General features: G+C 40.9%; 1 protein-coding gene across 1 annotated transcript; it reads left to right on the top strand.

Annotated features, from left to right (window-relative positions):
- Positions 1 to 39987: 39987 nt before the first annotated feature.
- LOC125448174 (receptor activity-modifying protein 3-like) lies at positions 39988 to 97479 on the top strand. The gene is made up of 4 exons (XM_048523267.2): positions 39988 to 41050; positions 41668 to 41697; positions 42669 to 42846; positions 92732 to 97479. Exons 1-4 carry the CDS (start codon positions 40999 to 41001, stop codon positions 92985 to 92987), a joined length of 516 nt encoding a protein of 171 aa, XP_048379224.1. The 5' UTR covers positions 39988 to 40998; the 3' UTR covers positions 92988 to 97479.
- Positions 97480 to 120574: the final 23095 nt, after the last annotated feature.

Genomic DNA, 120574 nt, shown 5'->3' with positions numbered 1-120574 from the left:
CATCTAAAATATAGTCCACGTTATTACAACTGATTCACTGTGTTTGCTTTAATTTAATCTTCTGCTTTTCCGTATTTACTGGGCAGTTCAGTCCATTACTGTTGTTATAAGACGTTGTAAATAAATACAGCCAACATAAAAACTATAAAAATCAATAATCTTTCTAAACCTTAAGTCATCACCAAGTTTCATATGTTTTTATTTTCTTATTTCATTCATTTAATTTCATTTTAGCTAACTCAACAAATTTAAGGTGAATAGAAACAGAAATTTCTGGAAAAGCTCAGCAGGTCTGGCAGCATCAGAGGAGAGAAAGCAGAATCAATGTTTCGGGTCCAGTGACCCTCCTTCAGAACTTCAAAAATTTTAGTTTAATATCTACAGTAACTCACAGTAGTATTTGTGGGTAGAGAGATGCTGCCACCTTTCCACTTTCCTTGACTGGGTGCAAGGACCTATTTGGTTTAAAATGGTAGGAACAACTGTTCGTCGGTTTTAACAAGGAAAGGTAACAGCAAAAGAATTAAAAAGCATTATGTTTACTTCTCCAAGTTTTATCTTAACTATTATTAATTTACCTTGGGATTACAGAATTTTGATTTCTTAGATTTTGAAATAAAAATATAACATCAGCCATATCATGCTATTTCAAAACTCCCTTTCTTTAAATTAAAATATATTTTTAACTCTTTAAAATGCATTTTATTGCTTGATTGCCATTGGATGTAAGTTTGGCAAACTAGTTGGACATTCTTAGTAAGACTTTTGGGAGACAGAGAATGACACTTCTGTCCCTTCAAGTTCTAGAACTGTTCTCCTATTTTCCCCATGCACAATGTATATCAGCAAATTGTGTAGAGCTTAATGCAGTTTCTAACATTAACACTTTCAGAACCAGTACTTTATGTAACACACTCTTGTCCCCACATCCTGACCGTTATTTATAAAGAAAAGGTCAAGAATGGCATTTAACTGACATCAAGGAGAGGGATGAGCGAGTCATCAGTTCAACAGTTATCTGCACTGGTCATTGCTTTGATAATGAGGACATCTTTTTGGTCTCGGGAGCGAATGTTATTGACCATGTGCCAGTGCTTTGATCATTGATACCTCTAAATAATCTTGAATTGAAGTACTCCAGTTGCCATCTGTACCACTTGGTGCATTGCTGCATGAGTGATATTGTAGAGTTCCTGCACCTCAGTGGAGGCCCTCTGAAATGGTGCCATAAGCCATATTTTCAATGGGTATGCCTTATCATCCAGAAGTCACCCTGTGTATAGTCATGGCATGTTAGACCTTCCTTTGGCGATCTCTAAGGCTGCATCACGTTCTGAAGAAAAACAACATCATGATGATCATTGGAGCTTCAGTGGTGTGGAAGACATCACCCATGCCTACAGATGACAGAATCCATAGAACATAGAATGGTACAGCACAGAAACAGGCCCTCTGGCCCACTATGTCTCCATGACCATTATGTCATTCTAAATTAATCCCATCTGCCTGCACATAGTCCATATCCCTCTATTCCGCACCTGTTCACGTCGTTATCATATCTGCTTCCACCACCTTCCCTGGCAGTGGGTATCAGGTACCCATCATCTTCTGTGTAAAAAAACTTGTCATGCACATCCCTTTTAAACTTACCTCTTCTCACATTCAACCTATATCTCCTAGCACGTGATAATTACATCCTTGGAAAAAGACTGACTATCAGGTCGCTTCTCAGCCTCTGACACCCTTGCAAAATGTCAAAGTTTGTCCAATCACCATAAATAAGAGACCTCAATAATAACTTGTTCAAAGTGAGATATAATGTTACATTCAAGGTCAATCTTAGTAATTCACTGGAACTTTTACTGCAGACATCAAACCTTTTTTAACTTCTCCAAAACTTTCACTTCAAACTTTTTTGACAAGATGTATTTGGAACAGACTATTAAAAATAATATCTCAGATTCTCTAGCATCGGCAGTTCCTAGTATCTCTACTCAAATTCATATCTTTGTTGGAATGAACTGAAATGTACAGTTTAAATCTCTGCAATCAGTCTGAAATCATAAATCACTGATGCAGACACTTCAAAATACCACCAATGCAGGAAATGACATCACCAACCCAAGGAAATCTAAACAGATAAATAGAAAGTGGGACATAACACCAGCGCTTCACCGGAGGCTCACTGATGTTACCTAGAATGGTGACGAAACGTCTGAAAACTAACTTTCCAGCTCAACGAGCAAACTCACATCCAGAAACTCAACCTGAGCTACAAATCTTCTCAAAACTCGCTACTTCAAAATATTGCTTTGGGTCTTTAAATGCACTTGCTTGGGCACTTCTTCTAAAATTCTACATGCATTTCCAGACATACTCTCACAACCTGATGCTGAATGTAGAGGACAAACCCCAAACTTGCAGAAAATGTCTCTTAAAAAATAAAAGCAAATGATAAGTCAGTGTCTGATTAATGGGACCTTCACCAATTCTTAAATGAGGATTGAAACATGAGCGCAAGGATATCTATCTTTGGGTCCTGACTGCAAATGCCTCCATCTTTCATTAATGAAGAGCAAAAAATAATGTTAAGCCATCCTCTTAACTTAGTAAAGTGACAATAACAAATTTAGCAAAGATGATGGACTTATAGATAATTGACAAGTTGACAAGTTAAGGAACCAGTCAGGAGATAATGGAAGCTGACATCACCCAATGCTTATTAAGAACCAATGATGTGGAGATGCCGGTGGTGGACAAGGTCAAAAGTCACATGACACCAGGTTACAGTCCGACACCTTATTTGAAATCACAAGCTTTCAGACCGCTGTCCCTTCATCACTAATTTAAATGAGAATTGAAACATGAGCTCAACGATATCAGTCTTTGGATCCTGATTGCAAATGCCTCCTTCTTTCATTAAAAAGTGCTAAAACTTCACCTGATGATGGGGCTGCATTCCAAAAACTTGTGACTTCAAATAAACCCATTTGACTACAACCTGGTGGTGTGTGACTTTTGATCCTATTAAAAACTAATTATAGATGAACTGTGTCATTTAAACCAACTGGTAATAAGCATTGCTCAGCCTCAACCAATCAAAATTTAATCATTTAATTGATCATGATATGGGTTGTAGCTTGGAAAGAAATAATAAACAATAGAGTTTGGTCACCAAAGCGCATGTGAAAGTTTGAAGTTATTGTGCATTCAACTGGTGGTGGAAGGCCCTTAAGCAATTGGATAGACACAAAATTTGTACAATCACAAACAAGAAATATTCAATGAACTAGTGTGATTGGGTAGGAATTAGAATTTAATTGTTTCCTTTTTAAAAATCCTGGGCTTCCTGCCTTAATTGCCTGCATTGTGGTTCTACATACTGCACATGAACTACAGTGATTCAAGAAGACAACTCGCCGTCACCACCTTTTCAAGGACAACAGGAATGGGGAATAAATACTATCCCAGACAGCAATGTTCAAATCTTATGAGTGAATTAAAATAAAATCAGGAATTCTGCAGACACTAACTCACTTTGTGACAATACCTGTCCATGACCTATGAGGTGCAAATTAAGAGTGTGATAGATGTAACAACACTCAAGAAGCTGGACCAGTATTTAGGACCACGCAGCCTGTTTGATTGACACTCTTATCCATCACCATCAACATTCACTCCCTCCAACACCAATACACAGTGGCAGCAGTTTGTATCATCTATAAGGTGCACTTCAGCAATTAACTAAGACATTTCTGACAACACCTGCCAGACCCAGAACCTTTTCTACCTTGACTGCAAGCGCAGCATATACATATATGAACGCTGTCACCTGCGTTTTTTTCTATGCCATATACTATCCTGAATTGGATCTAGATTGCTATTCCTTCTCAGTTGCGCAGTCAAAATCTTAGAACTCTTCTTGACAGCAGGTAGGGGTGTCCCTACACTCCAAGTACTGAAGCAGTTGGAGATGGCTGCACACCACCACCTATTCCAGTGCATTTACTGGCAGGTTGTAATTGCTGGCCAAACCTCTAGTCATCCATGAATGATAAAACCATATTAGAATTTCATGCACTTTTAATTTCCAGTGCTTTAGAACTCCAAGCATGGATTTGCCCTGTTACAATTTATTTGCTATTGCTAAGTGTCGTGTATAGGCATTCGTTGCGACATGGAATTTCAGGATTTGCGATGGATTGTGAGCTCTTGTCTGGAGTGAGCCCTCTGCTGGAAGAAAATAGAAATGTCAGATACGCTTAAAATTTTTTTCTTGCCAAGTGTCTATGCCCGAAATGCCAGCTTTCCTGCTCCTCTGATGCTGCTTGGCCTGCTGTGTTCATCCAGCTCTGCACCTTGTTATCTCAGATTCTCCAGCATCTGCAGTTCCTACTGTCTCTGTCAAATATGTCTTCCAATCAGGGCTAATAATATGGACTGAACTTTCCTGGGCCTATGGGCATATGATTGGAGGTGGAGGAGCTTAGAACAAAGAACAATACAGCACAGGAAAAGCCCTTCAGCCCTCCAAGCCTGCACTGCCATATTTTGCTGTTCCATATTCAAACAGTCTTCACTTACAGGATCCGTATCCCTCTATTCACGTCCTATTCATATATTCGTCCAGGTGTTTCTAGAATGCTGCTAATGTGTCTGCTTCCACCACCTCTGCTGGCAGCACATTTCAGGCACTCACCACCCTTTGTGTGAAAAATGTGCCTTGCACATCTAATTTAAACTTCCCCCCTTGCACATTGAAAATGTGTTCCCTAGTAATTCACCCATCCAGCCTCGGAAAAATAGCCTCATACTTTCCGCTCTCTCCATGCCATACACAATCTTATAAACTTCTATTAGGTCACCACTTAATCTCCTACATTCCAGTGAAGAGAAGCCCAGTCTATCCAACCTTTCTTCATTGCTAAAATCCCTCATACCAGGCAACATCCTGGTAAACCTTTTCTGTACCTTCTCCAAGGTGTCCCTATGCTTCTGGCTGTGTGGTGACCACAACTGTATGCAATATTCCAACTGTAGCTTGAATAAAATTCTATAAAACTACAGCAAAACTTGTTTCAGAGATAGTAGGAACTGCAGATGCTGGAGAATCTGAGATAACAAGGTGTAGAGCTGGATGAACACAGCAGGCCAAGTAGCATCAGAGGAGCAGGAAAGCTGATGTTTCAGGTTTAGACCCTACTTCAGAAAAGGGGGAGGGGAGGCGGATTCTGAGATAAATAGGGAGAGATGGGGAGGTGGATAGATGATGGATAAAGGAGAAGGTAGGTGGAGAGGAGACAGACAGATCAAAGAGACGGGGATGGAGCCAGTGTATGTGTGGAGTTAGGGAGGGATAGGTCAGTTCAGGGAGGACAGACAGGTCAAGGGGGCAGGATGAGGTTAGTGGGTAGGAGGTGGGGGTGGGGCTTGAGGTGGGAGGAAGGACAGGTTAGGGAGGTGGGGACGAGCTGGGCTGGTTTTGGGATGCGTTGGGGGGGAGGGGATATTTTGAAGCTTGTGAATTCCACATTGATACCATTGGGCTGCAGGGCTCCCAAGCAACATATGAGCTGCTGTTCTTGCAATATTCAGGTGGCATCATTGTGGCACTGCAGGAGGCCCAGGATGGACATGTCATCTAAAGAATGGGAGGGGGAGTTGAAATGGTTCGCAACTGGGAGGTGCAGTTGTTTGTTGTGAACTGAGCGTAGGTGCTCCACAAAGTGGTCCCCAAGCCTCCGCTTGGTTTCCCCGATGTACAGGGGGCCTCATTAGTAACAGTGGATGCAGTATGCCACATTGACAGATGTGCAGGTGAACATCTGTTTGATGTGGAAAGTCTTCTTGGGGCCTGGGATGGGGGTGAGGGGTGAGGTGTAGGGGCAGGTGTAGCACTTCCTGCGGTTGCAGGGAAAAGTGCTGGGTGCGGTGGGGCTGGTGGGGAGTGTGGAGTGGACAAGGGAGTCACAGAGAGAGTGGTCCCTCTGGAAAGCAGATAAGGGTGGGGAGGGAAAAATGTCTTTGGTAGTGGGGTCAGATTGCGGATGGTGGAAGTGCTGGAGGATGATGTGTTGGATTCAGAGGTTGGTGGGGTAGTACGTGAGGATGGGGGGGAATCCTGTTTTGGTTGTTATTGCGGGGAGGACGTGTGAGGGATTAGTTGTGGGAAATGCGGGAGACGTGGTAGAGGGCGTTTTCGACCACTACGGGGGGATGTTGCAGTCCTTGAGAAATGCAGACATCTGGGATGTCCGGGAGTGGAATGCCTCATACTGGGAACTGACGTGGCAGAGGCGAGGGAATTGGGAATAGGGGATGCCATTTTTTCAGGAAGGTGGGTGGGATGAGGTGTATTCTAGGTAGCTGTGGGAGTTGGTGGACTTGAAATGGATATTGGTTTCCAGGTCATTGCCAGAGATGGAAACAGGGAGGTTCAGGAAGGAGAGAAAGGTATCAGAGATGGTCCAGGTGAATTTAAGGTTGGGGTGGAAGTTGTTGGTGAAGTGGATGAACTGTTCGAACTCCTTGTGGGAGTACAAGGCTCGATGTAACAGAGGAAGAGGTGGCGGATATGGCCAGTGTAGCTTCGGAAGAGGGATTGTACCACATATTCTACAAAGAGGCAGGCATTGCTTGGGCCCATGCAGGTAACCATGGCTACCCCTTTCATTTGTAGGAAGTGGGAGGAATTGAAGGAGAAGTTGTCAAGGGTGAGGAATAGTTTAGCTAAGTGGATGAGGGTGTCAGTGGAGGGGGACTGGTCGGGCCTGTGGGACAGGAAGAAGTGGCGGGCCTTTAGGCCATCTGCACAGGGAGTGCATGTGTATAACTACTGGATGTCCACAGTAAAGATGAGGTGTTGGGGACCAGGGAATTGGAAATTTTGGAGGAGGTAGTCACGGACGTAAGTGGGGCGTTTCTGCTCCAAGGGGGAGAAAATGGAGTCAAGAGAGGTAGAGATAAGTTTGGTGGGGCAGGAGCAGGCGGAGACAATGGGTTTACCAGGGCAGTCGGTTTGTCCATTTTGGGAAGGAGATAGAAATGGACGGTGCGGGGTTGGGGAACGATGAGGTTGGAGGCTGTGGGTGGGAGATCACCTGAAGTGATGAGGTTGTGGATGGTTTGGGAGATAATGTTTTGGTGGTCGGGGGTGAGATCATGATCAAGGGGGCAGTAGGAGGAGGCGTCAGAGAGCTGCAAAACTTGTTACAGCAAAACTTGCCGATCTTTATATTCAATGCTCCTTCCAATGAAGGCAGGCATGCCATTGGCCTATTTTTTTATTAGCGTGTCTACCTACACGGCATCCTTCAGTGATCTGTGGACCTGCACACCCAGATCTGTCTGCATGTCAATACTTCTAGGGGTTCTGCTGTTCTCTGTATAATTTGCACCTGTACTTGACTTTGCAAAATGCAATACCTCACATTTGTCCAGAAAAAATTCCATCTGCCATTTTCCTGTCCATGCCACCAACTGATTTATATCCTGCTGTACCCTCTTACCAACCTCCTCTGTATTTGCAATTCCACCAATCTTTGTACCATCTGCAAACTTTCTAATTATATCAGCTAAGTTTTACTCCAAGTTATTTATGTAGATCATGAACAGCAGAGATCCCAGCATTGATCCCAGAGGGATGCCTCCTTGATGTTTCCTTCCTTTGGGCTAATTTGTCTGGGAGAACAATGAACCAGGAGCCGTAGTCTGCTGGCTAGCATTCAATGGATGTATTCAGGCTCGGTTTATACAGCAATTTGAATTTTACAAAAAGCACACTGATTTCACAAAGTTTAATTGGCTCAACACTCCGGCAAAATGGAGCACAGAGGGAGGAAATCATTGCCTGAAATTGGTTTGCCTTCAGTTGTGCAGAGTTTCCAAACAGAAAAAACTCAGGAGGTAGTTTTCAGAAGAATTGTAGTTTTGAAGGATTCCTACAGAAACTAATAACTGGAAATGTTTCTCCCCTAACTTAAACAGCCACATGGGAAAAGGCAGCAGTGGTTAGAAGAGCCCTGTCATAAATGCTTGGTTGATGCACATAAAGGACACGAATGAGTCCACAGTATTTACACACAGCAGCTCAGCTCCCATGGCCTATTGCAGTACCAGTGTCTTTGAAGACTACGCTTAAAAACAGAAGTGGTGACAGACCTAGGCAGAATGCTGGATGAGGATTTGAGGTCACTGGGATGTGGTGATGTGAGTGACCTTGGCACCTAATGTTTTTGCTCCTGTGTTAATCCCAGGATCGGCTGGGAATATTTGTGGTATCTAGCAATCAATGGTCCATCACTGCATCAAGCTCATAATGGATACTTTATTTGCAGGCAGGGAAGTACGTAATGTTTGGACAAATATTACAAGTTGGGTGAAGACGTAACTTGGCTTTAACACTCCTGTGTCTTGGTTCCCTCATATCTATGCATGCATGTGGCATTAAGCCTCCCTCAAAGCTACTGGTTCTTTTATCAACAGGCAAGTTCTACTCCTTTGGCATGCTAATCACATGTGGAGATATTGCTTCAGCTGCATTTTGAGGAAGTAAGTCCCAAAGACTCATGACTCTATGAAAAAGGAAATTAGGTCACAATTCAACTGGCCTTTAATAAAATGGTCACCATCTCTGACATATATGGGTGACTATTTATTTTTGTAGTGATGTCAGTTCTACATTCTTACACAGGAGGAAACATTCTTTGCACTCTGGCATGGTTCCTCAGGACCTTATATGTTTCAATCAAGTTGCCTTTCAGCCTTCTGAACTTGAGCAGATGCAAGCGTAACATGTTCAACATTTCCTCATAGACAACCTACTTACATAATGATGTGGAAGTGGGATTACACGTCGGCCATTCAGCCTTTTGAGCCTGTTCTCCAATTCAATAAGATCATGGCTGATCTGTTTGTTTTTAGAATTCCAGTTTCCCCTCATCTCTGATAGCTTTTCATTCCCTCATCTGACAAGAATCTATCAACCTCTACCTTAAAAACATTCAGTGACCCTGGCTGCGCCGTCATTTGATGTAGGGAGTTTTGGTGTGAGCAAACACGTTGATCTAAGTGAGTATCTTTTCCTCATGCCTATGGAAGGTAGTAAGAGTGGGAGACAATCTGGGAGAGCCATACTTGATGCTGAGAAGAGGCCCTTGAGCTATAGTCTTTGACTTCAGGCCAGTAACTTGCTCCAGGGGGAAAATAAATGCTTTAGATAACATATGCAAGTTTGTCTGCCTCAATGTACAGATATATGTAGTAGGAGCAGAAGTAGGTCATTTAGCCCCCTGAATCTGCCCCTTTATACTATTAGATCAAGACTGACACATTTGTGTTTTGAATTCCACATTTCCATCCATGTCTGATAACTTTTCATTCCATCATCTGACAAAAATCTATCAAGCTCTACTTAAAAGTATTCAGTGATCCCTCACCTTTCCCTTTCTGAAGCAAAGTTCCGAAGTTGCAACCCTCAGAGAGGAAAAAGTTCTTCTCATCTCTGTTATATAAGGGTAACCCCTAATATTTAAATTGTGCCCACTACTTCTCAGCTCAGGCACATGAAGAAACATTATTTCTAAGTCTTTCTTGCTGAGATGGTTCAGGATGTTTTATATTCAATCAAGTCATTTCTCACTTTTCTGAACTTCAGTTAAACCATGTCAGCCTGCTCAACCTTTCATCAAAAGATAACCCTTTCATTTCAGGTGTCAATTCAGTTAACCTCCGATGAACAGCCTCCGATGCATGCACACCTGTCCTTAACTGAGGAGACCAACATTATACACAGAACTCAAGATTCTAGACAATTGAGGCATAATATCCTGACCTTTATGTTCAATTTCTCTTGTAACAAAATATAGTATTCCATTGGAGTTCTGCATTACCGGCATACTAACATTTTGTGATTCATGCACTAGAACACCAACCTATCTACACCTCAGAATTTTGCAACTGTTCTCCATTGAAGTAGTACTGTTTTATTTTTGCAGCTTCATATTTTCCCACATGGTACTTCATTTGCCAGATTTTTGCCCTCTCGCTTAACCTATCTATATTTGTCTGCAACCCCTTTATTTCCTTTTCACAAATACTTTCCTTCTTATCTTTGTGTCTTCTGCAAATTTAGCTATAGTGCCCTTGATCCCCTCATCTAAATAATTGATATAATTGCAAAAAGTTCAGGCCCAAAACAGACCCCTGCGGAACACCACTTGGCACATCCTACAAATCAGACATTAGTCTAGTAAACCGTCTATGAACTGCTGTTCATTGATTTACAGACTTGCTTAATTAAGGAGACCAATGCTGTACACAGTACTGTGTCAGCAGTATGTGTGTCACCAATGACCTGAATAGCTGGAACGTATTTTCCCCTCTTTTGTATTAAATTCACCTTACAGTAAAGAATAAGATTTCTATGAGCCTTCCTAATTATTTGCTGTACTTACATACTAACCATACAAGATTCATGCAATAGGGCTCCCAAGTTCCTTTGTTTTACAGTCTCTCACTATTTGCATGGTATGCTTCATTTTTATTCTTTCTGCCAGAATTAACAATTTCATATATTCCCATATCATATTCCACTTGCCAGATCTTTACCCACTCACTTACCTATCTATTTCTCTTATCTATTTCTTTTTGCAGACTTCTTGCATCCTCTTCATAACTTACTTTCCTACTTATGTTTGGGTCATCAACAAACTTAGCCACCATACTTTCCATCTTGTCATTCGAGTTACTTATAGAAATTGTTACAAGCTGTGACCCCAGTCGTGTGCTCTGCAAAACACCATTCATTATATGATGCCAAGTAGAAAATGTCGTAAGTCATTTCCAATTTTTATAGAGAAGACCAATTCAAGATATCTGTTCAATTCATCTGCCAGTTCCTTATTTTGCATTAATAATTCTCCAGACTAAATTTCAAAGGCATAACATTCACTTTGTTTTTCAATTTTGTTTAAAATATCTCTAGAAATTCATTTTTAAAAATATTTCTATCCTGTTTTCTCTTGTGCTCTATTTTTCAAAATCTATTAGATTTCCTCATTCTTTTTTTTATTGTTTTCTATCCAACTTTTCTGCCATCTGACGCCTACCTTTGTTTAATAGATTTCTTATAGAATCCCTACAGTATGGAAACAGGCCATTCAGCCTAGGCCCATTGAGTCCTCACCGACCCTCTGGACAGAGTGCCAACAGACCTATCCTGTAACCCTGCATTTCCCATGGCTACCCAACCTACAAGGAAATTTAGCATAGCTGATCCACCTAACCTACACATCTTTGGACTGTAGGAGGAAAGTGGATCACCCAGAGGAAGCCCACACAGACACGGGGAGAATGTGCAAACTACACAGAGACAGGCACTTTTGGGTGGACTTGAACCTGGGTCCCTGGTGCTGTGAGGCAGCACCACAAATCACTGAGCCACCATGTCACCCTGATTTAATGGTATGGTTTTCCTTTACATTTGGTCCTATCTATAACTTTTTCAGTTTACCACAGGCTGAAGCGATAGCTGGAACAGACTTCAGTGTAGCAAGCACACATCCAGTCCTGGCAGCGATATCTCCACAGTAGTCCATGCAGCTGAACCTTGTCAAGGGATGCTACAAAGAGGTGGTGGAATTATGACAGAGCTGGGCACTTCAAATGAGACTGCCCACAACAACCAAAACCACCATTGCCATTCGATACAGAGAACCTATCCAAAGCAATGGCCTTCCCTTCTCACTAAGCCAGTTAGGTCTCCCAAGGAGACTAGGTAAGGATGAAGTTCCTGCAGGAACAGGCTCAATCTAATGTAAAGCATTATGGTAAGTGTGAAATTTGACAAGGTAGTAGATTCATCTTAATTGACAGAGAAACAAATGTATTAACTCTGATCAGTTTTTCCATGAGCATCTTGCTGAGGAATGTGAGCTTATTGATGTTTCATTTTTTATTGGTGTGAAGTTGGGTAGAGTACCGGTGGATTGGGAGGCAGGATGTTAGAATTTGGTGTTAGAAGAGGCAAGAAAGTGGACATGAGAAATGCTGGATCAGCCATGATCCTATTGAATGGTGAAGAAGTCTTGAGAGGCCTAATAGCCTACTCCTGCTCCTTTTCCTATAGTCTTATGAACATCAAAAGACGAGACTCTGCCTTACCCTGCATGTCAAGTTTTTAACTTGGAAGTCAAACCAGAGAATTGTCATCTTTCCTAGACAAAAGTATGGTATCATGGGCACTTGGTTATTGAACGAAGGCATTACTGCTTTTCACATGAAAGTTCACCTAATGCAGAGTGGCCCTGGCTAAGACAGCGAAGGAACTATGTAGATCCTTGGGCGAGCTGATTGCTATAGGAAGAAGTTGGCTTTCCCACGCCACGAATTGTTGAGTAAATCAGAGAATGCTGAAGGAGTGGTTGGTAAAGGATGTATGAAGAGTCATACTTGCACTCTCTCAAAAGAAACTTATCTCATCTCCTGTTGTTTGCTACCCAGATTTCCAACTCCCATTCATACTGGAAACCAATGCCAGTTTCCTTGGCATAGGAATGGTGCAGTCACTGGTTGATGCTTAGAAAATAATAGTGATCACTTTCCCCAATTAAAGTCTCAAGTGAAATGAGAGGAATTGCTGAGAAATACTCCTGTGCAACACTAAAACTGTTAGCTTTGAGGTGAGCTATTCCCCAGAAGGTCAGAGACATACTGTATGGTGCAGAGCTTGAAGTGTTTACTGACAACAACCCATTCAGCTATTTTCAAATTTAAGAAAAGCACATCAGAAAAAAGCAATACTAATGCTGTTATCCTTAGTTGTATGACTAACCACAGTAGGGATTATACCCCTACCTTGTTGAACAGGTCTGTGACTGATACCAAGCCATTCTAATGCTCTTGGTCTAAGGCAGCAGTCTGACTCTGATTCTCAATTACATTTAGACTGAGCTTCAGTGGAGTCTTACTGATGCAGTGCGAGTGAGACATGTGGATCAGGTTTGATTTCACCTTCACAATCTATCTTGGAAGAGGATCTCAAACAGCTTGAGCTGGATTAACATGGTCATTAGTAGTCTGCAACATTATCAGAAGGCCAAACATCCGCCATCCAGTGCCAGTTGGTGAGGGATTTCAAACCAGCACTATTACCATTGAAGTGCTCGAAGAGGACCAGGAAGATGCATGGAGTTGTCTATTGGCTGGTTCATGACAGGGTTAGCGATGCAAAGCAAGTCATCCATCAAGACAGTTGTGAGTGCCAAGTGCTGTTAGCAGTTCATGATCAAGTAGCACTCCAAGCGATGGAAAAGATGACTGCCCTGATCAGACAGTGGTGTTACTAATCCTGGATGCCTGCTGATATTGATGACTACTGTTGAAATTGTGAGAGATATACTTTGGCCAAAACAGGGAAGCAACTTCACCTAATCATGGGACCCAGAGGTCCTTTTGGGACAAAATGGGACTGAACATATTCTAGTACTCAAAGATGTCTTTGCCAAGTTCAGACAGGTCATTTCCACTAATGACCAAAACGCCTTAGTTATAGGCACACTGTTAGTACATGGTTGGTTTTTCATTTCCATGTTCCGCGTCAGATTCATAGTAATCAGTGACACAATTTTGAGTGTAAGATCCTGGAGTAACTTTGCGAGGCATGGTTTGCCCAGAGTCAACCACTCCCATTATCAAGAGGATAGTGGACAATGCAAATGAGATAAGCATAATCTTCACGATCACCTGTAAATCAGTGATCTGAGTACCGTTGGGAGTGATAATGGGAACTGCAGATGCTGGAGAATCCAAGATAACAAAGTGTGAAGCTGGATGAACACAGCAGGCCAAGCAGCATCTCAGGAGCACAAAAGCTGACGTTTCGGGCCTAGGCCCTTCATCAGAGGAGTTAGCTTATGCTTAAAATTGCATCCTACTTTGCACTGTCACTTATGGGCATTTCTCCTCAATTGTCCTTGATTTGGATGAAAACCAGTCCTTCCTGTGGACCATCTCCTTGTTCTCACTATATCTTCTGATGAAGATAGCCAGGTCATTGAATGGTTAGCGAAGCACCACGCTTAACTGAGGTTCATGATGGTATCTGAGAGGACTGAGAGTGAGAGCTGAGAAGAGAAAACCATTGAAGAAAGAGAAGTAGAAAAGCAATTGCAAAATGACAAGTCTGGCCTTCCAACTTTGAATGTATTCCTCTGAAACTGGAATATCATGGGTTGGAATAAAACACCATATAGTCATCATTTGGCTCATCACACAGAGCCACACTGTACTGTTGGACATAACAGCGGAAAGGAAGCCACAAAAAATAGCTTACAGAGGAGTTACTTGAGGCCACAAGTCTGGTGGATGACATGGAGACAAATAGCTCACTCAGTGGTATAGCAGAGCCTGAAATGTTGGTGCAAGATGGCTTGAATGAAGTGAAGTCAGAAAGTGATTAGAAATCTTGGACTGACTTTGTATTGTGAATTCACAAAGTTTATCCAATATAGGAGCTCTACTCCCACCCTTGACCTCAGCTTTATGCGTCCCCATGGCAAAACATCCCATCTTATCAGAATTTTATAAGTTTTCAGAGATCCCGTGTCGCTCTTCTAAACTCAGTGGATACAGGCCCAGTCAACCCAATCTTTCCTCATATGACAAGCCGGCTTTCCCAGAAATTAGACTGGTGAACCTTTACTGAATTCCCTCTGTGGTAAATGCATCTTTTCTTAGGTAAAGAGACCAAAACTGCACACAGTACTCTGAGTGTGGTCTCAACCAAGGCCCTGTACAGCGGCACCAAGAATTCATTGCTCCTGTGCTTCAATCCTCGTCCAATGAAGGCCAGCATATTATTTGCCTTTCTAACTGCTGTCTGCATTTGTATGCTTGCTTTCAGTGTCTGATGTACAAGGACTTTCAAGATCCCTTTGTATATCAACATCTCCGAATCTATCACCATTTAAGTAATACTCGGCTACTCTTTTCTCTCCACTAAGGTGGACTATCTCAGACTAAGCCATGTTATACTGCATCTTCCATGCTTTCGCCCACTTATACAACTTGTCCAAATCACCTTGAATTTTCCTCACTGCTCATGATCCCATCTAATTTTGTGTCATCAGCAAACTTGGAAATATTGCATTTGATACCCTCATCGAAATTGTTAATATATACTATGAACAGTTGGAATCTGAGCTCTGATCCCATGGTCACTCACTTATCATTCACTTACCTTTAATTCTACAAAAGACACATTTATTTCTACTCTCTGTTTCCTTGGCGTACTACTTATCAATCCATGCCAGTGTATTACCACCAATCCAATGTGTTTTGATTTTTCAAACTAACCTCTTATCAAAAGTTTTCTGAAAATTCAAATGCTACTGTGTATATGTTCCTTACAAATTTATTTTCATTCTCTGTTTTACCTCTCAATCAATCTCTTGGTCCCTTTTGCAGATTTCTAAACTGCTCCTAACCCTCAGGCTTGCTACATTTCTGAGCAGCTGTTTATGATTCATCTTTGGATCTACTACTCCCCTTAATTTATTTATTGGCCATGACTGGGCTGCTTTTTCTGTTGTAAGATAATAAAGTGTGAAGCTGGATGAACACAGCAGGCCAATCAGCATCTCAGGAGCACAAAAGCTGACGTTTCGGGCCTAGAACAAGCTCTGATGAAGGGTCTAGGCCTAAAACGTCAGCTTTTGTGCTCCTGAGATGAAGCTTGGCCTGCTGTGTTCATCCAGCCTCACACTTTATTATCTTGGATTCTACAGCATCTGCAGTTCCCATTATCTCTGCTTTTTCTGTTGTGTTCTTTTACCTGAAAGGAATGTATATTTGTTACAATGCTTGTATTAGCTCCTTAAATATTAGACATGACTCCTCTATTCTCATGCTCTTTAATGAAGTTTACAGAATCACAGAGATGTTACAGTGTAGAAGGAGGCAACTTGGCTCATTGTGCCTGCACATCTAATTGAATGAACCTATCACAGCTGGCCTACTCTTTACAACTTTGCAGCTTCCTTTGTTTAAATTTAAGACATTATTTCTGGATTGAACTACTTCAATTTCTATCAAAATGAAGAATTCTATCATGTTGTGGTCACTGACTTCTTACAGATCTGTCATAGCAGGTTATTAATAACTTGTTCTCATTGCACAAACTTAAGTCTCGGTAGCCTGTTCTCTAGTCTTCAACATAATATCTCATGCATGCTTTAGGAATTCACTCTTCACAGTATTATTAGTAACCTGGTTTGCCCGGTCTATATGTAAAGTCACCCATGATTACTGAGGCACCCTTGTTGCATGCATCTCTAATTTTCTGTGCCAATATCCTTTCTAACTATTATATGGATTTTATCTTTCATTAACAACTCCACCCCAGCTCCTTTTTACCCATCCTTCCTAACGATTGAATACTCTTGGATGTTTAGTTTGCAGCCTTGGTTAACCTGCAGCCATGTCTCTGTAATTACAATCATACCTGTTTAGAACTATTTGTGCTGTTAGTGCATCAGTCTTATTGTGCATTTACATATAGTACCATTAGGAGGTGATACAATATGAAAGTGAGAAACAGTGAACAAATGCTTCATCACAAAGTGTTAACTTATCATCATGTTATTATTATCCCCTCTTTCTATCTTTTCGGTAATGCTTACTGTATATATATGTTTTGTAAAACTTTAACTGAAACTCATTAACTAACTTTGAAGACAGTTGTCCTAAACTTGTAGCTCATATTTTCAAAGACCCTTGCTGAAACCATACTAATTTTCTTAAATTACGTCTGAATGAATGTGGTTTATTGTTAGCTACAATTAGAAGAATTGTCAAACATTGAAAAATATTATCTCCATAATTTCTTCCAAACTACCATTATACTACGATAATAAAATGTGAGGCTGGATGAACACAGCAGGCCAAGCAGCATCTCAGGAGCACACTGAGATGCTGCTTGGCCTGCTGTGTTCATCCAGCCTCACATTTTATTATCTTGGAATCTCCAGCATCTGCAGTTCCCATTATCTCTGATACCATTATACTACTGCTGTTTTAAAGTTTTAAAATTTCACTGCCTTTCTAACGAATAATAGAGTATATTTTAGTGCAATAGGATAATGATGTGCAGATTCTCTTCCATTCTTTCCAGTTTTAACAATAAAAGACCAACCCTAAGATAATGAGGAGTTCACAGCCAAATACCATAGACTGATTACTGTTCTTGCCATTGATTCTAGCGGTGTATAACCTTGAGCTGCATTATGGGTTCAGGACTAATCTAAATTGAGGTTATTTATTTTAGATTGTGCTATTCTATATCTTTAAAGGCAAACGGAAAATCAGATAAGAGCTTTTTATTTTGAAGTGATTTAATTGTAATTCTTTTCTTCCTAATTAATATTTAATTATTTTTCTTACATGATAGCTGCATGTTTTATGTGTATGACACAGTGCATAAGAGAGAAAAGGAATTTAAGTAATAACAAAATGTAATCGATCTGGTAGTACAAAGGAAATTATTCATGATGTTCAAAATTGTTATTTTGGCACATATGATAAATAACATGATGACATTCACAATTATTTGTACTTAGAGAGATATTTTAGAAAATTAGAAGCAAAAATAGTTAGGTCGCATTTTTTTACCTTAAAAAACACAATTATCACAAATTTCTTGAGGCCCAAAAATAGTTACAGCAGACTGTGATGTGAAATTTATTGTGTTCAGTTCTGCAGCTGTAGGCATAATTTACCACTCTGGGGTCATCTCTTGGGTGCTGGCTCAAGGAGGTCACAGAATGGCTGCAGGGCATTCTGAAGGGAGAGATGAAGAGCCAGAGGTCATGATCCATGTTGAAACCAAATACAATAAGTCCTACAAGCAGACTTTAGGGAGTTAAGTAGGAAATTGAAAAACAAAACTTAATAGGTAGTAATCTCCATATTATTCCTCATGCCATGCAGTAGTGAGTGTAGGAATAGAAGGATGTCTTGATGAATGGAAAGCTGGAGAGATGGATTCTTAAACCATTGGGAACATTTCTGAGGGAGTGGGACTTGTAAAGATTGGACAGTTTACACTTGAACAGGAACAGAATGAACAATTCTCATGGAAAACTTACTAATATTGTTAGTGTGGATTTAAATTAAATTGGCAAGGGATGGAATCCTGACAAGTAGATCAGAAAGGAGGGAAGAGAGATGGAACAAGAAATTAAAACACGAGTGAGTCTAGAATATAGAGGAAACATAGGTTAGATAAGAAAGTGAGTGAGATTAGCAAGGCTAAATGGAACATGTTTTAATGCAAAGATTCTGAGGAATAAGCCAGATGAGCCAAAGGCACAGATAGGTATGTGGGGGTACGATATCACAGTTATGACTGAGACTTGGCTGAAAGATGCACAGGATTAGCAGTTCAACATTCTTGGTTATAAGTTACTCGGAAAAGATTGAGAAGGGGATGGGAAAGGAGGGGCTGTTGCAATATTCATTAAGGATTTATAGCAGCAAGGGGGGATGATATCTTGGAAAGGTAATCAAATGAGTCTGTACAAACGGAAGTAAATATAATATTAATGTATAAATTGGCATTAATGGTAGATGTGCATAGTAGAAAATAGGTCAACTTTGCTGAGGGCAAACCCATGCAATCAAGACACTGGAAGTGCAGGAGAAGGGATGTAATATGTTTCTTTCCTCTACCACCATTATTGCCCTCATCCTGTTTTGCTCTGAGCACCATTTATTCCATCCACTCTCCTCTCACTTTGTGAACGACATCAAAACCATTATTTTCCAGTCCCCTTACTTTCTGAAGAAGAGCCATATTGGATTCAAAATGTTAATTCTGTTTCTGTTTCCACAGATGCTGCCAAACCTGCTATGTTTCTCCAGCACTATCTGTTTTTCTTATCAAATCTAATATCGTGTGTGAGACTTCTCTAATCATATGCTCATTCTAGACCAAACTTTTCTCTCTCACTGATGTCAGAGACATATATCCAATTAAATCATCATGATTTACATGAATCTTATTTTGTCACATCACTGCTGACACACTTCTCCTTGATTTCTCCCTGTTTCTATATCTATTTCAATGTTAAATGTTACTTGGATTCAAGGAAATCTGATAACTTACCATCCCTCGTACAAATCTGTCTTGCCTCAACTTGCTGCAGGGCAGCTGCTTCTGTTGAGGTGGGGCTCATAATAGAGAAGGCAGTCCCAAGTGGCCTTGTCATCCTTCCAAAGAACTACCAAAATGCCAAAAGAGCAGGAGTCAACATCATTGATTAAGTTAATATGGTGAAGAGTGTGATTAGTATCACCCACAGTCATAATGTCGCATGGAGTCAGTTTGAGACAGTTCTTAGAAAGACATAGAAGGCTCCTGATATAATTAGCAGCACCGATAGAAGTACTTACCTAACCTTCACAATGTTTGCAGCAATGCAATAAACATCTTATTGTTAATGTTACGCAACTCTTGTGATCTCACTAGTCAGATCAAGCAGGTGGATTGCTCTCATATACAACAAACCACAACATGGTGTAAGTGATGGGATACTGGCAGTGATGATAGCAATGGGTCTTCATGTAAACCCAATTTGCTGAGGATGTGGTGAATGTCAAACTCAAAAAGAAAGAAAATAAAATGCAACAGAATGAAATGAAACACAAGCTTGATCCGAAGAAGAGGTGAAGAAGAGCTTAACGGTCTCCAAGGCACAGGTACAGCATTGTGTAAAGTGCTGGTCTGTAAATAGGCCCTGAGTCCAGTTTTGAACTAGTGAGTCAAATGGCAATCAAGAATTGGTGAGAAAAATCCTAGAGTAAACAAAAACTCAAATAAGAGCAAAGTAAAATCAGGCTGTGAATGAAGTAGTCTTAAAAGATTGTAGCTTCAATTGGGTATCATTGCCATTATGAGCTGGAACCAGAAGCAGGAAGTTGAGATATAGACAAAAAATCCAAAAAGGTTGGAAAGCTGATTTAAGCATTTTTGAGATTCCAGAAAGTAAATTCAGGCCTAGCAGAATTATCTTTTTTTGCTGGAGTAAAGAGACTACAGTGGGAGTCATAGTGAGGCTGAGAAATGTGGGAAAACCAGCATACTGCAAAAGAGAGAAAAATGCCACCACCGCAAGTTAAGTTTAAAGAAAATAGAAAAATTCAAAGTAGAAGACCTAGTAACTATAGCAAGATATGGCATCCCAATTCTTATTGTCAGGAAGATTTAACCAGAGATATGGACGAAATAAGGCACTGAATATGAGGACGTATAATTATATTAAGAGTAAGAGAATTACCAGTGAAAGAATGGGGCCTAGGAGAGACTGAAGGGACGATCTGTGTGTGGAGCCAGAGGACATGAGTATGATTTTAAATGGACATTTCTCATCTGTATTCACAAAAGAAAAGGACATTGTAGCTGGAGATTTCAGTTAGACTGGCAAAGTCCTGGAGTGGGTTAAGATTCTTAAGAAGGAAGTATCTGATGTTTTATTGTGCTTAAAGGTGCATAAATCCCCAGGGCATGATGAGATGTATCCAAGGCTGCTGTGGGAAGGAGAGGAGGAGATTGCTTGGACTCTGGAGGAGATATTTAATACTTTGCTGGCCACTGGTGAAGTGCCAGATGACTGGAGGATAGCTAATGTAGTTCCTTTGTTCAAGAAGGGCAGCAGGGATAGGCCATGCAATTACAGACCACTTAGTCTGATGTCAATTCTAGGGAATTAATTATAAAAAATTCTGAAGGACAGCATTAATCAACACTCGCAAAGGTGGGTTTTGATCAGTATAGTTAGCATGAATGTGCTAGAGGGAGATCTTGTCTGTCTAATTGAGTTTTTTGCAAAGATGACTAAATATATTGATGAGGGTAGCACACTTGATGTGGTTTACATGGACTTCAGTAAAGTCCTTGACAATGTCCCACATGGAAGGCTGGTCCGAAAGGTAACAGCTCATGGGATCCAAGCCAAGTAGGCAAACTGGATCCAAAATTGGCTTGTAAGTAGAAGGCAGAGTAATGGCGAAGTTTGTTTTTGTGATTGGAAGCCTGCGAACCAGAAGTATACCACAGGACTCGGTGCTGGGATCTTTGCTGTGTTTTATGTACATTAATGACTTGTATGTGAATATGGATGTATAGTTAGTAGCTTTGCAGATGACACAAATATTGGTGGCATTGTTGATAGTGAGGAGGATGGTTTCAGGCTGCATAGCAATGTTGTTCAGCTGGTAATTTGAGCAGAGCAATGGTAGGTTGAATTTAATCTTGATAAGCTTGAAGTGATGCATCTTGGAGGTCTAAGAAGGCAAGGATTTGCACAGTAAATCGTAAGTCCCTAGCGAGTATGGAGGAACAAGTCCGTGGATCTCTGCAAGTTTTAGTATAGTTAGATAGGGTGGTGAAGAAGGCATATGGGATGCTTGCCTTCAGAAGATGGGCCACAGAGCACAGGAGCAGGGAAATCTTTTTGTAATTTTACAGAGCATTGGTTAGGTCACAGATGGAATACTGTGTGCAGATCTGGTCACCACACTACTGGAAGGATGTGGTTGCACTGGAGATGGTACAGAGGAGATACCCAAGATGTTCCCTGGCATGGAAAGTCTCAGTTATTGAAGTGTACAAAATTATGACAGGTATAGATAGAGTATGTGAGAATGTTTTCCCTATGGCAGATGTGTCTAAGACCAGTGGGCATAGGTTTAAGGTGAGGAGTAAGTAGTTTAGAGGGAATCTGAAGCAAATTCCAGACGGTGATAAACTATGGAACGTGCTGCCTGAAATGGTGCTGTAGATAGGTACTCTTGCAACATTTAAGAAACATTTGGGCAAGCACTGAAAATCCCAGGGCATAATACGCTATAGACAAAGTGCAGTACATGGGATTAGTATAGTTTGATGTGTGTTGATCAGCATTGACATGGTGGGCCATAGAGCCTGTTTCTATGCTGTATGACACTATGACAGGCATGAGACAATTTTTAAGATACAGAATTGTTTTAAAATTAGATAGCAATACTGAAGTAGAACTCTTCTTTAAGCAATTAATGGACAGAAAATAGGAAGTATTAGATCATAATTGTAGGAGATATGATCAGTAAGTTCATAGATGAAATGAAAATTGATGGTTGGTATGTAACGAGGAGGAAAACCTTAGACTTGTCTAAGAACAGTGGCAAATGGAACTTAATCCTGAACAGTGTGATGTGATGCATTTTGGAAGGACAACAAGGCAAGGGAATACATATTGAACAGTAGGATCGAGCAAATATAGAGGATCAGAGAAACCTTGCATGTTCATAGATCCTTGAAGGCAGCAAAACTGGTGTTTAGGATGGCATATGGGATATTTGCCTTCATTAGTCAAGGCACTGAATACAAGATCAAGGAGTTTATGGTGGAGCTGCATATTATAGTAGTTGGTCCTTAGCAGGAATACTATATGCAATTCTGGTCACCAGAAATTTGGAAGGAAGTGTTTGCATGACGGAATGTACAAAATGGGGAGGTGGTAGCAGAGTGGACTAGTAATTCAGAACCCCAGGTTATTTATTCTGGAGACATGGGTTCAAATGTCTTAGTATATTATAATTCTTCATTACTGGCTTTCAGAGCAGTGGGAGCTCCTGCTACAGGCTTATGAGCAGCATATTTTCAAGAACAGCCACGTGGTTACTGAAGATCAAGGTATTATGCATGCATTGTTAACACTGTCAGGTAAAAAGATAAGATTACTAACATTGTCAATGAAACTCTCTTAATTTCATTTGTGTATAATAAATTCACATAATTAGTCTGAAAGTGGTTATTGAGACAAACCTCAGATCCTTAGTTTCATTACTTGATGAGAAGGAATTTGTAAGAATCCTTCCAAAAACACCAAGGTTTCAATGGATATTGATGAGATTTGCTTATGAACTGTATGAGTTAAAGTGCAAACAACATCAGATGCATCCTGTAGAGCAACTATTTATAGTCTTACATGGTGAGATGTTAATTTTATCAAACAAAAAGCTTATTATGGCACAAGGCCCATCATGTCAGAATAGATTCAAACAAATTTGTCAGATGCAGGATTAGGAATGCATCAAAATCCACCAATATTGTATAGAAAGTTAGCACATCAGTGGTCTCTTTGTATGGTTATAAGAGGGTACTATGAACATAGAATGCATTTTATTGTTGTTGGTAAGATATTACTCCATGATTATTTATTCCAGATTCGCTCAGAGAAGATGTTTAAGAGTAGCTTCATCAAGGTAACTTGGGCATCACAGATCCAGAAGAAGCGTTCAACCATCGATGTGGTGAAGTTCAAAGAGATGGAAGATATGATTTCAAATTGCCAAATATGTGAAAATAAACCAACAATAACTGAGTGAGCCATTCATATCTACTGAATGTAGCCATCTAAGCCATGAGAAAGATTAGGAATTAATCTACTTGTCTTCGATGATCAGTGTCATCAACTACTTATCAAAGTTAACAAAAGTTGTTATATGACTACAGAAACAGTCTTTAGAGTATTGAAAGAGATTTTTGCAATTCATGGAATTTTATATAAAGTTATTTCTGACAGTAGACAACAATTTGCAAAAGAATACTTCAAGCACTTTGCAAAAAGTAACGGATCTGAGTAGAAGTTCACCAAAATAACAACAATCCAATGGTGAAGCTGAATGAGGAATCAGAATTATTGAAAAAGATTTCCAAACAGCACTATTGAATTACCAATCCATCATAATATAAATGAGGATTTTCTGAATTATCAATGAGAATAAAACTAAAAATTCAACTTCCTATAATACCAAAGCAATTATTTTCAAGATCACAACTCAAGTTGTATCAGGAAATCCAAGTCAAAGAATCCAGAAAGCAACAAGCTAAGAATTACAACCAAAGATATCATACTGAAAATTTGCCAAAGTTATGGGAGGATCAAAAGATATGGATACACAATCAAAGCAGAGAAGCATTTGTTATTCAGAATGATAGAAATTAGTAAAGATCTATGTAATTCGTACAGCAGAAGATACAATGAGATGAAACAGCTTGAATGTTATTCCAGTACATCAGAGACATTCATCTGTTACAAATTGGGATGGACCAGAGGTTGAACTTGAAGTTTGATAGGGACAAGAAACCCCCAACCTTCAGGAAGACTGCCCAAGTGAAGAACCAAGCAGTATAAGACAGTACAAGGCAGTCTATAAGTCAGGAGAAAATATGTTGTTGGGAAGGTTACGAAGCCTCCAAGCCAACTAAATTTGTGAAGTCAGAGACATTGAAGGGGAAATGGAATAATATGTAGATGTAAATATAAAAAGATCAATGTGTAAAGGAGAGTATGAATTATAATCACTGACACCGTTAGTGTAGAGACATGGGAGGCTTCTCTCATGACCATCATCATCCTTGTAACCTGTACACAGTTGGCATAAATGCAATAAACATATTATTGTTTATTCATCTCTTGAAAACTCTACCAGTTAGACCAAGAGATAATTTGATCCCATTCATAGCAACACTGCTCACCTAACATTTGTTAATTGTTTCTTAGGATAATTGAAGATTTTTTGGAAAAAATGTCCAAGGTGACACAAATCTCAACTTTAGAATAAATCAACCTTTTGATGAACCTTCAAAAATTCAATATATCACCAGCCATATTAGCCTGCCATATTCCAGCAGTCTACTGGTAATAAGCCAGCCAATTTGATTCAGCCATGAATCAGATGTGTCATTTCTGTTGAAGGTCACTATTTAGATATTTTTAATCTATCTGTTCAGATGTGTTGTGATGTACTTCTGGAGCAAGTGGTACATGAAACCAGGGCTCCTGGCTCAGAGGTAGGAACACTACCACAAGAGTCCGAATGGTAACAATAGATCTTTAGTTAATTTACAAGCCAATGTGGTAATGAATATGGTTGTGACTCAGCACCTTCAATACTTCTGTTCACAACAGGAGTTCCCAAAGCCTTGAGTCTGCCATCTTGGGCTCTTTTTGAATGTGGGTAGATGGGATATACCTCAAAGGGTGTAAGTGTGTATTTCATGTTGATCAAACAAACTTTACCTGCATACATTTTTCATGAGCTCAGATTACGGGCTTTAAAGTATGGGGATGGAATTCTGTGTGAGCAAATTATTTGTCTGCCTACAAATAATGTGGGATATAAGTGTTACATTTCAAATTCATCTTTTGTCAAAAATAAAGTAGATATAAGTCCTATCTGTTGTCTTTGAACTTTTTAAAAAGATATTACCCACTAAACTAAACTGGCAATGATTTGTGACCTTCTGCATAAGTATCTAAAGAACAAGTTATTGCTTTGAATCCTTGGCCAGCAGAACATGGGAATATTTCCATTATTGAGTCATATTCACTGTAAATCTATTTTACGACACTATGAAATAGTTGCATTTGTTTACAGACAGCATAAATTGAATTCAGCCATTAGCCTATAGACGTTCAATATCTTCAGTATCAAACCTAGCTGTGGCTACTATTGTAGCTTTTATTGTATAATTGGAAATAATGAATTATCTGCTTTTACCATAACTTCCTCTTGGCTGGTGAACTCCAGATACGTCCTTGCCAGATTTTGTTTCCCTAAACACTTGAACATGAGACAATCTCTCTGGACAAGTTTTTCACATTGCTGGTTAGTAAGGAGGTGGGGATATTGTCAGATGATTCAGCATAGCCTTGAACTGCAGACATTGGTAAATTTAAAAATTGGGTGAATTCAACTTGTTTTCTTTTGGAGTTCGGAAAATTAGGTTTAAATGGTTATTTACAACATTGCACTAAATCATCACAAGATGGCACTCTAACATTGAGAAACATTTTCCGGCAGGTCGACAAACTTTGGAACTATTTGAGTATACACTAAAAAAAATCAGGAATATTGATTGTTACCAGCTATATGTTGCACTTGGGTGCCTTTTTGTTTGAGCAGTAGGAATATGTGGAAGTGGGATCCCCTGTGGTGCTTTGGTCACAGTCACAACACTGCTTGGGACTCTAAACAACCTGTTTCCTATTGATTGCTTATTTTTTCATTACAACGATTGGGTGTATCAGTTCCCTTTACCGGGTTGTTTCTGTTTATGTAATTGGTTGTGACTCTGAAGCCTACCTAATTCTCAGAAATGATATTGCTGCAAGTTATATGGAACATTTTAGATTCTGGATAATGCTCCTGTATCTGAAACAGATCGTAAGCCTCTTACAATACTTCCCTTTAATTCATTATCCTTTGTTTAGTCAGAAAACTTTAGGATAATGCTAAACAGAGACAAAGTGGAATGTTTAGGAATTAAATTATTTTTGACAGAGTTCAAATATTATGTGCTTGGTCACCAATCAATTCAAGAACTGGTGCCTGGTCAATGCTGGATTGCTAGCAACGATGTGAACAAACTAAAGGGCAAGCAACATACTTCACTCTTTAATTTTTGTGGCCAGATTTGAATTGTAGTCTGGCGTTTTTGCTCATGGGATCAATCTTTTCCCGGTAGTAAATAGAACTCAGGCCTAATAACTACTAGTGCCACAACTCAGACGTAGCTATTTTGCTTTGGTTTTTACAGCAAATTCAGTCTTTCCAGCTGAAATAAAGAACTAAAGCCACAAAGAATGTACATTTAATGAGAAAATTGCCACTTGTTTCTGATTATTGAGAAACAGCATTACTTAGAAAAAAAAAGAGAATCTCTCATTATGTGGTTTGTAAACATAAGGGAATATTTCCAACTGTATTCAATTTTTAGTCCTGTGTGCTAAAGTGTATTCACATAAATTCCTGTCTGCGCTATTTTAGTTACATTGTTTAAAATAAGTGGTTTAATTACTATATTAAAATAGCCATCAGCTCTTATCATATACATGAAACAGTACACGGAAAAGAGCAGAACTGAAAATAGACCCACTCATCCTCTGGATGAACTATCTGATCAAACTCACTACTCTGTGCTTACTACTTAATATAAATACACTTCATTTTATTTGTATTGAATAACTTGCAAATACAACCTTAAAAATAAATGAGAGCACACCAACAACATGCGTTATATTTTAATGCAGCACAAATGGCCCAGATCTTCAGGTCAGCATCAATGCTGTTTGTGACAATAGTAACAACCCTTTTCTGTACTTGCAGCTTGGTCTTCAAGTTCCAACTACATCAACAGTGCTTTTCCTGTAGGGGTGTGATCAAGAAGTTTGTAGGTGATGCAAAAATTGGTACAAAAGGTAAGTAGTGTGGAAAATAGCCAAAAACTGCAGGTTGATAATTCATGGACAGGTCAGGTGCACAGAACAGTGGTAAGTGGAATTCAACACAGAAAGATGTAAGTTCATTTGAAGTAGTTTAACAAGACCAGGGATTTCATTATAAATGGTGAGATTCTGGAGAGTACTGAAGATCAGAGGGACCTTGGTGCACCTATCCACAAATTCTTGAGGTCACAATGCAGATAGGTATGCTGGTTAAGATGGCAAGTAGAAGACTTGCCTTCAGTAGCCAAGGCATGGAATACAAGATCAGGGGCATTATACTGAAACTGTATAAAACACTGGCGAGGCAACAACTGGAATACAACAGCATACAGTTCTGGTTACATGATTGGAAGGATATGCTTGCACTGGTGAGGATGCAGAGAAGATTCACCAGGATGTTGCTGAGCTATGCTCTAAATTCTGAGCTATGATGAATGATTGGACAGTTTAGGATTATATTCCATGGAGCAGGAAAGGTTTAGAAGGCCCCAATAGAGGTTTATAAGATTATCACGGTCAGAGATAAGATGGTTAGAGAGATACTTTCTCTATTAGTGTGTGGGGGGGGGTGGTCAGTAAGCAGGGGACATATGTTAATGTAAGGGGGAGAAGACTAATAGAGGAGTTGAGGAAGAACTCTTTTTAACTTAGAGGCTGCTGGGAGTTTGGAATGCACTCATCTGAAAGATGGTGATTCAAAATGCTTGAAACATTTAAGCAGTAGTTCGATATTCACTTAGATGAGTCCAATGCCTTCCTTCTCTGTTGCAAAGATTATGAATCTATGACTTACAGTGAAGCCAAGGGGAATAGTGGGAAAGGTATTCCCCCTTTTTAATAATCAGCTGTCGTGCTTATGTAAGATTTTAAAAGTTTTAAGTGTTTTCATCGAATGAGTGAGAGAATGAATGGATGTGTTGGCAGTTGGCTTGGATATGTATGGGGATTCTCAGGTAGGGTTACAATGGTGTGTGTCCGGTTAGTATCATGTGATAGGCTCAAGAGTTTGAGGCATTTTCATAACATCCTTGAGATTGCAAATCTGCCCATCAGAAGTTTATACTTCCTTGACAATTGTTGTACCGAGAGGATGATTTTAGACCTTCCAATGGGTCCCTATGTGCCACAACAGTGGACATCTCAACATAAACTGCTATTGGTATCACATGATCTGGTGTCTTAAAAATCTTCCAAATAATTCAGATCACGTGTATTACGAAAGCTACAGAAAAATTGACTCAATTTACCATTTTTAAGTTATAACAAGCACTAATTCTCTGGGATCAATCAGCTGAGCATTAGAACTAAATTATAGTGCTACTTCTTCACTCAATGTGTAATATGTATGGTCAAAATACCACGTGATAAATGGTTATACCATGTTTATGAAGTCAGAATGAAAATGAAACTACAAGCCAGAAGCAAAGGATAAAGGTCAGATGTATGTGGCATGGTGCTGTTAATAGTTACTCTCAACAGCTGCATACATAAAGAGCAAAATGCAAACATCTCATCTACATATCTACAAGAATTTACATACAAGAATGTAAGTAGCATCCTCACATTTCCCCTATGTATCTGACGACTCTTGATCGGACACTAAAATTCTGGCATTCTTCAAAGTATTCTAAATAAAAACCGAAAAAATGGTAGATGTTGGAAATCAGAAACAAAAACAGAAATTGTTGGAAAAGCTCAGCAGATCTGGAGGCATCTCTGGAAAGAAATCAGAATTAATGTTTCTGATCTAGTGACTCTTTTTCAGTTCTTCAGGCATTCTTCAGAGCTGAAGAATCGTCACTGGATCTGAAACATTACTTCTGATATTTCTCCAAAGATGCTGACAGATCTACTGAGCTTTTCCAGCAATTTCTGTTTTTGTTTCAAAGTATTCTAATCCTAGACCAAAACCTACCCTATTCAATGAAAATTTAATTACTAAAAGTAACAAAAATAGGAAACAGATAGAAAGACTGGCAGTATCTGGAGAGAAAAGTCAACTTTCATCAGAATCACCTTTATTCATCAAAGTCACTCATATCTGGCTCCTTTCTCTATATTTACTGCCAAGTTGGCTGATTTTCTTTCCCACAAGTTTCTGTTTTTGTTTAAAACTTCCAACAGTTTTTACTGCAGTTCAAAATAAAGTTGAAATTTTAAAGAAAATATATTTTAAATTAAAAATAAAACATAAAGTGAATCTACACTACAGTATTATGTGCAGAAAATCCTTCACGTTCTTCCGTAATATAATCTGCGATGGAAGTCCGCCTTTATACAATTTCCTTCCCTCGGTGTAAAACATTATGCACAATAATTTCTTATACAGACCCATTTAGAAATAAAAAAAACACACAAATGATGGAAATACTCAGCAACTCTAGCAGCATCTCTGGACGTAGAAGCCGAGTTAACGTTTTGAGTCCAATATGACTATGCTTCGGAATTGAAAGAAAATAGAAAACATTTTCAGCACACTTTGATTCCTTCGGGAGTAAAGGTTAATGGCAGAGCTTCAGGCCATTTTAAACCAGTTTCCCAACAGACTTTTTCAAGGTTTTTTTTAGGGTCTACTGTAGTACTATCAGGGAGAAGGGTGTTGGCGTGTAGTGAGGGAGCTCAGCGGAAGAAGATATTTGGCTTAGATAGTAACATGACCTCGTACCCAGTGCAGCAAGTGGCAGTAAAATGTTGAGTCGTCGCCGAATTTAGTAGCAGTAAAACTGCATGGTGGGGGGGGGGGGGGGGTGCAAAATGATAAATTTGTGGTCTAAAACAACATGGTTGGGTTTTTCTAAGATGACAGCAGTGACAACAGTAGCATGCAGACAACCGGGCATTCCTGTAACAATGGGAGGCAGCTGAACCGAATAATATACTACCAGCCGCTTGAGTTCACCATGCTCCTGAGTCAGTATGCCGCTTGCAAACCCTTCCTTTTCACGAACATAGAGTGCAAAAAGCTTGTTATAATCTGGAATACCCAAGGAAGGGCTTGAGTCAGCACAGTCTTAACCACGGACAAGGCTCTGTGACGTTCTTCAGTCCATTCAATTTCAGTGGGATGTGCCCGCAACGTAGTCTGCTGAAGAATGGCATCCATACATCAGTACTCAGGTATCCATTGCCTGCAATAATTAACCATACCATTAAAGGATAACATCTCTTTCTACGTATTGGGCAAGGGGGCTTTCAGCACCGCTGTGACCCATTCGGGACCCAACTGACGTGCCGTTCTCCAAAATAAAGCCTAAGTACCGTACAGAAGGCTTACAGAGCTGCAGTTTAGAGGCGAAGACACGGTGTCCTTTAATCGCCAAGTGAGTAAAGTAACTGAGCTTTTTTTTTCTCAGCTGACATGGTCAATAGAGGCAATTAACAAATCGTCAGCATATTGTAGTACCAATATGCTGGTACTACAATACCAGCAGAGCAGAGAGAGCTCGAGAAGGTCTGCATTGACAGCGGTGGTGTAAACAGCCAGGTTCTCAGCATAAGTGATAATTGGAACTGCAGATGCTGGAGAATCCAAGATAATAAAATGTGAGGCTGGATGAACACAGCAGGCCCAGCAGCATCTCACGAGCACAAAAGCTGACGTTTCGGGCCTAGACCCTTCATCAGAGAGGGGGATGGGGAGAGGGAACTGGAATAAATAGGGAGAGAGGGGGAGGCAGACCGAAGATGGAGAGTAAAGAAGATAGGTGGAGAGAGTATAGGTGGGGAGGTAGGGAGGGGATAGGTCAGTCCAGGGAAGATGGACAGGTCAAGGAGGCGGGATGAGGCGGTAGGTAGGAAATGGAGGTGCGGCTTGAGTGGGAGGAAGGGATGGGTGAGAGGAAGAACAGGTTAGAGAAGCGGAGAAAGGCTGGGCTGGTTTTGGGATGCAGTGGGGGGTGGGGAAGAACTGGGCTGGTTTTGGGATGCAGTAGGGGAAGGGGAGATTTTGAAGCTTGTGAAGTCCACATTGATAGAATTGGGCTGCAGGGTTCCCAAGCGGAATATAAGTTGCTGTTCCTGCAACCTTCGGGTGGCAACATTGTGGCACTGCAGGAGGCCCATGATGGACATGTCGTCTGAGGAATGGGAGGGGGAGTTAAAATGGTTCGCGACTGGGAGGTGCAGTTGTTTATTGCGAACGGAGCGGAGGTGTTCCTCAAAGCGGTTCCCAAGTCTCCGCTTGGTTTCCCCAATGTAGAGGAAGCCACACCGGGTGCAATGGATACAATATACCACATTGGCAGATGTGCAGGTGAACATCTGTTTGATATGGAAGGTCATCCTGGGGCCCGGGATGGGGGTGAGGGAGGAGGTGTGGGGGCAAGTGTAGCACTTCCTGCGGTTGCAGGGGAAGGTGCCGGGTGTGGTGGGGTTGGAGGGGAGTGTGGAGCGAACAAGGGAGTCACGGAGAGAGTGGTCTCTCCGGAAGGCAGACAGGCGGGGTTGGAAAAATGGCTTGGGTGGTGGGGTCGGATTGTAGATTAGATTAGATTCCCTACATTGTGGAAACAGGCCCTTTGGCCCAACAAGTCCACACCGCCCCTTACAGCATCCCACCCAGACCCATCCCCCTATAACCTGAACACTATGGGCAATTTAGCATGGCCAATCCACCTAGCCTGCACATCTTTAGACTGTGGGAGGAACCGGTGCACCCGGAGGAAACCCATGCAGACACTGGGAGAATGTGCAAACTCTGCACAGACAGTTACCTGAGGCTGGAATCGAACCCGGGTCCCTGGCGCTGTGAGGCTGCAGTGCTAACCACTGAGTCACCGTGCGGAAGTGTCAGAGGATGATACGTTGTATCCGGAGGTTGGTGGGGTGGTATGTGAGGACAAGGGAGACCCTCTGGGGGCGGTTGTGGCGGGGGCGGGGTGTGAAGGATGTGTTGCGGGAAATGTGGGAGACGTGGTCAAGGGCGTTCTCGACCACTGCGGGGGGAAAGTTGTGGTCCTGGAAGAACATGGACATCTGGACACTCCCGCACATCCCAGATGTCCACGTTTTTGATAAGGTTCCCCATGGTAGGCTCATGCAGAATGTAAGGAGGCATGGGATAGGGGGAAATGTGGCAGTTTGGATTCAGAATTGGCTGACTCTTAGAAGACAAAGGGTGGTAGTGGACGGAAAATATTCAACATGGTGCTCAGTTACGAGTGGTGTATCACAAGGATCTGTTCTGGGTCATTTTCTATTTGTGATTTTTGTAAATGATTTGGATGAAGGAGTGGAAGGGTGGATCAGTAAGTTTGCAGCTGATGGTGGATCATGTTGTGGACAGCACAGAGGGCTATTCTCGGTTACAAAAGAACATTGATAGAATGCAGAGCTGGGCTGAGAAGTGGCAGATGGATTTTAACCCTAAAAAGTGTGAGGTGACTCATTTTGGAAGGACAAATTTAAAAGCAAATTTGAAAGCAGAGTACAGGGCTACAGAAAGATTCTTGGCAGCATGGAGGAGCAGAGGGATCTTGAGGTTCATGTTCAAAGTTCCCTGAGAACTGCCACCCAGGTAGATAGAGTTGTTAAGAAGGTGTATGGTGTGTTAGCTTTCATCAATAGAGGGATTGAGTTCAAGAGCCATGAAGTTATATTCCAGCTATACTAAAGCCTGGTTTGGCCACATCTGGAGTATTGTGTCCAGATCTGGTCAGCTCATTACAGGAAAGATATGGAAGTGTTGGTAAAGGTGCAGAGGAGATTTACCAGGATGTTGCCTGGAATGGAGGGAACGTCTTATGAGGAAAGGCTGAGAGAGCTGGAGCTTTTCTCTTTAGAACGACAAAGGATGAGAGGTGACTTGATAGAGGTGTACAAAATGATCAGAGATATAGATAGAGTAGACAGCCAGAGATGTTTTCCTATGGTGGTGATAACTTTTAAGAGGGGACATATTTTAAAGTGAAAGGAGGTAGATATAGGGGAGACGTCAGAGGTAGGTTCTTACTCAGAGAGTGGTCGGGGCGTGGAAAGCATTGCCAGACAGGGTAGTGGAGTCAGCCTCATTAGGGGCATTTAAGCAACTATTAGATAGGCATACGGAGGATCGTATAATGTAGTGGTGGAAGTTAGATAGACCTTAGGTTTTGGGTAAAAGTTCGGCACAAAATCATGGGCCGAAGGGCCTGTACTGTGCTGTACTGTTCTATGTTCCATGTTGGTAAGGCTGAGCAGAGGTCAATTACTGTGTAGCAAGTTGAATCGGGGGTAAGGAGGACAAAATAACATTGGTGTCAGAGACCACGGGGGTGACAGGCACCACAATCTGATTGATGGCGCATAGGTATTGTATTAAATGCCACTCGCCCTTCCTACCAGGTTACGAATAGGCAAAACGGAGGTGTTACAGGAACTTTGGCCCGGGATCAAAACACCTCAGGACTGGATTCCCAAGTATCTTTAAACCTAGCAATGAAGTCTGTCAGCTGCTCCCCCGGTTTCTGAATACAATGGGTCATCTCACTAAAATCACGGTACAGCCTAGCTCCATTAGGGATGGCGTCTTTAACGAGAGTCCGGAGCCCCTAATGAGGCCGAAAACACTACTCTCATTCCATGCCCCGACCACTCTCGTTTCCCTGATACTGAAGGTCATCATTCGGGGCCCAGTCACCCTCGAGCCCCGGTGGGACGGCAAACGAATCTTTAACAACTGGCCAGAAAGTGCCGTACTCAACCTTCAACAGTAAAAGCACATCACCAGGTAAGGGTAATCAATCTGTACTAACCAATTATGAAATGGGATGGGTTTTTTTTCGGAGGTTCGGGGCTTCATTTATCATACTTTAGATCTCCGCTGGGGTCCGGGGCGTAATACAGGAATCTAAACTAGGATACCCCCTAGTATCAATGCGGGGGTTAGTTCAATCTTAGGAACACTTTTGGGGGTACCCTCCCGTTCGGCTGCCCGACGCCTTCTGGTCTGGACCCCGACTGTGTTCGAAGGAGTGACCTGAGGTGGGCTTGACAGCGGGTCCTTCTTATAGTGGAGAGGACGGTCCTTAAGGGCAGCTGCCTAGAGAATATCATCCATAACCTGATCCTTGTTTTCTTTAAACTGTTCTAATTTTGGATACATTCCCGCGGCAGGAGCACTAGCTTAATATTCTTTGTATCACCAGTAACCTTATCTTTTTTAGGCTTTGGGGGTTGATGGCACCTGGCCACTTCCAACCATTTATCAAAACAAGTCATCACATAGTTTTAATCCCAGTTTGGGTCTCCGTTCGCAGCCTCTGTCTCACTTTTCCAAAACTGTATCTTTTTCAAATCAGCCACCGGTACAAATCACGAGAGAACGTAACAGAGTACCTGCTGTCTCCTGTTTCCAGTCAAACCTTATGGGCAGGTGATCCGGAAGGAACAAGCGGGTCCCCAAGCAGCTTGCTGTTTCTGGATTTCCTGAATCTTCCTTGATGTTGCCTTTTTCCGTTTCACAGGAAACTCTTTTGCCTCGGGTCTCTTGGCTTTCTTGCTTGTTTGGCTACCCATTATTTAACAAGTCACACTTACCAAGCGATCAAATTCTAAATTTAAATTAGTGTTAACAATTTATAATTATGTATCTTAATGCGATAGTTTCTTATACATTAATCTTACAAACTGATTTATCCTTCCCCAGCCCAGAGATCTCGTTAACCTTCAGTCCCTGAAGCCTCCCAGAGTGTTTTATTCTTTTGTTCTAATTGTCCTAATTGTTCATTTATTTCTCAACGAATTTCAGTCTTCCACACGTGGTCTTGCATGTCCTGTCTTTCCAATTTCAGTTCAGGGTGGCTCAACGTGGGTCACCGTCCAGGGAAACTCGAATTCTTCGCAAACTCCTTTCTCTTACACCTATCAATTTTTCCGGATCCCATAAAGATAGGGATCCTGCCGACTACGCCAGATTGTTGAAGATATTAATTTACTCACACACTGGAGCTTTAGACTTCGAGGTAAAGAGGCTTTATTCGTGATATCACGGGGAGCCAAGGCCCGAAACGTCAGCTTTTCTGCTCCTAAGATGCTGCTTGGCCTGCTGTGTTCATCCAGCCCCACACTTTGTTATTGCTGATAAAAGGTCAGTTCCGTAGTCTCTGATGAGTACAAAAACAAGGCAATACTTTTTCGCACCGTTATAGATTGACACAGTTGTTGCAAGCAAATTAGCATGTACACAATTTATCACATCCCCTTAAGGCAGGCCAAATGTCATGTCATGCATCATGGTTCCACAACTTGTGGTTGCTGATAACGTGTCTTAAGCTTTGGGTCAACATTGAACAACAAGTTCTAAGCTTTCTACAGATATGCAACAATCTGTCGCATATCTCTTACTTACATATTTACTCATCATTCCAACCTCTAATTCTAAGCTTTAGAATTCTAATTGCTCTTGGCACTTTAATTATTCTTCCACAGTTGATTTAAAAATTGAATTCTTCAAAGCAATAAAACTTAGGAGAATTTTTAATTTCATGGGACCTAGTACTGCTTCATGGCCTTCCAGGCCTGTGAAACGTCAGTGGTATGTAGTAAGAAATAATGGGAACTGCAGATGTTGGAGAATCCAAGACAATAAAGTGTGGAGCTGGATGAACACAGCAGGCCAAGCAGCATCTTAGGAGCATAAAAGCTGATGTTTCGGGCCTAGACCCTTCATCAGAATGTAGTAAAGCTTCTTGCACTTTACCTAAACAAAGTGACTCAGGTGCAAAGTTTGCAAGAACTCTCTTACTGTGGCAATGTTGTATCCTTCTAACTCCCATGTTAGGGCATACAGGAATGGTAGCATAATGGTAATTATACTGAGCTAGCAATTCAAAGACCTGGGCTAATGCTCCAGAATGAGCTCAAATCCTATTGTTGTGATTGTGAGATATAAATTTAACTAATTGATTTGGATTTAAATGTGTGGTTTGGAGACGTGCTGTAAACTTGATGGGCCAAATGGCCTGCTTCCACATTGTAGGGATTCTATGATTCTACAAATTAAGAAAGGCAATAAATACAAGCTATATACATGTGCCCGGAACAAATAAAAATACCCAGTGAATTTGCTGTCAGAGTGGTGGAATATTGTGCCATGGTCCTTTCTGGTACTGAATTCTGACTTGTACCCATCGGAAAGATGTCTAAATCAGAATTCCTCTGTCTAAATCAATGGAATGGGTTTCAAATTATCTCCATATTTCAAAACGGTGAGCAGTTTTAAATTGAAACAACTTGTTCCATTTATGAATACAGAACATTAGTTAATCCTAGTAAATGAAACTGATTTAAAACAGATGATTGGACTATTGGTAATTCAATTAAACAGCTTTACACAAGGTACATGATGCTAATGGCCTTGTTATCTGACATTATTATTAGTTTACATTTATATCATGATCACTTTTTTAACGCATTACATATATTTGTAATAATCTGGTGATGAGACAGAAATCTACACAGTTGTCTCAGAAAGTGAACAGTTTTCTCTATCAAATCTTTCTAAGGTGGCTGTTGTATTAAAAGAATATAAGGAATTGGAGCAAGAGTACACCATTCAGCCCCTCAGACTGGACTTGACATTCTATAAGATCATGGTTAGAAGCACTCAAATTAATTTCCACTCCAGGACTTATTGCCATGGAATGTGTGTTTATAATGTGACTATTATCATCTATCAGAAAATTACTATCTCTTTCCTCCATGTCTATGGAAGGTGGAAGAGTGGAAAACACTTCCAGTCAGCCATATTTGATGCAGAGGATGTCCCACAAGCTATAGGCAGGCCAGTGACTTGTTCCAGGGGAAACAAAATCTACAGAAAACACATGAAAGCTTGTTGCCTCAGGATACAAACATATGAAATAGGAGCAGACATAAATAGGACAGCACAGTGGCTCAGTGGTTAGCACTGCAACCTCACAGCACCAGGGATTCAATTCCAGTCTCAGGCAACTGTCCGTGCAGAGTTTGCACATTCTCCCCATGTCTGCGTGGGTTTCCTCTGGGTGCTCCGGTTTCCTCCCACATTCCAAAGATGTGCAGGCTAGGTGGATTGGCCATGCTAAATTGCCCATAGGGTTCAGGGGTTGTGTGGGTTGTAGGGGGATGGGTCTGGGTGGGAAGCTCCAAAGGGCAGTGTGGACGTGTTGGGCTGAAGGGCCTGTTTCTGCACTGTAGGGAATCTAATCTAAATCATGTAGTGAGGTAATGTTTGTCTGCTTATATTTCAAATTCCACATTCCCATCTGCTCCTGATAGGCTTTCATTCTATTGCCTACAAGATTGTATCTACTTCTCCCTTCTAAATATTCAGTGATCTCTCTGCCACTGCCTTCTGAGGCAGAGTTCCAAAGTCACATAACCGTCTGAGAAAAAAAGAGTTCCCTCAACTTCGTACTAAAAGATTTATGACAAATTTCAAAACAGTGACCTCTAGTTTTGAACTAAGCCACAAGAGAGCTCAACTCCTTTGTAGATTTTATACATTTCATTCAGGTCACATTTCATTTTCTAAACTCCAGTGGTAACAACGCCAACCTGTCCAAAAAATCTTCATATGGCAACCCACTCATTCCTGGTATCAATCAAGCAAACCTCCTCTGAACTGACTTCAATGCTTTTGCTTCCTTCCTTAAATAACAGACCGAAACTGCACGTAATATTTTATTTGATTTAATTTATTTTTGTCACAAATACCTAGTTACAGTGAAAAGTTTTGTTTTGCATGCAGTACAGGCAGATCATAACCTACAAACATTGTATGGTGTCTGAACACAGTGAGAAATACAAAGTTATGGCTGCAAAGAAGGTGCACAAAAAGCAAGATCAACATTATGTCTGAAATTTGAAAGATCCATTCAGAAGTCTAATAACAGCTGTGAAGAAACTGTTCTTGAACCTGTTAGTATGTAAGTTTAATCTTTTGTGTCTTCTGTCTGATGAAAGTGGTTGGAAGAGATTATAACCAGGGTGGGAGGGGTCTTTGATGATGTTAGCTGCCTTTCCAAGACATTGAGAAGTGTAGATGGAGTCAATGGATGGAAGGTTGGCTTGTTCATAACTCCCCATAGATTCTTACAGTCCTGGGCAGAGCAGTTGCCATGCCAAGCCATGATGCATCCAGATAGAATGCTTTCTATGGTGTATCTATAAAAGTTGGCGAGTGCCCTTCTATACATGCCAAATTTCCTTAGCTTCCTGAGGAAGAAGAGGCATTGTTGTGCCTTCTTGATTGTCACATACAACGTGGATATTCCAGGACAGGTTGTCGGTGATTGTCACCCCTAGGAACTTGACAGTCTGGACCATCTCCACCTCAGCTCTATTGATCCAAGATGGCAGCAGAGTAGGACAGTCCAGGCAGAGCTCTTCTGCTCACAAGATAATAAAATGTGAGGCTGGATGAACACAGCAGGCCCAGCAGCATCTCAGGAGCACAAAAGCTGACGTTTCGGGCCTGGACCTTTCATCAGAGCTGACAAGTTCCTTTTCCTTTTCTTTCCTTTTTCTCTTCTTTGTAGCTTTTTCTGTTGCCTCTCCGTTTGGCTGCCCTGCCCTACCTGGAGAGTGGGGTTGAGGGAGACGGATCATGGCCGGAGCCCCAGCAGGAGCTAAGCTCGTGGGCTGAGTCCCATGGCAGAGCGATCAGGCCAATTCGCAGGCCAAGTCCTGCAGCTGTCACAGGGTGAGCACAGGCCGAGTCCCGTGGCTGCAGTGGGGCAAGCACGGGCCGAGTTCAGCAGCAGCAGCGGAGTGGGCGGGCCTATTTTGCAGGCCGAGCCCCACAGCAGTGACGGAGTGAATGGGCCATGTCCTGGAGTAGCGGCTGAGTGAGTCCTGGACAGATGTTGGCATGTGGAGGCAGTGGGCACGCACTCATGTTGGAGAGGGACTGGAATTTAAGTACTTATGCTCACTGTTATTATCATTCGGGACTTTTTAAACTCTGTTTCCATGCTTTTTTAAAAAAACTTATCTGTAACTAGGTACTTTGTACCTAAAATGACGCTGAGAGGCAACAATATAAACTTATCACGGCTCATTTGAGTGCAGTGACAGTAAAAGCTATTCTCATTCTGATGTTGCCCCTTGCCTCCTGAAGTTTATGATGACCTCTTTCACTTTGCTGGCATTGAGGGAGGGATTATCTTTACACTAAGTCACCGAACACTTTATCTCTTTTCAATATTCAGTCTCATTGTTTGATATCCAGCCTACAATGGTGCTGTCGTCAGATGGTGTTCAGGCAAAATTTGGAGTATTGGAGATGACCGGTTTTTCTAATATTCTTTGGAAAGCAGTTTTAAAAGTCCTAAGACGTAAATTGACCCTAGAACAAGACTCAGGAATAGTTCGATAAAGTACGTTTTAGTTATGGGTACTCAAAGATGGAATTCTTCTTCAGATTTCTGCTGAAAAGCAAATTCTTGGTGATTCTTGGCAAACTATAGAAAAATACCACTGCAGGGGAAAGGCCAAGAGCCCTTCCTTGATATTGTTGTCAATCTGATCGCCATGCCAACCATGTAACGGCCTGAACTCAATTAACCAGGACCTCGTTATACATATTATACCAAAACTACCAACAATAAGGAAAACGATTTTTATTTAAAACGAATGGCTGCCAACCGTGAAATTACTGCCGTATGTGAAATGGATTGAAATCACACCCCTTGCTTCCAAGTTGCCTCTTGCGGCACAGTAGTAGATTTCCTACCTAATTTCACGCGGTGCTGGAATGGTTTATCTCACTATAACAACTGCCAAACCCTAACCCTATCAACAACATTGCTTTCAAGTTGGTGCCGGGAAAGAAAGGGGTTTTCTTTAACAGCGCTGAGACATTTGTTCGGGCTTGCCACGAAATTCTCCCCAGAACGTGGACAGCGAATTGCGTTTGCTGTGGAAATCTTTCTCAACTTTGATCCAGTTTGGAACGATGCGGACCGGATATTAACTGATTCATTTGGCCAAAACCTCAAAGCAATCATTGCTGCTGTGTTTTCAGTGCGGGCATCCCAGCCAACAAACACCGGTTTGAATTGAAAACAACCGGGGAGCTTCAGCCTGAACGAAATAGGAGCAAGAGATAACAAGGCGTGGAGCTGGATGAACACAAGAGGCCAAGCAGCATCTTAGGAGCGGGAACTTTTTTGCCATTCGCTATCCCGTTCGCGGTTGCTTCCTGATGTAGGAATGATTTTTTTTGTTGGTAAATGTATTGTAGCTTCCAGTGTTGGTGGGAACACTTCATTGTGGTCTTTAAGTCTCATGTCAGAACAGGACACGGTGCTGAGGGGGTAATAGGGTGATGATTGGGTGTGTGTGTGTGTGTGTCTGAGAGAGAGAGAGGGAAGGGGCCGCACCGCTGCTTATTTTGACGCCCATGTGATCCCGAGGCAGTCCGATCGATTGGAGAAGAGAGAAAGCGCGGAGGGGAAGGAAGCTCAGACACCGCGGGGGTCGGAGTCCACTCCTTTCCTCCGGACGCCTGTCAGAGCGGGGACGGCAGCGCAACCTCCCTCCCTGCAGGGAAACTGGAAACCAGACTTAGGCCGGCGAACGGTGAAGCGATAACTCGGCCGGAGGTGCCCGCAGCGAGCGGCGGGGACCGGTGACCGCTGTTCCCAAGCCCCAGAGAAGCCCGGCTGCAGCTTTCAATGCAGCGCTCTGTTGGAGCCGAGGCATCGTGATGGAGAGAGATGCCTTCCTTCTTGTTCAGCTCCTGACCCTCGCTGTTTGGGGTAAGTGGCGGATTGACATAGTGACCTGACATTTCCAGCCTCTCGGCAGCGCACTCCCGCAGATCACAAGCGCGGCAGAAATCGCTGAGTTTTTTTGGGGTATCCCGTGGTAAACTGTCGCCAACTCTAGAACCTCACTCCGATCACAGCATGGAGCACACACTAACATTTTGTGTAGCGGTCTCGATAACCGTGCGTAATCCCTTGTGTAATTTCTCACTTCAACTAAATTTAACCTGTTTATTCATGTCCCCAACATTTTTAAATGGGCTGGACAGACTTTGTTTTTGCAAGACATACTTTCCATTATCTTCGCTCATCAGTTTTATTTTGTCAGCCCGCCCTTGTTCAATTTCATTTGCAACTTTACCAGCTTCGTTTTGCTGCGCGTTTCCACTAAATTTAAAACAAAACATTTTCTCCTTGCCCCGGGATCGTGGCGATGAACGCAGTCACTGCTTGCATGGGAAGAAAGGATCACCTGCCTTTCTACAACAACGTCTTCTTCATTACTCATATTTCATTTGGGATCGTACGCTGTAGTCTACTCTTTATACAAATCGAAATGGGTGATATTTTATGACATCTGATCTTTTCAAATTTTCTGTATTTTGTAGGGAATAGTTTGCTGACATCTAGTCTGTCAGGTAAGAGAAACTTCAGGTGGACAGTGCCTTTTCTTTAAAAAAAATCATCGTACTTTGCTCATCTTGTTTGATTTAATGCTAGTATCTGGTTATTGAGTATACCTTAATACTAAACAGCACACTTTTTTAGCGTGTGCATTTCTAATGTAAAATCTTGGTATGACACTGCAACAGTCCAGTCCAAGCCTATTAACAAAAGTCATCTGAGCAGTTTGAGAACAAGGACTATGAGTGAGAACGTTATAAATTAACACCTCGACAAAAAGATTCCACCACCTACATCGTGGATGAAAACTTTTGTCCAGGGATACCTGTTCCCCTATTTGTAAAGTTAATGAAACAGCACAAGGTTTAAGGTGATGTTGCAGTAAAATAATTGTAATGACTTTAGACACAGAGCAAAATATAGCCTTTCTTCAGATACTCAGCTGGTGCAGAACTGAGGTGACTATCGTGATGCAAACAATGTTAAAAAATGACTGTTTGAAAACCATTACAACATGGCTAATGGTTTCCTTTGAAATCGTTGTACCATCAATCAGATACTTGCATTATTTGAATTATTCATTTTTTCTTATTTGTTCATGGAATGTGAGTGGCATTGCTTAAGCTAATGTTTATTGTTCATCCCTAAATGCGATAGAGAACAAAGTAGTATTAATAGTGCCCATGTTTCAAAATGGAAAGCAAAGTTTTTTTTAAACCTAATTTTACTTGTTAAACATCATAACAATATCCATGGTGCATCTAACTGGAATTTAAAAGAAAGTAACCTTGAAATGTTTGAATTATGTGGTAGCATTTATATTGTCAGGAAGGTAATTTGTTGTAATTATACATTTGAAAACTGTAAAGTAGGATGTCAATGTCAAGGAATAGAGCAAAAGAAAATAAATTTCCTTATTTGAAAAGAAGTCCGGTTAAAAAAGTATATATATGTACTCAATTAATGTTCTTGTTCACAATTCCAGCAAACAACAATACAAATCTACACAATCAGTCAGAACCAAACCAGACAGAGTGGGAACCAAATCAAACCTGTAACGAGACTCTTATGCTGGAAATAGTGCACTTGTGTGGGTACCATTTTGCAAACCAACTAAATACAATGAATTCCAGTGACTGGTGCAACTTCACACTCATTGCTGGGTAGGATATTTTTATGCATGTCTGATTTGCTATTGTCAAGTTCATAAGAACAGATGCAAAAGTAAACACTTAACAAAAATTGTTGCGAACTGTGTTTGTATTCTCTACTTTAAAATTTGTAGTTACCTAAAGCTTCCTAATTAATCAACAATTTTCAGTATCTGACTGTGTTCCATCACTATTCTGGATGAATCAAGCTCAAGCAAAGATGTTAACATATAAGAGGTTTGCCTGCATTGTGTGAATAGACTTCAAAACCATAGATTGTAACCATAGAAGAGACAGTTCTCTCATTTCCAATGTGGGAAATTATCCATTGACTTTTTTCCTGCTTGTCACAAATTAACCACAAATCTGAATGCATTGTTTGATTTTGGTATAGCATAGAATTCAGCAATAATTAGTGGAATAAGATGTCAATGGAGGATGCAACCGTATGCTTATTTGGTTATGGTTACCACTTCTAAATAGGTATAAACTTCAATAGCAGCAGAAATGTCATGCTCTGATTGCTGATTGTCACCACATATTATGTTGTAGTTTGCTGTCAAAGTTATGTATGCCAGCTTCAGTCTTCACAGCTTGTATCTACTATGTGCACCAATAGTCTTTATTCTCTCCATTTTTCCTCTTCATTGAGATAATTTCTTCTATCTCCTCTTCACATTACTCTGATTATTTGATGACGTACTGAGGAGCAAACTTAGACCTCCACATAACGTACATTGCATGTACAAGTACAAGATACAGTGACCTGCTTTTATTGTGCTATTCGAGATAATTAACTTGTATGTCTGTGAAAACATCAGATATTTTGGGAAACTGTCAATGTGTAAGCGCAGCTTTATAGAATGGAAGTGTCCCTCATACAGGATGTTGGCAACAAGTAGTTTTTATATGAAAGTTTGTTTGTAGCTGTTCATATGAACAGCAAATTAAAAGATTAACTAGGGCTGTTGCAGTGTAGTGGTAGTGTATTTACTTCTGAACCAGGAGGTCCAATTTTAAGTTCCACCTGCTGTAATTGTACATAGCATATCTGAATAAGTTGGTTAAAAATATCCATAAGGATTCACCCGGTCAGGTGGGGAGTCATGAAACATGAGGGAGAATGCATCGGGAATCAAGAATGTTAGACGACTCTGTGGAATGCAAGCTGAATTTTTGTGATTTTGTTCTGATATCCTGAACATTTTATTAATATGTTAGTTTGACAGTACGTTGCATAGGTGAGGAGCTGTCTTAGCAATTGTAGATACAGAAATGACCTAGATATAATTTAAGTATAATTTTGGTCAGCGATGTAACCAAATATAAATTGTACAACAGGGATGGTTCTGCAGTCTGATATTTTGTCTTATAAAGAGAACTTATTGGCTTTTGCATTTATTAAATGGAATGGTTCCACGCAGAATATTTATTGAGTTGTAATGCTGAGAACAGACTAATGAATCCTATTGCTCTATGCTGTGTTTATGTTTTGTTTTAGTGTGCTCCTATGAAGCAACCTGAAGCATCATTATATTAGAAGTGCTATGAAGAATGCAAATAAATATAACAGGGTAGCACTGTCATTATTTTTATCAGCAAGTGTTCTTCCTACCCCTCTGTTGATATGTTTATAGTTGATCACGCCATTTAGGTATTTTTGCTGATTTATTTCTCTCTTCACAAATTCTTGAGTGGTTCTGCCTGTGGTGTGATCCACTGCTCTTATTCCTACAAAATAATCTAAACTAAGTACAGCTACTGAAATAAGAGTAACCAATCATTACGGCATCAGAAGTTGTTACACTGTGTTCTACTTGTGGAGTAGATATATGTGCAAGCCAAGGCAGTATTTCAACTTTTTTAGGATTGTTGAAAAGCTCCATGCTTATTCAGATCCTAGTCTATTTCAGAATTCATGTTATGTATTGTAGGCTGCTGTCAGATTCAAAAGCCTTATATGATCCAAAACACTTATGTAGCTTGGTGGGTGGCATTCCTTATTTATAGGATTCTGGCTCATCTTCAGTAGCTCTAGAGGTCAGTTTTCTAGGTAACCCTCAAATTTCATATTTATTGAATGCAATTTTTGCAATGTATCATACTGAGACTAAGAATGACTAATCTCTGGGTTCCGAATCTTGTACAATAACTAGATGTTATAAATTCAGGTGAATGTGACTGTCCTTTACATTAGGGAACAATTTTGCATTTTTTAAAATTGCTTGCCACTGACTAGGCAAGAATTTGTTGCCCATCGCTCATTGTCCAGAGGGCAGTTAAAGAGTAATCCTATTGGCCTGGAATCACATATAGGCCAAACCAGGTAAAAATGGCAGATTTCCTTTCCTAAAGGGCATTTATGTCATATTTAATAACTTTAATAGTAAAAGAACAGTAAAACCAGATCTTTTATGACGGTAAATCATGAATATATGGTTATCAATAGGCTATTTTCTTTTTATTTCCAATTTAATACTGTACCCAAATGTCATTATCATGGTGAAATTTCAACTCAAGTCCCCAGATTGTTAGCCTGGACCTTTGGATTACTAATCCAATGACATTACCATTATGCCACTACACCTGCTTAGTTTAGCATGAAAACACAATAGTGAGAAGTTGTAATAATCGGGGACAGAACTCTCCACCGGTTGTAGTTATACAGCACAAAGGAAGATAGCTATGGTTTCTGGAGGACAATCATCGCAGTTCCAGGACATCACTGCAGGAGTTCCTCAGGGGAATGTCCTGTGTCCAACAATCCCCAACTGCTTTACTAATGACTTTCTCTGCAACATAAGATCAGAAGTGGAAGACTAATCAAAAAAGAAGAAAGAACTGTGGATGCTAGAAATCAGAAATCAAAATAGAAATTTCTGGAGAAACTCAGCAGATATGGCAGCGTTTGTGGAAAGAAAGATGAGTTGTTTTGGGTCCAGTGACACTTCTTCAAATCTGTTCTGAAGAAACGTCGCTGGACCTGAAAAGTTAACTCTACTTTCTCTCCACAGATGCTGCCAGACCTGTTGAGTTTTTCCAGTACTTTCTGTTTTTGTGCCAAGAGTGGAAAGTTCATTGATGATTGTGTGGTGTTTCACTACCATCCTCAACTTCTCACTTACCAAAGTGATTTGTGCCCACATGCTGCCCGACCTGGAGAGCTGAGAGGATTGAAACAGGAAAATTCAATCATTGAATGTGTTGCTAAATAAACTGACTTAGCAGGGAAGGCAGCAGATTCCTGAGGTATTTGATTTGATTCTGGGGCCAGTAACGTTTATAAAAGTCAGGCTGCATCGAAGAAATTTGGTAGTGCTGTTGGAGAGGGTTTAAACTAGATTGGCAGGGGAACGAGAACTAAAGAGGGTGCTTGGCTTCAAAGGAAGTAAAACTAGCAAAAGGAAGTGGAAGGGTAGTAAGCAAAAACAGAAGTTCAACAAATCATTAGGAAACATCAGATAAGATTAGAATGGAGAAAAATATTAAATTACTGAATTAAAGGCCCTGTATCTGAATGTATATGGCATTTACAAAAAGGCTGATGACTTGAATGCACAAATTGAACTAAACAAATTTAATTTGATTTAATTACCATTCCTGAAATGTGGCTACAGGGTAACTGAGACTGAGAACTCTATATCCAAGCATATTCTACAATTAGGAGTGATGGGCTAAAAGATACAAGAGTTTGGGTAATATTCCCAATAAGAGATGAGATCAGAGCAAATTTAGGCTGACAGATCAAGATGTAGAAACAGTTGCAAATAAGTCATATTGGATGCAAAACTTTAAATTTGTTTCTTTACAGAATTTCATTCAAGCATAGAATTAATGTATAGGAGCTAAGAAACAGAAAAGTGCAGCAAACATTGATGGGAGTTGTTTATACACCACCAAATTGTCATGCTAATTTTGGCATGCGACAAATCAAGAAATTAAATGTTGTTGTCATGTGGGTAATACAGTAATAATGGACAATTTGAATTCGTGTGTGGATTTAGTTAACTAAGTCAGCACTAAGGTTCTAGAGGATACGTTCCTAGAGCATGTATGAGGTGAATTTTTGGAACAGTATGTTGAGAAACAATGGAGATCAGTCTGTTTTGGATTTGTGCTGTGTATTAATTTACTAATGAATAACCTTGATGTAAAGGAACCTCTGGAAAATAGTACAGTGATTTTATAAACAGCCATTTGGTAGTCCATAATTTGAAGGTCGATGTAAAATGTGCATTTTGTTGAAGCTGTTTGTTTTGCAGCTATCAGGACAATTCCCAAGAATACTACTAAAGGGAATACCAACATTTATACTATATGGGAGGATAGCACCAATTTGTTAACAAGTGAATGCTAATCGTAGAAGTATTGTAAAGGAGAATTCAACAGTTAATGAAGATTAATTGTTAACTGCCAGGTTTTGTTCTGAGAAATTAAAATGCCATCTTTTTGTTGAGATGAAGCTGGCAATGTATGTGCATATCTTTTTTCTTTCATCATACTGTGAGCCTGACTGACAATCCTAAATTGTTTGTCAGTGTACGAAGAGTGAAACATTTGGATTTTATTGAGACTTTTAATGAGGCTAACAAAGGTGGTTAGTAAATAAAAACAGAAGGGGTTGGGAGGTCTAGGGTGGCGGGAATATGCTAATATAAATAAAGCATTGGTTAATAGACAAGAAGGAGCGAGTGGAAATAAAAAAGAAAATTGTCAGGATGGCAAGCTATTACTAATGGACGCTGCCTGAGTCAGTGCTAGGTCAATACTGTTCACAAGTGATACAGTAATTTTGATGTACGGGATGGTAAAACTCACAAATATGCTGATGACACCAAACTGGTTGGGAACATATGTTGTGAGGAGAGTGTAACGTGGCTTCGAGAGGATTTAGCCAGATTAAGTGAATGGGTCAGAACATATCCCAGATGGACTATAATATAAATAAATATGAAGTTATTTGCTTTGATAGAAAGAATGGGAAGGCAGAATATTTCTTAAAATGGTGAGAGGTTGGTCAGAGGTCTAAAGGGAACTGCTTGCCTTTATTATGAGGCACTCCAAGCTAGCATGTAGGTGCAGCAAGCAATTAGGGTGGCAAATGTAATGTTAACATTTGCTTTAAGAGGATTTACGTCCAAAAGTAAAGATCTCTTGCTACAGTTGTGTAGAGCCTTAGTGAGATTTCACTGTGTGTATTGTGTACAATTTTGGTTTCCTTATATAAGGAAGGATATACTTGTCATAGAGAGGATTCAATGGACATTCACCAGACTAATTTCTGGGATGGTGGGGGAGTCTTGATCTGTATTCCTTAGAATTTTGAAGAATGAGAGGCAACTTCATTGAAGCTTTATAATTCTTACAGACCATGACAGGACAGGTGTAGGTTAGATGATTGTGTTGGCTGTTGACTCTAAATGTACAGCACAGAATCTTAGGAGAAGGTGAGGCCACTTAAGATTGAGATTAAGGAGAATTTTCTTCACTGAGACAGTAGTGAATCTTTGGAATTCTTTTCCCCAGAGAGCTATGAAAGATCAGTTATAGAACATTTTAGGACAGAAATTGATAGGTTTCTGGTTATTAATGATAGTTAAGGATATGGAGATAATGTGGGAAAGTGGCATTGAGGTTGAGCATCTACAATGATTGATTTAATTAGTGGGGCGGGTTCAATGGACCGAATGGTCAACCCTTCTGCTTATGATATTGTTCCAGCTTCCATTGATAAGTAGCAAATAACATTTGCAACACGCAAGTGTCAGGTTAAGATCGTCTCCAAATAAAAAAAATTCATTGGTGTTACCATTGCTGAATCCCCAACCATCTTACCCCTTGGGAGGTTCACAATTAAGTAGGCATATAATTATTTTAATCCTTTCTTTTTAGTTAGTCATGGGATGTGGGTATCATTGGAAATGCCATCACTTTCTCCAAATCCCCTGAAATCTCAAGCTTGCCTGTGAGAAAGCTGCAGTAATCCATGTGATGTAAGTACACTCACAGTGCTATAGGAAGAGATTTCAGGATTTTAACCCAGTGACAGTGATAGAATGGTAATATGTTTTCCAGCTGGGAGGGTGTATTCTTGGAGAGCAATATGCTGTGTTGGTGTCCCAATGAATCTACTGCACTTGGCCTTCTAGGTGGTGGACATCCTGGATTCAGAAGTTGCTGCTAGAGGAACTTTAGGGAGTTATTACTGTGCAGGTTGTAGATGGTACACACTGATGTTACTGTATGTCAGTTTTGAAGGGAGTGAATGTTGAAGACGGTGGATATATTGCAAATCAAGTCTTGTCCTGGATGTTGTTGAGGTTCTTGTGTTGTTGGAACAGCACTCATATAAATAAGTGGGGAGTATTCCATCATGCCCCTCTATTGTACTTTGGAGTTGTGGGATAGATTCTGGAGAATCAGGAGACTAATTATGTGCCTCAGTATTCCCAACTCTAGATTCTGCTCTTCTGGCCACAGTAATTACATAATTATTTTGAGTTGAGGGTCTGGTTAATGGTACCATTCTATTCTATTAAATAAATTCCTCATTCACTTGAGTCCAGCTATTCAGCTGTCTGTGCAATAAGGTTTCCAAACTTAGGTTTTGATTCAGCAGACTTTAGTTTGGCCTATTAATAAACAACATTAAAAAAATACTAGTTCTGAAACTGAATGTTCCCTATTCAGATGCAATGTTTTCCATGCCAAGTGTTCAGACACGGTAACAAAACTAGGAAGTTGCATACAATCACATTGCTGATCTTTTTTTATGAAAAAAAAATAGTATTCAGATGGTACTTATGCTGAAAACATGAAAATAAATGGAATTTTTGAATTCTTAAGGGATGATATGACATTCATACTTTACAGGCTTGGAATTATGTATGTAATTCATTTAAATGTAAGATTATTACTCATTGCTCTAGTGGTCTTTCTTCTTTGTTGATTACTTTGAAAGGAATCTTTTTGGAAAAACAATAGTATCATGAGGCACCATTTTAAATTTCTAATGTGCTTTGTTTCAAAGTGATTAAAAAAATTGTGCCTTGATTTATCACATTACTGTTCTTAACTATTCTAATTGGTAAATGCTCATGGAAGTCAGATTATGGGAAGAGATAGTACTGAAGTGCACAATTTTAAAATGCTATTGAAAACCTGAGTTAGCCCTAAGCCATTTGCTCTGTTGTATATCTATTGTGAAATACAGTTTTTTTCCAAATGTGAGGCTGGATGAACACAGCAGGCCAAGCAGCATCTCAGGAGCACAAAAGCTGACGTTTCGGGCCTAGACCCTTCATCAGAGAGGGGGATGGGGGGAGGGAACTGGAATAAATAGGGAGAGAGGGGGAGGCGGACCGAAGATGGAGAGTAAAGAAGATAGGTGGAGAGGGTGTAGGTGGGGAGGTAGGGAGGGGATAGGTCAGTCCAGGGAAGACGGACAGGTCAAGGAGGTGGGATGAGGTTAGTAGGTAGCGGGGGGTGCGGCTTGGGGTGGGAGGAAGGGATGGGTGAGAGGAAGAACCGGTTAGGGAGGCAGAGACAGGTTGGACTGGTTTTGGGATGCAGTGGGTGGAGGGGAAGAGCTGGGCTGGTTGTGTGGTGCAGTGGGGGGAGGGGATGAACTGGGCTGGTTTAGGGATGCAGTAGGGGAAGGGGAGATTTTGAAACTGGTGAAGTCCACATTGATACCATATGGCTGCAGGGTTCCCAGGCGGAATATGAGTTGCTGTTCCTGCAACCTTCGGGTGGCATCATTGTGGCAGTGCAGGAGGCCCATGATGGACATGTCATCAAGAGAATGGGAGGGGGAGTGGAAATGGTTTGCGACTGGGAGGTGCAGTTGTTTGTTGCGAACTGAGCGGAGGTGTTCTGCAAAGCGGTCCCCAAGCCTCCGCTTGGTTTCCCCAGTGTAGAGGAAGCCGCACCGGGTACAGTGGATGCAGTATACCACATTGGCAGATGTGCAGGTGAACCTCTGCTTAATGTGGAATGTCATCTTGGGGCCTGGGATGGGGGTGAGGGAGGAGGTGTGGGGACAAACACTGAGCCCTGCCGCATCTTCAACACACTGAGCCCTGCCGCATCTTCACCATCCCCCCAGACCTCCCACTGACTGAGGACGAACGGTCAGTCCTGAGCAAGGGGCTCACCTTTGTCCCCCTACAACCACACATCAACGAATACCAGTCACGGTCGGACATAGAGCAGTTTTTCCGCCGTCTTCGCCTGCATGCCTACTTCTTCAACCGGGAACCCAACCCTCCTTCCACTGACCCCTTCACCCGCTTCCAACACAAGTCCTCCTCCTGGACACCACCCCCAGGCCTCCTACCCTCCCTCGACCTCTTCATCTCCAACTGCCGTCGAGACATCAACCGCCTCAACCTCTCCACCCCTCTCACCAACTCCAACCTCTCCCCCGCAGAACGGGCAGCCCTCTGCTCCCTCCGCTCCAACCCCAACCTCACCATCAAACCCGCAGACAAGGGTGGCGCAGTGGTAGTATGGCGCACTGACCTCTACATCGCCGAGGCCAGACGTCAACTCTCCGACACCACCTCCTACCGCCTCCTCGATCATGACCACACACCCGAGCACCAAACCATCATCTCCAACACCATTCATGACCTCATCACCTCAGGGGACCTCCCACCCACAGCCTCCAACCTCATTGTTCCCCAACCCCGCACGGCCCGTTTCTATCTCCTTCCCAAAATCCACAAACCTGCCTGCCCTGGTCGACCCATCGTCTCAGCCTGCTCCTGCCCCACCGAACTCATCTCCACCTATCTGGACTCCATTTTCTCCCCTTTGGTCCAGGAACTCCCCACCTATGTCCGTGACACCACCCACGCCCTCCACCTCCTCCAGGACTTCCAATTCCCTGGCCCCCAACACCTCATATTCACCATGGACGTCCAGTCCCTGTACACCTGCATTCCGCATGGAGATGGCCTCAAGGCCCTCCGCTTCTTCCTGTTCCGCAGGCCCGACCAGGCCCCCTCCACCGACACTCTCATCCGCCTAGCTGAACTCGTCCTCACACTCAACAACTTCTCTTTTGACTCCTCCCACTTCCTACAGACTAAGGGGGTGGCCATGGGCACCCGCATGGGCCCCAGCTATGCCTGCCTCTTTGTAGGTTACGTGGAACAGTCCCTCTTCCGCACCTACACAGGCCCCAAACCCCACCTCTTCCTCCGGTACATTGATGACTGTATCGGCGCCGCCTCTTGCTCCCCAGAGGAGCTCGAACAGTTCATCCACTTCACCAACACCTTCCACCCCAACCTTCAGTTCACCTGGGCCATCTCCAGCACATCCCTCACCTTCCTGGACCTCTCAGTCTCCATCTCAGGCAACCAGCTTGTAACTGATGTCCATTTCAAGCCCACCGACTCCCACAGCTACCTAGAATACACCTCCTCCCACCCACCCTCCTGCAAAAATTCCATCCCCTATTCCCAATTCCTCCGCCTCCGCCGCATCTGCTCCCACGATAAGACATTCCACTCCCGCACATCCCAGATGTCCAAGTTCTTTAAGGACCACAACTTTCCCCCCACGGTGATTGAGAACGCCCTTGACCGCGTCTCCCGCATTTCCCGCGACACATCCCTCACACCCCGCCCCCGCCACAACCGCCCCAAGAGGATCCCCCTCGTTCTCACACACCACCCTACCAACCTCCGGATACAACGCATTATCCTCCGACACTTCCGCCATTTACAATCCGACCCCACCACCCAAGACAATTTTCCATCCCCTCCCCTGTCTGCTTTCCGGAGAGACCACTCTCTCCGTGACTCCCTTGTTCGCTCCACACTGCCCTCCAACCCCACCACACCCGGCACCTTCCCCTGCAACCGCAGGAAATGCTACACTTGTCCCCACACCTCCTCCCTCACCCCCATCCCAGGCCCCAAGATGACATTCCACATTAAGCAGAGGTTCACCTGCACATCTGCCAATGTGGTATACTGCATCCACTGTACCCGGTGCGGCTTCCTCTACATTGGGGAAACCAAGCGGAGGCTTGGGGACCGCTTTGCAGAACACCTCCGCTCAGTTCGCAACAAACAACTGCACCTCCCAGTCGCAAACCATTTCCACTCCCCCTCCCATTCTCTTGATGACATGTCCATCATGGGCCTCCTGCACTGCCACAATGATGCCACCCGAAGGTTGCAGGAACAGCAACTCATATTCCGCCTGGGAACCCTGCAGCCATATGGTATCAATGTGGACTTCACCAGTTTCAAAATCTCCCCTTCCCCTACTGCATCCCTAAACCAGCCCAGTTCATCCCCTCCCCCCACTGCACCACACAACCAGCCCAGCTCTTCCCCTCCACCCACTGCATCCCAAAACCAGTCCAACCTGTCCCTGCCTCCCTAACCGGTTCTTCCTCTCACCCATCCCTTCCTCCCACCCCAAGCCGCACCCCCCGCTACCTACTAACCTCATCCCACCTCCTTGACCTGTCCGTCTTCCCTGGACTGACCTATCCCCTCCCTACCTCCCCACCTACACCCTCTCCACCTATCTTCTTTACTCTCCATCTTCGGTCCGCCTCCCCCTCTCTCCCTATTTATTCCAGTTCCCTCCCCCCATCCCCCTCTCTGATGAAGGGTCTGGGCCCGAAACGTCAGCTCTTGTGCTCCTGAGATGCTGCTTGGCCTGCTGTGTTCATCCAGCCTCACATTTTATTATCTTGGAATCTCCAGCATCTGCAGTTCCCATTATCTCTGATACTATTTTTTCCAAATGTGTTTTGTTTGCAATCAAATTGAGTTGTGTACATTGACATTATTGTACCACAGTAGTGCGGCTAATAAAATCCTATTGATGTGGTTTGGATTACAGCACTATGCAACAAAAACGGAGAATGGGAACATAGCTGAATATGAGCAGGTTTGCAAATCAAGCAGTACTGTAGGGGGCATTTAAACCAGGAAGTCCTGGAGAACCTCAAAAGGCCTGGCACCATTTGGGAAGAGTTGATAAGACAAACAGAGTTAATAGTTTGAGTTAATGTGACTCTTCCTCAGTATTGGAAGGAGCTGGAAAACAGTGCTTTTATGCTATTGACTGAGGGGAGGAGGAGCAAGTGGAACAGGTGGTGAGGGAGCCTAAAGCACTTTCCGGTTTTATTTCAGGTTTCCACTATCCACAGTATTTTGCTTTGATTTGTGTATCACAGGATCACCCATTATGCCCCCTGCCTAATATTCAGTTTTATTGACTATAATCTAGTGATTGGTTATTTCTGGTCTGATGTGCAGCCCTGATTTTTCTTCTCTTTACCATTGACAGCGGTGTCTTCAGTTTCTCTGGACCATAAATTCTGGAATCTCTATATAAACTTCTCGACTGTCCTAACTATTCCCCTTTTGAGAGAGTGCTGAAAACATATCTTTTGAACAAGTTTTCGATTGTGTGTCCAATAGCTCTTTATGTGGCTGAGTAGCAGAGTTTTTTTTCAGCTGTGAAATGCCTTACAGTTTTTAATTACATTAAGGACACTTTTAAAATATAAATTGTTTTAAATGTTATTCTGGGCGCTGCATCTTGGACTGGGTGCAGCCCAGATTAATTAGAGTCATAGAGATGTACAGCACGGAAACAGACCCTTCAGTTCAACTCATCCATGCTGACTAGATATTCTAAAAAACCTAGCTTCATTTTGTCAGCATTTAGCACATGTCCCTGTAAACCCATCCTATTCATATACCCATCCAGGTACCTTTTAAATGTTGTAATTGTACCAGCCTCCACCACTTCCTGTAGCAGCTCACTTTGTACAGGCACCACCCGATGCATGAAAAAGTTGCCCGTTAGAAGCCGTTTATATCTTTCCCTTCTCACCTTAAGCCAATGTCCTCTAGTTTTAGATTCTCCCACCCTTGTCTTTATAACTGATGTGCTGGGTACTTTTATTATTGAGGGTGGGGTTGTACATGGTCCGCATCCACCTCCGCTCTTAGTTGTTTAACTACCTAGCACTGTTCAGGACAAACATGGGAATTTTGCAATAGTTTGATCTGATTCACTGTTTTGGAATCACCTAGATCTGCCTATAGGAAGCTGCTTTCAGTAAATAGCATTCATATAGTCCAGAGTTGTAGCCTCACCAGGTTGACACCTCAGCTTCAGGTAGCTTCTGTTCTTGGCATGTTTTCTTTCCCTCCTGAAAACGATAGAGGTAGTCCCTTGGCCTAATGATAACGATGGGGTGAAAGGTAAGCCATTCCATGTGGTTGATTGTGGTTGAATACAATGCTATTTCTGCTGGTAACCCACAACATCTTGTTAATGAGCTAATGGGAACTGCAGATGCTGGAGAATCCAAGATAAAAAAGTGTGGAGCTGGATGAACCCAGCAGGCCAAGCAGCATCTCAGGAGGACAAAAGCTGATGTTTCGGGCCTAGACCCTTCATCAGAGAGGGGCATGGGGTGCGGGTTCTGGAATAAATAGGGAGAGAGGGGAAGGCGGACCGAAGATGGAGAGAAAAGAATATAGGCGGAGAGAAGTGTATAGGTGGGGAGGTAGGGAAGGGATAGGTCAGTCCAGGGAAGACAGACAGGTCAAGGAGGTGGGATGGGGTTAGTAGGTAGGAAATGGAGGTGCGGCTTGGGGTGGGAAGAAGGGATGGGTGAGAGGAAGAACAGGCTAGGGAGGCAGAGACAGGCTGGGCCGGTTTTGGGATGCAGTGGGGGGAGGGGAGGAACTGGGCTGGTTTTGGGATGCGGTGCGGGAAGGGGAGATTTTAAAGCTAGTGAAGTCCACATTGATACCATTGGGCTGCAGGGTTCCCAAGCAGAATATGAGTTGCTGTTCCTGCAACCTTCGGGTGGCATCATTGTGGCACTGCAGGAGGCCCATGATGGACATGTCATCTAAAGAATGGGAGGGGGAGTTGAAATGGTTTGCGACTGGGACGTGCAGTTATTTATTGCGAACCGAGCGGAGGTGTTCTGCAAAGTGGTCCCCAAGCCTCCGCTTGGTATCCCCAATGTAGAGGAAGCCACACTGGGTACAATGGATACAGTATACCACATTGGCAGATGTGCAGGTGAACCTCTGCTTAATATGGAAAGTCATCCTGGGGCCTGGGATAGGGGTGAGGGAGGAGATGTGGGGGCAAGTGTAGCACTTCCTGTGGTTGCAGGAGAAGGTGCCGGGTGTGGTGGGGTTGGAGGGCAGTGTGGAGCGAACAAGGGAGTCACGGAGAGAGTGGTCTCTCCGGAAGGCAGACAAGGGTGGGGATGGAAAATGTCTTGGGTGGTGGGGTCGGATTGTAGATGGCGGAAGTGTCGGAGGACGATGCGTTGTATCCGGAGGTTGGTAGAGTGGTGTGTGAGAACGAGGGGGATCCTCTTTGGGCGGTTGTGGCGGGCGCGGGGTGTGAGTGATATGTTGCGAGAAATGCGGGAGACGCGGTCAAGGGCATTTTCGACCACTGTGGGGGGAAAGTTGCGGTCCTTGAAGAACTGGGACATCTGGGATGTGCGGGAGTGGAATGCCTCATCGTGGGAGCAGATGCGGCGGAGGCGGAAGAATTGGGAATAGGGGATGGAATTTTTGCAGGAGGTTGGGTGGGAGGAGGTGTATTCTAGGTAGCTGTGGGAGTCGGTGGGCTGAAATGGACATCAGTTACAAGCTGGTTACCTGAGATGGAGACAGAGAGGTCCAGGAAGGTGAGGGATGTGTTGGAGATGGCTCAAGTGAACTTGAGGTTGGGGTGGAAGGTGTTGGTGAAGTGGATGAACTGCTCGAGCTCCTCTGGGGAGCAAGAGGCGGCGCTGATACAGTCATCAATGTACCGGAGGAAGAGGTGGGGTCTGGGGCCTGTGTAGGTGCGGAAGAGGGACTGTTCCACGTAACCTACAAAGTGGCAGGCATAGCTGGGGCCCATGCGGGTGCCCATGGCCACTCCCTTTGTCTGTAGGAATTGGGAGGAATCGAAAGAGAAGTTGTTGAGGGTGAGGACTAGTTTGGCTAGGCGGATGAGGGTGTCGGTGGAGGGGGACTGGTCGGGCCTGCGGGACAGGAAGAAGCGGAGGGCCTTGAGGCCATCTGCATGCGGAATACAGGTGTACAGGGACTGGACGTCCATTGTGAAAATGAGGTGTTGTTAATCTTGTTAATGCCTACTTTTGATTTGCTAGCTACGTCCTGGCCCTATCTTACTTAGCATGACGTTGGATTCGTGTGGCATTATTTTTGGGAGTTGTGGGGATATTCTCAGTGTGAAGATGGGATTTTGTTTACACAGAACAATGTGGACAGGTACTCCGCAACTGATACATTGATGAGGATCTACCAATCTCAATTTAGAAATTTTCAACTGGTCTAGCCTCAACAGCCTTTTGAGGAACAGAGTTCAAAATTTCCTTTCAAACGTTGTTTGAGGCACTACTTCCAAAAGCGTGCAAGAGCAGTCACTGCACAATGAATGAGGCAGTGCCTCTAGTGCTGGACTACACCATGATAGAAATTTGTTTATCTCTAAATACCCTGTTGAATGCTTTAATAATTTTGAACACATCATTGATATCACCCCTTGATCTTTGATATTCACGTACATAAAAGCTTTGTTTGTGCAATCACTTCTCAAAATTTTACCTTTTATCTCTAGTATCACACTAGTTGGAGATGTAGTGGACAGTGAAGAAGGTTACCTCACTGTACAACAGGATCTTAATCAGATGGGCCAATGGGCTGAGGAGTAACAGATGGAGTTTAATTTAGATAAACGTGAGTTGCTGATTTTTGGTCGGGCAAATCAGGGCAGGACTTATGTGCATAATGGTCGGGTACTGAAGAATAAAAACAGAAGTAGCAGGAAAAGCTCAGCAGGTTTGGCAGCATCTGTGAAGATAAAAAACAGAGTTAATGTTTTGGGGTGAATCGGGGTCTGAGAAAGGGTCACTGGACCCAAAACGCTAACTCTGATGTTTTCTTCACAGATGCTGTCAGACCTGCTAAGCTTTTCCAGCAACTTCTGGAGAAGTCCAGGGTGACTAGTGCAGAGTAGGTGTGAACAGAGAGAATAAAGATGCCACGCAACTGGAAGCTTAATCAGCTGAAGGAGGTTTTCTGCAAAGCAGTCACACAAAATACATTTAGCCACCCCATTGTAGAGACCATTTTAAGAACAATGAATACCGATTAGTAAATTGAAAGCAATACAAGAACATCACAGTTCCACTTGGATAGAGTGTATTTGGGCATTAGACAGTGAGAGAAGGAAGAATTAAAGGTCAGGTGTTGCACCTCCTGCATTTGTATGGGTTACTGTGGAATGTACCAGAGTAGGGTCGAGGAAATAGTGCTCTTGGAATGCTGCAAAGAGAGGGGATGCTACCTTTGAAAGTGGCATCCAGCTGGACGTGACAATGATGTCGGAGGTTGGTGTTGAATATGGGAGATGGTGGCATGTAAGGTGAAGGCAAGAGAAATAATATTGTGGTTGTGGATGGGGTTAGGGCTGAGAGAAAACTTGTGGGAAATGTAATGGAGACGGCCTATTACCTTATCAATCATGGTGAGAGAGTAATCTTTGGTAGGAGAAGTGGAAGATAGATTGGAAATGTTGGCGCTGAAAGCTGAATCATCAGAACAGATCCATGAAATGGTGAAGACAGGAGAATGGAATGGAATCCCTTCAGAAATCAGAGTATGAAGAAGTGGATTCAAGATCAGATATGTAAGTGGTCCACCTTTGCCAGCATAGGTTCTGTGGAAGGAAACTGTAGGGAAGGTCATGGTTTAGTGGTATTATCACTGGACTATTAATCCAGAGGCCCAGGTAATATTGTGGGGATTAGAGTTCAAATCCTGCCACGGAACATGGTGGAACCTAAATTTGTCTGGGTGGCTCAGTGGTTAGCACTGCTGCCTCACAGTGCCAGGGACCTGGGTTTGATACAATCCTTGGGTAACTGTCCATTTGGAGTTTGTACATTCTCCCCGTGTCTGCGTGTGTTTCCCCAGTTTCCTCCTAATGTTCAAAGATGTGTAGGCTAGGTGGATTGGCCTTGCGAAATTGCCTGTAGTGTTCAGGGATATGTAGATTAGGTGAATGGGTCTGGGTGGGATGCTCCAAGGGTTGGTGTGGACTTGTTGGGCCAAAGGGCCTGTTTCCACACAGTAGGGATTCTATGATCCTAGATAGTTTGATAGATAATATTGATCAAAGCAGACAAATGCAGTTAGTATACAGGTCAATAATAATCCAAACAAATGGCAGGACAGAATCAAGGGACTGAGTAGTCTACTATAGTGTTTCAATGTTCCTGGATGTGGAATCTCACAGAGCTGATGTGAAATGGTAAAATCCTGGGCAAAAATAGACCGTAACCTTGTATTATTATGTAATTATTTTTATGGCGTAACTAGAGCACTTCAGTTCGTAAAATCTTTATTTTAAAAATAAAATGAAATAATTTCATAAAACAGTGGAATCTACAGCACAGAGAGAGTTCATTGGTTTATTGTGCCTGCGCCAAACCTTTGAAAGTGCTGCCCAATTTAACCTTTTCCTCATAACCTTGCAGTGTAGTGCTTTTAAATTCATGCCCAATTGCCTTCTAAATGTTCATAGAGAACTTTATATTAGTACATTTCAAATCTAAACAATCATTTGTGTGAGAAATTTCTTCTCTTTTTCTACTCTAAATCTTTTACTAATTGCTTTAAAGCTGTGCCTTCACTTGCTAATCTTCTTTGCAGATGGAACAGTTTCATAATTTTGAACACCTTTATTAGGACATTTTTTCTGCTCTGATGTAAATAATCTTGATTTCTCCAATGTCTCCACCTAACTGAAACCCCACCATTTCTTAACCTTCCTGATGAGGCTACTCTTTAATATCCTTGAAAATCCTGACACCTTACACAGAGTGGGGTTCTTGTGTGGAATAAACTTCCAGAGGAAGTAGTGGATGTGGGTATAGTTACAATTTTTAAAAGACATTTGGATAAGTACATGAATAAGAAATGTTTGGAAGGATATGGGCCAAGCACAGGCAGGTGGGACTAACTCAGTTTGGGACTGTGGTTGGCATGGACTGGTCGGACCAAAGGATCTGTTTCTGTGCTGTATAACTCTATGATTCTACTGAAGTACGGTTCCTGCAAGTGTACATTAAACTTCAGTTGAGAGCTCACAAAGAACTTATAAAGCTTGAGCATGACCTTTTGTTTTAAGAATCCTATATTCTTTCTGAACTACCTTTCAATTTTTTCTATCTTCAAAGATTTGTGAATACAATGCTCAACTTGTTTCTGAGCTTGCATCACCTCAAAGAAATACATTTGTATTATATGGCTTCTCAATGTCATTCTTCTGCTATATGTCTGCCTATATCACTGATCCGATCTGATGTCATCCTGAAGTCTGCTGCCATCCTGCTGAATATTTCAATGTTGCCAAATTTAGTATCAAGCATAAACTTGTAATTGAATTCTCTCCACCCAGATCCTGGCCGTTTAGATATGATACTAAAAGCAATGGTCTTAACGCCCAACTATGAACTCAGCAAAACATTGATTTGCCAGTGCACTCTGCCTTTGATACTCTTAGCCAGTTAAATGGTCAAGTCTTTAATATTGCTGTTTTCCTCGTAAGTTTGTTGTACGTTATCTTTAAAATGTCTTTTAAAATTACATGTGCTGATTTGCTGCATTTCCTCCAACAAATCTCTCTGTTTCATCAAATTTCTCTGTTCAGTTATACACAAATCTGTGCCATCTGTTTCTTATGTATTAACTTCATGCCGATATTTCTGAAAATGACAATTAAACTTGTATTTTATGAAAGTCTTTACAACCATCCCATTTAGTACTCCATATGTGTTCCATGCAAAGTAAAATCATTATTAAATTAAAGATAATAAAGTGTGAAGCTGGATGAACACAGCAGGCCAAGCAGCATCTCAGGAGCACAAAAGCTGACGTTTTGGGCCTAGACCCTTCATCACCATCTGATGAAGGGTCCAGCCTGAAACATCAGCTTTTGTGCTCCTGAGATGCTGCTTGGCCTGCTGTGTTCATGCAGCTTCACACTTTGTTATCTTGGATTCTCCATCATCTGCAGTTCTCATTATCTCTGATCATTATTAAATTAATATTGCATTCGTATGAGAAAGCATTTAATAATGGTGGCTATGTTCCTGATCTGTAATATTAAGGTTGAAAACCTACTTGAATGCATAATTTGAATTATTTCGTGTTATTTATGTATGAAATAAACACTAAAACGTGGGAATTGGTACACAAACACTCTGAATTTTTTTTCTTAGTGCCATTTGAACTACTGTACACTGGAGAATGAATATTTGTTGAGTCAACATATAAAGGATCTATCCTCTACTGAATTAGTACCCAGAGTTGGGAGAGATGATGGAGAGTCAATGCTGCCTTAAGTTGACAGTTAACTTTTCTTGAAAAGATGGTTCATCCTGATCTCATTGGAAAATGCCTGCCTTTTCTTTGCTGTATGACATTCAATGAATTTATCTAAGTCACAGGAAATACTGGAGCCACAATATACCATGGACCCATTTCTTAAATTGCTGATTGCATCTCATCAGCTAAACTGAATAATGCTCATAATTTCTTAATTATGATTTAGTTATATACTTCTGTTTCTTCTGTATCATCATCATCTTCTCCAATTCTATCAGATCTTCATTACATAATGCTTCATTATGAGATTGCAACAACTCTTTGGTATCGCATGCATCAAAATGCACATTGTAAGAAAGATTAAAATTTTTTATATTAGTTGCATTTTTATTTCAGGTACAAGTTGTGCAAAATTATGCATAGGTCCATACTGTAAAATACATTGCATGTTGATGGTCGAACCTCATTGCAAACCCATCAGTGAACTTAATGACATGCTTGATGTCAAAATTTGCCAAAATCCCAAACTATGGGCTTATCCTCTCTGTCAGTTTCATATATCAGCTAGGGAAATGTTTTACTTACGTAAATATGACCCGAATGTAATGATAGCACCTTGAAGCAGATTGGTTGGATTAAAGACGTCGTAATCCTCATGTATTAACAGACAAATCAGTATCTTTCTGAAGAAGGGCCTAGGCCTGAAACATCAGCTTTTTTGTTCCTAAAATGCTGCCTGGCCTACTGTGTTCATCCAGCTCTACACTTTGTTATCCCAGATTCTCCAGCATCTGCAGTTCCTTTTATCTCTAACAGACAAATTATTCAGGTTTGTGAGATGACCCAGACATTGTCTCTTTTTTTTATGGGCAATAATCTTGGCTTTGTAATAATTTTCACAGCAGGGCATTATTCGTAAGTGGCTCCCCATTCTTTATTTTTAGACCAGCATATAACAGTTAGTGATTCCTAGATAACCCCCTTTAGAGCATTTGGAATTCCACAAGCATAAGTTTCAAGCTGACATCTCCCTCAGCATTAGACCAAAGAAGAATGATTCACCTATCTTTCACAACCTTAAACTCAGGAATATGTTTTACTTCTGCTGAAATTGAAAAGGTTTCTGTAGGTTTCTCAAAAGAGAACTATCCCATTGATGTTGCAGAGTTGGTGGGCAATTATGTCCCTCCTCAGTAATAATCTGTAAAATTACAGGAAATTAATCTGTGGCACTAGTGTTAGCATTTTCCACCTCATTGTAAATATCATGGAAATGTCTTCCTCTTGAAAAGCTCAGATAGCCAGTTGGAGGCCACTTCATTCCTGTTTTATTTCAAATTCTTGAAGAGACTCCTACTTTTTTCTTGAATTACAATTGTGCATAAAGGAATTTGACAATTTGTAATGAATGTTAAATTATGTAAATTATTGCAAATTAGGCATTTATCAGTGATCAATAATCTTCAACATAGTGAGACAGTGCGGTATTGTCACTGAATGCAATTTGTGTGTGATTTTCAAAACATGCTCTGTGCTTAAAATTAAAAAAAAACACTGTTCCTTGCACAGTGAAAGTGTGTGCACACTCTTTCTTGTACACGTTTCTTGTCTTGTACAGTGAACATCCAAAAAGTATTTGTATGTGCAGAGACTGTTTTACTGCAAAATGGAAGGTCTCACTGTTTGAGTAAATGCATCACAAAAATGTGTTATTGGAACACACTTTTCAAAGCGGGTAGCTGTAGTCCTTTCCCTAATATACAAGGCTAAAAGACTGACTTGGCCATAGTTGCCAAGTTTACCTTCCTCCTTTTTCTTTGAACAGGAAGATAGCATTTGCAATCCTGTAGTCAACTGGCACTGCTGCAATACCCAAGAAAGATTGAAACATTAAGGCCAGAAGTTCTTCCATCTTGATCCTTTCTTCCCTCAGCAACCTATGATGCATCTCATTGGAAGTGGATGACATTTTAAATTTGAATGAATCTAACCGAAGCATCATCTCCTTTATATCAACTTTTATTTGATCATTGCCAGTATCTTCACGCACTCTTTCTGTACTCTAGCTTTACTTTCTTCCTTTTTGTGAAAGTGTAGGACTCATGACTGTTGTGAAGTTAGGTAATGACTCAGTACCTCAGCTAAACGCTCTACCCACATTAGGGAATGTTATTCTTAATTAGCCTCACCTTTCCTTTAAAAACCCTTTCCTGACCATGCTCCCCCACATGACCAACAGGTTAATATGTTCCTGTAGTCTTGTTATAGGATATATACTGACCAAAATCTTTGTTGAACCTTACCATTTTCCTCAAAAAATGTTGTTCATTCTCCTGCCAAGATTTGCTAAGATAATTATGTAGCATCCATCAGAGAAAGGCATGTGACTGTTTAGCAATAGATGCTGAAGGATTTAATTATCACGTTGATAAAAAAGAGATTTAATGATTCTTTTTCTTTATATTATGCATTATAGGTATAAAAGGAATCCAAAACAGAAGTTAAAACCCAAAGAACTGTGGATGCTGTAAATCAGGAACAAAAACAGAAGTTGCTGGAAAAACTCAGCAGGTCTGTGAAGAAAAAAAAATAATATTTTGGGCCCAGTGACCCTTATAACTGGACCTGAAATGTTAACTCAGATTTTTTTCCTCTCAGATGCTGCAGACCTGCTGAGCTTTTCCAGCAACTTCTGTCGTTGTTCCTGATTTACAGCATCTGCTGTTCTTCTGGTTTTTATAAAGGGAATCAAGCTCTTTACTCTTAAATGCTCTTGTCAATTCTCAGAACAATGACATTTTCTCTCATCTGGTAGTTTTCTTCCATATTTGTGTTTCCTTTCACATGAATATTCATTATTATGAAATGGTAGCAGCTGAATAAGATTCGATAAAGCTATCAACAACACTGAAGAAAAAGAAAATCAAAAATTCAACCATACCTTGAAAACCAATCTTATCTTGTGTTGATAAGTATTGGCAAGAAGTTATCGGAGCTTGTATTTTAAATAAAGCATGATACTCCCACAAGTTCACAGAGAGAAGTGTCTCAAAGATTAGGTTGTTAAGGGATCTATTTTAATTGTTCCAGTGGGACAGGAAATGGATAGCAGAGGCTTAGCTACCAAGTGGGAACGATTACAACAGACTGTGAAATTATGCATGTTGCTAATTAACTCAAACATAAGTTAATTTAATAGATTTTCTTTGGTTTTTAACCCATAAGAATCAATATTAAAATTAAGAAAAGAGATTCACAACTGACACTGGCTTTAGAGAGCAAAATTCTTATGTCTTCCAATTTATCAAAAGTGAGAGCCTGATTTTGAACCTATAATTTAAATCTTTATATTCTAGCACTTAACAATCAAACATAACTTATTTTATTTGCGAACTTGGACCATATTAAGTTAAATTCAGTGTTATATTTCTGAGTGTTTCTTTTTCTTTCTCTTTCCATCTTACTAGTTGTGAAGTATTAAAATGCTTATACTTTCTATCTAATTACAAACAAAGGTGGTCATTGGAGTTTTTCGATTGATATATCGATTTACTCATCTATTCACTTAAAGAGTAGAAACTGGGCTCCTTGACTTGCATATGTTTATTCTTTTAAAAACATATGTTCAATTTAAGATGAATAAATACACAAGGTGGGAATTTGAGTTATTAAGAGGGTGGATTTGGGGATAGGTGATCATTTAAATCACTCCTGGTTTGGCATGATAGCATTCTGGTGCATGATCAAGACACTTGGAATCCAGACACTCTGATGGGAGCCAAGACTGTCTACAGGGACTTGCTAAAGGATTTAACAAGGTCTCTCATGGTCCAGAAGATTAAGTTGCACGGGATCCAGGAAAAGTTAGTAAGTTGGATACAAAATTGGCTTAGTCACAGAAAATAGAGGATAGTTGTGGAGGGATACTTTTCTAACTGGAGGTCAGTGACCAGAGATGTTTCACAAGGCTCAATGCTGGGATCTCTGTTTTTTTTTCAATATATATAAATGATTTGGATGGAAATGTAGGTGGTCTGATTCGTAAATTTGCAGATGACACAAAAATGGGTTGAGTTGAAGATAGTAAGGAAGGTTGTCAAAGGATACAGTCGTGTACAGACCAGTTGGAAAGTTGGGCAGAAAAATAGCAGATGTGTTTTAATCCAGACAAGCATGAGGTGATGCATTCTGGAAGGTCAAATGCAAGAGGAAAGCAGACAATATATGGCCAGAGCCTTAGGAGCATTGGTAAATAAAGGGATCCTGGGGTCCATTGCTCCGTGAATGTGGCAACTACAAGTGGATAAGATGGAAAGAAGGTGTATGGCATACTTGCCTTCATTGGTCTAGAAATTATGTACAGAAGTTGACAAGTCACGTTGCAGCTACATAAACCTTTAGTTTGGCCTCCTTTGGAATAAGGTGTGCAGTTCTGGTCGCTGCACTAAAGGAAGGATGTGGAGGCTTTGGAGAAGATGCAGAAGACGTTTACCAGGACATTACATGGATCAGAATGCATGAGCTATAAGGAAAGGTTAGACAAACTTGGATTATTTTCACTCGAGCTTCAGAGGCTGGGGAGGTAGGAAAGGGGGCACGACCTGATAGAAGAATAAAAAATTAAGAGAGGCATGGATAGGGAGAATAGTCAGAGTCTTTTTCTGAGGGTGGAAATGTCAAATATTAGTGAGCATAATTTAAGGTGGAGGGGTGTAGAGTGTAAAAGAAATGTGTGACGGAAGGTTTTTACACCGAAAATGGTAACGCCTGGAAAGCACTGCCAGGGGAGCAGATGATATTGTATCTGTTTGCAATGTTTAAGAGGCATTTAGACGGACACACGATCTGGCAGGGAATTGAAGGATACGGAGCATGTGCAAGCAGATGAGATTACTTTAGAATAGCATAATGGTCAGCATGGACGTGGTGGACAAAAGAGCCTGTTCCTGCGCAGTACTGTTCTATGTTTTTAGAAGGTTTATTTATATTATATTAAAGGTGCATTATAAATTGAAACTTTTGATGCTGTTGAACTGACTAGATCTGTACTTGAGATGTTAATCTGTAATTTCCTTTTGGGGAGCTGTAGACTTACTGCCTTATTTTAGTGTGGACGCCGACCCTGTCCTCTGTCTTTTACTCAGTTCGTGCTTCCATTTTGTAGATGTGTAGCAGCTTGGCCCTACCTTTTCCCTGCTTCCATCACTGTTGATTGAACAATGAATGAGACTCTTGGCTAACTGAGCACCCTGCAAATCATAAGTGCAACAGGCACATGTTTCCATTGTCAATTTTGGGTTGCGATCAGAGGTCATCACAACTTTAGAGCTCTGGCCCAGGAAATGAAATCCTGTCCTCTGTGTGAGTCTCTTTCTTTCTTGTGTTTGACCACTAATTGGCCAACTGCCAACATAACACAAGTGGAAGTCAGAGAGTTATTGCTTGCCTGCCAAATTTAATTTTACAGAAGTTACACGCAGAAAGATTGAGCTGTCTTACTTCAGTCGTTTGCTTCCTGATAAGAAAAGTTGATCAGGTCTTTCTCAACACTTACTGACATTTAATTATACCTTTTTATTTTAAGATCAGTAACAATTCCATCATTTCCGTGAGAAAAAAAGTTCTCAGATTGCTTCAAAATGTTAATATTGTCCGCATTGTCACATATTGCTGGATCACTTGCATTACTCCATTGGTAGACTTAATGAAGCAGAAAATAATTGACAAATGGCTATCATCCTCCCCATTATCAAGAGATTGTGCTGCAATTAAGGGGGACTCACAGAATTAATTTAGGGCTGGTTCTCTCCAACACTGGAGCCTGGAGGCACAGATACAAACATTTCAACTCTTTCAACTTTTTAATTCATTGCAACAGATATCAGATATGCCAGCAAGGGTTTCTGAAACCTAAATCTGCCTTGGAATCTGCTAAAACTTATTCTTCAAACACACAACTTTGGAAAGAAAATTGTTCATGTGTTGTGACTATTGTTGGCTAGGCCAGCATTTATTGTCCACCCCTAATTGCCCTTGATGAGGTGGTGAGCAGCTGTAATAAACTGCCGCAGTTGTTGGGGATCGGGTGGGGGGGGGGGTGCGGGAAATGGGGGATATAGCAATATGGCACAGATTTCAGAGCATACAGACACTGTACCTTTAAGGTGGTTGTATATATGTGATGTTCTGATATAAAGATATCTGCTTCACCTGCAGTCACTTTCTCTGTGTGAATTCCTTCCTTTAATACAGTGGGCCCGACCAGTCAGCTATTTGTGTTACTGTACATAACATCAGTTGGGGATTCTTGTGGTGCAATAGTTATACGCTTACTGCAGGACCAGGACGCCTGTGTTCAAATTCTACCTGTTGGGGTGACATGGTGGCTCAGTGGTTAGCACTGCTGCCTGACAGTGCCAGAAACCCAGGTTCAATTCCACCCATGGGTGACTGTTTGTATGGAGTTTGTGCATTCTCCCTGTGGGTTTCCTCCCACAGGCTAGATGGATTGGCCATGCTAAATTGCCCATAGTGTTCGGGGAACTGTACATTAGGTGGGTTATTGGGGGATGGGTCTGGGTGGGATGCTCTGAGGATCTGTGTGGATTTGTTGGGCCGAAGAGCCTGTTTCCACACTGTAGGGATTCTATGATCTATGCTGCAGCAGTTTGTAATAGCCTCACTGAACAGAGTGATTAGAAAATATCCTTAGTGAGCATGGAACCCAGACTGTGTATCTGAAATTATGATATCTTAGCCATGTAAGTAGTTAATCTTATAAATACGTTTTAATACATCTACCTCATAAGAACTTGACTCTTAACACTGTATTTTATGTGGGCTAACATAGAGAAAGGCCCAAAACACATCACCCTCCACAATAGGTAACAAAGTGTGGGGCTGGATGAACACAGCAGGCCAAGCAACATCTTAGGAGCACAAAAGCTGATGTTTCGGGCCTATACCCTTCTCCAGCATCTGCAGTTCCCATTATCTCTGACCCTACACAATAGAATTCATTTTTAGTTTGGCTGTGGAAGTTCTGGTGATCTTGCTTTAGAACATTCAGTGCATCCATCAAGGAGGAGGAGAAAATTACACGCAATAATGACAATGCTACACTATATGAGAAATTTGGAAACATTTTTGAATGCTTTGGGGCTAAGAGTAAATAAGGAACTAGAATCCTGTTTGAAGTGGAGAGCAGCTACAATGCAGTTCATTCTTCGACTAGGCCTGTGTTGGAGCAAATGTTAAGTGTGCTGAAGATGAGGCTCCATTGCCTGGAATGGTGCTGCAGTATATTCTAGATGGAGAATGTCACATACCCCAAATGAGGCACTCTGCATAACTGATCAAAGGAATGTGATGGATGCTAAGGAACTGGGACAGCAGGACAGTTGTCCAAGGAGGAGGATGAGGACATTGAGCAGGATGAGCGTCACCTTATGTACACAGCTGTGATGGGCTCTGCAAATCCAACATGATTGGCTACTGATTCCAGTCAATGAGAGCTGGGTGCATTGATCAGTCATTGACTAAAATACATTCTATTAAACATGCAAGCAAGTTGTTTTTATTCCAGGAGCAAAATGCAGTCTCTGTTTGTTTAATTTCAGTTCACTTTTGTAGTTTGTAAAGAGATGTTACTGTTGTTCATTTGAAGATAACAAAGTGTGGGGCTGGATGAACACAGTAGGCCAAGCAGCATCTTAGGAGCACAAAAGCTGATGTCTCGGGCCTAGACCTTTCATCAGAAAAGCTTTTCTGATGAAGGGTCTAGGCCCGAAATGTCAACTTTTATGCTCCTAAGATGCTGCTTGGCCTACTGTGTTCATCCAGCCCTACACTTTGTTATCTTGGATTCTCCAGCATCTGCAGTTCCCATTATCCTTGTTCATTTGAAGGTGTTTCTGCATGTTACTGCCCCATATTGAATAATGATAAGATGCTCGGCTGCGGTGGACATGGTGTAAAGGGTCGCATTGACTTAGAGTGGACTGAAATGTGGCCATGGATTGACAACTTGTACAATTTGGCACTTAAAACAACTGTAGGTGGAGGAATATGCAATTATATGTGCAAGGAAGTTTCAGCTGTACCACCTGTGTGCCATGGTATATGTTGGTTTGTGGCTGTTGTGCTTCTACATTGAAGATGAAGTGCGTCTTCAGACTGCTAGTGTTTTCCTGGGTAAATAGTCAGATTCAAAGGTGGCACTGATGCCAGGGCTGGCAGTCTATTCCAGGATATCTCGGCAGTAGCAAGTTCTTCGGCTATGTCGAATGGTAGAATTGGACTAGCACCAGAAGAGGGGGCATGGTAGATTGTTGCCAAGGTGAGCTTGTCATGACAGCACAAGAAAACTTGCCAGGTCTTGAGGAGAGAAACTGTCCAGAAAACTCAGTGAAAATTACATTTTGCCAAAATGTGGTATGGTTCCGCCATTGTTTGTTCCAAAAATAAGTCTCGTAAGTCTGTTGATTGATTGTAATTCTCTGTCAAGTGGATCAAAAAAACCTTTTGAATTCAAAAAACCCAAAGATTCCTAGAATAAGTCAGTTCAAATATTTTTGGCTGACATAATAGTTGTACTACTCAGGTTACTGAGTTCAGTGCTTTCTGGTTAAGTATAAGATTAGTACGTTGTTTAGACTTCTGACTAACATGGTGAATCAGTGCAGACAGCACTTCTACTTGTGTTATTTGTACTCAAAAGGAAACAGGACATTGATGGCTGATTTGGCTGGGATTTGACATCAACCTCTATTCCCCATGATAATTGGTCGTATCCAAGTGGAATTTTGTGCATTTAAAAAAACAATCAGCTGTGAAAAACAACATTAATATCAGTGTCCTTGTGCCAATTGCCATGAAGTGTCAGCTTCACATCTATTATTCCTATTTGGAATTCCTTTTCTCAATTTAACTTCTGAAAAATGAATAGGAGCCGAAAGGAGAAAAACACAGCTTAAAAAAAACGTAATACTTGGAAATGAACCTACTGTTTGCACCGGTCCTTCATTTTGAGGTGTACAAAATGAGTCAGACCAGTATGTGCCATTCACTAGCTTTATTGGTTTTGCCTTCTGGGAGCTGCATTTGGTGCTCATCATCTACCTGCCATCAAAATATATAGGCAAGGTGCATCTACCTGCATATATTCTACTGGGTCGTAGTATATGTGAAGTGTTTGACTTACAGAGGAAATTGGTACCAGGCCCAGAATATAAGCCCAGTTTCCTCAAACTATCCTCATTTAACAATTTTGCAATCACAGGGATTAAACTGGTGAACCTCTATGACACTTGGTCAGTGGCATGTACATCACTCTTTAGATAAGGATATCAATAAAGTATGCATGCACCACATTCAACCTGTATATAAGTGCAGCCAAGAATGTTACTTCTGAAATCCCCTTGCCATGAACACCAACATACATTTACTTCTTTACTGAATTAGCATCTGCATGCTAGCTTTTAGTGACTCATGGACAACAAAACCTAGATCCCTTTGGACATCACAGTTCCCAATCTCCCACAATTTCAGATATGTTCCGTTTCTGTTTTTCAAGCAAAATGATAACTTCATAATTATTCACATTTTATTCCCTCTTCCATATTCTTGCCCATTCACTTTGTCTTTCCAAATCCGCTTGATGTCTCCTTTCATCTTGCTCACTATTCACATTCCTGCCTAGTTTTTGCTATCAGCAGATTTGGAATCCCAAATATCAACCTATTGAATCCTCTTTGCACTGTCTCTAATGCAAGCATATCCTGAAGAATATAAAGTACATTTTAAGAAAAGTCATAACTTTCAGAGAGAGCGAGAAAGAGGAGAAAACAGAAAACACAAATCATGGAGAACAAATTCCTGGGAAATTCCGAATGGCTGACAGTGGCATGGCTCAGTGACTTCCAGATTCAAGTTTGACTTCTGAACTGTGCTGAGTTGGTCAATCTCAACTTTGACAGCAGTTCGGACATTTCATTTGGCGTCTGTTTCTTTATTTAAGGAAATGAAAACAAATCTTGACGAGGTTTCTGTTCCTAATTGTTTGCTGTTAACCCTGTTCAAAATGTTTGTGTATGGCCTTTTGGCAAGAGCAGAAATGGGCTTGTCTGAGATTCCTTTATTAATGACAAGCCTGCTGACACTCCAGCTGTGGTCGCAAAAATTAAGGATAAACGCTTGATTGGAGTTTCAGGCCTAACAGTGGCTGCAGACTGTGCTTCAGTAAAAAGCAATACCTTCAACAACATAAAGATGGAAATTAGCCAAAGGTTTATATTTTTAAAGGTGTTTCTCTTAAGAAAATAGTTGTTCTGTCGTTAAAAGTTATCCGATACCTGAAAGCTGGAGAATTTCTCACATGTTCCTATGCGTTTATCCTGCATCAGGATGTTTCCGCTATTAATAGCAGCAACTTCCTTCTACTCAAAACTGGGCAGAAGTAAGTATTTCTGGCCATATGCTTCTGCAGTTCTATATTTACTCAAATTGCTTTTCCTGGTTGCATTGAACCCGGGGGAGGGGATGGGAGTGGTAGGTGTGAGACAGACTGGCATCATTGTTGACCTTAAAATAGATTATATTTAGCTCAGAAAATTCCTGTTCTGATTGCAGTGGAGTTAATACCGGTGTGAAACCTAAACACTACTTACAAAGGAGAAGGCTGAGGGTAGAATTGATAGAAGTTTTCAAAGTCATCGGGGTCTGAGCAGAGTAGATAGGGCAAAACTATCTCCACTCACAAATGGATTGAGAATCTGAGGGCACAGTTTTAAGGCATTGTTGAAAAGGAAGTAAGCACAAAATGAGAAAACTTGTTTTCACACAACAGAGTTTCAGGCTTGAGTGAAGTGTCTAGAAGTGTGTTGAAGTGCTTTAAATTGAGGTGCTCATGAAGAACATAGGAACAAGAGTAGGCCATTCAGCCCCTGACCCTGTTCCACCATTCAGTGAGATCATAGTTGAGCTGAGATCCCACTCCATATACCTGTCTTGGCTCATATCCCTTAATTCTTATGCTTAACCAAACTACATCAGATTTAAAATTAACAACTGCTCCTGCATCCACTGCCATTTATGGAAGATCATTCCCAATATCTACCGCCCTTTATGTATAGAAGTGCTTCTGAACGTCCCTCCTGATCGTTCTGGCCTTCCTTCTTAGCCTATGCCCCTGGTTCTGGAATCCACAACCAGGAGGACTAAGTTTATCTTTATCCACCCTGACTTTTCCTGTTAGTATCTTGAACACTTTGATCAGATCATCCAATAGCCTTTTAAATTCTGCAGAAAACAGGCCTAATTTGTGTAATCTCTCCTTAACCCCTGAAGTCCAGGTATCAATCTTGTAATAAAAGCAGAAATTGCTGGTAAAGCTCAGTAGGTCTAGCAGCAAATATGAAGAGAAATCAGCGTTAATATTTCGGGTCCAGTGACACTTCCTCAGAACTTGTCAGTATCATTCCTGTAAACACGTGATGCAGTCCCTGCAAGGCCAATATATCCTTCCTAAGGTGTGGTGCCCAGATCTGTTCACAGTACTTCAAGTGGGGTGTAACCACAGTTTTGCATAACTGCAGCATAACTTCTGCAATCTAGTACTCAGTCCTCTAGATATAAAGGCCAGTATTTCACTGACTTTCTTGATTATTTTCTGTGCCTGTTACTGACAATTGAAAGATCTACACACCTGAAACCCTCTGTTTCTTTGGACATTGACTATATTTAACTTTGTACCATGTGGAAAGTAAACTGATTTATCCTTTGTCGAGCCAAAATGGATAACCTCGCACTTGATTACTTTGAACTCCATCTGCCACTGTTTTGACCATTCACTTATTCTATCAATATCCATTTGTAAATTTATGTTATCACCTACACTGTTAACAATACTGCCTACCTTTGTGTCATCGGAAAATTTGGATATATGACTTTCTGTACCTTTGTCCTAGTCAATAATGAATAATGTGAGTAAGTGAGGCCGTTGCAGATCCTTGTGGGATACCACTAGTCACATCCTGCCAGTACTCATTATCTCTACTTTCTGTCTTCTGCCATAAAGATTTCCCAGGCATGCCAGTAATTTGATGAGAAGGCGTCGGCCTTGTGGGACAACCATTGGACTGTTCATCCAGAGACCCAGATAATGTTCTGGAGACCCGGTTTAAATCCCGCTATGGCAGATGGTGGAATTTGAATTCAATAAGTATCTGGAATTAAGAGTCTAATGATGACAGTGAATCTATTGTCAATTGTTGGAGGAAAAACCCATCTGGTTCACTAATGTTCTTTAGGGAAGGAATCTACCATCCTTACCTGGTCTGGCCTACATGTGACTATAGGCCTACAACAATGTGGTTGACTCTGAACTTCCCTCTGAATAATTAGAGATGGGCAATAAATGTTGCCAAGCCAGCAACACCCTCATACTGTCAATGAATTTTTAAAAAAATGCCCTCATCAGTCCCCAGCCATGCACTGTCCACTTCTATCTCCTTCCCAAAATCCACAAGCCTGACTGTCCTGGTCGACCCATTGTCTTTGCCTGCTCCTGCCCCACCAAACTCATCTCCACCTATCTGGACTCCATTTTCTCCCCTTTGATCCAGGAACTCCCTCCCTATGTCTGTGATACCACCCACACCCTCCATCTCCTCCAGAACTTCCAATTCCCCAGTCTCCAACACCTCATTTTTACTATGGACGTCCAGTCCCTAAAACCCTGCATTTCCCTTGCAGATTGCCTAAAGGCCCTCCATTTCTTCCCTTCCCGCAGGCCCGACCAGTCCCCCTCCACTGACACCCTCATCCACTTAGCCGAACTCGTCCTCACCCTCAACAACTTCTCTTTCAATTCCTTCCACTTCCTACAGACAAATGGAGTGGCCATGGGTACCTGCATGGGCCCAAGCTATGCCTGCCTCTTTGTAGGTTACATGGAACAATCCCTCTTCCACACCTGCACTGGTCCTAAACCCCACCTCTTCCTCCATTACATTGATGACTGTATCGGCACCGCCTTGTGCTCCCACGAAGAGCTCGAACAGTTCTTTCACTTCACCAACACCTTCCACCCCAAACTTAACCTCACCTGGACCATCTCTGATACCTTTCCCTCCTTCCTGGACCTCTCTGTTTCCAGCTGTGGCAACCACCTGGAAACTGATATCCATTTCAAGCCCACTGATTCCCACTGCTACCTAGAATACAACTCCACCCACCAACCTTCCCGCAAAAATGCCATCCCTTATTCCCAATTCCTTCGCCTCCACCGCATTTGCTCCCAGGATGAGGCATTCCACTCCCAAACATCTGAGATGTCCTTGTTTTTCAAGGACCACAACATCACACCACACTGCCCCACACCCCCCCCCCCCCCCCGCCAGGTGGTCGAGAATGCCCTTGACCGTGTCTCCCTCATTTCCCGCAACTCATCCCTCAAATCCCCTCCCCACAATAACAACCAAAAAAGAATCTCCCCCCATCCTCACGCACCACCCCACCAACCTCCAGATCCAACGCATCATCCTCCGACACTTCCGTCTTCTGCAATCCGACCCCACCACCAAAGACAATTTTCCCTCTGCACCCTTATCTGCTTTCTGGAGGGACCACTCTTTCTGGGACTCCCTTGTCCGTTCCACACTCTCCTCCAGCCCCACCACACCTGGCACTTTCCCCTACAACCGCAGGAAATGCTACACCTGCCCCTACACCTCCCCCCTCACCCCCATCCCAGGCTCCAAGAAGACCTTCCACATCAAGTAGATGTTCACCTGCACATCTGCTCATGTGATATACTGTATCTGCTGTCCCCATTATGGTCTCCTCTACATCGGGGAAACCAAGTGGAGGCTTGGGGACCGCTTTGCAGAACACCTACGCTCAGTTCACACTAAACAACTGCATCTCCCAGTCGCAAACCATTTCAACTCTCTCTCTCATTCCTCACAGGACATGTCCATCCTGGGCCTCCTGCAGTGCCACAATGATGCCACCTGAAGGTTGCAGGAACAGCACCTCATTTTCCACTTGGGAACCCCGCAGCTGAATGGTATCAATGTGGACTTCACAAGCTTCAAAATCTCCCCTCCCTCTACCACATCCCAAAACAGCCCAGCTTGTCCCTGCGTCCCTAACCTGTCCTTCTTTCCACCTATCCTCTCCTCCCACCTCACCCCCATCTCGTACCTACTAGCCTCATCCCACCCCCTTGACCTGCCTGTCCACCCTCGACTGACCTATCCCCTCCCTAACTCCTCACCCACACTCACCTTTATTGGCTCCATCCCCGCCTATTTGACCTGTCTGTCTCCTCTCCACCTATCTTCTCCCCCTCTCTCCCTATTTATTTCGGAACCCCCTTCTCCTCCCCTATTCCAGAAGAATGGTCTCGGCCCAAAACTTCAGCTTTCCTGCTCCTCTGTGCTGCTTGGTCTGCTGTGCTCATCCAGCTCCACACCATGTTGTCTCTTGCCCTCAATTCAGTGTTTGCTAGTTAATGGTTTCCTACGTGGGACTTTATCAAATACCTTCTGGGAGTCCATATAAACCACATTGTCTCTATTTGAGAAATCATCCAATGTGCAAGATTCCAGAGAATTAAGCAGGATTTTGGTGCTAATTAAAATGCTCGGAGACAATGGGCTGAATAGCTGTCTTCTGCACCCAAACAATTCTGTGATTCTGTGTGCAGTTTTAGAATATAGAACATAGAACATAGAAAAGTACAGCACAGTACAGGCCCTTCAGCCCATGATGTTGTGCCGTGGAATAATCCTAATCCAAAAATAAAATAACCTAACCTACATTCCCCTCAATTCACTGCTGTCCATGTGCATGTCCAGCAGTTGCTTAAATGTCACTAATGACTCCACTTCCACGACTGCCACTGGTAAACTATTCCATGCGGTCACAACTCTCTGGGTGAAGAACCTCCCTCTGACGTTTCCTCTATACCTTCCTCCTACACCATAAAACTATGACCACTCGTGGCAGTCAGTCCTGCCCTGGGGAAAAGCCTTATGTCATTTCTTAAGAAAGGTGTCATGTCCCAGTACATTTTAATGAATGTTTGGTTAATTATTTATATTTTAAAATGACATAAAGGCTGCAAGAATGGCCACTGACTTCTGTAAATTGAAATCACTGTAGCCATGCCCTGGCATATGCCCTACACTGCCATTACCTTCAAGCATGGGATAATCCTACTTCAGTGGAGAGTGCAGGAGGGCATGCCAGGAGCAGCACCAGGCATACATAAAAGTGAGGTAGCTATGAGGTGAAACTACAAACAGGATAACTTTTGTGTTAAACTGCATAAACAGCAAATGACAGACAGAGTTAGGTCATCCCACAAATAGTGGACCAGATCTGAGCTCTGCAGCCCTGCTACATTCAATTGCAAATAAGGGTGGACAATCAGATAATTGAAGGAAGAGGCTGTACACATATCCCTATCCTTAATGGTGGAAGAGCCCAGCACATCACTGCAAAGCAGAGGGCTGAAGCATTTTCAACAATCTCCAGCTGAAGGTGTTGAGAAGATAATCCACTCCGGCCTCCTCCAGAGGTCCCCAGCTTCACAGGTACCAGTCTTCAGCCAATTCAATTCATTCCATGTGATATCATGGCACAGTTTGAAGCACTAGATACTGCAAAGGCCATGGGCTCTGATAAAGTTTTGGCAATAGTACTGAAGACTTGTGCTCCAGAACGTGCTGCATTCTTAGCTGTTCCAATATAGTTACAACACTGGCATCTAGCCAACAATGTGGAAAATTTCCCAGATATGTCCTGTACAGAAAAATCAAGACACATCCGACCCAGCTAATAACCAACCTATCAGTCTATGTTTGATCATCAGTAAAGTGAAGGTGTCATCAACAGTGCTACCAAGTAGCACCTAATTGTCAATAACCTGCTCAGTGATGCCCAGTTTGGGTTCTGCCAGGGCCACTCAGCCTTGACCTCATTCCAGTCTTGGTTCAAACATGGACAAAAAATTTGACTGCCCTAGATTGTAAGGCCACATTTAACTGAATGTGGTACCAAGAAGCCCTTTCAAAACTGGAATCAATGGGAATCGGGGTAAAACCCTCTGCTGGTTGGAGTTATACATGGCACATAGGCAGAACGTTCTGGTTGTTGGAGATCAGTCTTTTCAGATCCAGAGCATCCCTGCAGGGTTTACTCAGGGTTAGTGTCCTAAGCCTGACCATCTTTAGCTGTTTCATTAATTTCCTCCATCATAATACCAGAAGTGGGAATGTTTGCCAATAATTTCACAATGTTTGGCACCATTTGTGACTCCTTAGATAGTGAAGCAGTCAAGTCCAAACAAAACAAGAGCTGGACAGTATCCAGACCTGGGTTACAAAGTGACAAGAACCATTTGTGCCACACAAATGCCAGGTAATGACCATCTCCAATAAGAGACAATCTGACCACTGCCCTTTGACATTCAGTGGTGTTGCTATCACTGATTTCCCACTATCAATACCCTTGGGATTATCAGTGACCAGAAATTGAATTGTTCTGACCATTTAATATGGTGACTACAAGAACAGGTCAGGGGCCACCAATATTGATCCACCATCTGCAATGTACAAACCAGGTGTGTACTCCCCACCGTCCTGGATGAGTACAGCCCCAACAAAACTCAAGCCATTTGACACCATCCAGGACAAAGCAGCGCTCTATCCACAATCCACTCCTTTCACCACCAATACTCTGCAGTAGCAGTGCAGAAGAGACATTGCAAAAATTCACCAGAGGTTCTTACATAGCACCTTTCAAACCCAGGAGCACTTCCATTTTAATGGATAAAAAGTAACAGTTACATGAGAAAACCACCACCTTCACGTTCCCCTCCAAGCCACTCACCATCCTGACTTGGAAACATATTGCTGTTCCTTCACTGTTGCTAGTACTTGGAATTCCTTTCCCTAATGGCACTTGTGTGTCTACCTGCAGTACATGGACTGAAGCATTTCAAGAAGGCAACTCACCACCCAGAAGGAAAAAAAAATCAGCAAAACATGCAAATGACGCATAAAGTTCAGACTTGTTTTATATACCTCAGAACAGTGCCCCAGTATGATTGATGTGTTATTTTCCAAGAATTACTAGTTTTTATTGTATATTTCTCCCTCTACCACCTTCTCAAGGTCAAATAAAGACTGGCAATCCGTGCTGGCCCAGTCAGTGATATCTATGTCCCATGAGTGAATCAACAAAATCCTGACTCAAGAGCTAACAAAAACTTTGCAGATAGATTTGAACCAATCAAAAACAAATAGTTCTGGACTAACTCAGCAGGCCTGCCAGTAAATGCGAAGTGAAAACAAAGTTAACATTTCAAATCCGCTGAGCCTTCTTCAGAACCAATTTGAAAGGGTATTAATAAATTGAATAAATCATTTAAAAAATGTTTTTGGGTGTTTCAAACTCTCACAGTGAAACTGCAACACGCTATTGAAATCAAAATAAACACCCCCTCTCTAGACCTTATTTGGAAAAAGAATCTGAAATTGTAAGAGGTCATATTGGGAGGAAGCCGTGATATTACTTGGTTTAAACTCAGTTAAAACTATTCCACAGGCAGTTACACCAGAAAACTGTCAAACAAACTGCAAATAATCTAAGCAGTCAAGGCAATTAACAGAAATATAAGTGGAAGATTCCGCAACCAAGAGAAGGACTGTCACAGTTAAAGCTCATCTGAGAACCAACCTTTTAGAAACTTGACCTTCAGAAACCTCAGAGCCACCCGAGAATCCTTTGCTTTACAAGACCCTCACTTTTAATTTCAAAATATCAACTTCATTCAAGAAACCAGGCATACCATGTTGGAGACAAAGATTGGAAAGCTGAGTTAGCCATAATTGCATAATTTCACCTGTACCTCATCTTTGTGTGTGTGAGTGTTATTTAATTGGGGGTTGAGTGTTTGAGAATAAATAATATTCTTTGTTTTTAAATTCATGAAAGCTGGCTGTTTGAATTATTTAATTATGGTGCAAATACTGACAGTGGAAAATACACCAGTTTTTAACAAAAACGTACAGATTGTGGGCACTAAGGGAATGCAGACATCTTTTCCATGAGGAAGGATGCAATTGTATAAGGAAGTGTTTGGAGCAGATTTACTCACCTCATTCTTGGGAATGAATTGAATTTTTTTGAATTTTGAATTCTACAATTCTGAAAAGGTCATGTCAGACTTGAAGCAGAGGTTGTCAGACCTGCTGGGTTACACCAGCACTTTCTGTTTTTATTTCTCATTCATGTGTTCTTGTGATATGGTTGCTGTCAAATGTCCTAAAAATGAAGGTATTGGTCATAGTGGAGCTCAATTTTGAAGTATACAAGAGGGGTTGGACCAGTTTGCATCATTTGCAAACTCTACTTGTCTTTCTTTCTGGGCTGTTTGCAGTCATAAGTGCTAAAGCTAAGTAAGCATCCCCCTTTGCCTTTCTGAATGAAGAGAGGCAGCACTGAAGAAGACAAGTTACTTGTGAAGGAACTAAGAGGGAGGTTCTCAGTAGGACATTATATCTGCCTACAGTTTAGGGAAATGTTGGTATTGTCACTCGACTATTAAACCCAGGCAACCAGGTTCAAATCCTATCTTGACAGATGGTAGAATTTGGAATTTAATAAATCTATGCAATTATGAGTCTAATGATGACCAATAAACTGTTGTTGGAAAAACCTACCTCGTTCATTAATGCCCTTTAGGGAAGGAAACCAGTTCATACCTGGTCTGATATATATGCAACTCCAGACATAGAGCAATTGGTTGACTCTTAAATTCCCTCTATGTAATTCGGAATGAGAAATAAATGCTGGCCTAGCCAGTGATGACCACGTGCCATGAACAAATTAGAAAGGGTTTTCAGGGGACTATTCTCTTACTTCACCTCAGTGAGTAACAGTTTATGGGACACCTTTGTTCACTACTTAGGGGCTCATTGAAATCTACCACCTGTAAGGGCAGACCTGCAACATCAGAACAGAGTGAGGAGTCACTGCAAGTGGCTCTGTGAAGGTGCCAGGACCAAGAACTACTTCATGTTGGGATCCTTCCAGACTTGTGCATCCAACATCATTTTACAGTGTGTTGCCCACTGATGTAAAAGGGAGATCACGGAAATCCTGTATACAGAGATGAAAATACATTGTATGCTGTCCTTCCAGAAAGAAGCAGGCAGAGTGTGAAGGTGGCTTTAGTAAGATGCCTGACTTCCCCAAAATGCAGGGTGCTAATTTCCACGAAAATATTGCACTGTAGGTGCTACATCTGATTGCACAGATTGACACAACCTCAAAGATTTTCACTCCCTACTTGTGCAATTGGTCTGTGACCATTGTCAGCACATCATGCAAGCTCAGTATTCTGGCAGCAGTTAATATGCCTTTATTTCACACAGGTTCCTCTGTCCCCTTGACGTTCAAACCACTGTGTTAAACCAGAGGCTACTGAGTGATCAACTGGCATATTACTCTGGTGCAGTGTCCAAGGAGACGTGGCAATGGGCATGCATTGAAAGCCACACTGTCACATAAAATATCAAAAAATAGACTACTGTTTCAATTGCTGTGGAAGAGCCCTGGAGAATTCCACAGTGTCAGAATTTCAATGGTTTGCTGTGTGCCACAGAACCTTGCTATCATGACACATGCCACCAATTAGATGACAAGCAGCTAAGGAGGAAGAGAGGAAGTAACAAACTCATCAGCTGGACTCTTTGTAATTGGCTCATCTAACTATGAAACCTGTGAACACAACCTAATTTCCATTCGTCTGTACTTAATACATTATCTTCTCTTGATTACTGATCAACATAGCCTTCCCCTTGGCCACAGTGCTGAAATAAAGACCATCACAAACATTCCAAAATAACTTGATCATCCAAAATTTCATTCAACAATCAACTAATTTGTCTTGTGCATTTTATTTAAATGCTTATCCTGGAGATGCATTTCTTTGGCCTAGTTACTCTGTTCAGTGTTATTCCAGTGGTTGTAGCATAGCTAATAGAAGACCACTGACTTTTACTGGAGGAAGTGGCAGATTTTGATTCAATCTGATTTATTATTATCAAATTTCAATTTGATTTGGTTTATTATTGGTACATGTACCTAATTACAGTTAAAAGTTTTGTTTTGCGTGCAGTACAGGCAGATAATATCATACAAAGTGCATTGGGGTAATAGAACAGAGTGAAGAATACAATGTTACAGCTGCAGAGAAGGTGTGCAACAGCAAGATCAACATTAAATTTAAAATTTGAGAGGTCCATTCAGATATATAATAACAGTGGGGAGGAAGCTGTTACTAAATCTATTGGTAAGTGCGTTTAAGCTTTTGCATCTTCTGCCAACAGAAGAGTTTGGTAAAGATTATAACCAGGGTGGGAGGGATCTTTGATAATGTTGGCTGCTTTCTGAGGCAGGGCGAAGCATAAATAGAGTCAATGGATAGAAGATAATAAAATGTGAGGCTGGATGAACACAGCAGGCCCAGCAGCATCTCAGGAGCACAAAAGCTGACGTTTCGGGCCTAGACCCTTCATCAGAGAGGGGGATGGGGTGAGGGTTCTGGAATAAATAGGGAGAGAGGGGGAGGCGGACCGAAGATGGAGAGAAAAGAAGATAGGTGGAGAGGAGAGTATAGGTGGGGAGGTAGGGTGGGGATAGGTCAGTCCAGGGAAGACGGACAGGTCAAGGAGGTGGGATGAGGTTAGTAGGTAGGAGATGGAGGTGCGGCTTGGGGTGGGAGGAAGGGATGGGTGAGAGGAAGAACAGGTTTGGGAGGCAGAGACAGGTTGGACTGGTTTTGGGATGGAGTGGGTGGAGGGGAAGAGCTGGGCTGGTTGTGTGGTGCAGTGGGGGGAGGGTGTGATGGACTGGGCTGTGTTCACAACTCTCTGTAGTTTCTTATGGCCCTGGCAGAGCAGTTGCAATACCAAGCCACGATACATCCAGATAAAATGTTTTCTATTGTTCAGATATAAAAATTGGAAGAGTCTTTACGGACATGCCAAATTTCCTTAGCCTCCTGAGGAAGTAGAGGCTTTGCTATGTTTTCTTGACTGTTGAATCAATGTGGGTGGACCAGGACAGATTGTTGGTGATCATCGCTTCCAGGAACCTTATGGTGTCAGCTATCTCCACCTCAGCTCCATTGGTGTAGACAGGAGCTTGCCCTCCACTTAGTTTTCTTAAGTCAATGACCAGCTTTTTCACTTTGCTGACATTGAGGGAGAGATTGTTATCTTTAGACCAAGCCACCAAGCACAGTATCTCTTTCCGAGATTCTGTCTCGTCATTGTTTGAGACCCAGCTTAGAATGGTGGTGATGTCAGCAAACTTGTAGATATAATTAGGACAAAATTTGGCCACATAATCATGAGTGTATAGGGACTGTAGAAAGGGGCTTAGTACGTAACCTTGCGGGGAACCAGTGTTGAGGATTATCGGGAAGGAGGTACTGTTGCCTGTTCTCACTGATTATGGTCTGTGTGCCAGGAAGTTGAGGATTCAGTTGCAAAAGGTGGATCAGGGACCTAGATCTCAGAATTTGGAAATTAGTTTGTTTGGGATTATTGTGTTGAAGGTGAAGCTATAGTCATTAAGTAGGAACCTGATGTAGGTATCCTTATTATTCAGATGTTCCAAAAATGAGTGTAAGGCCATGGGCTTGTTGCAATGATGGGCGAATTGCAAAGGATCAAGGCAAGCTGGGAGGCTGGAGTTGATGTGAGCCATGAGGTCAGAGGCATGGGGCGGTAGTCATTAAGGCATAGTGATGATATTCTTTGGCGCTGGGATAACGATGGTCCTCTTGAAGCAGCTGGAGATTTCAGATTGTAGTGAAGAGTGGTTACAGGTGTCAATGAATACTCCCACCAGCTGATCCACACAAGGTCCGAGTGCATGGCTGGGGATTCCATCCCTGGCAGTCGCCAGATGATCATCAGAATGACCTGATGATCAGGATGCAGAAGTGGGAGGACAAAAGCTCTCATCTTGCAAGAGAACAGAAAGTTTCTCACTCTTACATTCATGGTGATCTGCTGGAGATTAGATTGTATGAGACCATGCAAACCATGATGGCAATAGTTCTGAGCCCAAATGGCAGTAAGCTGTCCTTGGAAGGCAGCAAATTGAGCTTGCATGACATCACCTGGAGTTTCCATTGAAGTCAATAGACACTGAGTGACTTCCACTTGTGCTGCAGTTGTAGCTGAGACAGTGGCCAAAAGATACTGGGTTATTACCGATCTGCAATGTTCTTCTTAAATTGACCACCATTTCGTATTGGGAAAATGTAAACTAATTTCATCATAATCAGTTTTGTTTTCATCTTTCGTTTCATGTTCACATACACACTACCTGTTCAGGTTACAGCTCTTGAGTGTGTAAAAGGAAAAATGGTTGCGGTGAGAGGTGGGGAGCTGGCCAGAGCTGCATGTGCACATCTAGAGCTTTGGAAACCAAAGAGATTGTGCAGTGAAAGGAAAGTAGGGTGAGAGAAGGAGCTTTAGGTAGAAGCGTACTGTTACCTTCCATGCTTTCAGCCTTCTCACTTCTCATATACTTAGTCATGGTTGCTCTATTGAAGATACACATTGTCACCCAGGCAGGATTTATAGCTGAGTGTTTGTCCCACTTATCAGGCCATTTTCATTGTTTCTGTGCCAGCTTGTCCTGCATGAGAGAGGGAAGTGTGCCAGTGTGTGGAGTAGTATACTTGATGATGTAGTTTCATGTTTAAACAACTGACATATGTGGGAAGAGGGACATATAGTGTAATTCTTGTGGATGTGCTAAGCATGTGAGTGTAAGGTGAAGCTTTGGATGTTCTATTCAGTTGTGATTGGTACAGATTGTTGATAGGTGTAGTTTGAGGAGTATGGCATTTAAAGATGCTTTTCCTGACCTTTATCACTCAGATGAGGTAACTGAACTTCTCCTAGCACTGCTTCAGGGCAACTCTGCTGGCGTTGACCGATAAGGTTAGCTACTTCTATTTCCTCTGACTTTGTCTTTCAGGTTTCTTTGTTCCCTATTGCGAAGATTTCTCTTTCTGTCAGCCTCCTGCATCAAGACCTTTAGTACTATATCAGAAAACCCTGGACCCCACATTCTGTTCTCTTATGCCAACCCTGTGTTTTCCTCAGGTCAAAGGCATTTGTGAAATGAATTTCAGTGCCTATTCCAGTCCAAATACATCTCCGCTTTACGAGGTGAAAACTTGCTGTATGTAGTTCAGGTTGTCTTGAATTCATATTAACCCTCTTAAGAGTTGGCAGTTATGCAGCCATGCAAACAGCAAACTTAATCTGGCTACATGTTGCAATTATATAAATGACCATGGCTAAATGAGGTTTACGTGCTGCCCCTGTCATTTCACTTGGGCATGACCTAATTATGCATTGTTTATTGGTATATAATGATCCAAGTTCACATTTTGTTGCTTATCCAATTTTGCCCCAGGTGTATTGACTAAGTTGCACTAATGGGCTCCAGTGGGGATTGTGGCCTTAATTACTGAAGATTAATGAGAAAATGGCTTTAAATTATTTTGAAAAAGATCATTTGGGGTGGCTGGGTGTCTTTTGGAGATGGGCCTATGAGCTTCTGATTATCATACTTTCACTAGATTTTTGTGGTCTCGTGAGACAATGCATTACATGATTTGACTATCTGCTGGCACGAGGATTTGTCTGGGAATTTGTGTCATGAAAGCTGTTGCTGAACTTGCAGATCTTTTTGGTTTGTGCCTGAAACCCTGGAAAAATATGTTCTGCAAATTACATGTAAGATTTTTCTGCAGATTTTTTTGACCCAGTGTGTCTTAACTGTAATTTTAGAAAATCATCCCATTTTATCAGCATAACCTTTCCCTCTCCATAACCTTTGATCAACGCCTCTATGAGTGATGGTGCAAATTTGATACCAACAAATTTGTGACGCATTGCAGGCCTTGTGGTATTGGCGTTTCTTTACCCATTGTTAGGTGCAACTTCTCCAAATTCATTATATAGAAACCGTGCATGTAATAAATTGAATTTGCTACATGCACATTATTTTTAAAAAAATGCAGCTTGCGTGAATTTCTTACTTGTGCTTATTAACATAATCAGGATTTAAATATATCTAAATGTGCTAACTGGTGTGCCAAAAGTTTGACAGTGAAAGAATTAAATTTAATATTGGTAAAACATTATTCCCAGTGTTTGAACACTGGCTTCAAAGTTTAGAATAAGAGGGTAAAATTTGTGTGTAATATTGGTGTACAGTGAGATGTTAGACTGATTTGTAGTATATCATCATTTCCACCTGAGTTGCTGAACTGGGAATTTATATTCAGTGTAAGGTCTAACTCCTGCCCCTGGTTGTCTATGGTGCTAAGTATGACCAAGCGTGAAATTTTGATGGACTGCTTCAAATGTTTAAATTTCTTTCATGGAAAATTACATCACTAGTTATTAACATGCCTCTAGTAAAATAAAGAATACATCTTGCAGATCATAGACTGAAGTGAAGACTTTATAAACAAGGAAATAGATTGCACATTTTACTTTTTTTTAAAGAATGCTAAGTTACAAAGTAGTGAATACTGTAAATCAAGTTATTTTACACTGTTCAAGATCTTTCAACTTCTTGAACCTTTCAGCATTTTGCATTAAGAAAGAATCCTTCAGAGTCTGAAATTTGTGAGATGCTGAATTCATATGAAAAAGCAAATTGGTAGCACAAACATCCATGAGTAATGTCTTCTATAAGATTTTCTTTTATGACCTATCACCAAATACTGATTTTTTAAAATCTAGATATTCAGGTTGATCTTAGTTCTGCACAATCCTCTCATTGCCTGTGGAACTGCAAACAGAGGTTTGAAGATTTACACCATTTCCCCGTAATACAAGGCTTCCTGTGAGTTCCAGTGCATGGTTATCTGAGGCCTTGATGCATACAGTGGGGCAGAGAAAGGTTGCTTTAGGAAGTATGTCTACGTAAGACAAAAATATTTGAATGCCTAACAATGCATTTGAATCCAATCTTTCATAAACTCAAATGTCAATAAAAATACATGAGTTGAGGAAAAATGCCAAGTCTTAAGGTTTGTCTTTAGAAGGTGTTGTCCAGCACATGTTTCCAAAGCCATCACTAACTATATATTCTGAATCTTTTGATTTCATGACAGTACAGCATGTAGCTTATCTTTCAAATTCGTTATATATCTGTATGACTTCCTTTAAAACTTCTCATCTCTTTGTGAATTCTTTCTTAAACACTTTTGCAAAGCTACTCGTTTTAGCCAAATTTTAGTCACTTCTCCTAATTCACCTAACATGGCTTATTTCATATCATATTTTCTGTCCCAATACTATAAAATATCTTGCAATTCACAGTTAGTATTTAGGGTATGCATGTAGCCCCAGGTGACAAATAATGAAATTATGAAACAAAATGCACTTCATCCTGGGAGTGAATGCTCAAGTTGGGATTGCATAACCATCTTTGGGCGGGCTACCTGAACATGCATGTCTCTACCAATGTGGACAAATTTAGGAAAATGAAATCGGAAGCCTTCACCCCAGCATACAGAAAATATTAATATATGCTCAATTGTTGTGTTTCCCTTACTCATTCATGGACGCACACAACGACAGAAATGTTATTTAGGATGATATCTTGCAGCATATTTGAAAGTGCCCCCTGAAGTTATCTGTTGGTCTGGTAGAACAATCTACTTGCTTCCAGTGTCCCAGAGAAAATTTGTCTGTTGGAAATTGTATTCCCATCATCTTATTTACAAATACTAGTACAGCTCCAAGGCAATGTAGACAGTGCACTTAAAGAGGTAACATGGTGAGCAACATGCAGTGTCAGAGAACGTCAAGGAAACAACTGCCTGCATCGTCTGGTGGATACAATCCAAGTTGCTGTATATATTGTGATAAAGGAAGAACTTGCATTTATATTGCCTTTTATGAACTTAGAAACTCTCAAAGGAGTTTACAGACAATCAAATACTTTTTGAAGCATTTGCAGTGCCACAGGGCGATGATAATTTGCAGCCATTTCATTGTATTGTTAATATTCAAGAAGGAGTAAACACTAGGTATTTGAACAATGCCCAAAGTCATTTGTTCTATTTGGTTGAGTAAAGGTACAGAAGACATCAGAATTTCAATCATACCTTTAATGACCACAGGACATCATAAAATTCCTTACAGCCAACGGCACACTTTAGAGCAGAGATAATGGGAACTGCAGATGCTGGAGAATTCAAGATAACAAAGTGTGAAGCTGGATGAACACAGCAGGTCAAGCAGCATCTCAGGAGCACAAAAGCTGACGTTTCGGGCCTAGACCTTCATCAGAGAGGGGGATGGGGTGAGGGTTCTGGAATAAATAGGGAGAGAGGGGGAGGCGGACCGAAGATGGAGAGAAAAGAAGATAGGTGGAGAGGAGATAGGTCAGTATGGGGAGGACGGACAGGTCAAGGAGGCGGGATGAGGTTGCTAGGTAGGAAATGGAGGTGCAGCTTGAGGTGGGAGGAAGGGATAGGTGAGAGGAAGAACAGATTAGGGAGGTGGGAATGAGCTGGGCTGGTTGTGTGGTGCAGTGGGGGGAGCGGACGAGCTGGGCTGGTTGGTATCAATTGCTGTTGTAATATAGGAAGCTTGTTTGCTCATTTCACACAGACAATGTGGTAATGACAAGATGCTGATTGAGGAGCAAATGTTGGCTAGACTTCAAGGAGAGATCCCCCGCCCTTCTTCAAAATACTGCAGTGGAATCCATTATGTCCACCTCAGAAATTTAACAAACTCACCCAAATGAAAATCTTTGACATTGGCAGGGCATATTGATAGAGTGCTAAGCAAAATACACAGGATCTTAAGACCATAAGATATAGGAGCAGAATTAGGCCATTTGGCTCATTGAGACTGCTCCACCATTTGATCATAGCTGCTATGTTTCTCATCCCCATTCTCCTACCTTCTCCCCTTAACTCTTGATCCCCTTACTAATCAAGAACCTGTCTCTCTTAAATACACTCAATGACTTGGCCTCCACAGCACTCTGTGACCATGAGTTCCACAGATTCACCACCTTCTGACTGAAGAAATTCCTTCTCAAATCAATTCTAAAGGGTTGTCCCTTCATTCTGAGGCTGTGCCCTCAGCTGCCAGCCTCTCTTTATTTATCCCTCTTAAAGTATCAGGCTGCTTAAGTGTCGCTGGAGTCCACAATGTGTGGATTTTTTTCTTCTCCCAGCTTGGAGATTGTGGTTTGTACAGCCCTTTTTGTTGCTGCCACTATTGATACCCACTAACTTGGGCATCAGACATTAAAACAAAAGCAAAGCATTTAGCCTGCAGAATTTAAAATCTGAAAAAGTGACAAAAATTGCTTGAAAAAGAACTCAACAGGTGAAGCAGCATTTATGGAGAGATGCAGACTTAATGTTTCAGGTCAATCGTGTTTAATCAGAACCAAAGAGAAAGGGAGATGAAAGATATTTTAAGTAAGTAGGAAGGCAGGTGGGAGGGGTCAGGAAGAACAAAGAAGAAGTTCTGTGACAGGGATAGAGTCACCAAACACGAGGCTGTCATGATCTGTATTGCTGAATTCTATGTCAGCTGTCAGCCTCTGAGGAGTAAAAAGTAAATGCAGATAGTGGGTATGGGTGGGGGCTGGGACAATTAAGCTTTAAATATTGATCCAAATTAAAGCAACTTTGTTGTCAAGTTGAAAGTGACATTATTCAGAGAACATCAAACAACTGTCTATTTTTCGATGACATGAATACGCACGTTGCATTTATATCTAAACATTATACTCTACAAAGGCGGTGTACTTTTGTAAAATATAGTGAAAAAGTTAATTGTCTGTGGCATTGCTTACAGACAATTGTAGTTATTGTTACTGCATACTTTAGACAACTAGGAGTGCTGAATGATGCTGCCAATATTGAAAAGTGACTGATCAGGTCTGCGAGGTTATGAAATTAAAATGAGGAAGGACAGGGCGCAATTCATGGAGTGTAGCAAAGGACATCTAAGAATAAATTTGGGAATACGTTAAACACCCTAGAGAAGAACAAATCAGAGGTGTTGCACCCTACATCATGAAGTTTAGTTTCATAGCCTTCAATGTAGCACTTTATCAAATGCCTCTTTGGAAATTTAGTGAACCGCAGCTGCAGGATCCCTTTTTATCCTACTTCATTTTGTTACTTCCTCAAAGAAACCTTGTAAATTAGCCAAACATGGTCTTCCTTTCACAGAAACCTGTTTGCATTGCTTGAACATTATCATTTTCTGATTGTCCTACTATTACCTCCTTAATAATAGATTTTTGCATTTTCTCCTATGGTATATTTTAAGCTATCTGGCCTACAGTTTCTGCATTCTGCCTTACTCACTTCTTGAACAGGTATTTTTTTTCTGATTTTCCAATCTATGAAGACATACAAAAACCTCAGAAATTTGGAAGCTTGTAACAAATGCACTAAGTCTGCAGCTCTTCTTTGAAGACTGTAGAATGCAGACCGTAAGATCCAGGAAACAACTTTTATTCCTAATAGTTTCCCCAGTACCTTTTCCATGAAGATTATTATTGTTTTAAATTCCTCCCTCTGTATTGCCTCTTGGCTTTCAAACATTCTGGGATGTTTTTAGATTTTCTACAGCGAAGACGGACATAAATTACCTATAGATAATAAAGTGTGAAGCTGGATGAACACAGCAGGCCAAGCAGCTTCTCAGGAGCACAAAAGCTGACATTTCGGGCCTAGACCCTTCTTGCTTGGCCTGCTGTGTTCATCCAGCTTCACACTTTATTATCTTGGATTCTCCAGCATCTGCAGTTCCCATTATCATAAATTACCTATAGTACCATTATCATTTCCATGTTCCTCATTATTAATTTACCAGTCTAACCCTCTAACGGACCAATACATCATATCAATGCATATTTCTCAAATACTTGTTGAAACTCTTACTGTTTTTCTATATTTCCTGCTAGATTTCTCTCATGCTGTAATTTATCCCTTACTTTTCTTTGGCCATTCTTTAGTGATTTTGGCACTACTGTGTGCTTTATTTTTTAGTTCGATATCACCTTGTCCATCTGTGGTTAGCTTTGATAGTTTTTTTTACAATTTGAACATAATTTTGTTGAGAATTATGAAATATTGCCTGAAATATTTGCCCCACTGCTCTACTAATTTATTTCTAATGTATTTCTCTAGTTAACTTCAGCAAACTTTGCCTTCATATTATTGAATTTGGAATTCTATCCTGTTATGATTACTATTGTGTAGAGGCTCCTTTATTATAAGGTTATTATTTAATCGTGTCTCAATGCACATTACCATTGTTTAAAATAACTTTCTCTCTGGATATCATTTAATGTGCGACTCTAAGAAATTGTCCAAATACACTCTATAACATATCTTCCAGGCTACTTTTGCCAATCTGATTTGTGCAATCAATATGAGGTTTAAAATTACCCATAATTGTTGCAGTACCTTCCTTACAACTTCTCATTACTTCTACCCATATATTCCATCCTACATTGTGGCTGGTGTGATGGAGCCTATAAACTGCTCCTACTAATGGATTCTTGCCTTTGCAATTTCTTGCCTTTACCCAAACTATACATCATGCTCTTTTGAACTACAGTTATTTTGCTCCTGAACTGGTGTAGTTCTTAATTAACAGAGCTACTTCACCACTTTTTCCTCACTTTCCATCCTTTTAAAATGTGAAATACACTTGAATATTTAGATATTAATCTTTGTTTCTTGTAGGCATGTCACTGAAATGGCTGTAAAGTCGCATATATTTATTTTTACTTCTGCTATCAATTGCCGATGTTTTGTTGTGAGTGCTGCTTGCATTTAGATACAGACTCTATTTCTTTCTTTGTACCACACTTGGAAATCTTGACCATAACTTCAAGAGCATTTAAAGTTTCTTTCTCTGTCCCTACATTCCAAACTTTGACTGTTGATGTCCATATCACTAGCCTCATCAATTACTGTGTGCTCCGCCTAACTTACAACATCTCCTCTGATGTGACCTCCTCCAGATTTAGTTTAAATTTTGATTGTTATTGAAGGTGAGGGTGGCTAATTTCCTGTTCACTAAAAGTACAGAAATATGGCTTGTTAACAAAGATTTTTTTCCCATCCCATGTTAAAATTTTCATGCTGTTTGTGTCAGACTTTGGACAATTGCCACATATCTGACATAAAACAATTACACATTGGATGGAAATTCAAAAGATATTCATCCATGCTTCACAACAGCTTTGGCAGAAAGTCAGGAGAAATATTGGAAAAAGGGCAGAGCTTAATCTACCACCAAAACTGTGGTGAATGATTGGTAGAACTGTCAATTAAATTCCAAACAATAACTTAAATTTTCACTTTAGATTTGTCTACCCTATTTTCAGAGCTTATCTTAATAAAGAGCTCACTCTACCTCTTCCTTTCTGACCTCATTCCCCATCCCCTTCAGTCCTTTTGGCCCTGTTCCTATCACCAGAACCTAGTACTTCAGTGTTGGGTGATTTGACTAACTTGTTTTTGATTGTCTGCCACCCCATATCTGGTAATAACAGTCATTTGAAAGGCAGGAAATGAAACTAATATAACTGCCAATGTCAGCAAAGACTAAGAGTGCTGGGAGAAGGGTTTGAGAGTGGATTTGGGGCTTGGGTTGGGAGTGGGTATGTGGTGTTTGCTGGTCGGTGTGCCAGGATGGGAACTAGAATGAAAACACTTACTTCACATTGAGCTGAAGGGAGAGCTCAAGGGGCATTACACTGAATTGCAGTTTGTTACGAGCACTCCTGACTTATCACACCCTGGATCTACACTAGCTAGGAGATCAAGTTACCCTGCAGTCTTTCATAAAGGTAAGATCACATTGTCAAATGTAGTCAGTGATGTATACCTCCACTTTGCTACTCACTGCAAGATCTGGGTCTTTATGATTGAAACAAAAAGAATGGTAAAGTTTCATGATCTCAAACCTAGGTTTATATAAGAAAAGAAAGATTGTGAGTGCTAAAGATGTTACTAAGTTTTGAAGTCTGGAAAAATGTTCCAGAGACAGAAACAATGCTGTAAGAAATGAATTTTCATTTTCCTGTATTTGCATAGCAGAACAGACCACCTGCTTGTTATAGAATGTACCAAATTCCATTTTATAACCAGGCAGGTTCCTAAGTGGATGTGCAATACTCTGATTGCTGTGCATTTGGGGAAGATGACAATTTACAATGAGTAAATTTTTCTTTCTATTTGTGGAGACTTAGCTGGTTCAGTAAGTTATATAATTAAAGAATAAGCTGTTTCGTGCAATATGAGTTATTCTCAAAATATCTGTTAAGTAATTCTGCCTTTGTGTATCTTTTCACAGCTATTACAGTACATTCTCATATTGCGCAGAAAACGTCGTAGAAGGAATTTCCTGCTTCTGGCCAAATCCACAAGTGGAAAACTATGTTATTGATATCCATAAACATTTCTTTTCAAACTGTACTTTGGAGATGCTAATGTTCCAGGACCCTCCTGACAAGATACTCATTGCCCTCATCACAGTGCCTATTTTACTGACCATAATAATGATAGCAATCGTAGTATGGTGTAGTAAAAGGAACGATGTACTGATGTAGATTTAAAAATGCATATTGAACAAGATGACAAAGCTACTACTTTACAATTACGCTACCTTAATGTGATTGAATCTATTCCACTGATAATGTTTAGATTGTTGCTCATCATCTTCAGTTGGAAGAGGATAACCAGTGATTCTCTCAGAACACACAGCTGCAGCAGAGATAGGTTAAAGTTATGGACTGTCTTAGGTAAAAAACAGTGTCTGATTTGTTCAATAACAAAAACGTCAATCCTATAGACTCAACTGGACATAACTAAATTGTGTTACAGACTCAAATGGCTCAAAAACTTAACATAGTTTTATCAAACTCACACTTTTCTGGATGACTAGTTATATTCATGGGCCAACATTGGAAATTGTACTGTTAACTGCCCAAATGTACAGTAAGTTATAAAGCCAGCTATGTAAAAGTGAGATGAAACATAATTGAAGACAATCAAATGAAGAAGATATCAGCACTTACTGAAAATAAACTTGCCTAATTCCACTTTAAGAGATTTCTCAGAGTTGGAGGGTGTGGAGCAAACTCCAGGAAGGATGTTGAAAGTGCTTCCCAGAGAAGGAGAAGAATGAAAGGAAATGGTTGACTGTGCTTTGATCAGGAGTGGTCGGGGCTTCTGCAACAGCTCCTCATTTCCTAAGCTCTCTAATATGACATAAGACTGAATATGCTGCTCATCTCCTTCCACTTTATTTTGGACAGAGGAAAAATTTCAAAGATTGTGATGCGACAAACATTTTTCCATTAAGATCTTAGTGTTTAACAGACATAGCAAAATAAACAATTATAACTATAAAATGAACAATGGTCAGAATACAATAGTCTTACTGCAATTTGTGATTGGTATAATGTGTTGTAGAAGTGAATGTTGCTTTATTGTGTTCTGTTGTCTGTCTGAAATGACATTTACCTGCTGTGTATAAAACAAATGACCTTTCACACAACGTTAAAGCTAAAAGACACCTTCTGGCAAATTCCTGACACCAAGACTGCATTTGACTGCACAGCATCCCATTTAACATGTTCAGTAATTTTCAAGGCAGCTCGTAGAGCTTGTTTAGATACTCTTTGCACTGCTAAGCATGGGCTAGTGATCCTGGCAATGTCATCTAGATTATGTTGCCAGCGCATTCTGTCACTGAATTGACTGGTCTGTTGGGTGAGAGACATTGCTCCTCAATCTTTGTGACTGAATATGCACATTAATATAAAAAATGCTTGGCTTCTGTCTGGCCTTCAAGGACATTTTCAGGTGGTTTTAGAAACAGCATTGGTCAGGAAGTGGTTACCTAATTTAAGTGAGTCTGGAAAACATTTACACCACTACAGGATAGGATTTTGTACAATCCAACCCACCCAACTTTCATTATGGTGAGAAGTTGGATGGGACATACTAACCTTGGGATCTGCTCAGCCTTGAAGCAGGAATACTTCAATGTACTGAGTCCCTGCCCCTGTTAGACCCAGGTCACACCCCTGCCACACCATGGTTCCACTTGCCAGAAAGACTAGAGGAAATATCAGGGAAAGTTTAGAACCCAGAGTGCATAGGATTGATCTAATTTTCAGCTATCTTGCCATATTACACTTTCAAGCAGGGTTACATTGAAATTATACAGAAGAGCTGAGGATTTTGTTGTCATTACATTGAGTGTCAAAGTTGAGGATATGTCTAGTGAGTGAGAGAATTTATTGCATTTTACAACGCTTCAAGCTCCAATTGATAGATATGGTTTTGTTCTAATTTTTAAACAGCCTAAGGCATAAATGTTTTCAGTTATGGTAAAAAGTTGTATTTACTTCGAAATGTGGACATAAATTAATTATATTTCATTTGAATTCCCCACTGATCTGACTTGGGTGAGGCCAAGTCAGAGGTTTTTGTGCTTTTTCTCTGAGACTCAGGTTCCCAAAGGCACCCATCTTCAAAATAATTGTATGTAGAGAAATGACCAATAAAGTATACTTAATAATAATATAGCGATAGTAGGGTATTTAATTCAAAATGATTTTATTTAAACTTTCTTTGGTCCATGTTGAAATAGGAGCCCCTAAGTATTTGTAACAAATTAGTTTATTTACAATTTTAGAAAATGCAGCAATTCAAAAAGCACAATTGCTATACAGAATGACATGTTTGTCGTTGTTAGTTTTCTGTATCAAATTCTTCCAGTTTCAATGAACAACACGTCTGAAGTGGGACAACCATTGTAACCATTCATTCTGATTCAAATAACAGTAAAATATTTGACCTGCTTCAAAGTTACCTAATTTCATTCTGACAATGACCAGTTTTGTAACACAAATTTAATTCACAGTAATTGGAGAAGGAAGAATGAGGCTCTTAAGTGTCCTTGAAGCCTTTATTTATTTATTTGCCATTCTTTATTCAGTGTCCTCTAGCCCATTTCTATTAAAAGTCATATCATCTATTTCTAGATCTCTATCGATGTTAGAGGCAGCATGCCTGAGAATATTCTTTACATTTTTGTCTGGAAATGTTTAGTTTCTGCTTGGTAATTGTTGATGATCTGAGAGATTGGGAATCTTCTGATTCATAGTTCCCAAATACGAACAACACCTGCTACTTAACAATGACAGTTACAATTTTTTTTAAGTATTGCTGCACTCTGACCCCTGTGTCTTGTAAAGTAGAAAATGCAATTTACTTAAACCCTGCCATAATCCTAAAGATGGAAGCAAGATAAAATCCAGTGTAATCTTGATGGATTATCTGGAACTGATATGAAACCAAATCAAAAGAAAGAAGAGATCTGCTTTGAGGTGGGATGTTGGGGTCACACAATACAGAAACTGTGGACATAGTCTTGAGCAAAACTTCCATGAAACCATTGTAATCAGACATTGATCAAATAATCAGTTAAGCACTAGTGTCTGCTGCCCTTCTATGTTTTGAACAATTTAAATAAATGAAGCTGGGCATTATGCATATGTCCACGTGAAGTTGACTGTTAGACTGCTGGGCTATTCAGTTTGCGTTCCAACAAACTCTGTGTTGCACTTAGTCACATAGCTCAATCTATTAGTATCAAACCTTTACTGATATATTTTTCATTTGAAGGTAGTGAAATTTTTTGCAGTGTGGTCCCACAGGTGTCATCAGCTCTCCAGTATATTGTTCAAGTGGTCTTTTGACATATCCAAACGGAAATAGCATCAGCAGACAAGTTGATCAATGGATGTACCACAGCTAACTTCTCCTTACCTGATGATTATTCAGATGTATTTTTCAAAAGTAACTAGTGAATGGCCACAGTGGCAAGCCCTCTGCCAGTTGGACCAATGATATTTCTAACATTTGAAGCCAGTTAACTCCACTCAGGCTCAGATTCAAATTTGGCATCTTGACGCTTTTTGATGCACCATATGATACATTTACCCATCAAACCACTGGAAGAAGGCCCACCAACCTCAATCAATATTAGGGAATGGAATTAATAGAACAAAGAACTTCAGATGCTGGAGATCTGAAACCAAAACAGAAATTGCTGGAGAAATTCAGTTGGTCTGGGCAGCATCTGTGGGAAGAAAGCAGAGTGACATGGTGTCCCAACGGTTAGCACTGCTGCCTCACAGCACCAGGAACTCTGGTTTGATTCTACCTTTGGGTGACTGTCTGTGTGGAGTTTGCATGTTTGCTCCATGTCTCTGTGGGTTTCCTCCGGGTGCCCAGGTTTCCTCCCACAGTCCAATGACTTTGCAGGTTATGTGGATTGGCCATGCTAAATTGCTCATAGTGTTGAGGGATGCAACGATTAGGTAGATTATAGGGAGATGGGTTTGGGTGGGATAATCTGAGGGTCAGTGTGGACTTGTTGGGCCAGAGGGCTTGTTTCCACACTGTAGGGTTTCGAAATATAAACTGATGACTCTTCATCAGGTAAAATGTTAACTCTGCTTTCTTCCCACAGATCTGCTGAATTTCTCCAGCAATTTCTGTTTTTCTTGGGGAACTGACTGGTCTGTGAATGTGGTTATGATTTATCAGTTCTGACTTGTAAAGCCAGAGATTGCTGATGACTCTTTCTTAGTTTTCCTTTTGAATCTACCTCTGTTCACCTAAATAAAACACAGGAGTATTACCGTGCTTGACTTTGCAGTGCTTGAAAATGCCTGTTTTGTTTTTAATTAACAGCGCATTATTTTAAAGCTAGGTTCTTGATATTACATCCAGTGCATATAAACTGCCTGTAGTTAGTTAAGTATGTTATGCTCCAGTACACATTATTCCTGTGGGTGGTTAAGTCTATATTATGCTCCAGTGCACATTACATTCAAGGTTATAACATGTTAGAATTTTAAAAAGGCTTGAAAGATATCTGTATATATGGTTGTTATTAAACATTTATGGTCAAAAATGAGTCCCAATATTTTGAAATTAGTAAGAAAGCTTTGATATGTAGGTGGGGTGCTGTGCATCTTGAATTTTCAATGTTTCCAAATACTACATAAGCTATATAGTCTAATCAAGTGGAAAATGTCTAGTTTTGGCTTTGTCCAGCTTTGCATTATTTAAAAATTGAGTTTTGGAATAAAATGTGAATTATTGCAAAGTATGTAGAAAATTGTGCATTCTTCATTCAAGCTTTTTTTTAAACTGGAGATCCAACTTTATAAATGTGTAACACTTTAATAAGAAGCTATATCTAACTTTCACATTGAGATAGAGGTTGTGATAATGCATTGTTTACACCTAGTTGCACAATTGCTAGGGTGACACTATGGTTATATCAGTGGATTTGTAATGTTGAGACTTTGGATTAATGTTTGGAGATGTGAGATCAAATTTAACCCAGCAATTTGGAAAGGTAAATTGAATTATTTAAATAAAATTTGAATTAGAAAACCAGGATAAGTAATGAAGACCATGAGACTACTGGATTGACTACTGGAAACTGATTCTGAACAAATGTGACTTCAGACCTGCAGCAACATTGAATTGTGCATTGAAATGGCCTAGAAAACCACTCACTTGTATATATAAACATGCTAAATAGGAGCATAAGTAGATCATTTAGCCCATCATGGCAGATGTGTTTGTGTTTGGAATTCCACATTCTCACCTACCCCGGATAAACTTTGATTTCTTTGACTAACAAGAATCTACGTACTTCTTTCTTTAAAAATATTTAATGGACCTTTCTCTATTGTGTGTTGAGGTAGTGTGCTCTAAAGCCACTCTGACCCTCTGAGAAAAGAAACCTCCCGCCCAACACTGTCCTAAAAGGGTGACTCCTAATTTTAAAACAGTGTCACAAGTTCCAGACTGATCCAGAATCTTTCCATTTCTACTTTGTCAAGAGCATCCAGGATCTTAATCAAGTCATCCATCACTCTTCTAAAGACCAGTGGAAACAATCTTATCCTGATAAGATGTCCATTCATTCCAGGTACCAATCAAGTACACCTCCTCTAGAGCATTAAATCCTTCCCTAAATAAAGAGCCCAAATCTGCACCAGGTATTCGAGATGTGATCTTAGTAGTACCCTGCAGAACAGAGGCATAATATCCTTACCTTTATGTTGATTCATCTTGTAATAAAGTCAAGCATTCCATTAGCCTTCTTGTAAATGTGCCGCAAGTACATTCTAACATTTTGTGACACATGCAAAAATACCTGTATAATAGAGCCATTGAGTTTTACAGCAAGAAAACAGACCCTTTGGTCCGACTTGTCTATGCTGACCAGATATCCTAAATTGATCTAGTTTCATTTCTCAGTATTTGGCCCATATCTCTCAAAAACCTTTCTATTCATAAACCTGTTCAGTTGCCTTTTAAATGTTGTAATTGTACCAACCTCCACTACTTCCTCTGGCAGTTCATTCCATACATCACTCTCTGCAAAAAAAATGTTTCCCCTTAGGTCCCTTTTAAATCTTTCCCCTCTCACCTTCACCCTATGGCCTCTGGTTTTGGACTGTCCCCACTCTGGGGAAAAGACTTATGCTAATCACACTATCCATGCGACCTCTTTATGTCTTCCTCACAACCTGCTTTCCTACCTGTCTTAGTGTTGCCCACAAACATAGCTACCAGGCCTTTGATTTTCTCATCTAAGTCATCAAGGTAAATTATAAAATGTTGGGGCCCCTGTATTAGAATCCTGTAGACCTAACTTGTCACATTCTGCCAATCAAAACAGCACTCATTCTTCTTTGTCAGCTAATTAATCTTCTAACCATGCTGTTGTGTTACCCCAATACCATGACCTTTAATTGCCCACAATAACCATTGACATGACACCATATCGACTGTCCCGGGAAATTCATGTGCGGTATGTCTATAGCTTCCTCTTTCTTCACAGTGCATATCAATGCTTCAAAGAACTCCAATAAATTGGTTAAACTTGATTTCCCTCCATCAAAACCTTCACTAACTCTTCCTGATTACCTTGAGTTTTTCTTAGGATGTAGCCATAATCTCTATAATGGTTTATTCTAATAACTTCCTATGACAGATGTCAAACTACCTAGCCTGTAGTTTTCACTTCCTGCCGCCCTCCCTTCTTAAATAGAGAGTTTATGTTTGCTCCTTCTCAGCCCGAAGGAACCATTGCTGAATCAAGGAAATTTTGGAAAATGTACATCAACAAGGTCATTACCTATCTCTTTTAAGACTCTAAGACATCGTCCTTGACCGGGAGGCTTGGTAGCTTGCAGTTCATCCATTTGCTCTTTATTGCTTCCCTTGTGATGTAATTTCACTAAGCTCCTCTCTCCCTTCCACCTCCTCATTTAGGCTATCACAATTTTCTTTGTTTTCTACGTACTGAAGACAAAACAAAAACTCATTTCATCTGGCATTTTCTTATTATCTACTATTAACTCCCCATTCTCACTCTCTAGGTGGATCAACTGACAGCACTTTTTCTTTTTATGCCCATTCACTTCAGCTAGCTCTGCTTTCACTCCCACATAGTTGTTCTTATTTAGTTTTAAAATGCTTAAACCCAATCTTATTTCTTTCAAAATGGAAGTAAAATGCAATCGCCTTGAGATCACTGCCACCGAGGGTCATTAATTAATCCTGTCACATTACACAAAGGGGCAGCACAGTGGCTCAGTGGTTAGTACTGCAGCCTCACAGCACGAGGGACCCAGGTTCGATTCCAGCCTCAGGCAACTGTCTGTGTGGAGCTTGCATGTTCTCCCTGTCTCTGCATGGGTTTCCTCCAGGTGGTCTGGTTTCCTCCCACAGTCCAAAGATGTGCAGGCTAGGTGGATCAGCCATGCTAAATTGCCTGTAGTGTTCAGCGGTGTAGGCTGTAGAGGAATGGGTCTGGGCGGGATGCTTCAAGGGGCAGTGTGGACTTCTTGGGCCAAGGGGCCTCTTTCCACATCGTAGGGAATCTAGTCTAATCAAATACCAAGTCTAATATAGCCTGATGTCTGTTTAGTTTCAGGTTGTGCTGCTCTAAGCTACTATCTCAAAAGCATTGTATGAACTCTTCATTCAGGTTATTACCACCAATCTGATTTTACTAGTTTAGATGCAATTAAAAATCACCTATTGCACTTGTTTAACAATGTTACCCTTTATATTTACTGAGGTTCCTATACTTTTTGAATTTCATGTAGTTCTCAATAAATAGAAGATGTTCTCTATCATTCTGAATTCATGTCTCCAGAAGGGCTATCTCATCATATTTATTTAGTTAAATGTGCACAATCAATTTGTTTACCATATTTTGAAAGGTAAACACATTTAGAATCAGAACCTTCAGTTTTATCTTTTTGATATCTTGGTTACATTTAGTCTTGATTGACTAGGCTTTTTCTCTTTGAACACCACCAACTTGTAAGTTCCCCTCCAAGTAACTCATTATCCTGACTCGAAAATATATTGCCATTCCTTCACTGTTGCTGGGCCAAATCCTGGAATTACTTCCCTGAGAGCATTATATCTGCCACACATGGATTGCAGTGGCTCGAGAAGGCAGCTCACCACCACCTTCTCAAGGGCAATAAGGGATAGGCAATAAATACTGGCCATCCAGCGATGTACTCGTCCCAAGAGAGAATGAGAAAAAAGAATTAAGTGGCTCAAGAAGAATGCTCACCATCACCAATTATGCATGAACATGACCAAGCACCAGTCAAAGCAAGCTTAGACTTCTTAAAGCTAGGCTGCATCTCTTAAAGAGAAGTTGCATTCTGGCTGCAGCAATGGCTGGATGTAGCTGTCAAAGAATTTCTGAGCTAAGGAAATTGGAATGATGGATCAATAATACAGCAAGAATTCTCTGTTCTCAGATTCAGCACTGAAGGCCTTAAAGTAAAGAAATAGAAAGGAAGAGATAGGTTTTCTTCCCACAAAGGACCAGAAAATCCACCAGGTCTACACTGCAATGGCAGTTGGAACAGATAGCCAAGGAGGCCCATGCCAGCAGTCTGGCCCTTTCTTACCGTGCCTTGTAAATGGCAATGCAGATTAAAGCCTAATAGTTTTCTCTCGGATGAGTGTAGGTATTACATTTCTACAAACTATACTTGCTGAAGGAGTAGAATTGACAGGAACTACAAATCTAAAATGGCAGATTGGGAACCAAATCATGCTAGATGTGAACTGATATCACGATATTTCCAGCCTGCATGTTTCCAGTACACATATGGGATGTCAACTGTATTGTCCTGAAAAACATGGTGATCAGCATTGCACTTTGCCAGAAGAAGAGGACTCTAGAATACCTGGTGTCTCGGCTGGAAGCTTGCTCAGTACCCATTTGGCATTGTTCACAATTTTAGAGTGACAAAGTTCCTTGGGAACTGAGGACATGCAAACCAGAACTGGAGGGTTTGAGTTAAAAGAATAGGCTATAGAGGCTGAGACATCTTTTCACTGGAGCATAGGAGGTTGAGGGGTGACCTTATTGAGGTTTATAAAATCATAGATAAGGTGAATAGCAAAGATCTTTTCCCCAGGGTAGGGAAGTTCAAAAATGGAGGACATATTTTTAAGGTGAGGAAAGAAAGAGGTAAAAGTGAGCTGAACTTTTTCACACAAAGGATACGTGGAATGAACTGCCAGAGGAAGTGGTAGATGCAGGTAAAGTTACAACATTTAAGAGGCATTTGGACAGGTACATGAATAAGAAAGGTTTACAGCAATATAGGCCAAACACAGGCAAGTGGTACGAGTTTAGTTTGGGAAACCTGGTTGGCATGGATGAGTTGGATCAAAGGGTCTGTTTCTGTGTTGTATGATTCTATGTCAGCTTCATAAAAATTAACGAAATGTTGGAAAATCCCATGGTTCATACAATCTGCATTAGTTGAATGGTCCAAATGGAGCTCAGCATTCATATAAATAGGGAGTAACACAGTGATAGTGTTAACCTCTAGAGCTTAAGGCATGGATATGTGTCATAATATATCCTAAAAGATGGTCCATTCAGCCACGTTAGTTCTGTACTTTAAAACTGATGTAAGTTGTCTTGAGGTGGCTACTCATTGACCCAGTGATGGAATTGTTTCTTTACTGCCTGTTCCTCCTGCAGCTATTTGCAGCTTCTACTTAATGTACTCAATGAGCAATTTGTGAAAATTAGCCAAAGGGAGCTGTAAGTGCATGTTGTCTAAAAAAAACTGTACTACTTCCACAATGTTTCATTGGTCCTGAAGAGCTGTATTAGAGGAGGCAATTAGTTCACCTAACCAATGAATCCACAATATTATTATTTACTGTATATATAAAGCTGTAGCGCATTAACTGTCCTCCTATTCAAGCTAAGATAACAAAGTGTGAAGCTGGAGGAACACAGCAGGCCAAGATGCTGCTTGGCCTGCTGTGTTCATCCAGCTCCACACTTTGATATCTTGGATTCTGCAGCATCTGCAGTTCCCATTATCTCTTATATTCAAGCTAGTAGGAGAAGGCAGATAGCAGCAGGCAATGTAGAATACAGAAGATTTCCTTGTCTAAAGAAGTAGGTTTTAATAGAAAACATTTACTTCTTTGCCATAAGCACCCAAAGAACAATAGTCATCTGAATATCTACCAGACACTATGCCAATAAAAAAAAACATTTCCACTGGTTTCAAGAACACATAAGAAGTCAACCTTCCCCAATTATCTTAATCTGCCCAATAGCAAAAGAGACGTTAGGACGTATTGACGTATCAGCCATCCTAAAATTTTATAATCCTTGCAATGTGGTTAGAGCCACAACTTAACTGGTTGCATTTTAGATAAGAATAGCAGGTCTGCGGTGGACAGGATGATTCTGAACTCTTTTCTATGTCTCTGTAATTTTAATGTGCACAGAGATGGAGGGAGTCTGCAAAGTCATACAGATAAAGTAAGTAGGAAATAATTTGGCAGGTGGAGTATAATATGTAAAAATGAGGACTTGTCAACTTTGGAAGGAAGAATAGAAAAGCAACATAACAATGGAGGGATTTTGCAGAACTCTTAGGGAGGAAGCTATATGAATGTTTTGATATGTGAATCACAAAAAAGTTGGTATGCAGGTGTAGCAAGTGACTGGAAAGGCAAATGCACTTGTTGTTTCTTTACAAGGGGGATGGAATATAAAAGTAGAGATGTTTGCTCTAGCTGCACAGGGTATTGGTGAAACCACATCTGGAATACTGTATACAGTTTGGTCTCCTTATTTAAGAAAGGTGAATGTAACAGTTGTGAGAAGGTCTATTCATCTGATACCTGTTTGGCAGTGTCATCTATGATAAAGTTTGGACAGTCTGGCCTGTATTCATTGGAGTTTAGAAGAGTGAGAGGTTATCTTGTTGAAATGTAAACGATGCTGAGAATACTTGACAGGGCGGACGCTGGTTCCCTTGTGAGAGTGATCAGAACTAAAGGACACAGTGTGAAAATAACAAGTCTCTCACTTAAATCGGAGATGAGATGGGATTCTTTCTCCTAGAGGACTGACAGTTTTTGGAACTGTCTTATAACTATTGTATGTATATGAGTAGTTGTTGCGAATGTTCGTTGTGTTTAAACTATTAATAGACACTTGTGACATGACTCAAAGTTACTCACATTTAAGCATGTAACTTATAGCTATTAAGTAAGTGCTGTATTACATCTGTTGTTTTCATGCTGATATTTAGATACCCACTGTGAGAAAGTTTCTGAAGAGGCAAGTTTGCCAGCTTCCAAATGTCTGATTCCATGTCAGAAGAACCTACTCGAACTACGTACATTACTTTTTGGAAAGCTTGTTCTGCATTTGTAACGAAGTGTGACGTTAAGAGCAGGAGGTTAAGCGCCTGACTATTGTCTAAACTGCACAGCTCCTACGAGCAATCGCCTAATATTAAACATGAAATAATAGCTGGTCCATTACGAGGATAAAATATGCAATCATACACAAAAAGTTGTCTTATTTGTGTTATTTGCTTTTGAGCTATTGTTAAGCATGATTCATTTGGATAAGACACAATAACTCAATTTTAATCCAACCTAATTATATTTCTAGCATACCTCTGTATTTGCATGGCTGAAATCCATGGGACACCAAGAAGGAAATGTGGGAATGAAATAGATAATTTGCTCCCTATTAATAGCACTGAAAAAGAACAATCAAATTGTATTAAATTCAACAGCATCACTATGATAATTTTTCTTTTTTTTGGCCATCACCATGACAATGCTCACAAAGCACAACTGTTGAGGTGAATAAACAGGCACAGAATAAATTAAGTGGTGACAGCAGGCCTGGGTTCAAGTCCCACCTGCTCTGGCAGTATATGATATTATCTCCCAACAGGTTGATGAGAAAATATTTAAACTGATTGATAAAGTTTCTTGTGGCACAGTAGCTGTGTCCCTACCTATGAGCAAGGAGATCTGGGTCTAAATCCAACCTATTCCAGAGGTGTGTAGTAACATGGTCTGGGTTCAAGATCCACCTAGACCAGTTGTGTATCTTCCCTCCATTGTTACAGGCTGAATCTATCTCTGTTACTGTACCCATCTGTCACCATCTTGACTCTGATTACCTCAAGTAGCTTACTGACCAAGTCCATGTCACAGGAATGATACTGGAAGCTGCCCTTGACTAAATGTAATGGGACTCCTGACCTAAGGCAAGTTTCCTTGACTGAGCACTGCTGACAACCATGGACAAGCTTCCTAGCTTTGTGTCTGCACTAAACACCATGACAATACAGATGTACCTTGAGCATGGTTTCTTTGTGTGAAGAGGAAAAGCAATACAAGCCAGTGAAGCTGCGTCCATCCAGCCAGGCTCAGAGTGGGTGAGCACTATGACATAAAACAAAAAGTTTGAAGTTGCAGCCTGGTCCAGTCCATGAGCTGGGAATGAGTCCCTAAGCACAGTGTCCTTCTAGCAGCATCACACTTGCAGCATGAGGTGCAGCGTTGAAGCACAGAGAGTTTTGAAATTGGATCAGGGATGTGTCATAAGAGTTCTTAGACACTGGTGCACATTGAATGCTAGTGTCCCAGCACATTGGGTGCATGCATGTTCTTTCATGGAGTGTGCCCTGAGATGTTGGTGTCTGATGTCAACCATGGTGGTCCTTTAGGGCAGGCAAAAGCTGAAGTCACCATATACCTGTTCTGACTTCCATGTTGAGAATTCTCAAAGTCTATTTTGATTGACATGTTTGGTAAAATAGGAAGCTGAGTATTAATTTGGTGAATTGTGGCATAATAATGCATTTAACAAACCATAATCCCCCTTAACTGACAACTCACCACAGCCAATGGAGAAACTTATCTCACTACTTGGCAGATGCATAAAGGATGCAGTGAGTTATTCTCGACATCAACAAGGCATAAAGGGCTTCTAATGCAAGTCTGCCACAAATCTTGTAATTTAGAATCCTATTAGATTCTGCATTTTGAATCTACTGTCATTTATTGAGGAAAATGGATAGCAAATCCTATCTCATAAGTAATGTACAAACAAGTTCTCAAAATCCACTCTGGATTAGGTTAAGTAAATCACAAGACAGATTGAAAATTTTGAATTATAGGTGTACATTACAGCTTAATATGTCCAGTTAAGAGTGCTGGGCTTGAAAATTAAATAGGAATGAAATTGTTCCTTCATGTCTACAAGCTGGGAATTTCTAAATTTGAAATACTTGAATGACATTTGTGTAGAGCTGTGAAAATGAAAGGGGGCAGTTTTCCCATTTTGATTGGACAATAATAATTCTGTTTATACAATACTTAACTTGCTCATGAAATGAGAAAGAGCTATTTTCAAACTCAAGAATTTACCAAGTGTGAGAGTGGATTTCAGGTAACTGAGCAGCTTGAATTGCGAATAAGAAAGAGAGAAGCTATCTAGATCAGAAGAGAAACCAGTAAGCATGTAACAGGCAAGGGAATCTCTCCCAGTTCTCTGCAGTGAGTAACTTTAAATCTAAAGAAAGCCAACTTATTTTTTCTTCAACAGATGCTGCAAATTGTGACTTGGAGTGGATAAGCCTGGAACCTTTCATTAGTGAGGCAGCCACCCTATGCCTCCTGCAAACCAGTGGAATCTTTCAGAAAATAGAAGGTTGAGGAGAAACTTTTGGATTGGCAGAAATGAACATAATAGATCTTGTGAATAAAGACCGCGAACTGTTTTCCTAGTTTTCCCTCCTCACTTGCTTAAGTTTATCTGTCTGAAAGGTAAAGTTTATAAGATGCTTACAGTTTTCATTTGTAGGGTTTACTTAATTTAGTTAGCTGGTTACCTGTAGCTAGAATTTATTTATCTGTAAAAATCAGTGATTTCTTCTTCAGGACAGAACCCTGGTCCATACTTTCTATCAACCTAGATTTGAAAAACAGGTGGTTTTGGTATTTTGCATATTTCTTTGAAAACCTTTAACTTTTGTGCTGAAGCTGGGAATAGTATTGTTTGATTCCTATTACACTACTCCGATGAGTCAACACAGCAATGTAATAGATTTGGCTCAGTTATCATATTCCCGAGCCATGTCAATGGAGAGTAAAATGGTATGGGCTAGCATTTGGCCTGAACTAAATCATTCCTTTTCTTCTTAGGGTGGACTTAGCTCATTACATGTAAGGGGCATTTCAAACACAAGGAATAAGCTGAAATTGAATTTCAGCCCCTACTGCTGGTGCTTTCTTTAACTATCATCAATTGAATGATTTTGCCTGCAGTACTAGAGACAAGGACCTTGCCACCTGCCTTGCCAATAAACAAACCTCATGCGAAATTAAAGTGGACACAAGACAAACTTAAAAACTTTAAACTTAAACATATTTTGTGCTACTTCTGAATTTTGGAGGAGGACTGTGGGAAAAACCCAAAAGTGGTCCTTTTTCTTAGTTTATCCCAGGCTCTCTATGAAACTGCATTTTTCTGGATGGATCAGACTCCAATGTCTGCCTTGATTCTGGTAGAGAACCTGGATGTGGGGAATGCAGTGTGCCATTACAACTTCCTAGAAGCTGTCAATTGAAATGCTGAACCTCAGAAACCCATCCAATCAGAGTCCGCAGGTAGACCAGTGAATTAAAGCTGCAGTTTGAGAGTTTTCTGAGACATGTAACTGGCAGCCTGTCTTTGATGGGTGAGCACCGCTGGGATAGGCAGGATGTCAAAAGGGTGATTTACAATGGACCACAGCTGTCAAGTTATTAAGCCTGGAGGGGTGCTTTATCACAATATCTGTGACTATGGCTGTAATTGTTACATTGTGGAGGTCGGTACTGGGGTAAAGGAATTATCATTTACCATATCTAGCTTGCTGTTGGGAGCCTGCTTTTAGTTAAAAGATGGCTTCAGCTTCCCTCATTCATAATTAACCCAATAATGACTGAAATGGTGACTCATCTCTGCCAGCAGATAGACTATTGCGCTCACCCTGTTTTTAGATAGATTACTTGGAGGTGGGAACATAATGTGTTTCCTACCAAATGCACTATCTTCCGAACCTTCTCCTTGTATTGCTTCTGAATCCACTTCACTGGGCCAGGATAAATGAGCTTTTAGACTCTCCTCCTGTCTTCGTGTGAATTTAATAGCTCATTACAATGAATAAAAACAATAGCGCACAGATTTCAATAAGTGCAAAAACTCTGGAGCCATTTAAAAATCGCAGGGACTACCCCATCACAGGATTTGATAAAAACGTACAGGTCTGGAGCAGGAGTAGGCCATTCAGCCCCTTAACCCTGCTCCACCATTTAATATCTATCTGTCTACCCTGATACCCTTTCATCCCTTGCTTACCAAAAATCTATTTAAATCTGCCTTAAAATAAATCAAAGACTTTGCTTCTACTGCTTTTTGAGGAAGAGCATTGAAAAGACCCATGACCTACTTAAAGAAAAATATCTTATTTCTGACTTAACTGGGTGGTTCTCATTTTTAAATAGTGATCCCTACTTCTGGATTTCTGTACCTGAAGAAACATCCTTTCCACAATCGATTTAATACTAACCTTGTGTGATTCATGCTTTGGGACACCCATTTCCTACTGCAACGCAGAGGTTTACAATATCTTACCTTTTAGATCATATGCTTTTTAAAAAATTCTTTCTCCCAAAATGGAAATTACACATTTGTACACAATATACCCGTTGCCATAGTCTACTGACATAACCTTTCTACATCTTATTGTTGCCTTTGTATGCCATTTTCACAACCTTGTTTTTAATCTCTGTGTCATCAGTGAATTCAGCAACCACACCTATAGCCTCTTCATCCAAGTCATTGATATAAATTGCAAATGTTGAAACCATAGCACTGATTAACTGTGGCATATCACTTGCTGCATCAAGTCAACAAGGAAAGAGGCCTATTAATGCCTAATTTCTGTTTCCTGTTAGCTAGCCAACCTTCCATTCACATCTATGCTCCCTTTTACAATATAAGCCTTTATTGTTCGCAACAGTCTTTGATGTGATACCTCATCAAATGCTTTCTTGAAATCCAAGTATACAGTAAATCCACCCATTTGTCTTTATCCACAGCAGACATTATATCTTCAAAGAATGCTAATGTTAAAAGAATAACAGAGTTATAATTTAATCTTCCAATCCTATGGAAGCTTCTCCAAGTCTCAGGAATGTGTCAACGTTAGAATCAATTCATAAATTAACTCACTAGCCATTTCGTTTTAGACCCTAGTTTGAAGTCCTCTGCTGTAAAGATTAATGTAAGATTCCTGTTCATCTGCAGTCTCTTTATTTTCCATCATTAGTTTTCCAGATTCACTTTTTATTGGAGCAACATTGTCTTTGGCATTTTAAAACATCTTAATATCTGTTCCTATCTTCCTATTAACTTTTCTCATGCTGTTTCCCCCTACCCTTCACATCAGTCTTTTTATCATTCTTGGCCTTTAATGAAAAATTTTGTCCAACTTTTTGACTTGGCACCCAAATTTGTGCAATAATTTACACTTTTCTTTAAGTTTGATACAACTTTTAATTTTTTGTAGATTTAATTTACTTTTATATTTAAATTAAACAAAATGTATTTTTAAGATAACCATAAAGGGTAGGTCCTTTCCCTTAAAATTTTTCTTTTTTTTGGAAATTATCTACATCATGTATTCTGAAACATCCTCTTAAATGTTGCCACTGCATCTCTATACTTGAACCTAATTTGCTGATTCATTTCAGCAAGTTCTGCTTTTATGCATTGATATTTGTCGTTATTTGAGTTAAGAATAACAGTCCTGGAGCTACAATTCCCTACCTGAAATTGAATGTAAAATTCAATAAAGTCCAATCACCGTGAGGCGTCTCAGTGGCATCTTCACCATAAGAACATTAATTAATCCTATCTCAATACCATGTCTTATATAGCTTGGTCTTTCTAATCTGTTTTAAGAAACCATCCAGAAAATAGCCTACAAGCTCCTCTTTAATGCTACTTTTGCCCATCTGACTTTTCTAATCCATATGATTAAGATTAAGATTCCCCTTTCTGAACATCTCCAATTATTTCTTCCTTTATACTGCACCCTACTGGGGTCAGTTAACTCAGTTGACTGGACAACTGATTTGCAATACAGAATGATGCTAACAGTATCGGTTCAATTCCTACAACAAGCTGAGGTTCCCATGAAAGATTCTCCCTTATCAACCTCTTCCCTCATCTGGAGCATGGTGACCCTCAGGTTAAACAACCACAAGTCATCTCACTGTAACCAGAGAGCAGTTATGTAGTCTGATAAAACTATGGTGATTTTACTTTACACTGTCTCACTGTGTGGTTACTGTTAGGAGGTTTCTGCTTCAAGTCCCCGTGACTTCTGACCTTTGTTAGTTGTCATCTTAGCCAATCTTCTTCTATCTCCTGTTTTCCTAAATTTAGATCATCCCTTTCAATTGTGCTAATACCATTAGTAAGTAACAGAAATACCTCTCCACCTTTTATCTTGCTAAATGTTGTGTACCCTTTAATATTCACATCCCAATCTGTTACCCTGCAGCAATGTTTCCATAATGACTGCCAGATCGTACTTATTTATTTCTATTGGTGCTATCAGTCCATTTGTTTCATTCAGAATGCCAAGCGCAGTTGATATAGAACCTTCAGTTTTGTTCTTTTGTTATCTTTGTAACATCTAGTATTATTTATTGATTTATCCCTTTCTGCCAGATATGTTTATTGTTTTGAATGTTGAAACCTATACTTCTTGTTTTTACTTATTGATTTACCACATATTTCCTAATTTGATCCCTTACCCCCTATTTAGTTTAAAGCCCTCTCTTCCTGTCTTATTGTGCAGGTTGCTAGAAAGCAGGCATCAGTGGGTTCAAGTACAAACTGTCCCAATGGTCCAGATCCTATATTCTCCAGTACTGGTGTCAATGTTTCACAAACAAGGAACCATCTCCTTGCACACTTACTTTTGAGTCCCACATTCTTATTTGTTCAATGTCAATTTTTTTGGCCCCTCTGGTAATAATCTAGAGATTGTTCTACTTTCTAATTTAGTGCTGAATTTCACATGTTTGACTATGCAGGATCTCATTCTTAATCCGACTTATGTCATTGCTACGTGCATGGACTCTTATGTCTGGATCTTTCCCCTCTCGCTACATGTTCCTCCTCAGCCCAAGGCAGTGTCCTGAATCTTGCAACTATAGCCTTCTGGACTCATGCTGTCTGTTCCAGAGTACAGTATTGCTCCCCTCACCATATCATCCCCTACTTGCACTACATTTCGTTTTGCTCCACCCCCCTTGAAGGCTTCCTGCACCAAATTACTATAATCAGTTAGCGTATCCAATGTGCAGCCCAAAATGTTAGTGCATCACATGCAATAGACAATAGGAATGGTGAAGGCTCCTGAGCTCCTGCCTTTTGAGTCCCTTTACCTACTTCACTTGCAGTCACATTCATCAGTCTCTGACGACTTCCCCAATCAGAACCTAAGGGATGTGACTTACGGCTGGTTGAATGAATCTAGAATTCAGAGGAAGGGTCACCGGATCCAAAACATTAACTCTGATTTTTCTTCATAGATGCTGCCAGACTTGCTGAGCTTTTCCAGTAACTTCTGTTTTTGTTGCCAATGAAGCTGGGTAACTTTCCCATATTGGCATATCATAATCTATGCAGCTTGGCCAACATCTTGATCTGTAAACTTTCAGTGCAGGTGCATTTGCCATTGACCACATGGGTATCCAAAAGCTCCCACAAACTGTAGTTATGATGTTTCACTTAATGTGTTATAGTTAACTAGATAATGTTGTTTTTCAGTTATTAAGTTTCTTTATTAATATATTTTATGAATGTTACCACCTGTAGCTGTACTATTTTAAACCTTCCAAATAGAAGAGACCTTGACTATTGACTGGTGCTGAAAAAAAGTTAGCTCTTCCTCTTAGTGGAGTAATTCCTAGATGGAGAGAAAATTAGAATAAGTACAAGTAGAGATTCCAGCACTTATCCACAGCACAGTCTATTGTTTTACTACTGAGGCATAGTGTTAGCAAGCTAGCTGATGTGGCTATCTGAGTTTTCACCAATTATGCTAACTTGACTGGGAGTCCAAACAACAAAAAGTATTTGCTTAGCAGGGCATTTAGTTTGACAAATGAAGCCAATCATTGATTTTTGCTTGATTGGCAGCTTTACTTTGTCATAAATTACTCCCATGATCTTGTTTATCAATGTTACAATGCTTATTTTGACAAGATTAAGAGGTGTGAGTGCTGGATATCTGTCTTTGATGTGTTAATGATCGATAGATTTTCACGTTTACATATTTGAAGAGGCAGCAGGTTTTCTTTACAAAGTGCAGTTCATAATTGGTCCTCAGCAATTCTACACTTGCCAATATTATTAGATAGCTCAATGGTTATGCAATGGCAGCACAATGATTGTACATAAGGATGAATGGGCATGGAGGGAGCATGGGTTGGCATTTAGTGGGCATGGAGAGTAGCATGGGTCATGGGGAGTAACTGGGAGAGGTACCAGCTGATATTGAGTTAACTTAGAGGATATAAAGGATACATAGTGGATGGAGGAAAGTGACATTATAAGAGATGAAGTTTGGAGGACTTTACTCTTTTACATTTACAGCAGAAGAAAGGTCCCAGAGAGCCAAGACAAAAGTAATAACCTGCCTGCCCCAGAACTTACTTGCCTGGTGCTGACTAGAATCTGTTCCTGGGGTTGACAGACCTGACTCTACCCCGCACCTAACGTTCTGCAGTGAAAATGATGTGCGGCTGCATCTTTGAACTGAGTTAGCTCTGTGAAGACAGGGCACTTCCGGCTTCAAGTTCCCATGGTAGCACAAATCCTATCCTTGATCTTGGAGAGGGCTGGAAACTGGGGCTCAGTCATCCGCTTGTTTAAATGAGCAGGTTCTCTGATCTCAGAATTTGATTCTCTCTGCTTATTTTTCTTACTGCCTGTCTCATCTTTGAGGATAGGTTTCTGATGTATATAACGCATTGGTTAGAATTGGATTTTTAATCATCTGCATTCAATTTGGGTTGCAGGTTATTTCTAGAATTTTTTCAGTGCGATTTGGTATTGCTTTGCTTCTGCACCAAGGTTATGGTATTTGACTGTAGGAGTTTGTTTTATACCGAATAACACAATAATTCGAAACAGATTGAGTTTGATAACTTGTAAAAAGACATTACTGTGAAAATAACAATGCCATCAGAGAAAGATAAACAATGAATTGATTGCATTTGGGGAAGTTTATTTACATAATTTTATACATTAGTTTATTATTTGCTGTAACATTTTAGATACACTGCCAATAGTACTGCTTTCTCATGATTTAAAATTTTTGCTAATTGTAGGAGTTTAAGGAAGCTTTGACTGGCAAAGGCCAGCTTGTACATTAAATTTAACTCAGCAGCTTGCTGATCATGGACTTTAACAGGTTTTGTACCTGTGTGCTTCTTGCTGATCTATAATGTGAGGTTGTAAATTCCTTGGGGAAAAGTAGCCAAGTTTTATATTCAGTCAGAAGCATTTAGGATTAGAATCACACAGGATGTTAAATATGGGTTTTTAAAAATCCTTTTGTAACATTTTCTATCAGTAGTTATATGGGTGTATGGTAGCCTCAAGGAGACAAAATACAATTGTAAATAAATTACAGTGGTCACTCAGGGATGAAGGGTGTAAACCATAATGTTGACTTTCCTGCTCCTCTGATGCTGCCTGACTTGCTGTGTTCCTCCAGCTCCACACTGTATTGACTGTGACTTGAACACGTGCAGTCTTGCTATCTTTGAGATTCTGTAAGTTTCTTTCAATCATCCACCATAACTTTGACAGAAGGTTGACAGAAACTGGAAAATTGGAATAGGAACACAGGAACAGGAGTAGGCCATCCCATTCCTTGAGTCCATTCAATTAGATCTACACATCAGCTATCTCAATTTCCTGCCTTTGTTTCATATTCATTCCCTTGTCTAGCAAATATCTACCAATAATCTCAGCTCTGAAAGTCCTTTCAGTCACAACCATTTTTATTTTGTTGCTTCAGCAATTGTGTGAAAAATATTTTCTTGATTTCTCTCCAAACTAGCTGGCACTATCTTTAAAGCTATCTTTTCTTCTTGATTTCTTCAGCATTTCACTGTACGTGGTTCTGAGGAACATGCACCAATGAGGACCATGGGATAACCTTCTAGAATGTAGAGTTCTATTTGTTAAAGATGAAGAAGGTTGTCATTGTTCGACTTGAAGCTTCACAGCTCCAGGACATTGCTGCAGGACTTCTGTAGGGAATCATCCTCAACCCAACTACCTTCAGCCATTTCATCAATAATCTTCCTTCAATAATATGGTCAGGAATAGCACTGTATGTTGTTAATTCTTGCATTTTGTTCCATTTACAATCATTCTGTTAATGGAACAACAATGGGCCATGTTTAACATTCAATTTTGGGCTCAGGGGTGGCACATAACAATAACCTGTGGCTACAAGTGTATTGCAAGGTGAGATAACTGCCCAAAAGGCATGTCTCCACCAACTAAAGTACTCAAGTCTGGAAGATAGTGCGATATTCACCACTTGTCTGCATTGGTGCATCCAGAAAAGCAACCAAGAGGCTTAATGCCATTTACGGCAGCATGTCCTTGCTATTGACACATTAGTAATGTATTGTGGCTACAGAATGCATTATCAAGGGGATGTATTTCAGTGTCCTAGCAAGTTTACATCAACAACACCTCCCACGTACTACCATGGTTATCACTAATAAGCACAAAAGCTACAATGTCATGGGAATATCATCATTCTAATTCCTTTTCAAAGTCCCTCTGAATCCTAGCTTCGGACATGTCTTTTTATTTCTTCAAAATCACTATTCTGGAATTCCTTAATTAACGTTAACATCAACAACTCAGTCGGCTACTCACAAAAACCTTGCTGTTTTCTTGTACTCATGAACATGAAGCTTTAGTGATTGTCAATAAATCTGAGGATACATTAAAATATAAGGCAAAACAAAAAAAAATTAGATAGAGAAACTTTTGAGTTTATTCTAAAGTACTCAAAAAAGCATGAACAGCTTTTGCGTCTAGGCACTTACAGATGGGACATAAAAGGCAGAGTGAGTCTAATAACAAGATTCTGAATGGTCACTGGATAAGTACAGATGTTCATGTGGAGTTTCTCACAGCTGAGAAAGTAATCTTAAAAGGATTCTTTAGCTCTTTTGGCCAAATGCTCATGAAAGTTTATATCAATCAATATAAAACTGCATTTCTCCGAAACGATACATTTTCAGGTGGAAAAGTTTCTGAATCCTCCCGATGGAAAACAGATGTGGCAGTAAGCTATAAAAGTAACAACTGCAACCATGGTCTGAATTATACTTCCAGACCATGCTAGCTTTCAATGAGATCTGGTATGCTGAACATAGACTTTGTTTAGTTGGAAAAGTATCATAGAAGAAAACATTTAGACGTTGTCATGGTGCATACCTATAATTTCTTGTGGGATGATAGATCAGAATTTGAGAAATGTATCATTGAGAAATTTAGAGTGGAAAGGATATTGGGGGTCAGGCTTATGGGCTTTTAAATTTACTGATTTAGGTGTTAAGCAGAGTGGGCGTGGAACACTTTTGAATCAAATTTAAGAGTGTGTTACTCTCATCCTGATTAGTTGTACAAGGGCATATCTAAGAAGGTATAGGAATTATAAAACCGATTGGTAAGGTGAACTAACTGAATGGTCAGATTGTATCAGATGCTGGTTTTGATATGTTGAATTTAAATACAAGGATGAAATTCTCGAAATCACAGAATGTTTTAAGAGCAAATAAAATGTGAGAAAGAATTATGTCTATAGCTTGGCTGAGTGGAATGTGCACCCTGTGGTGTGGGGAGACATGGTTGCAAGATGTGTCCCAGACAAACTCATCTGAAGAAAGTGTCATCAGCTGCAGAAACTTGACCTCCTGTTTCTTTGAACTTGAGCAGTTGCTGGAGTCACTGTGGCCTGTCAGTGAGTACAATGTAAATACCATGTCCATGGCGGTAGTCACACTGCATGTGTACAGGGAGGGAAACATTGGATGACTGCCAGACAGTCTAAAAGAACCAGGCCAATGATACAGAAGTCTCCTGAGATGACCTCATTTACTAACAGGTTCTTTGCACTTGATTCTTGTGAGGCAATGGTTCCTCAGAAGATTCAAGTGCATGTCAACTCAGGAGGTCAACTCTACAGAAAGGGAGGAAGAAGGATGGAAGACGGCACTCATTAGTTGGAAAACAGTAAGGTTTCAGTGGCTATAGGTATGACTTCATGATGGTAAGTTGCTTCTTTTGTGCCAGGGCCAAGCATAGCATTAGAATGTTTGCTGGTCATTCTTTAGAGGTTGGTGAATAGCGAGACAATATGGTCCACATTGGTACCAATGAAATAGATAGGAAAAGGGATGATGGCCTCAAGCCAAATTTCAGGAGCTAGGAAAGACATTAGAAAGTAAAGTTTGAAAAGCAGTAATTTTAGCTTTACTCCCAGGCCCCTGTGCTTTGAGTGTTAGGGAGGATTGGGTAATTAAACACATGGCTGGAGAATTGGTAATGGGGGAAGTGTCATCTTCCACTTGGAGCCAACCTGGCTCTGCTGGATCTGGCCCTACCCCCACTACCCCATGGAATGGACACTGCCACAACCAGCACCCAGCACCCGCACCCTCAGCCCCTCACCCCAGCCCCAGCTCAAAACCAGCACAGCCCTTACACCCTTACATCCCCAGACCTGACCCAATAAAACCTCCAGTCCACAACATCTTCTCCACCACTTGAAAATGGTTGAAGGGACGTTTGGTTTCAACACTAGTCCTTCAGCAAACCCCTTCACCCCACACGTTAGCAGGTAGTAATGCTGACAAATAGTTCAATGTATGTTGCTGTGACTCCATGAAAGGTAAATATTTATATCTAATTTCTTCAGTCATGACTTGTGGGTAACACTGGTAACACTAGCATTTATGCCTATGGCTAATTCCTCTTGAGAAGGCAGTGACAAGCTGGCTTAATGGCTTGCTAGGTCATTTCAGGGTGTGGTTAAGCTGCAGGTTTGGAGTCACATGTAGATAGTGATGGGTATGGAAGGCAGAAAACCATCCTCAAAGGACATAATCTATTGAGATTTTACCACAGTAAAAGTAACAGAACTGCTATGCTGCTGTAACCAGTCACAACATTCTTACTGTCCGTCAAACCTTTGTTTAATTCCAGTCCTGAAATCACAAAACCTTCTTTTTTGTCTCAAGCCTAAAGAAGGTATGGATTGGTAGAAGTTTTAATGGTGGGTGACCATGTGAGTTTGGATGAGGACAATGGAGGGATGTTTAACTCATGAAATAATATCTAACCATTGGGAACGCAGCACTAACCCGTTGCCTGCTGCATTTAACTCCACCACTCCCCCTCCCATTCTTTAGATGACATGTCCATCATGGGCCTCCTGCAGTGCCACAATGATGCCACCCGAAGGTTGCAGGAACAGCAACTCATATTCCGCCTGGGAACCCTGCAGCCTGATGGTATCAATGTGGACTTCACCAGTTTCAAAATCTCCCCTTCCCCAACTGCATCCCTAAACCAGCCCAGTTCGTCCCCTCCCCCCACTGCACCACACAACCAGCCCAGCTCTTCCCCCCCACCCACTGCATCCCAAAACCAGTCCAACCTGTCTCTGCCTCCCTAACCTGTTCTTCCTCTCACCCATCCCTTCCTCCCACCCCAAGCCGCACCCCCATCTACCTACTAACCTCATCCCACCTCCTTGACCTGTCTGTCTTCCCTGGACTGACCTATCCCCTCCCTACCTCCCCACCTATACTCTCTCCACCTATCTTCTTTACTCTCCATCTTCGGTCCGCCTCCCCCTCTCTCCCTATTTATTCCAGTTCCCTCTCCCCATCCCCCTCTCTGATGAAGGGTCTAGGCCCGAAACGTCAGCTTTTGTGCTCCTGAGATGCTGCTGGGCCTGCTGTGTTCATCCAGCCTCACATTTTATTATCTTGGACTCTCCAGCATCTGCAGTTCCCATTATCTCTGATACTATTTTAACCCACGGTAGTATTTCTAGCTTCTGCCCTGCTCTTGTAGCCACTGTGTTAAAATGGTGAGTTCAGTTGAGTTATTGGTCAATTGTAACCACCAGGATGTTGATGGTAGGGGATTCAGTGATGATAACACTATTGAATATAAAAGGGGTGGTGTTAGATTGTCTCTTATTGGTGATGGTCATTGCCTGGCATTTGTGTGGTGTGAATGTCACTTGCCATTTGTCAGCCCAAGATTGGATATTTTCCAGATCTTGTTGCATGTGGGCATGGACTGCTTCAGTATCTGAGTCATGAACGATGCTGAACATTGTGCAATCATTGGCGAACATCCCCACTTCTGACCTTATGATGGATGGAAGGTCATTGATGAAGCAGCTTAAGATGGTTGAGCCGCTACCTTGAGGAACTCTTGCTGACGTGTCCTGGAGATGAGGTGATTGACCTCCAACATACACAACCATCTTCCTATGTGTCAGGTATGCCTCCAGCCACCAGACAGTTTGGTCCCTGATACCAATTGATTCCAGTTTTGCTAGGGCTCCTTGATGCCAAACTCGGTTGAATGCAGCCTTGATGTCAAGGGCTGTCACTCTCACCTCACCACTGGAATTCAGGATGTCTGGCTTAATAGTCTAGCAATAAGATGACTCACCTTTAACCCGAAGAGAGACTGTACACTGGAGAGACTCACTGGCTGAATTGGTTGGGTCTGGGTGTGACTCAGGCAAAAATAAATAAAGCTACCAGAAAGAATTAGAAACAGGAGCTGAGGTATGGAGTAGACATTTTAAAGCATTGCAAATAAAGTGCCTACACACATATATAAGCTGTTGTGATTTTTCTATCTAATCCTGAGATAAGTAAAATATACAACACAGGGCTCTGCCAAAATATTTGTAGGATGTGGCAGTTGCTGGCCCCTAACTACATCAGACAACGGACATATGACACGTATACCAGAGGCTGCTGTTTTCTACAATTTTGCTTCAATGATACCGTCAGAAAGAAAAGGTGCCCACATTTGCGAATTATTTTTTTTTTCATGTGCATTAATGGAAATTAAATATGTGTGGTATTTGTATTCACAAATTTGGATTCACAATTTCTTGTTTTACATATCCATGTCACCCCTATTGTAATGTTTCAGTTTAATCTTAACATTTTTGCTTAAAGTCATTCCCCTCTTTTGTCCTACGACTTTGTATTTCCTGAATATTTTGTGACCAGAAATACATAGCTTCCTGTTCTGCCTGCACCATGCATCTATTAATACAGCTATATACATCCTCCAGAGCAATTTGTGTTACCAGCTCTTTAATGTTATTCAAACCGCTGCATACATTTATTTAGATCTGCCTCTGTTTGTTTAGTAAACTTATTCTTTTAGGTTACTTGTTTCTCTTACCCCAATTATCATTTATGTTTGTTTATTTACTTTTTGTATACACTGGGCTATGTTACACCACAAAAAAATCATCTGGGCAGGTACATGGACAGGCAAGATTTAAAGGGACATGGGCCAAATGCAGGCAAATGGGACTCGTTCAGTTTAGGAATCCTGGGCGGCATGGACAAGTTTGACCAAAGGGTTTGTTTCCATGCTGTATAACTCTATAGCTTAATAGAGTGCTGTCCACTCTTCATTATTCCTCCAGTCATGGATATTAGTTCCAACCTTTTTCAGGTGAATCCCATGCTTTTTGTTCAGCCAGTCCAAAGTGACAGAATCTAAATCCTTCCTCTTATAACCTTTCCCCAGCCCTTCATTTCCCTCCGTTTTCTTACTAGCCTTGTGCTCAATGGCTGTGAAACTGTAAGCAATGCTCAAATTACAATTCTGTAGTGTTGTGATTTTCTAATTTTCTAATATCAATAACTCCTTTCGCATCACATAAAATTAGCATACTAATTACACTCAAATCAGACTGCTTCATGAATCTTGCTGCTTGTGAAGACTGATAAAATCATTTAAAATATGTTGGAAAAATGGCAAAACATTCAATTATATTTGAGGTTTTCAACAGAGGCCCAGGAAATCGGAAACTGGCAGGATTAGAGGTCTCGAAAACTGGGGCAACTGGAAATGGAGGAGGAGTAGAGTTTTGGACATTGGGAAGTGTGTCAATTAAGGGTTAGGAAGTATGGTACCTTGTGTTGTTTAAATCACTGGCTGTGAAAGATGCCATGTTGCTCAATCCACAACAACGTCTCAGGAAGCTGATAATTGCCAACCCCTTAAAATTATAATCACACATCTCCAATATACTTATTGGATACTTAGGCAGCATGGAAGTGCATTGCAGAGTGCACCAGAAATTAACACTGAAAGACAGTTTCAATGCTACTTTGCATGCAGGAACTGCCGCCCAGATTGTGGATTGGCCCAGATTGCATCTCAGAGCGGCTCATTCGTTCGCTTAGTTTTCAATCACTTAGTCCCCATGTGAGGCTATTAAATGTTTTCCAGCACTACTACCAGGGTTTCAGGGCTGGACTCTGGGCAATGACCTCTCTTCCTACCTGCTTCCTCTCCCTTCTGAAAGGTTTCATGGAGGATGTCCTG

Source organism: Stegostoma tigrinum, chromosome 2, assembly GCF_030684315.1.
Source record: "Stegostoma tigrinum isolate sSteTig4 chromosome 2, sSteTig4.hap1, whole genome shotgun sequence".
NCBI classification, from domain to species: Eukaryota; Metazoa; Chordata; class Chondrichthyes; order Orectolobiformes; family Stegostomatidae; genus Stegostoma; species Stegostoma tigrinum.
Note: the sequence above shows the minus strand (reverse complement) of the source record. Positions and strands in the feature narration are given on the sequence as shown.

Excerpts from the sequence above, each read along its gene's own strand:
- LOC125448174 (XM_048523267.2), top strand. The coding sequence starts at position 40,999 with ATGGAGAGAGATGCCTTCCTTCTTGTTCAGCTCCTGACCCTCGCTGTT. Across the intron at positions 41,698-42,668 it reads GCTGACATCTAGTCTGTCAG|CAAACAACAATACAAATCTA; the intron begins GTAAGAGAAACT and ends TCACAATTCCAG. Across the intron at positions 42,847-92,731 it reads AACTTCACACTCATTGCTGG|CTATTACAGTACATTCTCAT; the intron begins GTAGGATATTTT and ends ATCTTTTCACAG.